Below are 117,941 nucleotides of genomic sequence, written 5' to 3'. Positions count from 1 at the left end.
TTCTACTCCCCTGCACTTCTGCTTAGGAGTCAGAAGTCTATTAGCTCGGGAGGGTTGTAAGACCAGCTGTGCTTTAGCTAGGGTCTGGGACAGAGACCTCCTAGCAGGCTCTTTCCTGCTTAGCACGGCATGTCTCTCCCCTGCATTCCTCCCTGCAGTCTTCTCCCGAGTGTTCTCTCCAATCTTCTCCCTAATCTTCCCCTTAGTGTTTCCACCTGTGCTCATTTTATGCTGTAAGCCTAATCCCACTCTCCCTCTGGGTTCATCCTGCTTGCCAACCACACCCCTCTCATTAACCATGCCTGTGCTGGTTTTCTTTACTAGAGGTTTTGTTGGAGATTTGCCCAAGGTATTATAAAAGGGATTATAGTGCCCTAAACCAGATGTTATGGTTTCTGCCCTTCTCTCTCTGCCTTGCCCTGCCTGTTGGCTCTTGGTGATAGGTACAGGATTACTAGGCAGCTTCCTGGGCTTAGGAATAGGGGCCAGCCTTTGCAAGGCAGGGTTTAAAGCTGGGTTTAAACTGCTGACAGGCTCTTCCCTGTCACAATATAGAAACATGATAGCAGATAAAGGCCAAATGGACCATACAGTATGCCCAGCCGCAGCATCCACTATCTCTTCCTCTACATAAGGTTGATTGGTTTCTGGCTGGCCTTGCCATTGCAGGCCCCTTTTGTCTTCAACTTCTTGTTATTGGTGAACCTTGTAGCTAGGCATTTCCATATATGAGAAACAATGCATTGTTTGTCCTTGAAGAAAGCAGTTACTCATCTGAAACAGGTGTTCTCCAAGAACAGAAGGACGTGTATTCTCATCCCCTCCCACCTCCGCTAGCAGTTGTATTCTTTTAGCTTTGATATTGTACTGAATAGAATACCTGATGGTTCTGTGCGCTCATATTGGGCAGGAAGGCACTCGCACATCTACAGTGCAATATTGCCAAAGGCTTCTTAAAGCGATACAATACTAGGTAGCATCTGCACTGTGCTCCTTCAGATGATGTTGCCCATATGTGAGAATACTCGTGCTGTCCTTTGAACATGTGCTGCAGGTGAATATCTTCATTATACTATATAGTATATGCTCCTCTTGACTAGCCATTACTAATGGTTCCAGCATCTTGCTAGAGCTCCAAAATCAGGTATGTTAAGAACAAGAGTAGCCCTACTGGGTTAGACCAATAGTCCATCTAGCCCAGTAGCCTGTCTTCACGATGGCCAATCTAGGTCACTAGTACCTCGCAGAACCCAGATAGTAGCAAGTAGTGGCTTCCCCCATGTCTGTCTCAAAAGCAGACTAATGTTGAGCCTTTGGGTTGGGGAAGTCTGATAAATTTATTTATTTAATTCGTTTTCTATCCTGTTGTCCCCAAAGAGCTCATAACAGGTTACAGGTTAAACATACATAATTTCAGTACAAAATTACAATGCAAGTTTTTATCCTAATGCAAGTTTGATACATACTAGGGATCTGATATTAATATGCATAATATACAGTTTACTGGATACAATTTGCCATAGTTATCCTTACAGTACAAGTTTTATGGACAGTTTACAGGGTTAGATTTGCCATTACAGTGCAAGATTTTACAATGTAAGTTTTCCTTACATGACACATACTGGTTATGGTACCAATATACATTTCTTTGTAGTCTATAAGAACATAAGAATAGCCTTACAGGGTCAGACTGGTGATCCATCAAGCCCAGTAGCCTGTTCTCACCGTGGCCAATCCAGGTCACTAGTACCTGGCCAAAACCCAAGGAGTAGCAATATTCCATGCTTCCGATACTGGGCAAGCATAGTCTTTCCCAATAATAGACTATTTACTTTTCTTTCAGGAACTTGTTCAAACCTTTCTTAAAACCAGATGCGCTATCCACTCTTACCACATCTTCTGTCAACACAGTTCAGAGCTTAACTATACTCTGAGTGAAAAAATTTTTTCTCCTATTTCCCTGTAATTTCATTGAGTGTACCCTAGTCTTTGTAAAGTTTGACGGAGTGAAAAATTGATCCACTTGTACCCGTTCTACTCCACTCAGGATTTTGTAGACTTCAATCATATTTCCTCTCAGCCGTCTCTTTTCCAAGCTGAAGAGCCCTAACCATTTTAGTCTTTCCTCATATGAGAGGAGTTCCATCTCCTTTACCATTTTGGTCGCTCTTCTTTGAACCTTTTCTAGCTCCACTATATCTTTCTTGAGATAAGGAGACCAGAATTGAATGCAATATTCCAGATGAGGTCGCACCATGGAGCGATACAGGGGCTTTATAGCATTCTTAGTCTTTGTTAACCATCCCTTTTTTAATAATTCCTAGCATCCTGTTTTTCTTTCTTGGCTGCTGCCGCACATTGGGCAGAAGGTTTCATTATATTGTCTATGATGATACCCATGGATCAAGGGCAGGGGATTAGGTGAAGAGGTATGTTTTTATTGCTTTTCTAAAGTATGGCTCAGAGGGAACCTTATTTTCTCAGTGGGTGCTGTCTACTGATTCTTGTTCACATGTAATAAGTGAAGCTCTGGGTTTTGTTACATCATCGCATCACCATGGTGATCATGAATGGAACAAAGCAATAGGTATCACAGAAATCAGTAACAATTTTTCTATTGTTTCTAGTAGAAGTTGAGCAAGGGACATCGACGCCTCTTTGAAAGCATAGGTTTGAAAATAATAACACATGCAAAATGACACCAGTGCAAGGTTTTCAAAAATTATAACCAATATTTATTGAATTATTGTTTCTATTTTTCCATTATGAGATCAAAAGAATGAAGCATAATTGCTTAACAGTTGTGCTAATGGGAGATCGCCATAGTTGCCAAATGCTGGCCTTCTCATAACGATCTCATCTTAATAGCTCCGGTCATTCTATTATATAACTTTTGGCTCAGTGACATCATCAATATAACAACCAATAACATAACACGGGTGGTCTTAAAAGTTAGACAAGGAAAAATTCCTCCATGTTTCAAAGTTAGACAGTTTTAGAAAATTACTTTTGATTTCTGAAATAACATTATAACATATTCAAGAGAATCTACAATTATTAACATGGTGCTGAAAAGTTCTCAGCCCTAAAGGAAAAACTCTCGGGCTGCCTGAGCTGACAGTCTCACACACAAAGAGCAGGAGTCTCTGACTTAATTACTCCCAGATGTTTCTTTAGGATTTCTTTAGGTTGCAAAGATATATAAATATGTTTTTTCAAAACAACACAGTCATACACTTCACTCCAATCATATTTGTTCATTCAATTCACTCTTTGCTTGGCCAAGCTTTTCCATATATTCATTCATTCAAAACTATATTTAATTCAGTTTGGGATACGTTATCTTTCTTTACCAGTCTAAAGCAAGCACATGTGGTATTAATTAACACCACGCTGCTGAGAGCGGGAAAACTAAACAAAGGACAAAGAAGACAGAAACTAGTCACTGGCACAAAATGGTGTCCAAAGACAGAACAGATATAGTAAAAACAGAGAACCCAAATTGGTTTCCTTTCTGATCTGACCCAACAGCAAAGTCCATAAAAAACACCATTCTTTCCCTTATATTAATCTGTGGTGTGTTTTTTTCTGGCCTTAGCTACATTATATTTAGATTTTTATTCACCCTTTTTTCGTACGCTTCTATTTGGGTGTGGCCCTAACTGACACATGTATTTGTCTAACTAGAATTACCCAGAATCATACGAAAAACAGGTGCTTTTGTAGAAAAACTCCACAAAAAATACTGCACAATCATGTTCTGACATCCATTCCATTACCGTCCCATAAACATCACCCCCTGCTGGCCACGAGCCACTACTCTTCAAAGCACATATGTAGTTACAAGGAAAAAAGGTCTTGGTTCTTATTAAAATCAGGAAAATGTTCCACATGAAGAAGCCTATCATTTGGACTGGTGGCAGCTAGCAATAGCTCTGTACAAAACCACAGGTACCAAAAAGCTGTTGTCAGTTGGTCTGTTTTTTCCCTTTTGTTTCACTGGGTCTTGTTTTTAAATTATTGCATTATACTAATTTGCTGGGACATCCCAGGATCTCCAAATAAAAATGCAAATACTGTGCAGATGAAACTCCACCTGACTCTTGCTTTCTTCAAGATATCTGATCACTTTCTGCATGTGCATTTCAAATCAGGTAGGATATTTTATTAAGACATTTCAATATACTGGGCTTTTTACCCATTTCTGTGTTCCTTCAGTGATTCTGAGTAATCAAAATACTAATATATTTTATAATGGTGTTAATTGTTGCAAGATAATACAAAGGGGTGAACACATTAAAGGCTATAACACTTACATATAATACATTTAACCAAGTGTGATAAACCAAAAACAGAGATAATACGAACAAAAAGATATTGCTAATACATATAATTCTAATAGGGTATAGTGTCATATAATAAATGCCCTGGGGAGGTAACATTATACAAATAAGGATATATTCATGAGTGATAATAAAAAAAACTAAATGAAATACTGCTAAAATTCCAGCAGAAGGAATTTGTCTAACACTGCACATACAAGTAACAAACATTTACTAAGTAAGGAGAGGGGGGGGGGGTATTCCTGAGACATTGAATACAATGTCCTTAGTCAAGTTAACATGAAATTAGGAGAGTCGACAGAACTAGCCTTAAAAGCTATTGTTTAAATCAGTTCAAGGATGTAGCATGAGGAACGAGCATATGAAAGGAGGGAACAAAGCCCACATATGGGCAACTGTAAATATGACCACAAGTTTACTTATAACAATTTAAATAAATAAAACTACAAAAATCCTAAATAAAGTGCACAAAGTGCGCTGTAAAAATATAAAGTGCTCAGTCACCAACCAAAAGTACAGTAGTACCATCAAATGTACCAGCGCTGGTTGTAATGAGGGACCATCATTGCACTACAAAGTCCCTCTTACTGCCTTCCAGAAAACAATAAATATACTGTAATGTATTGTTATAAAATACTTTCATTACTTATCTGATTAAAATAGAAAATACTCAAATTTGGAGGCAGATAAATAGCAGTGGTACAATGTTGAACTCAATTCAATTCATTATAGTGTGAATGTTCTAAACAACCCCCGTGTTCTGTTAAAAGCTGGTCTCCCTTCGACTTGAGTTTCCCTTTTGTCTTACGGCTTAGCTCTTGAAAGGGAATGCCTACGTAAGAAAGGGTATTCAGATAAAGTGATCTTCACTCTGTTGGGGTCCCGGAGACTCTCCACTTCTCGGGCTTTTCTGCAGGCTTGGCGTATATTTGAGGAGTGGTGTAAGGCACGAGGAGTGGTTTCTTTTCACACTTCCCTGCCTAACATCTCAGAATTCTTGCAGGATGGCCTGTACAGGGGCCTGGCTTGGTCTTCTCTCCGAGTTCAGCTTGCGGCCTTGTCAGTCTTTCGTGGGTTATTAAAGGATCAGCATCTGACTGCCATTGCGTGCGACTGTCTGTTCCCTCTTGGGATTTGAATCTAGTCCTAACCAGGCTGGTGCATCCCCATTTTGAGCCTTTGGATGCTTGCTCGTTGAGGAACCTTTTAAGGCGGTCTCCTTGGTGGCTATTACTTCTGTAGATGTGTTTCGGAGCTGCAGGCTCTCTTGTAGGTCTCCCTTCCTGGAGTTTGCCAGGGAGTGGGTCATGTTGAGGCCTGTTCCTTCCTTTCTGACAAAGGTAGTTTCTCCTTTTCATGTCAATCAGTCCTCCCAGTGCTGGGTAGTTAGGAGGGTTCTTCGGAACAGAAACAAGTTGCGCAAACTGGATGTTGGTTTTGTCCTTTGTGCATACGTGCAGAGGACCCTGGAGATCAGGAAATCAGATCATCTTTTTGTTCTTCCAGCAAGTCCTCGAAAGGGGGATGGCGCTTTCAAGGCTACCATTGCGTGCTGGATCAAGGACACTATTGCTTCCTCTTACCTTCTTCAGAAGCCTGTTCCGGCCTTTCTCAAGGCTCATTCCACTCGGGGTCAGGCCGCTTCTTGGGCTGAGTCTTCACTGGTGCCTCCAGTGGATATTTGTAAGGCTGCTGTTTGGTCTTCCTTGCATTCCTTTGGCAAACACTGCCATGTGGACGTTCAGTTGCATCGGGACACGGTGTTCGGTAAGCGTGTTCTGATGTCGGCCCTTCGGGGGTCCCACCCATGATGGGGACTGCTTTGGTATGTCCCGCTTGTAAGATTAACCTATGCCGGTCTGAAGAGTTGCTAAAGAAGGATAAATTAGGTTCTTACCTGCTAATTTACTTTCTTATAGCCTCTCCAGACCAGCATAGGAATCCACCCTGTCTATTGTCGTGTTCTTGCATGCAATTTTTGATTTTTTCGGTGGGTTCTAGTATTTTTCTAGGGTCGGGGAGATCTAAGAACAGCAGCTGTGGCTCGGCTGGTGTAGCTGGCGAGCTGTGGGGACCTTTTGCTATTTGCATTTTCAAACAGTGTTCCTGATTTTTATTAGTTCATACTCCTGTTCAGAGTCCTGTTTTTTCTGTTTATTGTTCTTAGTTCTACTTGGCTATTCGGCAGACTGAGGTAATTAGGGGGGAGACACCTGATATGTATTATTCCAAAGTTTTGTCTCAGTCTCCACCTGCTGATGATGAGATATAACCCGCTTGTAAGATTAACCTGTGCCGGTCTGGAGAGGCTAAAAGATAGTAAATTATCAGGTAAGAACCTAATTTCTCCTTCCATCTCAGCCAATTTATTAACCTTCCTATTTTTCCCAAAACCACATTACAACAATGGCGAAAGAGTTCTTCATACTTTGGATTCTAATTCTGTTTTATTTTAATAGGATCAAGTGTATTCATAAGTTCTCCCAACTCTGTTACATTTAATTCAAATAATCCTGGCTGGGGCTCTTTCCCAATGGATTGCTGCCCTTATCAAGTTTCCAGGAAAGGTCACTGCTCACTGTTTGTGAGCAAAACCAACTTCTATAACTTCTTAGAATGATTTCTATTGCAGATATTTGCAACATGGTCCTCTGTAAACATGTTTATAAGACATTACTGTTTGGGTATGCCTTCTTAACAAGATCCTTTTGTTGGGTAATCTGTTTTGAGAAATTTGTTTGCTTTGTGAGATTTTCTTCCACCTTTATTTAAAAAAAAATAAAATATATATATATATCTAATATAATAAAATGCTAGGCCGCGCATGCGCACTAAAAAAACGTTCCCTGATCTGTCGCGAACATGAGTGCGCATGCGCGGCCCCGGCTCTCACTGTGCATGGTTCTGCGTCCATCGCGCTTATGTTCAAGCTGCCGCCACGGCTCCTCTCTCGAACTGCACCAGGACAAACAAAAAAAAAAAAAAAAAAAGATGAGGGTAGCAGCTCTCACGGTGTGGCGACCGGCGAACCCTAATGAACATTGAATCAAAGGAAACAACCGGGGCTGCCTAAAGAAACAAAGTTAGGAGCTCTGGCGGCTGCCAATCCACTTCTAATGCTCCCTCTCACCTACTCCCGCTACGGAACTCGCCTCCCTGCTCGCGCACATCTCCATCAAGGAAAAACAGCATTACCGACCGAAGTTTATTTTAAAGTTTAACGCCGCTGCGGCGGCTCCTCTCATCAGCCACACCTGCGTTGGAGAAGGCTTCCGACGCAGACAGCGATAGTGCGAGGAGCCGCCGCAGCGACTTTAAACTTTAAAAATAAACTTTGGCCGGTAGTGCTGTTTTTCGTGATGGAGGTCTGCGTGAGCTCTCCCAGAGCCTGGCCTGCACCAAAACGCGCTCCTACGGCAGTAGGCTAGCATGACTGCGCCTCTGGCCGAGAGCTACGTGGAGCACCGCTGTCTGGGACCCGACTCATTTGCTGCCCCCCCTCTTCCCTTACCGCAGGCCCGACTGGCGATTTAAACAGCGTGTCAGCACTCTTCACACGCTGCTTCGGGCCCTTCTACTGCCCTGATTTACTCTGGCACGTCCGGAGCAAATCAGGGCAGTAGAAGGGCCCGAAGCAGCGTGTGAAGACTGCTGACACGCTGCTTAAATCGCCAGTCGGGCCCGTGGTAAGGGAAGAGGGGGGAAGGGAAAGAGGGTAGAGGAAACGCTAATGCAGCCACCGGGAACTGGTGTGGGGGGAGGGAATGCAGCTTTGCACAGACAGAGAGAGGAAGGAAGACAGAAAGACAAGAAGAAAGACACAGGGGCAGGTGCACAGGGAACTGGTGTGGGGGGAGGGAATGCTGCTTTGGACAGACAGAGGGAGGAAGGAAGACAGAAAGACGAAGAAAAACAGGGGCAGGTGCACAGGGAACTGGTGTGGGGGGAGGGAATGCTGCTTTGGACAGACAGACAGAGGGAGGAAGGGACACAGAAAGAAAAGAAGAAAGACACGGGCAGGTGCAAAGGGAACTGGTGTGGGGGGAGGAAATGCTGCTTTGGACAGACAGATGGAGGGAGGGACACAGAAAGACACAGGGGCAGGTGCGGGACAGCGGGAGTCGCGTCAGGGGCGCGAGATGCCGCAGAGGGAACTTTTCCAATGGGTGCAACTGGGTGGCTGTCGGGAGCCTCTGATCACGGGCAGAGCAAGGTAAGTGTATCATAGGGATAAGAAGGAGGAGGGGGGAGAAAAAGGAAGGGACGCCTACTGCTGGACAGGGGGAGAAGGAAAGAGGTGCTGATGGACGGGGGGTGAAGAAAAAGGAACGCAGGCCTAATGTTGGACAGGGGGAGAAGGAAGGTGCTGCTGGACAGGGGGGAGGTAAAACAAAGGGAGAAGGGCTGCTGCTGCATAAGGAGACCTGTGAAGGGGTGGTGGTGGACACAGGGGAGGTAAAAGGAAGGGAGAATGGACAGGGGGAGCAGGCAAGGGGTGGTGATGGACAGCCAAGGAAAAAGAAAGACAGAAAGAAAGAAAGCGGCTAAGGAGAGAGAGAGAGAGAAAGAAATAAAGAGAGACACACACACATATATTCTAGCACCCGTTAATGTAACGGGCTATAAGACTAGTATATATATATATACTGGCAGACCTCATCTTTGTATTTAGCAGCATGTATGTCTGCATCTACGCTGCTTGTTGATGGAGAAAGCATAGTTGCTTACCCATACCAGTGGTTTCCTATACACAACAAGGGAATGTAGCCATACTTTTCCCTGCTTTCCGTTGACTTATCTAGCTTTGGTACAGACTGAGCTGTGAAGGAGAGTGATGTCATAGGATTCCCATGCATGTTTGTGAGCCTTAGTTTGGTCTCATGAGTTAGAAAATACTGCAAGCAGGTTCTGTCTGGAAACAACACCAGAAAGTGTGGGTGGATTACCCTGCTGTTTCCCCCCCTGGGGAATTTGAACTAATAAATAGCACTATATCTTTCTTTCTCCTTTTTTTTTTTTTGCATCATACTTCACCATTTCCAGATTAGGCAGCAGGGGTGCATTTTCTTAGTATACTGTATAAAACATTACAAAATGAATATGGGGTACCTAAGTCTTATAAAAGGTATTGTGAAAAGAATTTGATGCATCTAATCTTTAGAAAAAGGAGGTGCTACTCAGAATGGTCAGTGGTAAAAGGAAGCAGGGGCGACTAAAGGCCCATTGGCTGGATACCATCAAGAATGACATGGGAATGAGCATCAAGCAATTGAAAGAAGCCATGGAAAAAAGGGAAGCATGGCGAGGACTGGCCTACAGAGTATCCAAGAGTCAGATACGACTGAATGGATAGTAGTAGTAGTAAATACTTTATACTAAAGCAATAGGAACAAGACTGTAGGAAAGTTTGAGGGCAATATGAAGAATGATAAGCTTTTTGTAAACACTCATTGATGAACTACATTAAGTTATGTAATTTATTCTTTTATGAACTGTTCTGTGTTTATTTTTGACAAAAGTGGAAAAACCTTTCTTGGGGAGGGTTTTTTTTTGCCAATGATTTGAAGGAAGGAAGCGTTTTGAGTATGATTGTGCACTAAGGGGAGTATTTTACTAAAGCGTGCTAGCTGATTTAGCGCATGCTAAATGCTAATGCACCTATAGAATATAATGGGTGCGCTAATATTTAGCGCATGCTAAATCGGCTAGCGCACCTTAGTAAAAGACCCCCTAAGTAAGAGCTTCTCTGTTACTCTAAGGCTTTTCCTACCCCAATATTTTGAGTAGTAACATATTAAGTAGAGGTGTTGACAGATTTAAATAAACGTGTATATACAGTATATATTATCTGTGTATACCGTGGTTGTTGGTACTATGTTTTGATTTTTACCACTGTCCCCAATATTTTTAGAGTGTATGTACTTCAGGTAGCCAACTTAGTTCTGTAGCCAATTAGCCTTTTTTCCTAGCAAAAATTGAAACTGGGAAACAGAAATAAAGAGGTTAGAAACACTATCTGAAAGTACTCATTTCTAGCACAAAACAAGCCATTATTTTTATTTCCTCTAAGAATGGAAATTTCTGCTCTTTGAAAAACCCAATATCCTTTCCAACAGGGCCCTGTTTATCCAAGGCCCAGAACAGAGTGGTTCAGGCAAGTTGCCCAGGAAGCATTTTTTTGACATGTTTGATTAGATTTATTTAGTTGTGCAAATTTTATGTTGTCTGATTCTGACAAAACTTTAGAACAAGTTATAGTAAGTAATAGCTAGGGTTTGTTTGTTTTTGACAACTCACTAAGAAGGTTTTTTTCAGATTTTCCTACAAGCCATATAAATAATAATATAAAAATCAATGGGTCAACAATCAAAGTGATTTAACTAGGCAGGAGAGACTCTTATCCAGTTAAATCATGATGTCTGACCCAAGGAACAGATATGCAAGGGCACTTAACTGGATAATGACAATGAGTATCTGCTTTCTGGGTTCCTGAAATTATCTGGGTATCCAGATATTCAATGCTGGTGCTTAGATCGCTAACAATATGTGTGGAAACACAAAGAAAACAATCCTAACTATGTATGCTTGGGTACAGCACTGAATACCGGCTGAACCTACATAAAATCCAGGCTCTGCCAGAGTCTTGGATATTCTATGTTAGTGCCTGGTTAAGTGCCAGCTCCAAATATCTGAGCCTAATTCTGCCTGCGGTAGTCAGCACTGTCAAAAACACTGACTGTCGTGGGCTGAATCTCGGCCACAAATCCCTCAGATACAGGTAACAGGACCTTCTTGCTCGAATAGACTTGCTTCTTTCTCCTCCAGTCTCCAACTCCCAAATCAGTAGGTGGATGCACAAAATGGCAGCAGAGCTTCTTCTCCTCTCAACCACAAATGGAGACTGAAGGAGCAAGACTTTCCTCCTTCCCATGAGCTGTTGGGTATGAGGATTATTCTACAAAGGATTCTGGCTTTTTTTGTTCCAAGGATCTCAGCCTTTGATTCAGCTCCAAGCTTCTCTTCTTATCGATTAGTTCCATCTCCCTCAGTTTCTGCATGAAGAAAGGGACAGTAAGTATGAATCCCCAAAAGGATCAGTTATTTCCTATAACATAACATAAGACTTTGCTTATATACCGCAAAATGCCTTTCGGTTTGAGGCAGTTACAAAAAGTGGATACAACAAAGAAGAACTTTTTTTTTTAACATTAGAAATTAATAGAACCGTTTGGATGCAATACTGAGGCACAAGAAAATTCCCTTTCTGTCCTGGATAGGGATCACAATATAAGCTAAAGTGCTAAGGAAGTGATGGAATAGGAAAAAAACATCTGTGAACACAACCTGCATCAAAAGGCAGAATAACAAAGCATCAAAACAAATCAAAGTCAATACAAGAAAGCAGTGCTTAGCACCACACGATCACGAAACAAATACAGGTCAAATACAAATCAAACAAAACAGAGAGGAAATGTGGAAGAAAACTCAATTTCCAGAGCATAGCTGATAACCTCTAGAACCCAGTTATCCAGGTCCATCTTCAGAAAAACTCAGCCTTGCTTCCATAGATAGCTAAAAGTAACATAGAAACATGATGGCAGATAAAGACCAAATGGCCCATCCAGTCTGCCCATCTGCAGCATCCACTATCTCTTCTTCTCACTAAGGGATCCCATGTGTCTGTCCCAAGCTTTCTTGAATTCACAGTCTTTGTCTCCATCACCTCTACCGGGAGAATATCCCATACATCTGTAAAAAACTATTTCCTTATATTAATCCTGATGAGTCTATCACCTCTTAGTTTGAAACAATTTTTATTGATGACTAAACATAGCCAACAAACGAAACAGAGAAACAAATCAATTTAGATCAAGAAACAACACAGAAGAAAATCAACACAAAAGTCATCAAGGTTTCCCCCAGACCTCCCAAACCAACACAAATACATCCCCAGAGAAACCAAGAGAAGCCACAAGGCACTTACACTCTTAGCACCTCATGGCAAGCCCAAGCCCATAAACCACCCCTCCACAGAATCCCCCCCTGCCCCCCCCAAACCCCAACCTAACCCACCCCAGGTGGGTGTGAACTCAGTTGCAATTTGTTCAGAATATGGCTCCGGTCTCTCAGAGGCAAAATTTGCACAAAATTATAGCTTTTCTGACATGAGTGGGATGCCAGACGAGCCTCCCATCCCATCAACTCATGTAATTTGTTCCGCCAATACCAAACCTTAATTTCATCCCATACCCTCTCTCTCTGGAGTATCTTTTCAATTGAAAGAGACTCACTTCATGTATATTTATGCCAAGTAGGTATTTAGGTTGAAATCTTTTTATTTTGAGACCAAACAAAAAACACAAAGTATACAATAACAGAATACTGAAAAACACATCTTATTTATTTATAAAATTTCTATACTGTTTACAGCTAAACTGTTAGGGTATACATACATAGTCTTAAAACAATAAAATAAACATACAAACAAGCCTTAAAATTCATAGCTAAAAAATACTAAGATAGCTTTGCATAGAAACAGAGCTTTAAAAATATCGATAAAAGTTAATGGCATATCATAGACACAGATTAATAACATAACTGTGGATCATAAAAGGTATGTCTAAAAGAAAGCATCACAACAAATCTGTATCTGTCCTACCAAACAGGTCTTAAACAGATCATCATCAGCTAATTAACCCCCAAGCCCCCCCCCATCCAGCTCTCACTACCCCTCTAAAACGAATTGTATGCCATATTACAGAAGCCCAATGATTGCTCCAAGTTTGTGATCAGTGCATGACTGCTATCTGGCTTTGCAGTTCTGTTTCACTGAGCTCTTGAGGTCTTTTCCTCCACCCATGATATTTGTTGTTTTTTTTTTTTTTAACTTTTTATTTATAGAATTTTCATTCTTTCAATACATGAATCACATATTATAAAATGTATAATAAAATATATATGTATGTACAAATTCATATCATAGATATTCATCCCTTTCCCCTATTAATTGTTTTTCCATTTTTCTTTCATATTAATATCTATATTTCCCACCCTAACCCTATATTACTATTATCAATGTGTTAAGATATCTGATCTCTAGAATAATTAGTCAATGGATCCCATATTTTCTTAAAATTTTTAATATTTCCTTGTTGTAAAGCCAAAATTTTCTCCATTTTGTAAATGTGACATACCGAGTTCCACCAGAATGTATAATTTAGTTTGGTAAAATCTTTCCAATTTTGTGTGATTTGCTGCATGGCAACTCCTGTCAATATTAAAAGTAATTTATTATTATTTGCTGATATTGGACTCTGTGTTCTCATTGCAGTACCGAATAATATGGTATCATATGAGAGTCCTACGTGATTTTCTAGTAATATATTTATTTGGGGCCAAATTAAATTCCAAAAAGCTTTTATACAGGGACAAAAAAAAATTAAATGATCCAATGTCCCTACTTCTATTTTACAATGCCAACATCTATTAGATCTAGTATTATCTATCTTTTGCAAGCGCGTCGGGGTCCATAACACTCTATGTAATAAAAATAACCATGTTTGACTCATAGATGCTGACTTTGTTAATCTTAATCTCCAGGACCAGAATTTTGGCCATTGAGATGCAGAAATTGTCTGTCCAATCTCAATGCTCCAAATATCCCTAAGTCCAGTTTTCTTTTTTTTATTTAGAAATCCATTTATTAATTTATACCTTTTTGCGGCTTGGTGACCCAAGAAATCCGTCTGGAAACATAAAACTTGCAAACTATATTGAGTATTGAGAATTTTCCATTCAGGGAACCCTACCTGAATGGCTTGCTTCAATTGCATCCATTTAAAAAATTGTGTTTTATTTAGTCTAAATTTATTTTGCAATTGTGAAAAACTAAGCAAGGAACCTTCTGATATGACGTCATTTAATGTTCTTATTCCTGCAGTTATCCATTGTTTCCAGACGATTTTAAATCCGCCAATTCTGATCCTGGAGTTTACCCATATTGATTGATTTAGGGATTTAGCAATTGGTTCTGGTGTCAGATTATTTATGTATCTTAATGTTTTCCAAGTATCTAATAAGATTCTGTGTTCTTTGTATCTTATAGGCATTGATATAGAAATTAAGTGTTCTGGATTTAAAGGGAACAGGAGCCGCCATTCTAAATATAGCCAATCTGGTACATTTTCTAAGAGATCTGGGAGGATCCAATACATACCCTGTCTTAAAATATAGGCTTGATGATACCTATAAAAATTTGGAAAATTTACCCCCCCTTCCATAATTGGTCTTTGTAATGATACTAAAGCGATTCTTGGTCTTTTCCCACACCAAACAAATTTTGTAAGAATATTGTTAAGTTTTTTATAAAATGACCCCTGAAAAAATATTGGAATCATACTCATTTGGTAACAAACCACAGGCAATATCATCATTTTAATTGTTTGAATTCTTCCCCACCAAGAAAGATGTAATGGATTCCATTGCTCACACATTTCTGTTATTTTTTTCAATAAAAGTTTTTCATTCTCTTTGACTTTGTCTTCAATTGTATTTTTGATCATAATTCCTAAGTATTTTATTCCATCCTCTTTCCAAATAAATGAATATGGATCAAATAATCCTTTGGTACAATGAACATTAATTGGGAGGATTTCAGATTTATTCCAATTAATTTTATATCCAGAAAATGTACCGTATTTTTCTATTAAATTAAGCATACATGGAATAGTAATTTCCGGTTCTCTTAAATATAATAATATATCATCTGCATATGCAGATAATTTAAATTCAAAACTGGTAAATGAGATTCCCTTTATTTCCCTAGTTTTTTTTATTGCAATTAATAAAAGTTCTAGGACAACATCAAAAAGTAATGGAGACAAAGGGCATCCTTGGCTAACTCCCCTATGCAAGTTGAATTTAGTTGATAAATTATTGTTAATATATAATCTTGCTCCAGGAGAGCTATACAATGTCTGAATCATTTTAATAAAACCGGATCCTATACCAAACCAATGTAAAGCTTGATATATAAAATTCCATTCCACTCTATCAAAAGCTTTTTCTGCATCTAAAGAAATTTAAAAAACTGGATCATTTATATTTTTTGCTAAATTTAATGAGTGGAATGCAAGTCTAGTATTGTCTGATGAATGTCTTTTAGCAATAAATCCTGTTTGATGTACATCAATAATGAAAGGAAGAGCTTTTGCCAATCTTAATGCTAATACTTTAGCCATTAATTTATTATCCACATTTAATAATGAAATAGGCCTGTAATTTGAAACCAGAGTAGGATCTTTGTTTGGTTTTGGTAAGACTATAATTATCGATTCTGCCATAGTACCAGATATATTTTCATTCTTTATTTGATATTGAAACAAATTTAACAGATATGGTAATATGATATTTTGGAATGATTTATAAAATTCAACAGTATAACCATCTCCACCTGGAGCGGATCCAACTCTAAGAGACTTCAATGCTGTTTCTATTTCTTTTAAAGATATAGGTTCTTCTAAACTTCCTTTTATATGATCCGGAATATTCAGTCCAATAAAAGAATTTAAGAAAGTTAATCCGTCTTGTTCTTTATTTTTATAAGAATTAGAAGTGTATAATTCCTTGTAAAAATCAAGAAATTGTGTTATAATATCTTTTGTGTTGGTATGTGTGTTACCTTGTATATCTTTAATTGCAATAATCTTAGATTTTCTTTTCTTTGCTTTAAGAAAATTTGCTAATAATTTTCCTGCTTTATTTGAATTGCCATAATATTGTACTTGTTTATTGAAAATATCTTTCCTCACAATTTGAGAAGAAATCTCATTATATTTAACTTTGTTACTCCCCTTTATGTTTGATTTTGTTTGTGGTATTGGAGCTCACAGCTTTATTTTTTTGGATTTTTCATTGAATTTTGAGTGGTGTTACAGAACGAGAGGCATGTCCTGTAGGGCCAGAGATTCTCAACATGTGGTATGGCGCCGGCGCTGTATGTCTCCCAACTTCCTGCATATCTCCTGGGACTTCTGCCTTCCTTGTCTTCTCTCCCTATCCCCAGACCAGCAGCGGCAGCTCAGTGTGCTTTTAACTTCCCCACACAGCTGCCGCTAGCATTAGTTTAGACATGGTTTCATCAGGCAGCCTTGGGGTCTGTGCTAGGCTGGCCCGCTTTGATGATGCAACTTCCTCTTTCATCAGAGGTGGGCTGGCCTAGCAAAGGCCCTGAGGCTGCCTCATGAAATTGCGGCTAAAATAATGTTAGCGGAAGCTGTGTGGGGAAGTTAAAAGCACACAGTGAGCTGCTGCTAGGGGGGGGTGGAGGGAAAGGGAAGGGAGATGAGGCTCTGCTGGATGTGGAGAAGGGGGAGGATGGAAAGGGAAGGGAGAAGGGTACTTCTGGACATGAGGAGGAGGGAAAGAGAAGGGATGAGAGGTACTGCTGGACAGGGGAAAGGGGGAGGAGGGAAGGGAGAACGGGTACTGCTGGACATGAGGAGAGGGCTGCTGGACAGGGGGAGGAAAAGGGAAGGTAGAAGAGGGAAGGGAAAGAAAATGTGCTACACACTGGAGGGGAGGATGAGATGGTGCATGGGGAGAAGCATATTAGTTGTGAGTGGGGTTGGGGGGAGGGAAGGAAAGAAAATTGTTGCAAGAAGGGTGGAGGAGAGGGAGAAATGGTATATGGGGAGAGAGCATGTTGGGTTGGGGGTGGGAAGGAGGGATGTCACTTGAGGGAAGAGGAGAAAGAGAAAGCATGCAGGAGGCAGAAAGTGTTGGACTCATGGAGAGGGAGAGATGGAGAGGTCAGAAAGGAGGGAAGGAGAAATGTCATACTCGGGGGAAGGGGGAGAGGGCAGAGTAAAAAGTTGGACTCATGGAGGAAGAAAGAGAGAGATGTTGGTTGGGGAAGGAGAAGAAGAAGCATACAGGAGGAAGAGAAAAAGAAATGTTGGACTGGTGGAAAGGAGGGAGTAATGTTAGACTGGGAGGGGAGCCAGAAAGGAGGGAGGGGAGATGCACTGCAGGGGGTAGAAAGGAGGAATGGAGAGAGAAATGTTTCACTGGGGGGGAGGAGAGATGACTAGAGGAAGGGAGAGATACCAGACCAGGGAATGGAAGGGAAGGAGGGGAATCTGGTAGCGCTATAGAAATAATAGCAGTAGTAGATAGAGATGCCAGATTATGGGAAGGAGAGGAGAGAAATGCCAGACTGGGAAGGGGAGAAAGGAAGGAGAGAGATGTCGGACCACTGGGAGGAGGGAGGGAAGGAGAGAGATGTTAGATCATGGAAATGGGGAGGGAAGGAGAGATAGGAAGGGATGAGAAGATATGGAAAAGTAGATTTTGAGAAGAAATCAGAAAAAATGAATGTTAAGTTAATACCAAAGATGGATGCAGAAAGTGAAGGAGAGAAAAACAGTCAATGGATAAAAAGATCCTGAAAACAGATAAGAGCACAGAAAAATAAAATCATCAGACAACAAAGGTAGGGGAAATGATTTTATTTTCAATATAGTGATTGAAATGTGTCAGTTTTGAGAATTTATACCTGCTGTGTATATTGTGTATATATGAAAAATGAATGGAAAAAATTGCATTACAATTAGTAAAGGGGACCAGGGTCTGGGGTCTGGGGCAGAGCTTGGTTGGGTCTAGGGCGGAGCTTGGGCAGTCTGTGTTGGGGGTACTCAGTTGATATTTGTTAGACTTAGGGGGTATTTAGCTTGAAATATTTGAGTAACACTGCTGTAGGCAATCAGCCAGCGCCAGCATCTCTCCTTCTCTTCAGCCCTCTTCGCTGCTGGCACCCCCACTGGTATCTTAGGGCCCATCTGGAGGGTCTCTGCAGATGCGCGGACGTCGACGTGATGATGTCATGCATGCGTGTGACAACATCACGGTGACGTCCGCATACTTCCAGGTGCCTCAAGCTGTGGCCACTACCTTTTGTGTGCCCTGGCTCGAGAGAAACTGCCATATGATGTAGACCACTGACCATTTTAGTAGCCTTCTTCTGGACCGACTCCATCCTGTTTATATCTCCAAAATTGTACACAATATTCTAAATTAGGTTTCACCAGAGTATTATACAGGGGAATCAATACCTTCTTTTCCCTACTTGCCATTCATCTCCTTATGTACTCAAGCATCCTTCTAGCTTTCGCCATTGCCTGCTCAATTTGTTTGGCCACCTGATCATCACATATAATCACATACAAGTCCCGCTCTTCTTTAATGCACAAAAGTTCTTCACCACCTAAAATGTACTGTTCCCTATGATTTTTGCAGCTCAAATGCATGACCTTGCATTTCTTATCATTAAATCTTAGTTGCCAAATTTCAAACCATTCCTCAAGGCTGGACCCCCCACTCAAGCAGGGAAGAGGATGGGCCATAAGTCCTGACCCTCATGATGGCCTCCACAAAAGGACCGAGTGTACTGAAAATATCTATTGCACTGGCTGCTGCCACCTCTGCCCGGTCTACATTTCCAAGACCCTCGAAAAGAGCCTCTACATAATTATATATATATAATCTATATAATTACAGTTATATGATGTATAAAATCATAAGAAATATAAGATAAGAAATGTTATGTATAAAATACATTATAGAAATATCAAGTGTATTATTAAGATAATTGTATGAAAATTTATGACACTTGTTGTTAAATGAAAAAAAATCAATAAAAAACTTAAACATTTAAAAAAAAAAAAGAAAAAAAAAAAAAGAAAAGAGCCTCTACCCGAAGAATCACTTCCAGTTGTATTTGGTCTGTCCTCTGGGAGCTGGGGAACTTTAGACTCCCCTATACTCCTGACAAGCTTAAGCAATTCCTTGCCAAACAACAGAGAACAACAGGAAAGCTTACCCAGCCTCAACTTAGAGGCCGCATCCACCAACCAGCTGTGCAACCACAAGGATCTTCTGGCCACAACAATGAAGGCCATAGATTTGGTTGATGCCCTAAGAAGATTATACAGGGCATCACACAAAAAGGAAGACACAGTCTCAAGCTTCACTACTTCCTGATCTGCCAAAGCTAGAGCATCCAAAGCCCTGTTCAACACGTGCTCAGATTATCTGAAACAAGCCCTAACAACCAGATCACTGCAGATAGCTGCCTGAACATCAAAATTCTGCTTAAGTAAAGCCTCCATCCTAAGGTGCTGAGGATCCTGAAAGACTATTCCATCATCCACTGGCACTGTATTTCTCTAAGTGACTGCATAAACCACCTTGTTAACCACCGGAGTACCTCCATATCCTGCTCTGGGTTAGGATACAAATGGATCATAGATATTTCCTCCCTAAAAGGAGCATCAAGAGAATTTCACTACACCTGAATAACTTCATGGATGTCCTGATGCATAGGAAAGGGCCACAAAAACTTATGAATCACCTTCAGCAAAGGATCCACATACGCGGGGCTGACTTGGCATCCTCAAACCACAAAATAGAAGACTCCTGATTGCTAGGTTTCTGCAATTCATCCCAGAGAACATGCTTACCAAAGAGTCCTCCTCCTTAAAAGCAACCTATCCACCTGCCTGACCATAGAAGCATCATCTGTCTCTTCCAAAGCCTCCTCAGAGGAACCTGTCTCCATTTGGGAGCACTTGGGGGGGGGGGGGGGGGGTAGAGGAAAAGGAGGAAAAGAAGGAGGCAGAAGGGGTGAAGAGGAGGCCCCCAAGGTAATCCCTGCAATGACACACTAGCACCCAATTGTACCAGAAAATAGGCTAGGGACAGACTGCACCTCACCAAGAACAACAGGCGGATCCCAAGCAAGGCAGAACAAGAACCCATAGCTTCTTTTTCCCCTTTTTTAAAAAAATGTATCAAAGCAGACCCCACTTGCACTCAAGACTGGTTATCTACCTCACAGTAAAGGAGCTCAACCAAGGATTACAGACACTGGCCCTGGCCCTAAAAGGGGACATGGAGGGATCTAGCCACCCATGTGTGACATGCCTGGGGTGAATGAGACCCCCCTTCAGGCCTCAAAATCTGTCCAGCACATAAAACGACCAGCCCTGAGAGGGAGCCTCTTTTTTTTCAAAACGGTGAAGAACCTAACCCCAATAGGCCTACTACTACAACTATTTAACGTTTCTATAGCGCTGACAGGCATAAGAAGCACTGTATAAGAACATAATAGCCTTACTAAGTCAGACCAATAGTCAATCTAGCCCAGTATCCCGCTTCACGGAGGCCAATCCAAATCACAAGTACCTGGCAAAAATCCAAATAGTAGCAGCATTCCATGCCACCGATCCAGGGCAAGCAGTGGCTTCCCCCATGTCTGTCTCAACAGCAGACTATGGACTTTTCCTCCAGGAACTTTCCAAACCTTTATTAAAGCCAGCTACATTAACTGCTCTCACCACATCCGCTGGCAACACATTCCAGAGCTCGACTATTCTCTGAGTGAAAAAATATTTCCTCCTTTTGGTTTTAAAAGTATTACTCTGTAGCTTCATCGAATGTTCCCTAGTCTTTGTGAATTTTGATGCAGTAAAAAATTGATCCACTTATACCCATTCTATACCTTCAGGATTTTGTAGACTTAAGTCATATCTCCCCTCAGCCGTCTCTTTGCCAAGCTGAAAAACCCTAACCTCTTTAGTCTTTCCCCATACAAGAGGAATTTCATCCCCTTTATCATCTTGGTCACTCTTTTTTAACCTTTTCTAGTGTCACTGTATCTTTTTTTGAGATAAGGAGACCAGAACTGAACGCAATGCTCAAGGGGAGGTTGCACTGTTGAGTGATACAGAAGCATTATAACATTCTTAGTCTTGTTTACCATCCCTTTTCTAGTAATTCCTAGCATCTTGTTTGCTTTTTTGGCAGCTGCCACACACTGGGCGGAAGGTTTCAATGTATTGTCTACGATGATACCCAGATCTTTTTCTTGAATGCTGCCCCCCAAGGTGGACCCTAGCATCCGGTAACGATGTTTTGGATTATTCTTCCAAATGTGCATCACTTTGCATTTCTCCACATTAAATTTCATCTGCCATTTGGACGCCCAGTCTTCCAATTTATTAAGTTTTTCCTGCAGTTTTTCACAGTCCACATGCGTTTTAACAACTTTCAACAGTTTAGTGTCATCTGCAAATTTAATCACCTCACTCATAGTTCCAGTTTCCAGATCATTTATAAGTAAGTTAAACTGCACTGGTCCCAGTACAGATCCCTGCGGCACACTACTATTTACCCTCTTCCATTGAGAAAAACGGCCATTTAAACCTACCATCTGTTTTCTGTCCAATAACCAATTCTTAATCCACAATTGAACATTGCCTCCCATCCCATGACTTTTCTCAGACTCTCATGAGGAACTTTTGTCAAAAGCTAGATACATTACATTAACCAGCTCGCCTTTATCCATATGCTTATTTACACCTTCAAAGAAGTCAAGCAAACTGGTGAGACAAAATCATGGAAAACACATACATATTTAAGAGATGGTCTCTGCTCAGTAGAGCTTTCAATCTAAATTAACAGAAAACAGGACAAGTAGGGGCTTAGGGAGTTACTCGATGTGCTTAGACTCAGAGTGAGGGAGATATGTGCTAAATGCATTCTTGAAGAGGTGGGCTTTTACTCTGGATTTGAATAGTTCCAGGGATGGAGCTTGATGTACTGATTCAAGCAGTTTATTCCAGGCATATGATGCAGTAAGAGAGAAAGTGCATAGTCTGGGACTGGCAGTAGAAGAGAAGGGTACAGATAAGAGAGATTTGCATGATGAATGGAGTTCCTGGGGAGGAATGTAAGGAGAGACAAGAGAGGAGAGATATTGAGGAGAGATATTGAGAAGCTAAAGAGTGAATACACTTGTTGGTCAATAAGAGGAGTTTGAACTGTATACAGAAGTGGAAGGGGAGCCAGTGAAATGACTTGAGAGGGATAATGTGAGCATAGTGACTCTGGTGGATTATAAGTCATGCAGCAGTATGCTGAATGGATTGAAGGAAGGACAAATGGTTAAGCGGAAGACCAATGAGAAGTAGGTTGCAATAGTCTAGGCGAGAGGTGATGAGCGAACACCTCAATACCTGACTGGGACTGAACAGCCTATCACATCCACCATGTGCTGGAGACTGAGAACTACTGGTTTCTGGGGACTGCGCATGGTTATAGCCAACTCAGAATTCAGAGGTTCTCTATCTGCACCTGCTGGTCAGAGCACATAACCCATCTGTGCATCGATCTAGAGCAGTGGTCTCAAACACGCGGCCCTTGGGCCGCATGTGGCTCTCCAGATTTTATTTGCAGCCCGCGGTCTGGACTGGATCATTATCTTCCTTTTGGAGCAGCAGTGTGTCTGGCCGGCTCATTCCGTTCAAAGCCGCGGGTTGGCGGCTCCTTGCGCTATCCACGGAAGAGCCGGCCAGACACGCTGCTGCTCCAGTGGCGTACCAAGGGGGGGGGCGGTCCACTGTTCTCCCTAGAGTGCGGCTCGTCTAGAGCAGTGGTGCCCAACCTGCTTCCCTTCCCTTCTCAGGCCGGCACCGTGTTATTTGATCTCCCTGCTTCTCTTCAGGGCCGACCAACTCTCGCCGCCCGACATCAATTCTGACATTGAGAGGACGTTCTGGCTAGCCAATCGTCCTTTCCAACGTTAGAATTGACGCCGGGCGGCGAGAGTTGGTTGGCCCCGTGGAGAAGAGAAAGAGGGAGATCTTGGCCTGTTCCCGATGGCGGCAGTGGCAGCAGCCTATTCCCCGGCGGCGGTGGCGTGGGGGAGGGCAGGAAGGAAGGAAGAAAGAAAGAAGGGGGGGACAGGGAGCCAGAAACAAAGCAAAAAATGGGACACAGAATCAAAGAAAGACAGACATAGAGAAAGAAAGAAAAAGTTGGGAAAGGGAATGAGGTCTGGAGGAGAGGAAGCATACAGGAGGCTGAAAGAAGAGAAGAAATATTGGATGCATAGTCAGAGACTGATGAAATTACCAAACAAAGGTAGGAAAATGATTTTATTTTAAATTTAGTGATTGAAATGTGCCAGTTTTGAGAAAGAAAAGATATTAAACTTTAAATGTGAGGGCTGCAGAAAAAATAGAGCACTTGGAGGGCCGCAGAAAAAATAGTTAATGTCTTATTAAAGAAATGACAATTTTGCATGAGGTAAAACTCTTTATAGTTTACTAGTCTTTAAGCCCGTTACATTAACGGGTGCTAGAATAGATGTGTCTGTCTGTCTGTCTGTGTTTCTTTATCTCTCTCTCCTTGGCCGCTGTCTGTATCCTGTCTCCCCCCCCCCGAGCAAAGCTGTCTGTCCCCAGCACACCTCCCCCTATCTCTCCATGGCCCCTTCTGTCTCCCCCCAGCACACCCCTCCCCCCCAAAGCAGCCCCCTTTCCCTCTCCCTCTTTCTCCATGGCCCCTTCTGTCTTCCCCCCCAGAGCAAAGCTGTCTGTCCCCAGCACACCTCCCCCCCAAAGTAGCCCCCTTTCCCTCTCCCTATCTCTCCATGGCCCCTTCTGTCTCCTCCCAGAGCAAAGCTGGCCCCAACACACCTCCCTCCCAAAGCAGCCCCCTTTCCCTTTCCCTCTCCCCCTGGCTCCCAGTATTGATCCCCTTCTTACCCTCCCCTCCATCCCGGCGTCTTCTGGCCTGCTCCTCTTCAAAGCAGCCTGCGATCTTGGTGGCCGGCTTTAGCAAACCTAGCAGGCCGCTCTCCAACTTGGTAGCACGTTTCCTCTGACGCGATCCCGTGCGTCAGAGGGAGCGTGCTACTGAGGTTGGAGAGCAGCCTGCGAGGTTCTTTAAAGCCGGCCATGATCGCAGGCTGCTCTGAAGAGGAGGATCAGTGGCGGCGGCGGCGAGTGAGGTGACACGGCGAGGATGCGGGCAGGCAGCGAGTGAGAGGCAGCGGCGAGTGAGGGCGGGCGGTGACGCACCGAGGACAGGGAGAGAGCAGTCGTGCGCCTTCAGCCCCCGCATGCGCCATGAGGTTAGAATGTTGCCACAGAAGCACACCTCACGGCGCCACACCTCACAAATTTTCGAGAGCGCATGCGCACTCTAGCGTTTTATTATTATTGATATATCTTTCCTTTTAACTGTTAAAGGAAAGTTTTATAAACTATAAAGAGTTTAACCTCATGCAAAATTGTCATTTCTTTAATAAGACATTAACTATTTTTTCTGCGGCCCTCCAAGTACCTACAAAATCCAAAATGTGGCCCCGCAAAGTGTTTGAGTTTGAGACCACTGATCTAGAGGGATGCTATGGAATTCTAGACTTGTTAGCATTGGTTATAATAGAACTAAACAAGTTGATCTTTCTGAGTCAGTCTGTGCCTTTTTCAGGAGTGTCTGGTCAGCAAATAATTGAGAAGGAAAAAGTAAGAGCTCTCCCTTTAATACAGTTATCAAAGTTTTAATATAGAACCTCCTGCTCCTTTTTATGCAGCAGCAATGTGACCGATACCCATGCATTTGTTCTTTACAATTTTAGAATTCATTTAATGAAGGCTGTGCATGTGAAACCTAGAAAGAATTCACTTTTGCTGAAAGTCAGATGCTCTGATTACATCCTCTCCCTGTAGTTTCTGGTCCCTTGCCATCCTTCTATCTTTGCCACATGCACCTATAAATGCTACTACATGCAGAACTTACCTGGGAGATCTGTGTTTGGATGATTGTTCGATAGCTCTTTCCTTGTCCCAAAGCTTCCATGTCAGCCAGGAACTCCTGTCTCTCCCGGATTTCATTCACCACTGGTGAGATAGAAGGAGAAGCCTAGAGTTAGGGAACAGACACAGTGGCTATTGGTGCTATGTCGTGCACATGAATTTTCTCACAAACGCACCACCAGTGTCCTAGCCAGACAGTATGGAAAACTGCAGTACTCTCACCAGCATCAATGACAACAGACCACCAGACGATCACATAGCACTAGTAGTATAAAGACTTAAATGCACAAATAAAATTACAATGCTTGATGTGGCCATGTTTTGCCTACAAGGCTGTGTTGGGGACATCTGTTGACTAGACAAAAAACAATCAATAAATAGATGTCACTGGAACGCATAAAATGAATCCTGGAATGCTTTTTTTTTTTTTGCATTTTTAGTGTTGTTTGAATGGTTTAAGTAGTGATTTTTAGCAGTTCCAGGAGGCGAATCAATATCTCTTGATTAATAACTTTGTTGATTTTTATTATGGAATTTTTAATAACAGGGTTCTGGGACACTGATCCACCAGAGCAGGGGTAGGGAACTCTGGTCCTCGAGAGCCGTATCCAGTCGGGTTTTCAGGATTTCCCCAATGAATATGCATGAGATCTGCATGCACTGCTTTCAATGCATATTCATTGGGGAAATACGGCTCTCGAGGACCGGAGTTCCCTACCCCTGCACTAGAGCAAGATAGATAGGTATAAAAGATTTTTCTGTTTCATATAAAAAATTACCAGAGAGGCAAGTGGAATTGGGATAGACGTGTCCCCACTAAGTTTAAATTTAAGAAATACCTTCCTTCCTTTTTTCTGAAGTAGTGCATCCAAATAAGTTTTTCCTTTCTTCCACTGTCTGCAAGAGGCACAATAGTTAAAGTATCCAGTGGTTGTATGTTTTCTTTCAGGCTGGTGAAGTCCAAACTATTTCTTGTGATTTTTCAGGTCCTGTGTGAACTGCTGAAGCTGACTTTTTTCTAGCTAGCTTGCAGAGCTGCCAAGGGGACAAACCTCCCATGTGGGAGATTTGAGGCTTGCCCTATGCTGTCTATATCTCTACCCTATAGTGCTGCCTCGCTCTGTTTACATCTGCCAAACCTGGTCTACAGCTTCACCCCGCCCACCCACTGTAGTACCAGTGGTAACCTCCCCTTCTAGCTGCAGCAGGAGAGCCCTTCCTAAAATGTCATCTCCTGCTGCCGCAGATCCTGCAGATGGGGTACACTGGGTGAGGCCTAACTACAAAATAAGGGAGTTTTTCCCTTATTTGGTATTTAGACCCTGCCCAGTGCATTCCAGAATGTACCAGATGGATCTGACTGCTGGGCAGGATAGACCACTGGTCTGACCCAGCAGCGGCAAATCTTATGATATTATGCTCAGGAGGGAAGGATGCCTATTCCTCTTCCTTCCATCAGGCTTTGTGGGGGTGGGCCAGAACTACCTTAGGTCACCAAGGAAGAATCCAAGATGGGGGGAGGGGGTCTGACTCGATCCAGCCCCCCCACTGGACCACAAGGGTTTTGTCTAGGTTTGGGGTGCAATCAGGGTCCACTGGACTACCAGGGCCAATTGTGAGTGGGGTCAGGAGGGGGGTCTTCCCTGCCCTGCTTCAGGGTTGGTCTTGTCTACCAGCCTGGGGGGGCGGAAAACAGGTCCCCATCAGGGGTACATTGGAGGAAGGGTGGCAGTCTTTTTTATTTTTTTTCATCAATGCATTAGCCAATCAGTACTCAGGCACTGACAGGAACATTAATGCAGAATAGTGAGCAGCAAATTAATACTGTAGATGGTCTGCGCATGCGTTTGGTGTTCGTTTTTGCTGAGGGGGGGTTACTGGCCCTGACTCTCCTGCTCTGGAAGGGCAATCCCTGGTGTTTAAATGCAGGTAATTTTTGATTCTCCTGCTCTCTGCCGCCCTTCCCTGCAGTGCAGCCCTGCTTTAAAACCATGGGCTCGCACTGTGGGGAAGGGTGGCAAGAGCAGGACTCGACTGGAAGGGACGTTTGCTGTGCCTACTGGCCCCGACTCTCCTGCTGTTGAAGGGCAATCCCTTTTAACAGCAAAACCCTTCTCTGATAGACTTCTAGGTAGTCAATACCTTCTCAGCCCTTTTATTCATTAATTGCAAATGCATCTTGAGTGTTTGCTGCGATCCCCGGCGGCAGCAGCCTCTTTAAAAGCAGGCAATTTTTGATTCTCCTGCTCTCTGCCGCTCTTCCCCGCAGTGCAGTCCCACTTTAAAACCACAGGCTCACACTGCGGGGAAGGGCAGCAGAGAGCAGGAGAGGCGGCAAGAGCAGGGCTCGACTGCAAGGGACAGAGAGCAGAGTGGCAGAGATGGGCTGCAGGGCTGGGATTTCAGGCCCAAGGTCAATAGGAAAGGATGTTTGCGACTGGTCCCCAGCAGTTGCTTCTTGTGTTGATTAGCCGGCCCAGTCGGTTTCAAAAATGTCTTTAGTGAATCGCGTCCCTGCCTACTTTGCATGCCATTTCCCTAATTTGCATGCATGGATTGGAATCGGATTGGCATAGAGGTAAGTGAATCGGGCTGGAGTAAAATCAGGTCACAAACCGATCGGTTTGCTTAGTGAATCTAGCCCTTATTGAACTTCTTTGTTTTACGTAGTCTTTCCTCTCCCTTTTCATATGTAGGAATAACTTCAGAAAAAACTACAGTCTGAACAATAGACTTAAGGCCCTCCCCAAGCTTCTGGAGTGCTCTCTGTGGTACAAACTTGCTATTGTTGGCCAGGTCATTTGTCCCCAGGTGGATTACAATATCAATATGAAAATCCTTACTGTCTTCTCTGACCATATTCAGTATTTGGTTGGTACTTCTGGTAACCGAGGACCCTGGAAGGCATTTCACTAGATTGGGCTCCTTGAACTGTGGCTCCTAAGTTAATGCCTCTTTTTAATGGAGTCTCCTAGCAATAAGCATTTTTTGCTTTGTGCTGATCTGTAATTCTTTTGAGGATGTCCTTTGGACTGAGTTACATTCCTTGTCTTGGCTCCACCTCAGTACTTCTTTTACTCAGCATCAGAATGCTCCAATGCAGCAAAGGAATTATAAAGGGGGCAAAAATTGGAAGGGCAAATGCCTGTGAGACAAGTTGTAATCTACCCGAGTTTTCAAGAAATTTATCAAATGATCTAACTAAACCTGATCGACCCTCCACAGATCCCGACACATACAACATCTATTAACCATGTATTCTCCCTGGAAATGCCCAGGCCAATTTTTGTTGTAAACCGCCTAGAACTGAAAGATATTGGCGGGATAGAAGACACCAATGTAATGTAATATGAATGATATTGATTTTATTAATTAATTTATAGATTTGATTGTTTTATGTTTGGTCAACAGTTGTTCCTGATGCAGCCTTGTGGGCAAAATGTGGCCATGTCAGATATTGTGATTTTGTATTTGGGTTAAAGCCTTTATACTACTACTAATTTGTTATCATCTGGTGGTCTGCTATCATTGCTGCAGGTCATATGTTGCAGATCCCTGTCTCTCATTTGTCTCAAACTGCCATGAAAACCCCAAAGTCCTGATGCCCTCAACTTACGTTCATCAAATCTATCTATCTCTGGCACCTCTTCTTCAGTGGGAGCAGGCTTTCGTGGTTCTCGCTTTGGTTCTGGTATGTCCTTTCCAGTTGCTAGAATGTTCTGCAATCTTCTTTTCTCTTTCTCTAAATCTCCTGCAGACATGATGTAAAATATCTTATCTATATTGTAAAATAAATCACCTAAGTAGTTTCTGCTCTCCACTGGTTCAAGTATACCAGTAGGCACCTATCTTCTTCACTCTTTAGAGAAGGGCTAGAGAGCATTATTCTCAACATACTGAAGCAGTTGGGGGTCTGTCATGAATTCAGGGCTCATGATCTTCCAATTAAAAGTGTTCTTGTGCATTCTCAGGACAATATGAAGCTTAAAATGAAGCCAAGCTGCACTCTGACCTTAATTCTAAATTGAAGTCTCTGTGCCAGTGTAATAATTGATATTTGACTGACCAACTGGCTTGATTTTTTCAGGACAGACTATTCAGTCCTGAGCTCTTGCTCCTTTTTGTAGATAACATAACTGGCATTCTCATATTTGCTCTTCATAGTTTATAATTTACTACAAAATAATTTTGAACCATCTCCTCATGTTGCACAATTATTATAGTGACAGCCTCAGCCAAAGGACACATATTGCAGATCCTTCCAGAACATAACATATTTGTTCCCCAAATCTGCAACAATAGTTCCTCTTTTTTTATGCCAAGGAAAGCTAGATGCTTTCTGAAAATGACATGGTCTAACTGTAGCCCTGAATCAGGGAAGAGAGAGGAGGGAGTCCTATGGAAGGGTTTGCAATTATTGCCTCTTTTTAGAATGGCCCTGATGGATGGCTAATAGTTAGGGATTCAGTTTCATTTATTACCAGCCATCTTCTTCTTTCTCTATCAGCCAACCCAGCTGTGGACAGGAAGTGATGTAATAAATGATCTGTGAGAGGACTTCCATAGACAGAGAGATTTTCACTGGTAGGACTTTGCTGGGAAATTGCTTACAAACTTGGGAAAAGGAAATACTAAAGCTAAATAGATAAGATCATGAACTTATTTTATGTATTTAAAGTACTTGATCACTTAGCAAGGGAGTTTTAGGGATAGGTTTTTTTTTTCTTAGCATAGGAAGTCTCTGTTAGTGTACAATATAGGCTATTTTAAGGGACTATTTTAAAATTGGTATAGTATCAGTATAAAGCACAGCTAATAGGTACAAGCTTTGCCCTAGACCCCATCCCATTACTAATTGTAATGCAATTTTGTCCATTTATTTTCCATATACACACACAATATACACATCAGATATAAATTCTAAAAACTGACACATTTCAATCACTATAATGAAAATAAAATAATTTTCCCTACTTTTGTTGTCTGGTGATTTTATTTTTCTAATCATCTTTTCCCAGTTTCTGGTTGCACTTCCTTCTGTCTGTGCTCTTAATTATGTTATTCAAACAAAGAGAGAAAGTAAATGTGTTAATAGTGTAATTTAAAGGAATAAAAGACCCTTGGTCTTGAAAACCTAATTCATTATTTATTTTTTACATTATTTAAATCTTTTTTTAATATATTAACAACTTTTAATTCATTGTGTGCAAAAATATGAAGTGAAAACATCACTGAAATTTTAAAACATACATCCACATATTCATAATATTCCAAAAGGCACTTAACGTTATGTTGGAATGGTGCAAAGAAACCCAAAGAAGTCCTTATAAAGATCAGCTGTATAGTCCTTCAATCAATCTGTTGATCCGATCCTTTTAGGCCAATTCAGTTCTTTAATCAATTAATTTGTCCAATCTTTTTTGGTCCAATCTTTAAAGTTTAATCATTGATCCAATCTTTTAAATATCTTTTTAATCCAATCTTTAAAGTCTAGTCCTTAATCCAATCTTTAAAGTACAGTCCGTTCTAGTCCTTAATCCAATATTTAAAGTTCAGTCCATTTAGGGCTAGATTCACTAAGCAAACCGATCGTGTACCGATCGGTTTGCAACCCCTTTGTGATCCGATTTCCCTCTGACCCGATTCAGTAACCTGTGTACTGATCAACCTCTGACCTGATCCGATCCGCACATGCAAATGAGGGGAAACGGCATGCAAAGTAGAAAGGCAGCGATTCACTAAACAGAAGGAAGACCGATTGGGCTTGCCGATCTGAAGTGAAGCGACTGCAGAGGACCAGTCGCTTCACTTCTTATCGACTCTCCTGCCCTTTAAAACCACAGGTTGGCAATGTGCTTTTGCAGAATACATAAAAAAGGAGTTCTTCCTTTTTTATATATTCTGCAAAACGCATTGCCAGCCCGTGGTTTTAACCCCCCCCCCCGCTACCCGTGCCGATGCCCGCCCCCGTACTGATGCCCGCCTCTAAGGCAGGAAGGTTCCCACTCCCTCCTACCATCTGAAAAAACCTGATGTACCCCCCAAACAAACAGCAGGAGGGATGCCAATTCCCCATTCTGGTCCCCTCCCCACCCCCCTCTCCGTACCTGTAATGCAGTAGGAGGGGTGCTCAATCCCTCCTGCTCCAATGCCTCCCGCAATGTTTATGAGGCCTTAGGCCCCGCTCCGGTGCATCGTGTGATGCAAGGGGAGGGACCTAAGGCCCTGATTGGCTCAAGCGCCTCGGGCTTCTTCCTTGGGAGGGGCCTGAGGCATCTGAGCCAATCAGAGCTGAGCGATTGAGTCAAAGAGTTTGCATGCAAATGATTTGTACTTCCATGCAAATCCTTTGCATGCAGCAAAGATAGTGAATTAATCGTTGTTTCAAAATAGGCCAGAAATCGGCCAACAGAGATTGAATTGCTATCTTTAGTGAATCTGGCCCCTAGTCCTTAATCCAATCTTTAAAGATTGGATTAAGAACTAGACTTTAAAAGATTGGATCAAGGATTAAACTTTAAAGATTGGACCAAAAAAGACTGGACAAATTAATTGATTAAAGGACTGAATTGGCCTAAAAGGATTGGATCAACAGATTGATTGAAGGACTACACAGCTAATCTTTATAAGGACTACTTTGGGTTTCTTTGCACCATTCCAACAAAAAGTTAAGTGCCTTTTAGAACATTATGAAAATGTGGATGTATGTTTTAAAATTTCAGTGATGTTTTCACTTCATATTTTGCACACAATGAATTAAGTTGTTAATATATTAAAAAAAGATTTAAATAATGTAAAAAAATAAATAATGAATTAGGTTTTCAAGACCAATGGCCTCTTTTACAAAGCCGCGCAGCAACAGCTCCGAAGACCTTTAAATCTCTATGGGCTTTGGGGCCATTAGCACAGCTCAGCCGCTAGCGTGGCTTTGTAAAAGAGGCTGCAAGGGTCTTTCATTCCTTGAAATTACACTATTAACACATTGACTTTCTCTCTTTGGGTGACATTACACATTTGTGAGAGAGGTTTTTTTTTCTTTTTTTGATACTCTCTCAATTATGTTTCTAGGGTCTTCTTATCCATTCACTGTTTTTCTCTCCTTCAATTTCTGCCTTGCATCCATCCATCTTTGGCATATACTTTTAACATTGAACTTTTTTCCATTTTTCTGCTTTCTTCTCAAAATCTACTTTTCCCTCCCCATTTCCATAGTCTGACATCTTCCTTTCCCCCCTTCCCACAGTCTGGCATCTCTCTCTACTACTACTATAATTATTAATTATTTCTATAGCGCTACCAGAGTCCCCTTCCTTCCCTTCCATTCCCTAGTCTGCCATCTCTCTCTTCCTTGAGTCTTCTCTCATCCCCTCTCCTCAGTGTAACATTTTTCTCTCCCTTCCTCCTTTCTGTCCCCTGTAGTCCAACATCTCCCCTCCCTTCCTCTTTTCTGGCCCCCTCCCAGTCCAACATTTCTTTCTCTCTTCCTCCTGCATGCTTCCTCTCCTCCGGCCCTCTTTCCCTCCCTCAACCAACATCTCTCTCTCTCTCTCCCTCCATGAGTCCAACTTTTCACTTTTTAAAAATCCCTTTTTAAAAAATTTGTTCATCGCATTGAATTTGTGATAATGCGTTTTAATCAAAATTTTATTAAACTTGAAACTTGACCCAGCTGCCTGCCTTCAGGCAGTTTGTCTTTCTAGAGGAACACTGCTCTGTTCTTTTGTCTGTTGGCCCTCTTGTGGTGCAAGATCTTGGTGTCTGACATCAAGTGGGTGGCGTAAAAGTTGGCTCTTTAATTTGCGCTACTCCAGTGAATGAAGGACTGGTGGCCAAATTTCCTCCTTACCCAGCTGGACCTGACTGCCTGTCTTCCAGCAGGTTGCCTATCCACAGGAGGACTGCTCTGTTCTTTTGTCCGTCAGCCCTCATGTGGGGCAAGATCTCTTCTCCTAATATTGATTGTTGGGATCAATAAACTGTCAGTTATCCAGCACCCATGGTGATTAGTAGATGCTGGCTAACTGTAGTTTCTGGTTGCTTGAGCATTACTCTAAAAATAGTTTTGTCAGCCTTCCCACCTCACTCTCTTCCTCTATCATCCCCCCACCATTGTAGGTCCAGCATCTGTTCCTCCCTTCTCACCTTCCTTTCTGATCTGGTTCACTTTCTCACCCCACACCCCACTTATGGGTCCAGCATCAATCTCCCCTCCCCTTCACCCTGCTGGACCCCTAACCACACATACTTCTAGTGCACCTCCTCCTTCTGGGTCTTCCCTTTCTTCCTCCCTCCATGCAGGTCCTGGACTCCCTCACTTACCCGAAGCAGCAGTGGTAACCAGTTAGCAGAGGCAGTGCTGTAAACAGTCTGCTTACAGCCAGTCCTGGGTAGGGCCCTAGGAAAGGTCTTGTCAGGGCTGGCCATGAGCAGCCTGTTTACAGTGCTGACTCTGCTGATTCAGGTAAGTGAGAGAGGGGGGTTGGCGGGTTAGGACCGCTGCTGCTGCTTTGGGGTGAGTTGGCGGGTCAGGACCGCCACTACTGCTGCTTCAGGTAAGTAAGGGAGAGGGGGAGGGAGGGGGATTGGCGGGTCAGGACCACTGCCGGCTGCTGCTTCGGGGGCTATAGAAAGGAATGGAAAAGGGGTTTCTGTTCAGGATCGCCACTGCTTTAGGAGCTGGAGGGAGGGATGGATGGAGGGGGTTTGTCAGGTTAGGACCACTGACAAAGCTGCTTTGGGGGCTGGAGGGAGGATAAGTTTTTTGCCGGTTGGGTGAGAGTGCCAATTGCTTGAGTACTAGATAATTGGGATTTTACTGTATTATTCCAGCAGTTCCTTCCCTTCATCAGGAAAATAATCTTGGACAGTTTGATTAGGATGGACCCCTCCTTGTTGTAAACTGTTGTGTTTTGGCTGTATGTCTTCATGGAAATATGAGCTTGTACTTTGCTCAGGGATGGACAAGCAACACATGCACCTAATCCCACCCACTATTAGTCTAGCAAATGGGGTTAGCCTCAATGTTGAAAAATCTTCCAAAATTCTAGGGGTCATCCTGGACAGCTCACTGAGCTTTGAAGATTATGTTAACAATTCAGTCTAGAAATCTTTTGCTACTCTACAGAAGTTAAGAAGAACCAAACCCTATTTTTTCCATCAACAGTATAGAGTACTATCCTGTCCTCACTGGACTACTATAATGCACTACTCTTGGGAATCTCAGTGAAATCAATGAAAAAAAATCAAGCCGATACAAAACAGTGCAAGACTCGTATTCTACATATCAAGATTCAATCATGTCACACTGCTCCTTATGGAGTTACACTGGCTCCCACTGGAAAAACGGATTGCTTTTAAGTTATACTATATAGCATTTAAAACTCTAAAAATGGAGATGGTCCTGATAGCGTCCCAAGATTCACTGAAATATTAGGCAGATCTGAAGGTCACCGCAATTCAAACCGATTGACTCTACAAGTATAATTTGTATCATTCCCAATTATGATGGATATAAAATACAAAAAATCTCACTGCAAGTCTCTTAACTATCAGATTGCAAATGTTTGGAACTCACTTCCTACAGAGATCAGAGTTACTACTACATACATCATGTTCTGCAAATATCTGACAGCTAACACTGTGATTGTCTCTGAAACCACTGATGAGTGCAGACTGTATCAAAGTGTGCTAACTTTAGTTGTCAAAAATTATCAAAAAAGAGTCAGGAGAATGAAATTCAGAGAATGACAAACACAACCAGAAGAACTGAACATTGCAACATGTCTTTGTTTTATTAATTTGGTTGATTTTATGTATATTTTGTTGTACTGCAGTTAGATCAGTGGTTCTGAACCCAGTCTATGGGACATGCCTAGCCACATGGGTTTTCAGGATGCCCACAGTGAATATGCATGAAATAAATTTGTATGCAATAGAGGTAGTGCATGCAAATTTATTTCATGCTTATTCATTGTAGATATCCTGAAAACCTGACAGGCTAGGTGTGTGTGAGGACACATTAAGAATCCCTGATTTAGATGTTTTGATAAGAAAATTATAAATTTTGTTAAATTAAAAAAGACAATTTGAATAGATTGTTCAGGCCAAAAGATTATATTTGGGTTAAAAGATTATATTTTTCCAATTTAATTCAATTATGTCAAAATTGTGCAAGATATATGGAAGGAATGTTTCCACCAAAGAAATAAAGATGAAAGCCAGTTCTTGTATCATTTCTTCTTGGCTTGTCTTACTTATCTTTTAACAAGGTGAAACTGGGGATATGAGCTCATTGCTTGTAAAGGTACATTTCTGTCAGGGCCTAATCTGTCCAGGGCTGAAGATCGGGTTGAATTTTTTGAGTCCATCTGAGCACCTAGGGATAAAGTCAGAAAGTCTGGTGGTAATTCTGATGAAACAGATTCTAGATCCTCAAGTTGAAGAATGTCAGCAGTCCTGGTTATTTAGCAGATTTTTTATTAGTACAGATACAGGGGTTAGGGACAGTCCAAAAGACTGGAGAAGAAGATACTCCTAGAGTCAAAATAGGTAATGAGCTTGAAGAAAAAATTAGGCTCATGTCATGACCTGATACGTGTCTGGAAATTACATATAACAATAACACAATAATAATAATAATAACTTTATTCTTGTATACCGCAGGCAGACCTAGTCACATCAAGGTTCATTCGGAGGACGCTCAGGGACATAAACTTTACTCACAGCTCACATACAAAATCGTGTGATTATAACAATGTAAAGGGTGCTCTCAGTGTGAACCATCAGCGATAGGAGTCCAGCCATGCCATGATGAAGACAGAAGGAACTCAAAACCAAAGCCTGAGACCAATGTGATTTGAAGAATAAAATTACCAGACAACAAAAGGTAGAAAAAAAATAAATTTTATTTTATATTTTGTGATAAGAATATTTCAGATTTGAAATATGTATCCTGCTAGAGCTGGTATTAGACATAACTGGGGACCGCAAAGTCCAGGCTGTACTTCTTTAACTTCCAGCTGGCTTAGGGCTCTCTCTCTCTCTCTGACCAGGGAGCAGTTGCCCTAGTTGCACTCCCCTAACACTATTCCTGCCATGTATGACTAAAGTATTCTGTTAGCTTGATTTTTCTATGTAGCATTCTGTAGTAATTTGGTTTGTTCAGTTTTCACAATAGTGGAGGGGATATTTGTGAAAGGGAGGGGAGACAGGGATTTTGTTGATCCTTTCTCTGTATTATTTGTGTTTATAAAATGACAATTGTACAGAATATTGTTTCTTTTTATACTTTAATAAAATAAGTTCAGTATAAAATCATAACTATTTGAGGCTTGTGCGGATGGGATCTGACAGTTTGCAGGGCGAGAAAGGGGCAGGGATGGGGACGAGCTCATGAGGATGGGGCGGGAATGGTGATAAATTTTTTACCCATGTCATTCTCTAATCAAGAACCTTCATCAGACAAAAAAAAGGCTATTTTCTGTGACTTTTTGAGGATTGTCAACCTCCAAGTTAAAATATCCAGCCATAAGAAGATATAAGAATTGGGGTTTTTTTTTCTAGAAATTACCTCTGGAGGTCCTTGTGTCTTAACCTGCCATTTATGTTTAAATCTTGTTTATTAAAGTGGAAATAGGGTTACCATATGGCTCCAGAAAAAGGAGGATGGATAGAGACATCTGGGTTTTATTTCCATTGCTTTCAATGGAAGTAAAACCCAGATGTCTCAATCCATCCTCCTTTTTCTGGAGCCATAAGATAAACTCTAAGTGGAAAGCAATCAACAACTGATACATCATACTCTTATCATAACAAAAATTTACGCCATCTTGAAAACCTTCAGTGCAATCTAGGAGGTACATCTGCTATTCATAGAAACAACAATCCCCTTTTCCCCATACCCAACCTCACCTCCAAGCACTCCTCATTCTCACAATCAAACAAGCCATTATAAATTTAACAATCTACTACATGCCTTAGGAGAGAGTGTATGCCAAAAGTTCTCCCAAATTTGTAGACGAAGGCCCTGGGCAGAGTTCATATTTGAAACCACAGTGGAGACAATCACCTCTGCACAAATACCAGCAAAATCCAAAGGAAAGGAGCAGAGCATGCCTGGTCTTCAAAACACTCTTTATTAGCAACAAATATTCTCTAACATCTGACAATATGCATGTTTCAACTTCTGACACATGACATTCTTCCTGATGTTTGACAACATGCATTATTCCAACTTCAAACCCCATGCTATTTTTGAGGAAGACAATGAAATTGTGACTAAAGAAAGAATCAAAATGAAAACTGAAAAAGTGAAACCCTCCCAAACCACTGCATGGCATCTTAAAAAGAGGAGGTCAGCTGCAAGAAAAACAATTGAATAAAGGGACAACAATTATTCCGAAACAAGGAACATTGAGGTCCTTTTATTAAGGTGTGCTAACCGATTTAGCGCACTCTAAAGATTACTGCGCACTAAGGGCCCCTTCTATTAAATTGCACTAGCAGTTTCTAGCGCAGAGAGCTGTGCTAAATGGCCCGTGCTGCTCCCGACGCTCATAGAGTTCCTATGAGCGTCGGGAGCAGCGCAGGCCATTTGGCGCGGCTCTCTGCGCTAAAAACTGCTAGCGCAGTTTAATAAAAGAGGTGGTAAATACCAAGATGCCCATAGGAATGTGATGGATGTCTTAGAATTTAGCATGTGCTAAATCGGTTAGCACACCTTAATAAAAGAACCCCATTGTGTTATAAAAAGGATTCTATATGAATCTACCTCGTGCCGGGCTATCATAAAAGCTAAACCACTAGGCGTGTAATCATGAAAGTAATCCTAGATAAGAGTTGTAAATGAAACAGCTGTAAATGAAACAAATATCTTATATAATATATAATAATATGTATAATGTATAAAAATTAAATCAGTTTAAAAAAGGGGAATATAAAAGGCAACGAGGCCAGCTGTGGAACCTAACCTGGTGAGCATGTTGACTGAAAACAAAAACAGAATGCCATAGCAATAAAAAGGCAACGTAAAATGAATAAAAAAATAAGTCAAAGTGAAAGGACCTCCCCACCGGATTCAGTGTGGAACCGTCTGGAAACAAGAACTAAAGCATCTCATAAAGTTGCGTCTTTGCGAGTTCTGAAAAAAATGTATATGTAGATGGCCTAGAGCAGCGATGGCGAACCTATGGCACGCGTGCTAGCTGTGGCACGCGAAGGCCTTGCAGCTGGCACGCGGGAAGGTCCGCAATAGAGAGCTGCATGGGTCACGGGAATCCCGTGGGGACGCCTCCGAGGGTCGCGGGGTTCCTGCGGGGCTGGATGTACTAAGTCGCGCGGCTTTTCTCCCTACCTGCTCTGCTTGTAGCACAGAGCCGAACGGAAGTCTTCCCGACGTCAGCGCTGACGTCGGAGGGAGGGAGGGCTGACGTCGGGAAGACTTCCGTTCGGCTCTGTACTGCAGGCAGGGTAGGTAAGGAGGAGTAGCCTCGCGGCTCGAGTGGCTACCAAGGGAGGGGGCGGTCCGCCCCGCCCCGTGTGCAGCACAGACGGCCAGGTCCCCTTACTTTTGTGGCGCTAACCCGACCGACCGACAACAGCCCTGGTCTGACAAACCTCCCTGCCCTTAACCGCGAATCTAAATTACCTTCTTACAGCAGCTGTAAGAAGGAAATTTAGATTCGCGGTTAAGGGCAGGGAGGTTTGTCAGACCGGGGCTGTTGTCAGTCTGTCGGTCGCGGAAGCACCACAAAAGTAAGGGGACCTGGCCGGCTGTGCTGCACCCGGGGCGGGGGAGAAGGAGGGGGGAGAAGGACGCTGAAAGCACTGGGGAAGACAAAGGGGTGAAGAAGGACGCTGAAAGGCCATGGGGAAGACGGGGTGGGGGGAAGGACACTGAAAGCATTTGTGGAAGACAGAAGGGGGAGAAGGACGCTGACAGGACATGGGGAAGACGGGGGGGAGAAGGACGCTGAAAGCACATGGGAAGACAAAGGGGTGAAGAAGGACGCTGAAAGGCCATGGGGAAGACGGGGTGGGGGGAAGGACACTGAAAGCATTTGTGGAGGGAGAAGGAAAGGAAATGGGGAAGAGAGAGTGGGGAGAAGACACTGGCAGGGAAGAAGACAGAGATGCCAGACTATGGGGGGAGCGGAGGGAAGAAGATGGGTGCCAGACCAATTTGGAAGGGGGGAGAAAGGGAGAGGCACAGTAACAGAGCAAATGGAAGACGCAGAAGGAAGAGAGACAGTGGATAGAAGGAACTGAATGAGAACATGAGGAAAGCAGAAACCAGGCAACAAAGGTAGGAAAAGAATTCTATTTCTTTTTTTTTTTGCTTCAGGATAAAGTAGTATATTAGTTGTGTTGATAAAAATTTATAAACAAAAGAGGCTCTGGTAGAAACCCGTTTACAAAGTGTGTATTCTTCCCAATTAATATTTCCAAATTAATAAAGTCTTTTTGCTTATTTGTAAATGGGTTTCTACCAGAGCCTTTAATTCATTAGCATAATTAAATGAAATAACTATTTCTGAAGTTTATAGGGACGGGCGGGGACGGAGGGGATTCCTCACGGGGACGGGCGGGGACGGAGGACATTCCTCACGGGGACGGGTGGGGACGGAGGGATTCCTCACGGGGATGAGTGGGGACGGGTGGGATTCCTCACGGGGACAGGTGAGACTTTGGCGGGGACGGGTGGGGACGGGTGGGATTTCTGTCCCCGTGCAACTCTCTAGTCCGCAATTAAGATATGCAGCGCGGCGGGAGGCGAGTGTGCCGGTGTCTGCTTTGCAGCTCACCTGGCAACAGGGCCGGACTGGCCATTGGGAGGACTGGGCATTGTCCCGGTGGGCCGCGGCCCATCCTCCTGTGCTGGCTGCAGTCCTGTGAGTGGATGTTTAGCCTGCCTGTCTTCCCCTTAGTATCCTATGAGCCAGGCAGTGTGTGAGGGGGAAGTGGGGGGAGGAAGAGAAGCTTCACACTGAGTCTGTCACAGGAACTCAGTGAGGCTGTAGTGTGACTCCACATGTGACATCTGTAATCAGGAACAGTTCCTAGTGCTCCCATGCTAGAGAGGTGAGGATATGGGGGGATGTTAATGTGTCTAATAATGTGCTCCTCTGTAAAAACCTCTGTATCTTCCATGGGGGACATGCTAAATTCAAGGAAATAAAAAAGCTGCTTATGATGATTGCATAGAGAAGTACAGTAAGCTGAGAGGAGGGCTGGGCTCTCTGTGAACAATCAACACACTAATCCTCTGCGCTGTACTTTAAGGAAAACTCAATATAGCAAAAAACAGTAAAGTGTATATGTGGCCCTTCACAGTGCTTTTGTAAACATCATAATAAAATAACAAAGGCTCCAATAATGAAAAATAAAAGTCCTTTTCCAATACACTCAGGTTGCACAAGTCTGGTTTTTACCCGGACAGTATATTTTTTGACCAAAACGGATGTCTACAATTAGTAAAATTCCCCAATCACATATTTTTTTATGGGGACGGATTTGTATACAGCACTTCATTAGATTTTTTTTATTATACAAATTTTATCTTTTTGTAGACTTGAAGTCTTGAACAAAGAAAATGAGTACAGCAAAAAAAGCAAAAACAGATAGTGGAAGACCATTCCAAGAGGCCTGGACAGAGACATATGGAGTGATTGAACGCAGTGGGAAAGCATTATGTATTATTTGTAATGAAAGTGTTGTGTCTCGCACATCAAGTGTCAAACGTCACTTTGAGACCAACCATAACAGTGTTGCTGAACTTGGTTTAGCTCAAAGAAAAGAGTTCCTTGTAGGAAAATTAAAGCAATATCACTCCCAGTCTCTTAGTTTTAGCAACTATCTTTCAAAAACTAATCATCTTACAGTTGCCAGCTTTCAAATTTCACTGTGCATGGCAAAACATGGTAAGCCCCTCTCTGATGGAGATTTTATCAAAAAGGCAATTTTGGCTGGGAGTAATTCACTCTTCCATGATTTCCAAAACAAGGATAAAATTGTGCAGCGCATCTCTGAGATGCCGCTAAGCAGAAATACTGCAAAAGATAGGGTTCTGCGAATGGCTGCTGATGTTAGTCAACAGCTTACTTGTGACTTACAAAAAGCACCCTTCTACTCCATGTGCTTGGATGAAAGTACAGATATTACTAATCATGCAAGACTAGCGCTCATTTTGCGTTATGCTACTGGTGACATCATGAGAGAAGAGCTGGTAAAACTGCTGTCTTTGCCTGGAAGAACACAAGGGATAGATATCCACAATGCTGTGATGGAGGCTTTTTCATCACTAGACATAAGTCCAGAAAAAGTGGTTTCAGTTACTAGCGATGGAGCACCTAGCATGGTGGGAACAACATCAGGATTCATTCGTTTCATTGCTAAGGAAGCAAAACATCCACTGATTCAATTTCACTGCATAATACATCAAGAGGCTCTCTGCGCCAAAGAAAGCAGCAAAAAACTTGACGATGTCCTCAAAGATGTAACAAAAATGGTGAACTTCATCATGGCGCGTGCTCTTAATTTTCGACAATTTCAAGCCCTTCTTGATGAGGTTCAGGCACAATATAACACTTTACTGATGTACAATAATGTCTGGTGGCTGAGCAGAGGACGAGTGTTAGAGAGATTTGTGGCCTGCTTGGAAGAAGTTAGGCTATTTATGAACGAAAAGGGGGAAGACTATCCTCAACTCACCAACATGGCCTGGCTTACCAACCTCATGTTCTTTACAGATTTTACTAACCACTTTAATGCACTAAACAAAAAATTACAAGGCATAGGAAAAACAGCAGAAAGCATGTTTAGTGACATCAAAGCTTTTGAGAGAAAATTGCATGTTTTTGAAAAAGACCTTGAGAGTGGACAGCTAAAATATTTTCCCAACCTAAAAATACATTTGGATAATTCTACAACATTTGTGGACAGTCATAAAAAACACCAGGAAATCCACAAAGCATATTCCACCATTGTAGCCGAAGCAAAGGAGAATTTTAGTAAAGTTCCGTAAGATAACTTCCCCAGAAAAGTCCACATTTGAAGATCTTGATCTTTCCTGCTTACAGTGGTTGGATATTCAAAATTTGAAAATGGAGCTACTGGAATTTCAAGAAAGCTCTATCTGGAAAAGTAAATTCAATGACCTGCGTGCGGCTCTTAAATGTATTGAGTGTGAAAGGGTGACAAATGAAATCACTGCTAGCAGTTCTGAAAATGAAATCCTAAAAGTGTGGAATTCTCTGCCAGACAATTTTAAGTCCATGAAAGCACTTGGGATTGCTCTTCTTACTTTGTTTGGGTCATCCTATGCTTGTGAGCAGCTGTTTTCGGCTTTGAATCATATAAAATCTGATGCTAGAAACAGATTAACGGATGACATGAGTGCTGCATGTGTTGCTCTGAAATTAACGCACTATGAGCCAAGGATTGACAAGTTATCAGCATGCATGCAACAACAAAAATCACATTAATTTTTTTCAGAGCATGCCCAATGCATATGTTTACATGAAGCAGTGTTTTCAGTTTGCAGTTAAGACACTTTATAAGTTATTTAAATATTATTTAAAGATGTTATTTAAAAAAGGGACTTTACATGGCCCTGTTGTATTCCAATCTGGAATTTCCAATAAAAACGGTTGGTTTAATTGAAAGCTCTTTTGTTTTCTTTACATCATATTATTAGAAATGTAATGATTTAACTATTTTCTAATTTGATTGTTAATTTTACCAAAAAACATGTATAGACTCTTTGGGAATACACACCGAGTCTTGACACAGTTAACAGTTTTAAGAAGTTTATCTTTTTTTTTACTCAGGATACATTTGACATGTTATGTGAATAATACATTTAAAATATATTGTGTAACTGAATCAAATTCTTCCTAAATTCATTAAATTGAATGAAATCATTAAAACATTATAAATTGCCAATAAATTGAAATGAAAACCAAAGGATTGTGAATCAAATTGATTCTCTGACAATACAAAGATTCCAACCTTTAAAAACGATGTTACATAGTTCAGGCAACTTTATAAAGAGTTTTTAGATACTAAAATCTTGTTATTAAGGTTTAATTGACGTGCTGGCACTTTGAGGAAATTCTTTGGTTTTGTGCGGCAGTTTGGGCACTCGGGCTCAAAAAGGTTAGCCATCACTGGCCTAGAATATGTTCTTGTCAATGAGAAACTATAAAGTATACAAAAATACCTAATAAAATATAAATAATTCCAGATGAAGTAATGTAATGCATAGGGGAGAGGTATGGGCAGTAGGAAAAAGGAGGTATTGATGCCTCTGTATAAGACTCTGGTGAGACCTCATTTAGAATATTGTGTACAATTTTGGAGGCAGTACTTTCAAAAAGATATAAAAAGGATGGAGTCGGTCCAGAGGAAGGCTACTAAAATGGTGTGTGGTCTTTGTGATAACGTGTATGGGGACAGACTTAAAGATCTCAATCTATATACTTTAGAGGAAAGGTTGGAGAGGGGAGATATGATGGAGACGTTTAAATACCTACGTAATATAAATGTGCATGAGTCAAGTCTCTTTCATTTGAAAGGAAACTCTGCAATGAGAGGGCATAGGATGTAGTTAAGAGGTGATAGGCTCCAGAGTAATCTGAGGAAACACTTTTTTACAGAAAAGGTGCTAGATGCATGGAACAGTCTCCCGGAAGAGCTGGTGGAAACAGAATTCAAGAGGGCCTGGGATAGGCACGTGGGATCTCTCAAAGAGAGAAAGAGATAATGGTTACTGTGGATGGGCACACTAGATGGGCCATTTGGCCTATATCTGCCATCATGTTTCTAATCAAACACTGAGGTGCCCAATCATGATAGATCTTAAACATTAGAATACACAGTTTAAATCTAATCTGGCCTTCACTGATAGCCAATGTAAAGAAACCAACAATGGTGTGTCACATGATCATATTTTCATGCAGAAAAGATAGGTTTGGTTAGAGGAGTGAACTATCCCAATTTTTAAAGATATCATTGTGCTTTTCTTCTAGGTCAGGGTTGGTATTGGTTTCAGCATGGTTCCTTTTAGAGATTGTTGATTTACTCTTTGACCTTTAAATCTCTGCTTAGATACATTCTACCTTCCTGGATCAGATTGCATCCTATTTTGATTGAAACTGTTCAAGTTTTCCTACACCTGGACTTGATGTTTCGAGTGTGTATACAGGATACTATGCATCAATCTTTATGGCTTAACACCAATTTTCAGATTGTCCATACTCCATTTTATTGGTCCTCCTGAATGAGGGAAGACCTGTATTTCTTGGCTCAACTTTGGGATCAGATTTTGTTGGCTTTTTCAGACTTAGAAGTGCAGTATCATCTTCTGGATCTCGTTTACTTCAAATGGCTACTAAAAGCAAGCTGAGTTTCTCTACAGAGATCCTGGATCTTTCTAAATGTATGAATACCCTGGTTATGGAACAACACTTATCTTCGCACATTTGTAAGGATCTTAAGTTTGATGATTTACCTTCTCATTCCCTTCATGCTGTCTGGGAAAAAGATGTTGGTTTTATGCTTACACCTACTCAATGGATGGATTTTTGGACAATCACCTTTAAGCTGACTTTGCTACACTTACACAATCCTTTTTTTTCGTTCATCATCGAGCCTTAAGGACAGCACGCAAGCTGTTCCAAATTGGACATCTATCCTCTGACTTTTGTTGGCACTGTAACTTAGAGCAGGGTACGCTGCTACACATGCTTTATGATTGTTCCGGTTTGCAACCTTTTTGGACCTCAGTATGGACTGTAATTTTGCAAATTTTATCTCTTACTGAGAAACTCTCTTCAGCTGTTATCATTTGGAGAAGCGTAATATTCAAGTTCAAGTTCAAGTTTTATTAGGATTTTCTATACTGCCTATCAAGGTTATCTAAGCGGTTTTACAATCAAGTACCCAATAATTTTCCCTATCTGTCCCGGTGGGCTCACAATCTATCTAAGATACCTGGGGCTATGGAGGATTAAGTGACTTGCCCAGAGTTACAAGGAGCAGCATGGGGTTTGAACCCACAACCCCAGGGAGCTGAGGCTGTAGCTTCAACCACTGCACCACACATTCCATTGTCTGCCCTCCTCTCTAAGGGTCAATCCCAGTTGTTCAATATCTTAATGGCACTTGCGCTTAAGGTGATCCTTAGAAACTGGAAAATTCATCATGATCTCCATGTGTCTACTTGGTGGAATCTTGTCTGTTTAACTCAGGGGTGTCAAAGTCCCTCCTCGAGGGCCGCAATCCAGTTGGGTTTTCAGGATTTCCCCAATGAATATGCATGAGATCTATTTGCATGCACTGTTTTCATTGTATGCTAATAGATCTCACGCATATTCATTGGGGAAATCCTGAAAACCTGACTGGATTGCGGCCCTCAAGGAGGGACGTTGACACCCCTAGTTTAACTCATAAATTTGAATTGGAAAGTGCACATTCCACCTTGCATTTTCATTTTGTTCAGCATACTTGGTCTGATTTTAGGCGTTATTTAAGTTGTGTGGAGACGTTTGATCACTGTATTATATAGTATCACTGTATATCTAGATATTTCTGTTCTGTTTCCCCTGTTGTGCTGTTTAGCATGAAATTATTCTATATAAAACTTTCAATAAAGAATGTTTGAACTAAAAAATAATAATATTAATAAGTTTGGCTACAGTATTTTGAATAACCTGCAGTTTTCTAAATAGAGATCTACTGTAGGACAGCCTGCATATACTGAACTACAATAATCTAATTTGGAAAGTGTCAATGCCTGAACAATTAAAGCTAATTGTGAAGGAAAAATTATGTTCTTACCTATTAATTTTCTTTCCTTTAGATGCAGCAGATGAATCCAGAGACCAATGGGATAGCCCACATCTACCAGCAGGCGGAGATAGAGAAACTGAATAACAGGTGGTCCTATTGGCTGGCACTCCTCCTGCATCTCCAGTATAGCTCCTTGCCCAAGCATCCATAACCATCAAAAGGCACAGCATGTAAAAAACTCCTTTCCCCTAACAAATCTCAAAAGGTAATAATACAGAATACAACCAGCAAGAAAAACAAACTTCGAAAGTTGCAAAGAAAAAACGATAGTTAATATCCAGAAAGGGTGGGGCTCTGGATTCATCTGCTGCGTGTAAAGGAAAGAAAATTAACAGGAAGAACATAATTTTTCCTTCCTTAGCAACAGCAGCAGATGAATCCAGAGACCAATGGGATGTAGCAAAGCAATGCCCAATCTGGGTGGGAAGCAAACGCCGCCTCTGCAACAACCGAAGCACGAAACGCATCCTCCACATGCGCCCCCACATCCAACCGGCAATGCTGAAATAAAGCACTTTAGTAAGACCAAGGAGCCGCATGACAAAACCCCTCCAGGGAAAAAACCTCTGGACCAAGTCCAAGAAGTAGCCATCGCTCTGCCGGAATGGTCATGAAGTTCTTTCGCCAACCGCGTCCCTGCCAGCAAGCAAGTGTAACGAATGTCCTCCTGGACCCTTTGAGCGATGTAGGCTGTGGATGCTGCCATACAGTTGAGACGGCCCCTGAAGAATATATAAAAATGATAGAAACGACTAAAAGACGCGAGAAACCTAGCTCGCAGAGAACGCTACACACTAACAAAAAAAAAAAAAATGCAGTGAAGAAAAGCACGCCTCCCCATTTCACCTCCCAGGAAGAAGGAAGGAAAAGTGAGAGGGGCATAAAAGAAAGGAGGACACCGCCTTAGAAAGAATCGTGGTACTGTCTGAACTGATACCCCAGAATTTGTAAACCAGAAATAGGAATCCCCGCTGAATAAGACCTGTAACTCAGAAAACCACTGAGCTGAAGCCCTGGCCAGAAGAAACTCCAAGTGTAACAGCAAAGCCATTCAGGATGAAAGGAATCCTTCGGGAAACCGTGAAGAAGTACCTCAAGACAGCACCCCGGATAGGGTGTTTGAAGAGGTGTACCAATATACTGTACTCCGGTCAGGAACTGAACTACACGAAGCAGAGAAGGAAGAGAAGAGCGAGATACATAGCCCTTGTAACAAGCTAAGATTGGCACCTGAAGCTGAAGGGAATTGAACGCTAAGCCCTTGGAAATATACATGTGCCACAAAAGAAAGAACATAAAACAGAGAACTCTGGAAAGGTACAAATGTAGAGAAGTACCCAAGAAAGGAAAAACATGCATAAGGAAGCATAAGCCACAGGTGAAGACGTCCGTATCGCCTGGATAAGAGAAGAAACAACCTTACACGTCAGCCATAGCTTTTCAAAAGCTAGGTCGAAATATCAGAGTAGGATGAATATCCACGGCGATTGGACCCTAGGTGACCAATCCGGAGATACCAGGAATTCCAACAGATCAGCTGTCGAAAGACTCATCAGACCCACATAGCAAGGATGGAGCAGCCAATCCTGAGATTCTCTAATCACTGTGCCCTGAAAGCGAGCCGGCAAAGCCATCCAATCATCAGCCAGGGGAAAACACGGAAAAAGAGAAATCAGAGGCGAGAAAGAAGCAACGCTGCTACCCTCTCTAACTGCCACGCCCTGCATCTGCTGAAGAAGCTAGGAAGTTTGAATATCAAGACGAGGCGATGAGGTTCTAGCCCTAGCACTATACAAAGAGCTGGAACGCCTGAGCAAATAGTTCCCAATGTTCAGGATGTATTACGCATTATTTCTAAAGCACTGAAAAGCGTACACAGCGCTGTACATGTTAACATACAATAGACGGTCCATGCTCAGAAAGTCTATCTAAACCCTTTTCCTGTCCTGTAAAATGATGCGTGGACAGAAGAGGAAGAAGAGATTCCACCCACGGAAGTAGAACAAGTACTTGACACGCCAACTGAGTACCTCACATACCTTCCTTGGCTGCAGAGAAATACCACTGTCATAACACTGTCCTAAAAGACCTTTATCGCCATTCGAGAACAACCAAGCGAAGATACTGCTGATGTAGTGGCCACATGTGAAAATGTAAATAATCTCACAGTTCCCATTAGAAATATTCAACTTTGAGAAACTAAGAGACTCAAATGAAACCCATTGCTAGTCAGATCAATCCCCCTTTTAAATTTCAGGCACCAGGAAGCAAATGGAACAATTTCCCTTAGGGCCGGAAGAGCTGAAACCACGGTCCCAAGCACTAGCAAACCTTGAAGGGGATCATGCACCAGCATCACCCTTGGAGACTCAACACACAGTGACGCCAAGAAAGAATTTGAAATGGGAGAAAAGAATGCAAAGGCGCAAGCAACTGGCATAATTGGCAAAGTGTTGTGACCTGCCAATATTACAGCTCCCTTTCCGCGAGAAAGCCGAAAGAGCTGGCAGCGGAAATAAAGCACAGTTACTTACCGTAACAGGTGTTATCCAGGGACAGCAGGCAGATATTCTTGACTGATGGGTGACGGCACCAACGGAGCCCCGGTACGGACAATTTTAGAGTGATTGCACTCTAAGAACTTTAGAAAGTTCTAGCTCGGCCGCACTGCGCACGCGCGAGTGCCTTCCCGCCCGACAGAGGCGCGCGGTCCCTCAGTTAGTGTAAGCCAGCTAAGAAGCCAACCCGGGGAGGTGGGTGGGACGCAAGAATATCTGCCTGCTGTCCCTGGATAACACCTGTTACGGTAAGTAACTGTGCTTTATCCCAGGACAAGCAGGCAGCATATTCTTGACTGATGGGTGACCTCCAAGCTAACAAAAAGAGGGATGGAGGGAAGGTTGGCCATTATGAAAACAAATTTTGCAAAACAGATTGGCCGAAGTGTCCATCCCGTCTGGAGAATGCATCCAGACAATAATGAGATGTAAAAGTGTGAACTGAGGACCAAGTAGCAGCTTTGCAGATTTCCTCAATAGGAGTGGAACGGAGGAAAGCTACAGATGCTGCCATAGCTCTGACTCTATGGGCCGTGACAGAACCTTCCAGTGTCAGTCCGGTCTGAGCATAACAGAATGAAATGCACGCTGCCAGCCAATTAGACAACGTACGTTTAGAAACAGGACGTCCCAATTTATTCGGATCAAAGGACAGAAAAAGTTGAGGAACTGATCTGTGGGGTTTCGTACGCTCTAGATAGTAAGCTAGAGCCCGTTTACAATCCAAAGTATGCAGAGCTTGTTCCCCAGAATGAGAATGAGGTTTTGGAAAGAAAACCGGTAGAACAATGGATTGGTTGAGATGGAATTCAGAGACAACCTTAGGGAGAAACTTTGGATGTGTACGCAAAACCACCTTGTCATGGTGAAAAACCGTAAAAGGTGGATCTGCGACAAGTGCATGAAGCTCACTGACCCTCCTGGCAGAGGTAAGAGCAATAAGGAAAAGCACTTTCCAAGTGAGAAACTTGAAAGGAGATGTAGCCAATGGTTCAAATGGAGGCTTCATCAAGGCGGAAAGAACCACATTGAGATCCCAGAGAACAGGAGGGGCTTTAAGAGGTGGTTTCACATTGAAAAGTCCACGCATGAACCTGGATACCAGGGGATGAGCTGAAAGAAGTTTTCCATGGACTGGCTCATGAAAAGCTGCAATGGCACTGAGGTGGACTCTGATGGAAGAGGACTTAAGGCCAGAGTCAGACAAAGAAAGCAAATAGTCCAACAACGTCTCCACTGCCAGGGAAGTGGGATCAAGATGATGAAGAAGACACCAGGAAGAAAATCTCGTCCACTTTTGATGGTAACATTGCAGAGTGGCTGGTTTCCTGGAGGCATCCAGAATGGAACGAACGGGCTGCGACAAAAGAGTATCAGTCGAAGTCAGCCCGAGAGATACCAAGCTGTCAGGTGTAGAGACTGGAGGTTGGGATGTAGAAGGGTTTCCTGCTGTTGCGTAAGCAGAGATGGAAACAGAGGAAGAAGAAAAGGTTCCCTGGAACTGAGTTGAAGTAGAAGGGAGAACCAATGTTGCCTGGGCCACCTCGGAGCAATTAGAATCATGGTGGCTCTTTCCCTCTTGAGCTTGAACAAGGTTCTCAACATGAGAGGCAGAGGAGGGAAGGCGTACAGGAACAGATTCGACCAGTCGAGGAGAAAAGCATCTGCTGCTAGACGGTGCGGAGAGTAAAGTCTGGAGCAGAATAGGGGCAGCTGATGATTGTGAGGAGCTGCAAAGAGGTCTATCTGAGGAGTGCCCCATTGAGTGAAGATAGACTGCAGAGTTACAGGATCGAGTGTCCACTCGTGAGGTTGGAGAATTCTGCTGAGTTTGTCCGCTAAAGAATTCTGTGCCCCCTGAATGTATATAGCTTTCAGGAAGAGATGGTGATCTATGGCCCAAGTCCAGATCTTCTGGGCTTCCTGGCATAAAAGGCGAGAGCCTGTCCCACCCTGTTTGTTGATGTAGTACATCGCAACCTGATTGTCTGTGCACAACAGAAGGACCTGAGGAAAGAGAAGATGTTGGAAGGCCTTGAGGGCATAAAACATCGCTCTGAGTTCCAGGAAATTGATTTGATGCTTCTTTTCCTGGGCTGTCCAAAAACCTTGAGTCTGGAACTCGTTCAAGTGAGCTCCCCATGCATACAGAGAGGCGTCGGTGGTGATGACTAGTTGATGAGGAGGCTGATGGAACAGAAGACCTCTGGATAGATTTGAGGATACCAACCACCATTGAAGAGACTGACGCAGAGATAATGTCACAGATATGTGTCGTGAGCAAGGATCCGACGCTTGGGACCACTGAGTAGCAAGGGTCCATTGAGGAGTGCGCAGGTGAAGACGTGCGTGAGGTGTGACATGAACTGTGGATGCCATGTGCCCCAAGAGTACCATCATCTGTCTGGCTGAGATGGAAGGTAGTGAAAGCACCTGCTGACATAGAGACTGAAGGGTCTGAAGACGATTGGATGGTAGGAAAGCTCTCATTTGGAGTGTATCTAGGATCGCTCCAATGAATTGAAGTCTTTGAGTGGGGATGATATGAGATTTGGGTAGATTGATCTCGAACCCCAGAATTTGTAGAAACTGGATGGTTTGGTTGGTGGCCAGGAGAACTGCTTGAGCGGATGTGGCTTTGATCAACCAGTCGTCTAGGTAAGGGAATACATGAAGGTAGTGAGAGCGTAGAAATGCCGCTACCACAATGAGACATTTGGTGAATACCCTTGGAGATGAGGCTAGACCGAAGGGCAGTACCTTGTATTGGTAATGACAATGATTGATCATGAATCGGAGATATGGTCTTGAGGTTACATTGATCGGTATGTGAGTGTAAGCCTCTTTGAGATCGAGGGAGCATAGCCAGTCGTTTTGATTTAGAAGGGGATAAAGGATGGCTAAAGAAAGCATCTTGAATTTTTCTTTTACCAGATGTTTGTTGAGATCGCGAAGATCTAGGATGGGTCTAAGATCTCCAGTTTTTTTGGGGACTAGAAAATAACGGGAGTAGAATCCCTGCCCCTTTTGATCTAGAGGAACTTCTTCTATAGCGTTCAGAAGGAGGAGGGATTGGACCTCCTGAATAAGGAGGGCCGATTGAGGACTGTTCAAAGCAGACTCTTTTGGCAGGCTTTGAGGTGGAAGAGTCTGAAAGTTGAGAGAGTAGCCGTGGCGGATGATGTTGAGGACCCATTGGTCCGACGTGATTACTTCCCACCGGCTGAGGAACAGAGAAAGTCGACCTCCTATAGGCTGAGGCAGGAGAGCAGGAATAGGGATACTGGCTATACTGTGGAGAATGAAGTCAAAAGGGCTGTGACTTCTGCTGAGGAGGTTGTTTCACAGATTGTTGTTGCTGCTGCTGTCTGGGAGGCTGACGTTGTTGTTGCCTCTGACGCCTGGGTTGCTGAGCAGTGGTAGTTAATGGACGAGCTGTGAAGCGGCGTTGATAGGCCGACTGCTGTCTATATGGTTTTGGTGGAGGAGGCTTCTTTTTATTTTTAAGCAGAGTATCCCAGCGCGTCTCATGAGCCGAGAGCTTTTGTGTGGTTGAGTCCATGGAATCCCCAAAGAGCTCATCCCCTAGGCACGGGGCGTTGGCTAACCGATCTTGATGGTTAACATCAAGTTTGGATACCCGAAGCCAGGCCAAACGGCGCATAGCCACCGACATTGCTGTCGCTCTGGATGTAAGTTCAAAGGTGTCATATATGGATCTAACCATAAACTTACGCAATTGGAAAAGAGACGACAAGCAGGTGTGAAAAGAGGAATGCTTTCGTGAAGGAAGATATTTTTCGAAAGAAGCCATGGTGGTAAGGAGATGCTTTAAATAAAAAGAGAAATGAAAAGCATAATTACTAGCCCTATTTGCTAACATAGCATTTTGGTAGAGCCTCTTACCAAATTTATCCATGGCCCTTCCTTCTCTGCCAGGAGGGACAGATGCATATACACTGGCTCCTGAAGTCTTTTTAAGGGTGGATTCGACAAATAATGACTCGTGTGGAAGTTGAGGTTTGTCGAACCCAGGAATGGGAATTACTTTATATAGAGAATCCAGTTTACGTGGGGCCCCTGGGACAGTTAAAGGAGTCTCTAAATTTTTATAGAAAGTTTCCCTCAAGATGTCATGAAGGGGAAGTTTCAAAAATTCCTTTGGAGGCTGATCAAAATCAAGGGCATCCAAAAAAGCTTTAGACTTTTTGGATTCAGCCTCCAAAGGAATGGACAAGGATTCACACATCTCTTTCAAAAAACAGGAGAAAGAGGAAGTGACCTGTTTGGAGGATGGGTCAGGGACAGCCGAATCCTCCTCCTCTGAGGAACATTCGCCTTCAGAAAGAAAGGGTTCCTCTGAGTCCCCCCACAGATCAGGATCCCTGACATGGGAAGCATGGTCCTGAGACTCCGGTGTCGACGTTTGAATGTGTCGGGTTTTGCGCACCGACTTACCCGACCTCATCGATACCGAGTCAGGAGATGTTATCGGTCGCACCGGTGCCGAAGTCTGTACCGATTGATGGTGAGCTCTCGGCTCCGGTGCAAGAACTGGCATCGATACCGATGAGGTTAGGTGAAGCGGTACCGAAACAGTGGAAGCGGGTAATACGGGTTCCACAATCGGTATCGATACGGGTTGTTCCACAACCGGTACCGATAGCTCGGTGCGGGCCGGCACCGGAAGGTTCGGTGTCATGATAGCAGGAAGGAGTCTTTCTAATTGCTCCTTAAGCTGCACCTGAAGGATGGCCGTAATGCGGTCATCGAGGGATGGCACCGGTACCGCTTTTTTCTTCTGCGGTACCTGCGGTGCCGCTCGACGCCCCGGAGATGAGGAGCCCGATGTCGAGGGACTCACCTCTATAGGGGCGGAGCGCTTCCGCTGGCGTCTTACAGGCGGCAGGATTGGACTCACTGCACTCGAGGCCGGAAGACGTTCCAGCGGGGAAGGCTTCTTAGCCGGCTTACCTGACTGTTGAGATGCCGGTGTGGAATCACGCGGCGTCGAAGACGAGGGTGCCGACTGAATCGGTGCCGAAGCCGGAGTCGAAGGAACGGGGTCGGACATCTCGGTACCGAACAGTAATCGCTGCTGTATTTGGCGATTTTTTAATGTCCGTTTTTTTAGAGTAGCACAGCGGGTGCAAGTAGAGGCCTGATGCTCAGGACCCAAACACTGTAAACACCAGTTGTGTGGGTCCGTGAGAGATATAGGCCTAGCACACCGCTGGCACTTTTTAAAACCCGGTTGAGGGGGCATGAAAGGAAAAACGGCTTCCGCCAAATCGAAGGCCGAGGCTTCGATGGTGGCAGAAGGCCCCGCCGGGGAAAATCAAATTAAGAAAAGGAAAAAATATTTTTTTTTTTTTTTTTTTACAAAAGAAAAAAAGAAACGAAATAAGGCCAAAGCCAAAAAGTTTACGCGAGCGGGAAGGCAATAGAAAAAAAGTTTCAACAGCCGTTGAAAAAAACGTGTCTTCTTAGCTCCGCGGAAACTAAGAAACTGAGGGACCGCGCGCCTCTGTCGGGCGGGAAGGCACTCGCGCGTGCGCGGTGCGGCCGAGCTAGAACTTTCTAAAGTTCTTAGAGTGCAATCACTCTAAAATTGTCCGTACCGGGGCTCCGTCGGTGCCGTCACCCATCAGTCAAGAATATGCTGCCTGCTTGTCCTGGGATAATGACCCATACAAAGTGAAGCAGCAGTCAGGTAACGAGCTGGAGGACAATCATAATTTCTGCATAGAATAAAGGAACACTCCTGAGAACCAACTAGTCTCGCAATGTAACAATGACTATGATGGAAGTCTGAAAAAGAAGAGGAAACTGCGGCAGCCTGTGGTATCTGAAACCACATGTAAGTTGCTCCAAAAACCAACCACCCTTAAAGGGCAACCTTGGGTTGTTGTTTTTTTTTTACAGTAACCAAGGCGACCCATGCCCCTAGAACTGCTCCATATGTACAGGAAGTATTTCCACAGCACTACCAGACACACGCAGCACTACACATAGGTAGAAAGATCAAGGAAACCGCCATACACATACAGCCTCACTTGTCATGGACCCTGAGAGAGACAAAGAACTACCCGAATGAAACGCAGGTACTCTCTGGCCACTTACTTCGCAGTGCCGCCTGCCAACCCATTCCGAAGAAGAACTGAGCGCAGGCGGCCAAATACAGGGCAGAATCTCACTTTGAAGTGCCTGGAGACAGAACAGAGCAGGCCCAAGAAAAAAAGGTCGCCTCTCTGCAAGTGAAGCCGGGGGAACACACATACACACCAAACTTGACCACCGCAACATTGTTCAAAGCTGTGTTAAAAGTATCGACGTAACTGACCCCGAAAAGGGAGAAGCTGCGGTACACTCCGAGAAAGTCAGCTGCACAAAACAACTCTCTGAACGCTGCAGTGCATGAGACCCAAGCGCGTGCCAGTTTCGCGCCAAAATATGCCGGCACCGAAAACAGTGCTGCAGAAAACAGACCCGGAGCCCCTTGCTGAAATAGAAACACACAGCCGTGGTCTACCTTGTATAAAATACACCCTGGGGGAGGAAATGTATGAAAGATGCTTGATTTTCAACAGTGTAAAGACCCGGCTCCTGGACAGTCTTTGAAGAACACACCGGGAGCCGACCTCACCTCCCCGAGGCCACACTGAGAGCCGCGCAATTATGCAGCGCCCCAAGGAGCCGTCCAATTATGAACCTCCCCACTGGCCGCGGTACTGCCGAGCAGAGTCAGCCCCAGACACTGACAAACACTGCAGCACCATCACCAGGGAAGGAAAAGAAGCTCGCCCTTCAAATGCGCGGGAAAGCACCGGCTCCCTTAATCGAGATTAGCCCTTCACTGAAGTAACCCCATAGAAACCAAATTCCACCTCACAAAAAAAAACTTAGCGCTTAACAAAATAAATGTCCCGCAGTTCAAATACCAGAAGAATTAAACTTATACTCAAAACCTTGTGATTAGTGCCGGTAGAAGACAGCAAATGCCGGTTACACAGCAAGTGCAGGGCAGAAATGTAACTGCAGTATTCTTTTTTTTTTTTTTTTTAATAAGGGAAAGAAGAAAAAATAGGGACTAAGGCAGACCCTTTATCAATGGAGGGAGGGTGAAGCACCGTTCAGCCGGATACCCCTGTCTCACTGAAGAGAAAATCTCAACAGGAGAAATAGCACTGTAACTCACTGAAGAGAAAATTTCAACAGGAGAAAATAAGTTTCCAGTCACAGCCAGAATCCAGGAGCTAGTTGAATAGCGACCATCACCTGCTGGGAGATAGAGCATACTGGAGATGCAGGAGGAGTGCCAGCCAATAGGACCACCTGTTATTCAGTTTCTCTATCTCCGCCTGCTTGTAGATGTGGGCTATCCCATTGGTCTCTGGATTCATCTGCTGCTGTTGCTAAGGAAGAATCAATTTTATTCTAATTTGTCTCAATTTTTTAAATACTAGAAATTTACTTTTAACTATACTGTCAACCTCTCAAAAAAAACAAACTACAGACTGTACAGAGATGGACTTACCCGCTACATGGTGAAGGTAAGTGCTAATTGCACTGAGGTAAACCCTTACAGAGTTGATTTATATTTGAGTATATATGGTAATTTCAAGTGGAAAAGGTTTGCCATCAGGTGTAAGGACAAGGCCTGACTCTTTTACCCGTCCCCCCTGAAGCCGCCCAGTCCCTCCTGCCTGCACCTACCGCGACCCCCACCCTCCGCAACAATCACGGCAGGAGGGATGCCCAGTCCCTACTGCCAGACACCCCCCACAGGTAGCCTACCCGGAACTCCCACCCCACCCCCATTGAACCCCCCCCCATGCCCACCTGGACCTCCCTAACCTTTTTTAGATGGACGGACAGGTCCTTCTTGTATCCAGCTGTCAGGCAAGCCTTCACTGGAATGGTGGGCCTGCCCCTTCCCAGTGCATCTTGGGATGCACCGGGGAGGGGCCTAAGGCCCTGACCTGCCCAGTCGCTTAAGGCCCCTCACCTGGGTGGGCTACCTTTGGGAGGTGGGGAGTATCCGGCAGGAGGGACTAGGCATCCTTCCTGCCGGTGAACTATCGGGGGGGGGGGGTGTTGGCAGGAGAGACTGGGCAACTCCTGCTGGTGATCGTTGCGGGGGGTTGCGGCAGGTTCTGGCAGGAGGGAGTGGGCATCACTCCTGCCACAATCGTTGCGGGTGGGAGGGGGAACAATTCCACGATTATCTAACCGGCAATTATGACAGACGCCAGTTAGAGAATCATGGGTTTAGGCGAAGGACTGGTTCCTCCCATGCTTTAAAGGTCTTGTTTTGGGCGTTTGAGACTTGGGCAAATTTTTGTTCAGGAATAGGGCTTTAAAATAGATGTAGAGGCGGTCTGGGCGATTAAACGCCTGAACGTACAGGTAGGCCATTCTCAAAAAAACCCCATATTTTGGACTTTTTTCACAAATGGACATTTCCCTGTTTCCTACTTTGGGCACCTAGCGCCTTAGACCAAAAAGGGACAGATGTTTTTTCTTATTGTGTCCCTCTTTGTAAATAACAATGCACTAACCTGGCACATGTCTTAATCCAGTATCTCTGTCATGATAACTAAATTATAATGCAAGCTACAATGTTAGCTGTATACAATTTTGCATTGAGAAGCATGTTTGCTAACTTCCAGTGATTTTTAATGACATATTTTATAAGTTTCCTTAACCATGGTTATACAAAGCATGATGCGTCTTATTGCCTCCACTTTAAGTATTATCTAGTTTATAAACCTTTACCATAAGTATTCTCATTACTGCCCAAAGAAAAGAGAAAGTAAAACTGTTCTTAAAGAAAAAACAACAAAGGAGGAAGATAGTTTTGACAGCTATTTGTAGAAAGAACCATAGGCATCAGCTTTTCAAAATAATTAGGGTGCTAATCCCAATGGAAATTACTCCTCCATGAACACAATTAAGGAGTTGGCTCAATATTGGAGATAATCAAGAACCCACAGCACCTACAGAGCTAGCTCTTGCGGAGAGAATTCTCCTATGCCTAACAGCTTAGTTCTGTTTCCATCTGCTGCTGAGAGGACAATTTAATGCCAGGGATTATTTTGAGTTAAACATCCAAGTACCCTTGCTGCAAAAAGCACATGTTTTGTGCTACTTACTAGTTGGTCTTGCTTGAAATTTCTCTCTGGTGTAAGCATCACCTGCTCTGCAGACCTCTGCAGGCCTCAGGCTTGGCTTGGATGGTAGGCTGAGAGTGAGACAAGATTTTGAGGGAAGAGAGGCAGACTGTGAGACCTCCGGGTCTTCGCTAGATGTTGGGTTACATCTAGTAGGCAATGTGGCACCACCTGTAGAAACAGACTTGTATCTTCATCTTGGCAAAAGCATCTTGGCAAAAGTAATCGGGCAACCAAAATGATCATGTTGTCGTTATTCAGAGAGGTTTTAATTGTCAATATCTTTACCTTGCACACTGATCTTATGTATATGACTGACATCTAGACTAAGAATGAGGCTTAGGCACTTGTGTGGATGAGAATGTGACGAGATTCATGGGCAAACAGAACACAGAGAATTGGAGGGGGGTTCATTACTGGAATGGATGGCAGAACACCTTTTTGGCTGCTGAAGCCAAACAAACTAATCTCCAGCCTTGTCTCCATGCTCTCAAATTGCTATAGTGGCCCACCCATTCCACTGTCTATGATTACTGGTAACCAAAGACACTTACGCTGAAGGCAGCCATTGATCTGTCGTTGTTGGAAACTGGTAAGTTTGGATTCTTGCATCATCACTGCAACACACAAAGAATAATGTTGAAAACCAGACAGAAGGCAGTGCAAAACTGATAAAAACTAAACTAACCACACTAAATCTTGGACTTATATACCGAGTCATCCCTAAGAAATAAGGCTCGACTTGGTTAACAGGTGGGGCCTGAGGCCTGAGCCAACCAGAATAGGCCCGGGAGCGTTAGGCTCCTCCTGTGGGCGGGGCCTTAGGCACATGGGCCGGGTTGGGTTAGGGTTGGACCTGTGGGCTGGGTTTGAGCCGCCTGGGCCAATCCAACCCCATTCCGGAGCCGGCTGGCCTGCCGGACAGGTGGGCTTGGCACCCGTCCGTCCGGCCAATGTTTACAAGGTATGGAGGGTAGGATTGGGGGTGGAGGGGTCAGCGGGGGGGGGGGGCTGATCGGGGTGGCAGGGGTGGTGGTCGTGGGGGGGGGGGGTCGATTCGAGGGCAGGAGGGCCTGGGATTTTAGTGGGGGTGGGGGGTAGGGGCTCCACCTGGGCAGGAGGGGTTGGGCTCCCACCTGCCCGATCTTGTAGGGGGTGGGGGGGTCACATGGCCAGGAGGGCTTGGGCTCCCTCCTGGCTCCTAACGTAATCGGAGGTTCGGGGGGATCACGGGGTAGGAGGGCTTGGGCTCCCTCCTGCCCCGAACATAATCGGGGGTTCGGGGGGGGGGGCTGCGGGGCAGGAAGGCTTGGGCTCCCTCCTGCCCCGATAGTGTGTGTGTGTGGGGGGGGTGATGTATTGCGGCAGGGGAGATGGCCAATCTTCACTGCTGCAATGCGAACACTCTACCCAAATTGCCACATCCCGCAGCAGAAGAGACTGGGCATCTCTCCTGCCACGGGTCGCGACAGTTCGGGTAGAGGGGTGATCGCAGTAGGGGAGAAGAGGCATCTCTCCTGCCGTGATGGTTGCGGTGGGGGTGGGGGGGTGGGTAGGTTGCCGGGCTGCTGAACTGATTGCGCTAGCCACGATCAGCTCAGCGGCCCCTTTTCGGCACTTATACCTGTTTTGACTTGGTCTAAGTCAAAACATATAAGTGCCGACTAGGCAACCTGCCTAAAGTTTTGGTTATACCTGCTGCACGCCTAGGTCTAGGTCGGTCCACCTCCCGCCCTTTCCCCTCCTCTAAAAATGTCTCTTTTATCTCTGTGCGTTTAGAGGCAGGGGAAAGGCCTAAGCTGGTTTTAGATACGTCTAAAACCAGCTTTGATTATGGGTACTTAGATGATCAGGCTTTTTGATCGTCTAAGTAGCCATTTAAGCCACTTTTTAGACATTTTTTGTTTTTATTATGAGCCTCTTAACTTCTTAAAAAAACATAACGCGGAATAAAAGGACCCCTAAGTATCTTAATAAAAAATTCAGCCCATGACTTAGCCTGTGTTTTAGATTTCGGCCCCTTATGTGATTCAGTTTGATACCTCTGCATTAGAGGTTAGACTAACTGCCTTTTCAGTGCCCAACTTCCTACTTATTTCTACTTTTGTGGAGAGAAGATAGTATGATATGATTCTAGTCCTCCAGGATGCATTGTCTAGAATTCAATCACGAATTCACAGACCTACGTTGCTGTGTGATCGACCGTGTTGCAGAAGATTGTACCAACCGCTCTCAGGGGCTCTTACGGGCTGAGCAGCTATGGATCCATAAATTGAATAGTGAAGAACCAGAGGGGTTGAATTCAAGACTTGAGCGGAGTGCCTTTTATTGAGAGATTTACGTTAACAAAATATATAACAAAAGAAAAGGAAAAGATGAAAAACAGAAAATGAAATAAAAGAACTCTAAATAACTAAAAAAAACTCTAAATAAATAATACAAAATATTAAAAATAACAAAAAAAACCTTAGGAATATAATGTAAGATATGCTTTTTACCCTTCATCACGTTTTTGTTTGTTTTCTTCTATTGAATGCCAGCTTTTGACAGCAATTGATAGCATTCAGCAGCGCTAGAGTAACGAGCGCTGTCACTTCCGGTTATGACGAAAGCATACCGGGAGCTTTAAACCCGACCCTACCGGTGGGGAGCCATCTTTTTGAGGTTGAGATGCTGTTTAGCGTCCCTCGTTAAGGTACGTCTTATGAATTAGGAGTTTGCTTGCCAGTGTTTATCGCCTAACCACCTTTAAACCATTGTGGTGGTGGGAGGGCCTCAGTCTTGATTGTCAGATCCAGAAGAGTAGCATCCTTCAGTGACTCGAATGAGGCTTCCTCAAGGCACTGAAGAACGATGTTAAGATTCCATGAAGGTAAAGGATGATGCAAGAGAGGCCGCAAATGAAGTGCCCCTCTCATAAACCTGGTCATATCTGAATGAGCAGTAAGTGAACTAGAAGCCCTGGATGCTCTGAAGCATGAAAGGCCTGCAACCTGAACTTTAAGGGAGGCCACTGCTAAACCCTTCTCTAAGCTCGCCTGAAGAAAAGCTAGGACCACTGAAATGGGAGCCCTCTCAGGCTCCACTTGGTCCTTAGCACACCACTGTTGGAAAGCCTTCCAGGCTCTGGCATAAGAAGCCATAGTAAAGGATGATACCATCATGTAGCAGACATGAACATTGCTATAATGCAGCATATAATATGCTTGCACCATGCAGCGATGAAGAATGCTGCTACCATGTAGCAGATATGAAGTGTGCCATCACGTAGCATAAATGATGCTGCCCCTATGAAGAATATAAGGAAGACGGAACTGAGTAACACATAAGGAGACCTCTACTATGCCACTAGCAGCGCAAAAAGAGGCTGCCACCCCTTAGCATATCAAGATTCCACTATTTTGCTATATATAATGATGATGTCACTATTTTGCTATATATAAAGATGATCCACGGCTACTACCATCATAGAGTATAAAAGCACACTGTACTATGTAGCTTCTAAGAATACCACTTGCCAGCACACAAGCTAAGCATGCTATCACTATGCAGAATGCTATCCCTAAGCAGCCTTTAAGGCTTTAGCTACCATGCAGTGCCAGCTCTGCACATAAGGAATAGGATGAGCCCACCATCCAATTGATATGGATGGTAGCACACATTGGAGCCTAAAAAGATAACTGCCACTATACCCCAAAGAGGATGAGGCCTCTAAACAGACTATAAGTAGTTAAAGTGCTGAAGAGTGATCTGAACCTAGGACTATTGCAGTAATTATTAGGCTACTTCTCAGATTGTCTGTCTTTGTACAGCATAAAAAGGATGGTACCAGCATATAAAGTAAAAGATGACTGAGTCTATCCAACTGAAAGAAAGCTGATATTATGCTAATAAGAACATAAGAATAGCCTTATTGGGTCAGACCAATGATCAATCTAGCCCAGCATCCCATCTTCATGGTAGCCAAAACAGGTCATAAGTACCTAGCAAAAAATACAAATAGTAGCAATATTCCATGCTATCAATCTAGGGCAAAAATATATAGAAAAGGGGCAAACACTTTAAGCAGAATAAACTTAAAGTAGAGTGACTAAAATGTTGTTGCACAAATAAAAAAGTCACTACATCACAATTACAATAATGTTACTGTGTTGCTCATTTGTTATTCAACAGAACTCTGCTCAGAGACATGAAGGCAATTTGTTCCGCCTCACCACCCAATCATTGCAGTATTCAAAAAATATATGTATATAACCTTACTTTAACTGGTACATTGCTAGCTATTACAGCTATGCTGAGCTTTTCATCCAAGTAACAAATATTTGAAAAGTAGTTTGAAAAACTTAACTTTAGAATGTGGCTGGTTTAGCGCGCGGTATTACGCGTGTTAAACCGCTAGCGCGGCTTGATAAAAGGAGCCCTTTGTATCTTTATAAAAGTGTATCCCTAAATGCACCTGCACAAAGATACACTTACTCTGAAACAGGAGTAACTTTGTGAATATTCATGCCATGAGTGCGGGATACGGCAGTTTGTACATCCTGTACCCTCAGAGAAAATCCCATCACTTCAGCCAGCAAGACGTATATGCTCGTCACTTATAAAATAATCCCATAATTATAACAAATGACTCCTGAGCATGCCTGTTCTTTTGACAACTACACAGCTGATCTGAATCTGATCAACTATACTGAAAAGGAGGTTAGTCCAATCTCTTCTTGATGTAACCTACGTTATGAACTAGCACTCAGCATATATTATCCAGTGCTCAAATTACTTTCATAACGCATATGTTTTTCCACTTTCTTAACAGAAATATTACATGGATCATACCATACAAGTCCATAGGTATTTCTTGGAGCAGATGTAAGTGTTCACAATGCAGTAAGTCTTGCTGATTAAATATCATTTACATATACACCACCATGAAAAGGATTTATGCTCTTAAACTGGTCTCTTCAAAATTTAGTGGGGCTGAATATCTAAAATTATGCTCCTAATTTTACTAAATTCTTAGTTTTAGGAGCATAAAGAGTGGGCGGTAACAGGGCAGATTATGATCTTAATACTGTGAGCCTTCTTAATAAAATTAATTTTGGCAGGTAATAGCAACTTCATAAACCAGAGTACTAAAATTTATGAATTATGTGGGAAAGCTACTGGTCTCCACTCCACTTTCTTGAAGTACTTAAATCACTACATATAAATGTCTTCCAGAGTAAACACTCACTTTTCTGTTTCCTGCAGTTCTTGTAAACTCTCTAATTTGCTTAGAAACTTCCCTAACAGTTCACAAATCACCAGTACCTGATTTTAAAGTGTTATGCAATAACTTTATTTCTGACAGTACCTGAGCCTGAGACAATGAGTTACACTTACTTTTTCCCACAACTACATGTGTCTAGGTTCCCAGCCCAGAATCAGTAGATGAGATGTGAAACATACCTGAACTCTTAGGGCCCCTTTACAAAGCCACAGTAGTGATACTGGCATATTAAATGCACTGAAGCCCATAGGAATTGAAAGGGCTTTGGCGCTTTTACCACGGCAGCAACACTACTGCATCTTTGTAAAAGGGGCTAAGTGGGCTTGTGCTCATTCTTTCAAATTCAAATACTCACCTCTCAGTAGCTCTTGAGTTTCCTTGCTGTATGGTGCAGGTCTACCAGTGTTCCAAAACCCTGCTCCCTTTGGAACACTTCCTCTCCTCTCCTGAGAGGACATGATGGAAGGAAAGACAAAATCTATGACAACCACCTAGTATCTTCTCAAGCTTTCTGAAAGAAATCAAGAGAAGTTATTTGACAGCAACTGCATATTTTCCCAGTCTGAGCTTTAGTCTTTACATTTTTTTTCTGATAATCACTGATGAGAAGTGGCCCTTATGGTCAGAAAGCTAATGAAGACCACTTAAATGCAGAAAACTTACCTGCAAGTTGCAGAAACTACTCAGTTGAAAAATCAGCCTTAATTGATTTAGAGCTAAAGAGTCTTTATGACATCCATAGGCAGGAAATGATGTCACAGTCAGCTTAGATGCTAAACAGACATAAGAAAAGACCATTTGTGCTTTTGTATCTAGCACATAAACTTCTATATCGGCAAGTTTAAAAACAGACATTTATTTTTCTCAAAGCTATCCCAGAACATGGTACTCTTTGCCAGTTTCACTTTTGTGGGAGACAACAGCCACTGGGGGATTAGGAAGATGACTTTCCCATCTCCTTCCAGTGGAGTGCTGCTCAATATGAGTATCTTTCTGAAACCCAGATGTTCAAGGTAGTAGGTGTTAATCCTTACTGATGTTTTTGGACAAACATTCATTCCCCTTCTGAAAATGGGACTACATGTTTATTTTTTGCCCGGCCCTAGACCCATTCAACCCATCCAAACATACTCAGACCACACCTCCTCACCATATGCACATATTTTAGAAGTTTAGGGTTTCATCATGGTTTTCAAAATTGGTATTTAGATGTTTATGCCCACTCTTTCCCGCTGCCAAGCAACCCCCCCCCCCCATCAGAGGGACCACATCTGCCCTTCTTCGGTCCTCCCAACTCTAGAGAAGAATTGAAAAGGTCAGTCAGCGGAGCCACCAGAACTTCCCTAAGTTCCTTCAGTACCATCGGATGTACACTATCCGGCCCAATTGCTTTGTCTACCTTTAATTTAGCTAGTCTTTCACAAACACAACCCTCTGAAAATCGATCAGGGTCTACCACTCCTCTATCCCTTTTCATTTGTCTTCTGCAGTCCCACTCCCGGTGCTTCAGCCGTGAACACGGAACAGAAATATCTGTTAAGCAATTCAGCCTTTTCTTTATCGGCTCCTACATATTCCTCCCATTCACTTTTGAGTCTCACAATGCCATTTTTGCACTTCTTCCTATCACTGATATATCTTAAAATGTCTTGTCTCCCCATTTTACTGTGTCAGCCATTTATATCTTTGCTTTCCTGACTACTCGACTAGTCTCTCTCAACTTTTCCAAATAATTTTGCCTGTCTTCCTCTTTCTGAAAGCTAATCTCTTATTCCTTAGCTTTTCAGCGAAATCAAAATGGCCTTCTTTTCCTCTTACTTTTACTTACTTGCCTCACAAAAAGTTTTGTCGCCCTTACAATAACTCCTTTCAGTTTTGTCTACTGCATTTCTACTCCTTCTAGACCAGGGGTGTCAAAGTCCCTCCTCGAGGGTCGCAATCCAGTCGGGTTTTCATGCACTGCTTTCATTGTATGCTAATAGATCTCATGAAAATTCATTGGGGAAATACTGAAAACCCGACTGGATTGCTGCCCTCGAGGAGGGACTTTGACACCCCTGTTCTAGACATTCCCATCCAGACAATTCCTTGACATAATCCTCCATCCAAACAAAGTTAGTTTTTTAAAAAAAAGTCTATGACCTTTACTTTTAAATAAGCCCTCTCTATACCTGTCTTAATATTAAACTGTACCATACAGTGATCACTAGATGCCAGATGATCACCCATTGTAACATAAGAAAAACTTTTCCCGTTTGTAAGCACTATGCCCAGTATGACCCCATCCCACATGGGTTCCATTACCAACTGCTGGAACAGTTTTCCTTGTAGAGAATCTAGGATCTCCCTACTTTTAGGAGACCCTGCAATAGGGATATCCCAATCAATATCCGGCATGTTAAAATCACCTATTAGTAAAACTTCCCCTTTTTTTTTAGATATATTCTGAATGTCTACTATTAAATCTCTGTCTACTTCTTCCGTCTGCGAAGCAGCCTGTATATCACACCAATGTAAATATATTTACCATTCCCTCTTTCCAAATTGATTCATGGTGCCTCTACTTTGCCCTGCACAGCCTGCAATTGTGTGTCTTTAATATGATCCTTAGCATATAACGCTACTCCCCCTCCTTTTCTTCCAACCCTGTCTATCCTGAACAGATTCTAATAGCCTGATATAACTACATCCAAGTCATGATTCTCCGTGAAACACATCTCTGTGATCGACACTATATCCAACTCATCTTTTCCCATCACAGCTTCTAGAGCCATAATTTTGTTTCCCACACTTTGAACATTAGTATATACAGCTTTCCAGACATTGCCTACTTTTCCCATCCGTGTAGAGGTATTCAATGATTATTTACCTGAGTGCTTATACTCACTTGGGGGCTTTGATTACCCTGCCCCATCACTTCTAGTTTAAAGCCTTCTTCAGTAGATTAGCCAGTCTGCTGCTGAAGACACTTCTTCCCTTCTTTGATAGATGTATACCATCCCTGCTCAGCATCCCTTGGAAAATCATCCCATGGTCCAGGAAGCCAAAACGCTCTAGACGACACCATCCATGTAGCCATGCATTCATCTCTAGAATGTGTGCTTCTCTGACCTGGCCCATACCCTTGACAGGGAGAATGGACGAGGATACCACCTGCGCACCTGACTGCTTCACCTTCTCTCCCAGAGCCACAAAGTCAATTTTGATACATTGCATTGCCTTGTCTTGAATTACTGGTTGAAAAGGCCAGAAGGCTCCAGAAGGCTTCCAAGCATTTCATGTCACCTCCACTTCGGACTATCACTTGAAAACACCTTGCCGATGCAATGAGCTTCAAGTTGGCATCCATTGTCTCTAAGATCCAATCCAGCATTTGTAGGCTCATTCTAAGTGCTGCTCAGACACAGCTAACATGACAGGCTGTTGCTCACCTCTCCACAAAGAGACAAGAGAATCCCTAGATCCTCCATCTGGGGAGACCAATGTGATATAAAAGCCTCCTGTAACAGTTGTTTGTGTGTCTTGGCCCATAGTAGCAGTTCTGTCATCATTGCCATGGACCCCAGAAGATAACATAACATCGTGCTTCTTAACCATGTAACCATACGTTATACGCGGTTTACAAAAGATTATAAACTACATACAATTTAAGAATGACAGAAAGAAATTATTTAACTAGCAGCATAGGCAAATTAATAACCTAGCAGTAGTAACCTAAAAGCAATGTGAGAAGATTATAAAGTGAGAAGAGGCAGTGAGAAGATTATAAACTAAAGATAATTTAAGAATGACAGAAAGAAATTATTTAACCAAGTATTTTGAAAAGAGATAAGTTTTCAGTTGAGTTCTGAAATGTTTATAAGAACAGGCTCCAAGCAATAACAATCGAAATTCTCTGTCATATGAAGCTGCTTGGAATGCTAAAGTATGGTCCAGAGATTTCTTGCTTTTAAAGCCCTGTACTGATGGGAAGGTAAACAGGGCATGAGATTTTCTACTATTTTTATACGATGCTAGAGAGAATCTATTAACCATATAAAACGGAGCGGTACCATACATAACCTTATAGCAAAAGCAACCCAACTTAAAGAAAACATGAGCCTCCATTGGCAGCCAATGCAACTCACAATAGAATGGAGTCACATGATCATATTTTTTAAGACCGTAGATCATTCTAGCCGCTGTATTCTGAATCAATATGAGTCTAACCATGTCTTTCTTGGGGATTGTTAAATATACAATATTACAATAATCCAAAAGACTCAATAATAAAGATTGTACCAGAAGTTTAAAAGCAGAAAAATCAAAAAAGAGTTTAATGGTACGTAGTTTCCATAGCGTGTAATAACCCTTACATACCACAGCATCTATTTGTTTTTTCATAGTCAGATGCTGATCCAAAATAACTCCCAGTATTTTAATTGTTGGTTGAATTTATACTAATTGATGGCTCATGAATAATCTTATGTGGCGACACAACAAAGAACTTTGTCTTATCAGGGTTAAGCTTGAGTTTGAAATCCTGCATCCAAGCGTTTGTCAATTTCAACACAGACTCAATTTTATGAGAGATATGAGATAATACTGTAGTACTAGGTATGACAATTGTGATATCATCAGCATAGCTGAACAGTTCTCTACCTAGGTTACTCAAACTGTAACCCAGGGAGGAAAGATATACATTAAATAATGTGGGTGAAAGTGGGAAACCCTGAGGTACACCACTTGGATTTTTCCAGTTAGAGGAAAACTGATTATTAAACTTAACCTGATATTGTCTGAATTCTAAAAACCCTTTAAACCAGGGGTGTCCAACTTGTGGCCTGAGGGCCGCATGCGGCCCCATTAAGTATTTTGTGCGGCCCTGGTCAAGGGCGATGCAGTGTTTTCCTCTGCTGCCCCCGGGTATTTACCATCTTGCCGGCTCCCTCCTCTGTCTTGCTGCAGCATTTTCGCGTCCCCAGAAACATTTTTTGGGGCCAATGCAGCCCAGGAAAGCCAAAAGGTTGATACCCCTGCTTTAAACCATAGAAGAACATTACCCTGTAGGCCAAAAGCATCCAAACAAGCCAATAATTTGGTATGATCTACCAAATCAAAGGCACTACTTAGGTCGAATTGAAGCACTAGCGTACTGTTACCCCTGCTCAGTAAGCTATTTAAATGGTCTAATAATGTAGCCAACACTGTCTCAGTGCTAAAATAGGTTCTGAAACCTGATTGAGAATCGTGCAGTAGGGAATGTTGCTCAAGATATTTTGTGAGCTGGATTTGAACAAGACCCTCTATGATTTTTACAAAAAAAGGGAATGGATGCAATAGGTCTATAGTTAGATGGTAATGAAATGGATTCGTTGATGTTTTTAATTATTGGCGTAATAATTATATTACCTTCCTCATGTGAAAATATTCCTGCTTCTAAAGAGTCAGATAGCCATTCAAATAATTTCAGTTTAAAGCTTAAAGGGGCAACTGCCATAAGGTTAGGAGTGCAGGGATCGAGCAGACAATATGATTTAGCATATTTACAAAATTAGGAAAATTTAATAATTTGGAAAAATCATCCCATTCTGGGTAGTCAAATGTAGACCAATGTAGATATGCGCGAACTTCTTCTTCTATCATACTAAGATGATAGCCTAAGATTTCTGAGCAAGGCAAGCAAGAAGATCTTAAACTAGAAACCTTGGAACAGAAGAAACTCGCTAGGTCGTCAGCAGAGGGCAGAGTTAACCATGAAGATTGTGTTTTTTTTAGTTACATTAAACACATTGTTGACTAAATGGAATAATTTTTTTACGTTGGTATTAGTATTCCCTACTTTGTCTGAATAGTATGGAGATAATTGCAGAACATGGAGATAATTACCTGTCCAGATTTCTTACTTGCACCTGAAGCTTCCACATCCTTATCTCCGGGTGCATAGTCATGCCTGTAGATGCTCTGTCTGGGATGGATTTAACTTGTTCTTGGCCAGATTGACTACCCATCTTAATTCCTGCAGAACAGGACTACATGCACTGTGGCCCTCCCTCCACTCCTTGCACAACCTCATTCGAGTCAACCAGTTTCCAAGTAAGGGTGCTCTAACACTCCATGCTTCTGCAGCTGGGATGCTGCACTACCATCACCTTGGAAAACATTCTTAGAAATAGACTGAACAGGAGGTTCATAAATTGAAAATGTCACCCAAAGGCTGCAAAATGCATGCTCTTTTGATGCTTCGTAAAAATAGAAATGTGCAGATGGGCCTCTGTCTAATCTAGACAAGAGCTCCTCTGTTGGACCACCATAATAATCATCCTGATAATGAAGACATATACAATGCCCTGTTTATCTGTTTTGAGATCCAGGATTAAGAAGAAGGTGCCTTCCTACTTAAAGGCTACAAAATAAATGAAGTACCTGCCCATCCTCTGCTTACCCCAAGTAAATAGGGTAATCACTTCCAGCTTTATGAGCCTATCCAGTGTCAACCTATCACCACTGCCTTTAGAGAAGACTGTCAAGATGACTCCAGAAAGGCATAGAACAGGGGACAAACAAACTTGAAGGCATACCCTTCTCAAATGATCTCCAGAACTCACTAATCTTAGGTTATCTGAGCTCAACTCTGGTAAAGAACTGTAGAAGGCTACTCATTGGCACCAGTGGAGAATGCGCCACAACAGCCTCATTGTACTGCTTGGACTCCCCCAGGGATTCCAAAACTCCCTTTGTGGCTTTCTCTCCAAATACCCCCAAAAGGCTGCTCCCTTGACCAAAACCTATTCTATTAGGCATCATTAACTCTCCCTTGGCAGTACCACCTTGCCTCTTACCAATCAACACTGTCCTGCCATCTAGGCCAGTCCTCTACAAGTCTGGGACAAGTCACAGACCTTCCAGACCCTATACCAAAAAAACCAGAGTACTAAAAAACATAGCTCCTTCCCATCCCCCCCTCCGCCCCTCTAACCTATGCCAGCCTCAGAGGTTCCTATCTAAACATAAGATCTATGAGGAACAAATCACAACTAATCCACGACTGGCTCACCGACACCAACCCTGACTTCGTCGTACTAACAGAGACTTGGCTACTCTCAGATGAAGACATCATCATCCAAGAATGCCTCCCCCCTAACTTCAAAATTCTCTCCTTAGCAAGAGAAAGAGGTAGGGGTGGGGGTCTGGCCGTAATCCTCAAAGACAACTTAAACGGCTCTATGCTCAGCTCTAAATCCTCCCCCACCTTGGAAATCCTCTCTCTAAAGCTTCAATCAGAACTGCTAGTCGACTCCCTTACTATCATTCTGACATATATTCCACCCAAACAATGGTCAGCAGCCAAAGAAGAATTTCAGGAATTCCTGTTATCCAACTCACTTTCGAGCCCTTACAACCTCTTATGCGGTGACCTTAACCTACATTTAGAAAATCCAGATCTACCAGAATCCACCGAATGCTGGTCCTTTCTAACCTCCCTAAGCTTCCCTCACTCCTCCCCAATATCAACCCACACAAAAGGCCACCAACTGGACATTGTATCACTGACCAATTCACATTCAACAAACCCTACGATCCGATTGATATCAGAAACCTGGTCAGACTCACTTTGGTCCGACCACAAAATATGCAACTTCGAATTGGAATGGCAACAGACACCAAACACGAGGAAAGTTAAACACAAACCCACCCTATTCAAAACAAGCAGAGGCAAACTAAACCCCGTAGAATTCTGGTCTCACTATGACATTATCCACAACCATGACGAGGATCCCAACCTCTTCATGAACTCCTGGATCTCCACCAGCACCCAAATCCTAAACGAAATGGCCCCACTGAAGAAAAGAAGGTTCAGACCTAGAAACCTATCAGGCTGGTTTGACTCAGAACTCCTTGGGATAAAGAGAGAATTAAGAAGATTAGAAAGGAAATGGATAAAGCTAGGAATACCAGAATCCAGAGATGCCTGGCGCCAAATGCTAGCTAACTACAAAAACACCATCGCTAAAAAGAAAAAAACCTTCTACGCCAACATTATAGGCAACACCTCCTTAAACAGTAGCAAATTATTCAAACTTGTCAACGACCTGTCAGACACCCACCCCTACACAAACCCAGTAGAAGATTCCACGATCACAGCAAACGACCTGGCCGATTTCTTCAACTCAAAAATAGCTAAATCAAGACTTGCCCTCCCAAACTCACAAGACTCCCACTGGAACTACACCATCCTCCAGGACCCTGACTCCTCTTCTAAAGCCGACATGAGCTGGTCCAACTTCAAGGAAACAGACTGGCTATCGTTCATTAAGTACTACAACAAATATACAAAATCTTACTGCAAATTAGACCCCTGCCCCCCCAACATGATGAAATCTGCCCCCATTAGCTTCAAAACCGACCTTCTAAGCTGGGTCAATCTACAACTATCCGTTGGGAAATTCCCAGAAGACCTAGGCCAAATTATTATTAACCCTATAAAAAAGAACAAAAAAGAAGCGACCAACAACATTGCCAACTACAGACCCATCGCTAATATACCTCTGGCTGCCAAATTAATGGAAGGCCTGGTAAATGCTGACCTAAACAAATACTTAGACAAATTCAACCTACTACATACCAACCAATCTGGTTTCAGACCTGGCTTCAGCACTGAAACTATAATGGCCTCCCTTCTAAACTTCCTACACTCCCTTCTCAGTCAAGGCTCCAACGCTTTGATCCTCCAACTGGATCTAAGCAGCGCCTTTGACCTAGTTGACCACTCCATCATACTGCACTGTTTAGAGTCAATAGGCATCTCAGGAAACACCCTTACCTGGTTCCGGGGATTTCTCGAGCTCAGGTCTTATCAAGTACTCAAAGATGATAATCTCTCCTTCAGCTGGAACAACAACTGTGGACTCCCCCAAGGCTCCCCACTCTCACCGACCCTTTTTAATATCTACCTCATCTCATTGGGACACCTATTACAGAGCTTAAATCTCACCTTCCACATCTATGCTGACGATATCACCGTCGTACTTCCACTATCCGATATTTCTCCGAGTTTCATCACTTACCTATCCAATATCCTAAACCAAATTGAACTCTGGATGAAGTCCTACAAACTCAAACTGAACACAGAAAAAACCAAATTTTTCTTAGCCTCTCCCAACAAGCAGATAAAAGATAACAAGATCCACATGAATGGCAAAGATTACGAAATTGATCAATCTATTAAAATACTAGGGGTCACCCTTGACAGACACCTAACACTAGAAAAACACACTGACCTAATGTTCAAAAAATGTATCTCTACCCTATGGAAACTTCGCACCATCAAAAAATTCTTCGATGAATCATCCTTTCGTCTACTAGTACAAGCCTCCATCTTGAGTACTCTGGACTACTGCAACATCATATTCTTGGGAGCATACAAAAAGTCCCTCCAAAAGCTAAGATTAATCCAAAACACTGCCGTCCGTCTCATCTTCGGACTCAAGAAATGGGAATATATCTCTCCATACCTCCAAAAACTCCACTGGCTACCAGTAGAATCCAGAATACTCTTCAAGTTTGCCTGCATCAGCTTCAAAGCGATCTTCGGAATGCTACCAACCTACCTAGCTTCCCAATTCCTCACCTACTGCCCAAAAAAGACTTCCCGCAGAACAAACCTCTTTACCTACCCATCCCTGAAATCATGCCACTACAAGAAGTACCTAAACAGAATGCTTTCCTTCCAGGCAGCTCAACTGAACACATGGCTAGCAAAACCAATAATTAAAGCCACATCATACATGGACTTCAGAAAATCTCTGAAGACCCGCCTCTTCAACACCACCTAAACTCTCCCCCTACCAATTATAAACCACATCGAAAGTCCTTTTCCCCTCCCCCAACGTCTTATGCTGTACCTCTCTTACGCTTATCATATATATCTAGCTGTAAACAGCACTGATCCCTAGTAACTGTTCATATTGTATCATCCTATAACTTAGTATAACATCCTGTATCTGATTGTAAACATCCTATAACTGTTCTCTTGTCAATATCTTGAACCTTACTGTAATCACCCCAGTACCCGCTCACCTTGTACTTTCCTGTATCTTATTGTAAACATCCTGTAACCGGTCTCTTGTTAATATCTTTTACCTTTCTGTAAACACCCCAGTACCTCATTGTAAACACACTGTAACTGTTTTTTCGTGTTAAAACATAGTAACATAGTAGATGACGGCAGATAAAGACCCGAATGGTCCATCCAGTCTGCCCAACTTGATTCAATTTAAATTTTTTTTTTTTTCTTCTTAGCTATTTCTGGGCGAGAATCCAAAGCTTTACCCGGTACTGTGCTTGGGTTCCAACTGCCGAAATCTCTGTTAAGACTTACTCCAGCCCATCTACACCCTCCCAGCCATTTAAGCCCTCCCCTGCCCATCCTCCTCCAAACGGCCATACCAGACACAGACCGTACAAGTCTGCCCAGTAACTGGCCTAGTTCAATCTTTAATATTATTTTCTGATTCTAAATCTTCTGTGTTCATCCCACGCTTCTTTGAACTCAGTCACAGTTTTACTCTCCACCACCTCTCTCGGGAGCGCATTCCAGGCATCCACCACCCTCTCTGTAAAGTAGAATTTCCTAACATTGCCCCTGAATCTACTACCCCTCAACCTCAAATTATGTCCTCTGGTTTTACCATTTTCCTTTCTCTGGAAAAGATTTTGTTCTACGTTAATACCCTTTAAGTATTTGAACGTCTGAATCATATCTCCCCTGTCTCTCCTTTCCTCTAGGGTATACATATTCAGGGCTTCCAGTCTCTCCTCATACGTCTTCTGGCGCAAGCCTCCTATCATTTTCGTCGCCCTCCTCTGGACCGCCTCAAGTCTTCTTACGTCTTTCGCCAGATACGGTCTCCAAAACTGAACACAATACTCCAAGTGGGGCCTCACCAATGACCTGTACAGGGGCATCAACACCTTCTTCCTTCTACTGACTACGCCTCTCTTTATACAGCCCAGAATCCTTCTGGCAGCAGCCACTGCCTTGTCACACTGTTTTTTCGCCTTTAGATCTTCGGACACTATCACCCCAAGGTCCCTCTCCCCGTCCGTGCATATCAGCTTCTCTCCTCCCAGCATATGGTTCCTTCCTATTATTAATCCCCAAATGCATTACTCTGCATTTCTTTGCATTGAATTTTAGTTGCCAGGCATTAGACCATTCCTCTAACTTTTGCAGATCCTTTTTCATATTCTCCACTCCCTCTTCGGTGTCTACTCTGTTACAAATCTTGGTATCATCTGCAAAAAGGCACACTTTTCCTTCTAACCCTTCAGCAATGTCACTTACATACATATTGAACAGGATTGGCCCCAGCACCGAACCCTGAGGGACTCCACTAGTCACCTTTCCTTCCTTCGAGCGACTTCCATTAACCACCACCCTCTGGCATCTGTCCGACAGCCAGTTTCTGACCCAGTTCACCACTTTGGGTCCTAACTTCAGCCCTTCAAGTTTGTTCAACAGCCTCCTATGAGGAACTGTATCAAAGGCTTTGCTGAAATCCAAGTAAATTACATCTAGCATATGTCCTTGATCCAGCTCTCTGGTCACCCAATCAAAAAATTCAATCAGGTTCGTTTGGCACGATTTACCTTTTGTAAAGCCATGTTGCCTCGGATCCTGTAACCCATTAGATTCAAGGAAATACACTATCCTTTCTTTCAGCAACACTTCCATTATTTTTCCAACAACTGAAGTGAGGCTCACCGGCCTGTAGTTTCCTGCTTCATCCCTGTGACCACTTTTATGAATAGGGACCACATCCGCTCTCCTCCAATCCCCAGGAATCACTCCCGTCTCCAGAGATTTGTTGAACAAGTCTTTAATAGGACTCGCCAGAACCTCTCTGAGCTCCCTTAGTATCCTGGGATGGATCCCGTCTGGTCCCATCGCTTTGTCCACCTTCAGTTTTTCAAGTTGCTCATAAACACCCTCCTCCGTGAACGGCGCAGAATCTACTCCATTTTCTCGTGTAACTTTGCCAGACAATCTCGGTCCTTCTCCAGGATTTTCTTCTGTGAACACAGAACAGAAGTATTTGTTTAGCACATTTGCTTTCTCGTCATCACTCTCCACATATTTGTTCCCAGCATCTTTTAGCCTAGCAATTCCATTTTTTATCTTCCTCCTTTCACTAATATATCTGAAAAAATTTTTATCTCCCTTTTTTACATTTTTAGCCATTTGTTTTTCCGCCTGTGCCTTTGCCTAACGTATCTCTCTCTTGGCTTCTTTCAGTTTCACCCTGTAGTCCTTTCTGCTCTCCTCTTCTTGGGTTTTTTTATATTTCATGAACGCCAACTCTTTCGCCTTTATTTTCTCAGCCACTAGGTTGGAGAACCATATCGGCTTCCTTTTTCTCTTGTTTTTATTGATTTTCTTCACATAAAGGTCCGTAGCCATTTTTATCGCTCCTTTCAGCTTAGACCACTGTCTTTCCACTTCTCTTATGTCCTCCCATCCTAACAGCTCTTTCTTCAGGTACTTTCCCATTGCATTAAAGTCCGTACGTTTGAAATCTAGGACTTTAAGTATCGTGCGGCCGCTCTCCACTTTAGCCGTTATATCAAACCAAACCGTTTGATGATTGCTACTACCCAGGTGAGCACCCACTCGAACATTAGAGATACTCTCTCCATTTGTGAGGACCAGATCCAATATCGCTTTTTCCCTTGTAGGTTCCGTCACCATTTGTCTGAGCAGAGCCTCTTGAAAGGCATCCACAATCTCCCTACTTCTTTCCGATTCCGCAGACGGAACATTCCAGTCCACATCCGGCAGGTTGAAATCTCCCAACAGCAGAACCTCCTCTTTCCTTCCAAACTTTTGGATATTCACAATCAGATCCTTATCAATTTGCTGCGATTGAGTCGGAGGTCTGTAGACTACACCCACGTAGATAGAAGTTCCATCTTCTCTTTTCAGAGCAATCCATATCGCTTCTTCCTCTCCCCATGTCCCTTGCATTTCGGTCGCTTGGATATTGATCTTTACATAGAGAGCTACTCCTCCACCTTTATGACCATCTCTGTCCTTCCTAAAAAGATTATATCCCGGTATGTTTGCATCCCATCTATGTGATTCACTGAACCATGTCTCTGTGATATCAACAATATCTAGATCTGCCTCTAATATCAGGGCTTGCAGATCATGAACTTTGTTGCTTAGACTGCGAGCATTTGTGGTCATCGCTTTCCAGCTATTTTTCAGCGATAATCTCCTTTTTCGTATGGATTTTTGTGTCATTTCACTTTCCATTGCAATACTAAGAAATGAGTTGCTGATATTGCTTATGTTGCAGCCTTTACTACTATCACATCTTTTCTTTTGCCGGGGGTGGTCTCTACATACACCACCCCCACCTTCTAGTTTAAATGCCTAGAAAAATATTGTCTAAATTTCTCTGCAAGGTTTCTTTTTCCTGCTGTAGTAATATGTAGCCCATCAGTGCAATATAGCTTCTTGTCCTTCCATGTATTTCCCCATCCTCCTATGTACCTGAAGCCTTCTTGATGAAGCCATCTATTAAAGTCCTCTGTGTTTTTCACTCTTTGCTCTCCTTTTCCATATGCAGGCAGTATTTCAGAAAAAGCTAAAGTCTTTACAAAAGGTTTCACGCCCTCACCAAGCTCCCGAAAAGCTTTCTGTGCTGCAAGTGTGGAGTTGTTGGCCAGGTCATTTGTTCCCAGATGGATAACAACATCAGTATTAAAATCCTTAGTTTCTTCCTTAATTATAGTCAGTATTTGCCTGGAAGTCCTGGTAGCTGAGGATCCTGGAAGACATTTCACTATTTTGGTCTCCTCGCCCTGTGTTCCAAGGTTAATGCCTCTGATGATGGAATCCCCCAACAGTAATAGTTTTCTGTTTTTGGCTTTTTTATTTGTACTTAGGGTGCTTTGCTCTCTTGAGTTTCCTTCATTGGTTCCAGTCCCACCTCCCTTCTGTTTTCCTGAGTATCGCAGTGCACTAGTGGAGTCTTTCTGTAGTTAACCTTTCTGTAAACACCCCAGTACCCTGTACCTCATTGTAAACACACTGTAACTGTTTTTTCGTGTTAATATTTCGTACCTTATTGTAACCACCCAGTACCTGCTCACTTTGTATTATCCTGTATCCTTCTGTTAACACTGTACTCCCTCTAGACATGACTTCACTGTAAACCGCTTCGAACTTAGGGTATAGCGGTATATAAGAAATAAATTATTATTATTATTATTAAATTCCCCAGGTGCTTAACAAGTCTCTTTAAGTCTTCTTCAAACAGCAATTGTTAAACTTATAGATCAACTTGCTGAAAAAGGTCTTTGAGCCCATACCGATTGACCAATTCTGAAGCCAAAAGAATGGTGAACAGACATTAGATACACCAGACTGTCAGCAGAGATTCTAATAAGAGCATACTTAGCACCTGCCAAGAAGGCAGTGCTCACTTCGAGCCACATTACCTCTGAGATTTCTCCCAAAGCCTCTGGCCTAGGGCTGTCTGCAGCTGCTTAGCATACTGAAAATGGGTTCAAACTACATAGCCTCTGCAGATGACCAAGGGTAAAAGGGGCTCTCAGGGAAGACAAGGCCATAGCAGAGAGATTAAATGGGACTGACAAAGGTGCTAATCAGTCTGTGCTCAGCCCCGAAGGACATCTGCAGATTACAAGGGTTGAACAGCACTACAAGAAGAATGGTCCCCGAGCTAACCCAAAGTTAGTGCAGGCTGGCCAAATAGGTGCCCTGAAAAGGGAAGCCTCTCAGCTACAGATTTCACCAAGAATATCTGTGTCTCCACTGAGGCAAGAGTTGCTTTAGGAAACCTGAGCTATTCTCAGGCACCAGAAAGACTCCCAAGTGGTTAACAAAAATACCGAAAATAAAACCCAAATAACAAAGCTGAGAAAAAAATGACACCTTCAACTCACTTGTAGAAAGATGAACTGAGAATCATAAGAGTAGTGTTAGAGGAGATGGAGAAAAAAAATGTAGATGATGCCTTCTACACAAACTCATGAATAGAGGATACATAACCCACTGGTCAAGACTCATATGCCTTTTGCACTAGAAATTGCTTTAAGATATAAGTTAAAAAAATACAGGATTACCCAAAACATCTCCCTCCTGGAACTGGGAAACTTGGTAGTTCTGTATTTCTTTTCAGTTTATGTAATAGACACATAATTACACCAATTGCCATGCCAATAATATTTCCTAAATATTAAAGAGGATTAAAATAGGACTAAACTATAATAGGTTTATACTTTACACTGCACAGCAGAAAACCAAAACAAATCAAATAACCCCCCGAACTCAAATGTGTTCAATTATACAAAGGGGGGGGGGGGGGGGGGGAGAAGAAAAAACATAAAAGAAGACCTAAGAAGGAAGTCTCAAAGAAAACAATAGGGTCAAGATATAAGCACACTGACAATTGCTATAGCTGGTGAGGGTGTGCTGAAACCTGGTTCCAGCTCAAGGTGCTAAAAGCAATCTTTATCAAAGCACTGCAAAGATTCTTAGGTTGAAATTGTTTCTGAGCCTTGCACTGACCCTCCCCCCAGTAAATAAAATGAAACACAATCTCTTCACCCCATGACAGCCTGTGAGCATCTACAAGGCTGCTTTCTAGAGAATGACAGGGTGACAAAATTTATCACAGTTCCCGTCCCCGCTGAAAACTGCGGAAACCATCTCCATGTCATGCTTTAAGAAGAGGGGGGAAGAATCAGAGTGTGAATGGGCACAACCATTGACCCTCAAGCCTTGCATTAAAGAATGCTGGTGTAGAAGGAATGAGGTTCAGACAGACACTAAAGAATGACGCGGGATCGTTTCCCGCGGTTATCCGCGGGGGGACGGCGGATTGTCACCGTGTCATTCTCTACTGCTTTCCTCAACGAAATTATAGCGTTGCTAGTCAGTCCGCTTGACAAACAGCAATAATTATATATGGTGATATATTTAACAGGATTACTTGGAAGATTTCTAGACTAAGATTTCAGAGTTAAGATTAGAACTGCAAAAGCTCATTTCACTGCTGTTTTCTAATTACTGTATCTTTAATTCTGTGTGTTAAAACAATGGCGAGCGTGAAGGATTGTAACAACGCATTCCCTCTATCCACCCACCTCCCAAGCAGGTCCTCTGTAGCGTGTTACTAGGACAGACTCTCCTTCTCCTACCTCCTCGCCACAATTCCAAGACTCTCTCTCTCCATGCGGCGCCTTGACGCGGTCACCATGGAGACGGTGCAGCACACCAAGGGGCGGGGCCTACGTAGTCGCTGTTTCCGCCGACGTCACTCCGGCCTGGCAAGGCAGTGGTTGGGGGAGAGTTGTCTCTCTCGTGCCGAGCGTTTCCGGGCCTGTGTCGCGTGACATCGAGCGGTTGAGGCGGAGAGAGCAGTAGGTGCTATACCATCATGTCGGACAACGAAGACAAGTGAGGAGAGGGATCGGTTGGGCCGAGTGTGCGGGTGGGGAATGAGTTGGAAACGGCGTGTCCGTGTATTTTGGCTCTTGCGTAAGGGACAGAGTTTCTCCCTTTGGTAAAGGGAGTAACGTGATTATATCCCTAGTGGAACGGGTAACTGTGATAGTTTTTCACCCTGTCCTCTTGTACTGGCTTATCGGCTGCAGAAAGTAAAGCAAGGACAATTCCTCCACTCCCAGGCCAAAGCCCGAGATGCATAAGAATTGCCTTACTGGTCCATCCTGTTTCCAACGTGGGCCAACCCAGGTCTCAAGTACCTAGCTAGATGCCAAGTAGCAAAAGCAGATTCCTTTTCCTGGATCGGTAGCCTGGAATATTGCTAATTTGGGGGTTTTGGCCAGGTACTAGTGACCTGGATTGGCCACCGTGAGAATGGGCTACTGGGCTTGACCCAGTAAGGCTGTTCTTATGGGACGGGAGTTAAATCAGAGCGCAGAGAGAAGGCACAAACCCCCCTTGTCCGAGGAACTCAGTTTTGTATCCTGCTCGCTTTAATATTAATAAAAAATGAAAAACCAACCACAGAGATATCATATGAGGTATTATTTTTTGAGGCTGTGAATTCGTTTTGAGTCGGGGTACTAGGTTCAGGGATGCCAGATAATTTTTTAAAATTCCACCCGTTTGCCTTGAAAAAGCAGCCCCCAAATAGTCCAATGTTTCTTCATATTCTGATGTTCTCTTATGGCAAGTATAACATTAGGGTTTGGGGAGTTTTCTTGGGGGGGGGGGGTTCTTTGGGTGTAGCAATATTTCTTAAGTTTTTCCTCAGTGCTGGGATCTGGTGCCATAAGTTTCCATTTGCATCTACTTGGAGATTTCTCTTATAAGTTATGTACCCTCCCTAGCCTCCATTGAATGTAATGAAGCCTTAGAATGCACATACTAATGGATGTCTACTTATTTATTGCACATATTGCATAAAGTGTGTCAGACCAAAGAACACTTAAGCAGTAGGGCTAACTATAAGGGGACAGCCAGTGAAAATGCAGGATATGCCAAATCTTTTGTGTTTTTAATGTCTTAGGTTTCCACTTTTCTGAAGTACCTCAGCCTTGAAGGAAATATTTTACATTTTCAGTTTTCACAATAAGGCTAAAGGATTTACTATTTTGCTAGAATATCAATACTATTCCTCACAGGAGAGACAAGAATAGCAATTGTTTAAGACTGGACTGCTTCAGCAAAAGAGGATCTTCTAGTTTTCCCATACTGTAGTATGTCATTTTGTTTTGCATAGGATGCAATGCCCTCCTAACTGTGGATGTTAAGTGCAAGTATTGTAGCTATTCTATTATAAATTTGATATGAGTTTTTTCATTTTGTATATTTTATTGTATACTGTTTTGATCATACACATAGAACTTATATTGTAAATGGGAATTCTGATACGTCCCTTCTGGATTCCATACGCTAGGTGTTCAATCCAAACTCGCAGTCTGGGAGTTGCAGAAATCCACAACTTCCTTGTCATCAACAGAAGATGAATCCAGAGACTAGTGGGATTAGGTCCATCAACCAGCAGGTGGAGATAGAGAGCACTGAGTTGTCCTCAGGTATATCTTAGATGCTGATGGATGGGTTCCTCACAGCTCTTGGATTCTGCGGCTTTAGTTTCCTGGATCAGAAAAGAGAAATATTCTGGGGGCTTAGGCCTCAGTTGAGAAATATTCCGGGGGCTTAGGCCTTAGTTGAGAGACTATTCCGGGAGCTCAGGCCTCAGTTGAGAGAGACTATTCTGGGGCTGTACGGTGCCAACTTTGGGGGGCAACACCTGGGCTCTCCCAGGTCCCTCCCCCCCTGAAGAACCTGGATACTTGAATCACATAAGTTCACTCGTTCTGTGGGCGTGGAGCTACAGAGGTCACTGTTCTCTTTGGAGAGGCACCGGTAAGAGGAGGTTTTTACTCCTTTCCCGCGTAGGGAAGCTGAGGCTGTTTTGGCCTTAGTCGCACGCAGCCATGTTTGGAAGTTGATTTTTCACCCTCCCCGTGTTTCGGAAGTTCAGTTGGTTACTCCGTTCCCTCCCTCCCTGTCTTTGGGCAGGGTGTGTGTGTGTCTTGGAGTGGAGTGCTGCCGGTAGTGACACGAGAGGGGTTTTGCAATGCTGCTTCCCACTCCCTGCGCCGGTCCGGGTTGGCTGTGACGGTATGGGTGAGTGTGGTGTCATGGCGGCTGTGCTTTGTTGGAGTTCACTGGTTGTAGCTAGGTCAGGCAGCATGGGCGGTAGGAGGCCCTGAGGGTGGTCGGCTAAGGCTCTTCCATCCCGCCATGGCTCGGGGGAGGGGGGACCATTACTGCAGCTGCCGTCACCGCCATCAGTCTTTTTCCTCTCAGGAGGGACGCCACCTCCGGCAGTGCTGCCTTTGCTGCCACTGACTGGTCAGCCCCAGTTGCTGCCGCACGGGCAGTGGGTTGGCCTTGGCCGGGATGCCATCTTGCTTAAGGCCTAGTGTACCTTGTTTAGTCCTGGTCGGCTGACAGCTGTGGCTAGGCTAGTTGTGGGCTATTTTACAGCTCTCTTTCTCTCTTACTCAGAGTTTATTGTTTCAACACCTTCTTGGTTCATACAAGTGGAGGAGTGGACTAGAGGGGATCAGCTGCCTCAGTGCTTGAGGTTGCCACTGTATCTCCATGGGACTCTGTGAAAGCCACTTGACACTTCATGGCCCGGGTACAGAATAGTGTCTGGCTACAAGGGGATGCCTTGTCTCTTCTCTGGAATTCTTGACTTTGGTAAGCAGTTTGCCTCCTGTGGGTGTCCTATGGACTCTGTGCTTTAAGAGGGCTTCAGTTAGATGGGGAGTTACGATAGGATGCTGCTTTGCACTCATACTATTCGTGTAGGGGCACTGTAGCTATGAATTCTACATCGTGGTGCTCTCAGGCTAGGATGCTCCTGCTCACATGTGCTATGGGGATTAGCCTCTGTATGATCGTGGGATACGTACTCTCTGGAATTTCATATCTCCTTGGACGTGTTCTGCAGGGCAGGATTTGGGAACGGAATTTCACATTCGCTTGTTTATTTTCCTCCCTACGTTTGGACTGCTTTGGTACATCCCACTAGTCTCTGGATTCATCTGCTGTTGATGACAAAGAAGGTAAAATTTTGTCCTTACCTGATAATTTTCTTTCCTTTATTCACAGCAGATGAATCCAGTTGCGGGATTTGTCACTCTCAGGTGTGGTTTGGGCATGCCTTTTGGCTGAAATTGCAATCTCAAGTTTAAAGCTTCAGTGGTTCGAGTAGCACATGTGAGGGAAAGGAGTTGCATATGTTTCATATGTTCATGCCTTTTATGTGCTTTATTTCAACTGCTTTGAGAAGACCTATACTGATTGGCCAGGAGGCTGTGTATCCAAGATACACCTGAGGACAACTCAGTGCTCTCTATCTCCACCTGCTGGTTGATGGACGTAATCCCACTAGTTTCAGGATTCATCTGCTGTGACTAAAGGAAAGAAAATTATCAGGTAAGGACATAATTTTACCTTTTCTGAGCACATGCTCCACATCTTACTTAGCCCGAGAGCTAGTAAACATATCCAGTTACAATTTCTGCAAGCAGTCTGTGCAGAAGTCTTTTGCAGTGGCTCTACTTCCATAGGATTGGCCTCATTGCCTGTGGTATGCGGATTTTGTACATCTTCAGTGGGATGAGAAGATCCGGCTCCCTCTTTATTGATATCATCTCAGCCAGGGATTGGTACCCTTGGAGAACCCTTGGTGGGACAGCTGGTTGATTTGGACTCCCCCTCGTTCGAAGTGCAAAAGTGTGGTGGAGATGATAGTGTCTCAGTTGCAGGTGTTGGGGTGGCTTGTCAACTTCAAGAAGAGCGATTTAACGCTCTCCCAGTCCTTGGAGTATCTGGGGCTTCTCTTCAATACCAAGCAGACATGCTTGCAGACAGAAACTTCAGCAGTAGCTCAGAGCTCTTCTGGATTGCCCAACTCCCAAGGCCTGGCTGTATCTTCAGGTTCTGGGGTCCATGGCAGCCTCTTTGGAGGCGATTCCCTGGGCCCGAGCGCTCATGTGCCTGTTACTGGAGTGCCTTCGCTCTCAGTGGTCTCTGCAGCATCATCCTCTTCAGATGCCGCTCCCCTGGACAGAGCTACTTTGCAGTAGCCTGAGCTGGTGGCTTCATGGGGAGGCTCATCGTCAGGGCAGGCTTATTCGGATATCACAATGGATAACTCTCATGATGGATGCCAGCCTGTTGGATTGGGATGCTCACTTTGGGGACGTTCCATTCAGGGGCAGTGGACTCATCATCAGAAATGTTGGTCAATCAGTCGTCTGGAACTTGGAGCAATTCGGCTGGCGTTACTTGTTCTCTAGCCCATTCTAGTAAGAAAAGTGGTTCAAATCTTCTCCAACAATGCCATGGTGATGATGTATGTAAATCATCAAAGGGGCCCAAGAAGCGCTCCCTTAGGCCAGGAAGCTGTGTCGTTGGGCGGAAGGTCATCATCTGTCGCTCTCAGTACCCCACATGGCCAGCGTCAACAACGTTCAGGCAGATTTCCTCAGTCGACAGATTCTGGATCTGGGAGAATAGTCCCTCTCGCAAAAGGAATTCAGACTGATTGTTCAGAGCTGGGGTCAGCCTCAGCTGGAATTGATGGCTTCATCAGAGAACTTGAAGGCCAGGCGCTTGTTCAGTCGAAGAACATAGCGTGGAAGCCTAAGGCTGGACGCTTTGGTGCAGCCCTAGCCGGTTCACGAGCTCCTGTATGTATTCCCTCCATGGCCTCTGGTTGGTTGGGTCATCCGCCGGATAGCGATGCATCCCAGCCTGGTGATTCTAGTGGTGCTTTGGTCTTATGGCATGGATTTTGAGCGCTCAGCCTTGCTGATGCGCAGTTATTCAGAGGGAGTTATTTTGACTCTTTAGCACTCGAAGAAACCCACTACCAAGGCTTCTTATGTCAAAGCCTGGAAGGCTTTCCAACAATGGTGTGCTAGGGATCAGGTGGAGCCTTACTGGATCAGACCAATGTTCCATCATGTCCAGTAGCTCGTTCTCACGGTGGCCAATCCAGGTCACTAGTACCTGGCCAAAATCCAAAGAGTAGCAGCATTCTATGCTATCAATCCAAGGCAAGCAGTGGCTTCCCCATGTCTTTCTCAATAACAAGACTATGGACTTTTCCTCCAGGAAATTGTCCAAACCTTTCTTAAAACCAGCTACACTATCCGCTCCCATTTCAGTAGTCCTGGCTTTCCTTTAGGAGGGTTTAGATAAAGGTCTGGCAGTGGCCTCCCTGAAAGTTCAAGTTGCATGCCTTTCGTGTTTTTGAGCGCACAAAGGTGCTAGTTCGCATACTGCTCATCCTGATGTGACTAAGTTTATGAAGGGGGTGCTTTGTTTGCATGCTCCCTTGCATCTTCCTTTTCCTTCATGAAATCTTATCATCATTTTGCAGGGCCTTGGAAAGGGCCCTTTCGAACCACTGAAGGATGCTTCTGGTCCTAACAATCAAGACTTTTTTTCTGGTCACCATTGTCTCAGCACAGTGTATTTCGGAGTTTCAGGCTCTTTTGTGCAGGTAACCCTTTCTCTGTATTACAGATCGGGTGTTTTCCTCCGTATTGTACCTTCCTTCGTTCTGACAATGGTCTCGGCCTTTCATGTCACGCAAATTGGAAGTCTGGAGGGTCTTGCTCCATTATTTGGAGAGGACTAATGAGTTCAGGCTGTCTGATCACCTTTTGTTCTAACAGCTGTTCTTCGCTGTGGTAGGCCGGCGTCCAAGTCCTCGATCACTTGATGGATTTGAATGGCCATTTCTGTGACTTACATCGACTTACATCACCCACGGCAAGCAGCCACTGATTTCGCTTAAAGCACACTCAACGAGAAGTGTGGCTATGTCGTGGTTGGAATCTCACGTGATTCATCTTGATGAAATTTTCAGGGCGGCTACTTGGTCCTCTCTTCGTACTTTTACCTGGTTTTACCGAGTGGATGTGACAGCGCATTCTGATTCTATTTTTTGGGATCTCGGTTTTGAGGACAGGCTCTTCTGTCCCTCTCTAGCTATCATTGCTTTGGTATGTCACCTAGCTTATGGAATCCATAAGGGACGTAACAGAATGGAAGATTAGGTTTATACCGTCAATAATCTTCTTTCTGTTAGTCCATGGAGGATTCTATACAACCCGCCCTCTCTGTATACATTCAGTTGTTTGGAGTAGCCTGCTCTTTTCTGCTTCGGTTACTCTCCTTACAGGCTTGAAGATTTTCCAGCCAGTGGACCAGATCCTGTGGGGAGTTTCTGTGAGTATTGTACATTACTGAAGGCCTTCTTGGGGTGGTCATTGCACACAATAGGTTAGTTCTACTTTATTCCTCAATGTTTTTCTGAGTTGTTTTTGTGCCTGTTTATCACTTGTTAATATTTTGCAGAGCAAACCAGTTTATGAATTATTTATTTTAAGGGGGATTCTCCCCCATACCCCCTTGTCATGGATTTGTTCAAGTATGTTGCTTGGCTTTGAGATTAACTGGATATGTTTACTAGTTTTCAGGCCAAGGGGGTGGAGCATGTGCTCAGAAAAGTTGTGGATTTCTATAACTCCAAACTGCTGGTTGGGATTGAACATCTAGCGTATGGAATCCTCCAGGGACTAACAGAAGGTTATCAAAGGAATAAGCCTATAAATTAGGTGAGACTGTGGCATTCTCCATTTACTGAGTATTGTGGGATAAAGATCATTGTCTCACGGCACTAGAAAGAAAAAATAGCACAGTTTTAAATAAGTCTGAGAGTTATCCTTTAACGTAAGTGTGATTTTCATTTTTCACTGCCCACAGTTTTGATGGAGATGATTTTGATGATGTTGAAGAAGATGAAGGACTGGATGATCTAGACAATGCTGAAGAGGTGAGTTGGCTGCAGACTTTAGCATCCTCTCTAAAACTCAAACATGCAGTCAATTCCGTGACTCAAGTTGTAGATTATTCTAGGGCAGGGGTGCCCACACTTTTTTTGCTTTCGAGCTACTTTTAAAATAACCAAGTCAAAATGATCTACCAGCAATAAAATTAAAAAAAAACACAAAGCACAGTGTATGAAGAGAAAATGTTAATCATCATTTATATTAGGGTTTTTTTTTCAAATAGGTCATGGCAGATGACTTTAAAATATGCAATGTCACCTCAGTAAGAACTATAGAACAATAGACAAATATACCCCCTCCTCTTCTACTAAACCGCAATAGTGTTTTTTAGCTATTTTTTAGCTGAATGCCCCTCGCAGCTCCCGACGCTCTTAGGCTCCCTGCGCTAAAAACCGCTATCACGGTTTAGTAAAAGGGGGCCATAGACAGCAGATATAAATTCGGACACATTTTGATCCCTAAATTTAAAATAAAATGGACACATTTTGATCCCTAAATTTAAAATAAAATAATTTTTCCTACCTTTGCTGTCTAGTGATGGGCTCCGCAGTCGACTCGCGTTGCCTTTGCGATCTACTCTTTTGGGCACCCCTGTTCTAGGGCATAAACTGCTACTGTACAATTTTTAGCTTTTTGTGTTACATTTGAACTGTTTTTCCCCTTTCGTAACAGCCCATCTTCATATCTATCCCAGATAGCATGCCTGGACAACACTAGTTTAAAAGGCTGCAAGGAACAAGGAGTTTATGTCTCTTAAATGACAGCACCCTGTCTACACTCTTTTCTGTAAGAGTATGGCTGCCTATGGAAGCAAGGGTCATCTTTAAGTTTGCTTGCCTTTGCTTCAAAACCATAACAGGTTCATCCCCAATCTATCTGTCTCACCATTTCACATTTCCAGGCACAACCTGTATACGCAGTACTTGTTTGCCTTTCCATTCTTGGAGGGCTGCATCTACAAGAGATTCCTTGATCGAACACTATCATTCCAAGTAGGCAAATGGAACAAACGTTCAAACAACTTTATTTCAAACGCACTTTCTTATCAAACTTTCAGGAAGTCAATCAAAACTTATCTCTTTGACAAATTTCTCTGACTCCACTTCTGCCTCGATGCATTCCCAAAACACTCCCAGATAAACTCGATTAACCTTAACATGCTAATGTAATTTTGAAAGTTTTTGCATTATCGCTGTCTGTATACAGTCTCTTCCTTTGTAAACCGCTCTAAACTATTTGTGGTATTCCGCCACCTCTCTCCCCCCCCACCCACCTCCCACCTATGTACAGGAATCCCTACCTACTCCTTCTTACTATACTCTCCTAACTCCAATGACTTCATCGTTTGTAACTTCTGTTTAACTGACTTCCTGTCAGCTAACTCTGTTTAACTGACTTCCTAACTTCCACGACTTCTTCATTTGTAACTTTGTTTAACTGATGTGAACCGCCTAGAACTCTCTGGGTATGGCGGTATACAAAATAAAAGTTATTATTATTATTACTATTTTACTAAAGACTTAGGTACCTCTGTGGTAGAGTGATCTGGACATCAGTAAAAAAAAAAAATCAGATGCCAAGAGGCAAAAGGCACCACCAAAATTGCTATACAGAAAATAACCATACAAGAAAAGTTCAGTTGGTGACACTAAGAAGCTGACAATGCGGTTAAGGCACAGTTTTTGTCTAGTTTCTCTTTAGTCCTAGTTTTCAATAGCAAAACAAGGCTAACTAAAATTGCATCCTTCAGTTTACTGGTGATTCTAGTGCAAAGATTGCTTAATGGCCTAGCTTTAAGTAGTAAAAACCTATTTTTGTTTTGCCAGACATCAGAGTTTAGTCTTTGGCTCATTTTATAATCTTAATTGTTGGTTGATGGAAGCCTCATTTGTGAGTGTTAAGAACATAAGAAATGGCTTCGCCGGATCAGACTCTAGGTCCATCCAGTCCGGTGTCCCGCACCCGCGGAGGTCAAGCCAGGTGTTCCCTGCTGAGAAACATTGTTTACTCGTATCCCCCAATGTGATTTGCAAGAAGGTGTGCATCCAACTTGCTCTTGAATCCCAGAATGCTGGTCTCCATCACGACCTCCTCAGGGAGAGCGTTCCAAACGTCCACCACTCGTTGTGCGAAACAGAACTTCCTAATATTTGTCCTGGGCCTGGTGCCCCTCAGTTTCAGTCCATGACCTCTTGTCCGAGTCACATTTGACAATGTGAATAACGATGTTTCTTGCTCTATTTTGTCAAATCCTTTTAGTATTTTAAAAGTCTCTATCATGTCTCCTCGCAGTCTTCTCTTCTCGAGGGTGAACAATCCCAGTTTTCCGAGGCATTCTTTGTAGCTCAAATTGTCGATACCTTTTACTAGCTTCGTGGCTCGCCTTTGCACCCTCTCCAGTAGGGTTATATCCTTCTTTAGGTAGGGAGACCAGTGTTGAACACAGTACTCCAAGTGTGGTCTGACCATTGCTCTGTAAAGCGGCATTAGGATGTCCGCCGATCTACTTGTGATTCCCTTCTTTATCATGCCCAACATCCTATTTGCTTTCTTTGCTGCCGCTGCGCATTGAGCCGACGGCTTCAGGGTCCTGCCTATCAGTACCCCCAGGTCCCTTTCTTGTTCGGTCTTGCCCAGTGTCATACCTAACATTTTATATTCATGTTCCTTGTTTTTCTTATGTTAAACTTCATCTGCCACTTTTCTGCCCATTTCTCTAGCTGGTTCAAATCTCTCTGAAGTTCTTCTCTGTCCTTTTGTGTCCCAACTACCCGACATAGTTTTGTGTGTGTTTCTAGCAGTACAATAATTTTTTTTTTTTTTTTTTATTCCTGATGAAGTGCAGTTTCTGAAATGTGGCCTTGTTGGGTTTTATCTTAACATAGTAACATAGTAGATGACAGCAGATAAAGAACCGAATGGTCCATCCAGTCTGCCCAACCTGATTCAATTTAAATTTTTTTATTTTTTTCTTAGCTATTTCTGGGCAAGAATCCAAAGCTCTACCCAGTACTGTGCTTGGGTTCCAACTGCCGAAATCTCTGTTAAAACCTATTCCAGCCCATCTACACCCTCTCAGCCACTGAAGCCATCCCCAGCCCATCCCCCACCAAACGGCCATACACAGACACAGACCGTGCAAGTCTGCCCAGTACTGGCCTTAGTTCAATATTTAATATTATTTTCTGATTCTAGATCCTCTGTGTTCATCCCACGCTTCTTTGAACTCAGTCACAGTTTTACTCTCCACCACTTCTCTCGGGAAGGCATTCCAGGCATCCACCACCCTCTCCGTAAAGTAGAATTTCCTAACATTGCCTTTGAATCTACCACCCCTCAACCTCAAATTATATCCTCTGGTTTTACCATTTTCCTTTCTCTGGAAAAGATTTTGTTCTACGTTAATACCCTTCAAGTATTTGAACGTCTGAATCATATCTTCCCTGTCCCTCCTTTCCTATAGGGTATACATATTCAGGGCTTCCAGTCTCTCCTCATACGTCTTCTGGCGCAAGCCTATCATTTTCGTCTCCCTCCTCTGGACCGCTTCAAGTCTTCTTATGTCCTTCGCCAGATACGGTCTCCAAAACTGAACACAATACTCCAAGTGGGGCCTTACCAATGACCTGTACAGGGACATCAACACCTTCTTCCTTCTACTGGCTACGCCTCTCTTTATACAGTCCAGCATCCTTCTGGCAGCAGCCACTGCCTTGTCACACTGTTTTTTCGCCTTTAGATCTTCGGACACTAACACCCCAAGGTCCTTCTCCCCGTCCGTGCATATCAGCTTCTCACCTCCCAGCATATACAGTTCCTTCCGATTATTAATCCCCAAATGCATTACTCTGCATTTCTTTGCATTGAATTTTAGTTGCCAGGCATTAGACCATTCCTCTAACTTTTGCAGATCCTTTTTCATATTTTCCACTCCCTCTTCGGTGTCTACTCTGTTACAAATCTTGGTATCATCTGCAAAAAGGCACACTTTTCCTTCTAACCCTTCAGTAATGTCACTCACAAACATATTGAACAGGATCGGCCCTAGCACCGAACCCTGAGGAACTCAACTACTCACCTTTCCTTCATCAGAGCGTCTTCCATTAACCACCACTCTCTGGCGTCTGTCCGACAGCCAATTTCTAACCCAGTTCACCACTTTGGGTCTTAACTTCAGCCCTTCAAGTTTGTTCAACAGTCTCCTAAGAGGAACTGATCAAAGGCTTTGCTGAAATCTAAGTAAATTACATCTAGCATATGTCCTTGATCCAGCTCTCTGGTCACCCAATCAAAAAATTCAATCAGGTTCGTTTGGCACGATTTACCTTTTGTAAAGCCATGTTGCCTCGGATCCTGTAACCCATTAGATTCAAGGAAGTACACTATTCTTTCTTTCAGCAACACTTCCATTATTTTTCCAACAACTGAAGTGAGGCTCACCGGCCTGTAGTTTCCTGCTTCATCCTTGTGACCACTTGAGAGCTTATTTTCAAAGCATATGGACATCTCAAAATACCCAAATTGGACTTCAGTGTGCTTGAAACATCCAAATGCTGGTTTTGCCAAAGAAGAAAAACAAGTGTATTGTGGTTGTGTTTTGGGTAGGGCTAGGGAGGATCCAAAATCAAGATGACCAACGGTGATTACTGAATGAGAAGAAATGTCCAAGTCTAAAAAAGACATGCTAAGTTAGACCTGTTTCAGTCACATCCAGGGTACAAAAAGGTGCCCTGTATTAAGCAGCTGACCACTGGAGAAATTAAGGCAGTGGTTCCTAAAACTGGTTTTGGAGGCTAATCAAGTTTACAGGATATAAAAAATGATATTCATGAGGGAGATTTGCATGGAATATTCATTGTGGATATCTTGGAAACCTGATTGGCTGGGGTGCCTCTAGGTACCAGATTTGGAAGACACTGATTTAAAGCATGAAACCTCCTTAATTTTCCACTGGTTGCTTTCTCCCTCCTCCCATGAAAGTGAAACATAACCTAAGAACATAAGAATTGCCACTGCTGAGTCAGACCAGTGGTCCATCATGCCCAGCAGTCCGCTCACGCGGCGGCCCTCTGGTCTAAGACCAGCACCCTAACTGAGACTAGCCCTACCAGCGCACGTTCTTGTTCAACAGAAACTTGTCTAACTTTGTCTTGAATCCTTGGAGGGTGTTTTCCACTATAACAGCCTCTGGAAGGGCATTCCAGCTTTCTACCACTCTCTGGGTGAAGAAGAACTTCCTTACGTTTGTACGGAATCTATCCCCTTTCAACTTTAGAGAGTGCCGTCTTGTTCTCCCTACCTTGGAGAGGGTGAACAACCTGTCCTTATCTACTAAGTCTATCCCCTTCAGTACCTTGAATGTTTCGATCATGTCCCCTCTCAACCTAACATATATCTTAGGGCAGTGTTTCTCAACATGCGGTATGCGTACTCTTAGGGGTATGCGGGCCACTTGTTAGTATGTGGCCTGGCTGCCACGGAGGATATTCCTGCCATCCGTAGAAGCCGCCACCTTCTGCTGCTGCTGGGGATCTCGCCTTCCTGCCCGCCCTCTGCCGCAGCTTGGGATCCCTCCCTCCCTGCCCACTCGTCACCCCCCCCCCCCCCCCCGAAACCGACCTAGTTCTTGTTTGAGCCACATTTGCTCCTTCAGTCTTCAGTGGCATTCTTTGCAGGGACGGCACAGGCAGTGATTTCCATGCTGCACGTAAGTAGCTGATCCGGAAACCTCTCATCTGTCCCTCCTTAGATGTCTGGCACGTCAGCTAACTTATGGAATCCCAATGTCTTCACTGAAGAATGAAAGATTAGGTTCTTACCTTGCTAGTCTTCTTTCTTTTAGAACAGTGTTCTTCAACCTTTTTATACACCTATGGACGCAATCCATCTGATCCCATCCGCACAAGCTTCAGTTATAATTTAATATTGAACGTATTTTATTAAAGTATAAAAAGAAACAATATTCTGTACAATTGCTGTTTTATAAATGCAAATAATAATACAGAGCAAGGATCAACAAAACCCCTGTATCCCCTCCCCTTCACATATATCCCCTCTACTATCAAGAAAACTGAATAAGCCAAATTATTACAAAATGCTACACAAAAATATGCTTACAGAATACCGCAGTCACACATAGCAGGAATAGTGTTAGGGGAGTGCAACTAGGGCAACTTTAAGAGAGCCCTAAGCCAGCTGGAAGCTAAAGAAGCACTGCCTGTGCTTTGCAATCCCCAGTTATGTCTAACACCAGCTCTAGCAGGATACATATTTTAAATCTGATATATTCTAATCACAAAATAGAAATAAAATTATTTTTTTCTACCTTTTGTTGTCTCTGGTTTCTGCTTTCATCTTCTTTTCACTCTCTTCCTTCCAGCATCTGCCCTTTCTGTCTCTTCAATCCAGCATCTGCCCCTTTCATCCACTGTCTGCCCTCTCCCCCTTCCAAATGGTATCTGCCTTCTTTCTATGTCCCTCTCCCCTTTCCATCCAACCTGTGCCTCCTCTCTCCTTTTTACATGATTCATTCCAGCTTCACTGCTCTCTTCATTTTTATCTCTCCTACACCAGATCTAGTATATTTTCCCCTCTCTCCTTATTTCTCTGCTGACCCCCTTCCCAGCATCAATCTCTCTCTACTTTCTCATTTCTCAGTCTTTCCTCTTTCCCTCATCTGATCTCTCCATTCCACCCTGACTCCTTCCCCTCCTTTAATCTCCCTGCTGTTTCCTTCCTTTTTTCCTCCTTCCCTCCCAGCAGCATCTCTCCTTCTCCCTCCCTCCAGGTCCAGTAGCAGTTCTCCCTTTATTTTCCCTTGTCCAGCAGCTTCCCACCCTCCAACAGTGGCTTCCTCCCCGTCCCTCTGCTCCCCTCCCGGCAGTTCTCAGTACTTGCCTGCAGCAGCGCAGCAATTCATTTAGGCAGCCTTGGGTCCTTTGATGTGTCAAGTTGCCTCAGGAAAGAGGAAGTTGCATTTTCAGAGGCGGCTGCGACTCAGCAGAAGCCCTAAGGCTGCCAAAGTGAATCACTGCGCTGGCAAGTACCGAGATCTGCTGGGAGGTGGAGAAAGCCACTGTCAGAGGCTCCTCATGATCTCGCTGGCCCTACGCAGACCGGCAGGAAATTTAAACGCGTTGATCTCACCGGCCCTGTGCGGACCGGCAGGAATTTTCTGCGGAATGGCGTTTGAAGAACACTGTTTTAGAAGACATGGGATTCCATATGGCCCACCCTGTTTGGATCTTGATTCGCTTGATTTCTGCCTCAAACGTTGCCAGTAGCTGTCTCGGGACCTCTTCTCCTGTTTCTAAGATTGAACAGAGACATTACTACAGGACTATGGGGGGCCCATTCCCTTTCTCCTTTGGAGGGTTTTATAACCCCTACTGGCTGCACTTAGCAGGTTGTTCCTAGCTACTTGTGTGTGTGATTGTTATTCCGTGTTAAATTGTTACATGTTTATTAATAGTTGTTCCTTTATCATTAGTTACAGAGCAGAGCAGAATGTGGTTTGTTGCTGGGGAAGTTCCCCGTGCCCCTCCTTCTCTCTTCTGTTTCAGTGGAGTTTGTTTTGGTACCAACTGAAGAGAGAGGGAGCTGTTCTTCACTGCAGAAGGAGAGGAGTTAAGAGATTTAAAGCGATACCCTTCTGCAGATTTCGTGATTAGTGGGCAGCAACAGCTAACATATGGAATCCCATGTCTTCTAAAAGAAAGACAATTAGCAAAGTAAGAACCTAATCTTTCATTTTCCCCACATTATTTGGTGGTTATTCTTTACAGGAATAATGTGTGTGTGAAAGGGGAATGAGGGATCAGAATAGATGGGGGTCTTATATGTGTGGGCACCTGGGATGGCAACGGAAGAGGGACTGGGGCTGGAGAGAGGAAAGAAAAAAGAGAGAATGAAGGTAGGAAGGGGAAGGCTGAGGGTTGGTGACCAGGAGTGAGATGAGGAAGGTAGAGATGTGAGAGGAGCAGGGCTTACACCTTTGATGTTGCTCTCCAGATCTATCTGTCCCTCCTCCTGAATCATCACCACATTCCAAGTGATCCTGAACTTCGGTCCCTTCTTTTCCTCTACCCCTTTCCCTAGTCCTCCCTATATCATCTCCATCTTTTCCTTCCTGTCTCCCCAACCCCTCTGCCTGTCTCTCCACATTGATGCATGAAATTCTTCAACCATTAAAGTCCCTAGAGAATAAAATTAGATACTCATACAGCAAGATTGGAAAACAATTTTTATTATACAAAACAAATTTACATTAATAGGCAAAATAATTCAAATGTATGTATATGTGCTGCAGAGTTGCCATAAAATTTCAGGAATTTTAATGCACAATTTTCCAACTGTTGCCATGGAATCTACCCCTAATCTTCTGCAGGCAAGTGAGGGCTGTAGCCATAGAGTCCCTGGCAGAGCTAAGACTGGCATCCAGAATTTCCTAACTTGCCCCCTACCATATTCCTCCATGGGTTATCTTTTCTCTGTATGGGTCCTAGTCGTTTCCTGTTTATCAAACAACGCTTGGCTTCCCAAACTGTGGTTCACAACCTCAAGTGGGGTTGCAAAACTTGTGCTTGGTGTCCTGACCTAAGCGAGTTGTAAATAAAAACATTATCTCATACCCAAGTGTTGCATGCTGTCTGTGGCGTCGATAATAGGATTGTGGCTGCAGAAAGTTTGATAAACATGTTACATGATCTTTCCTTTTTGTTTTTTCTCAGGAGGACCAAGAGAACATTGAAATCCTGCCCACAGGAGAGGGGCAGCAAGCCAATCAGAAACGAATCACCACACCTTACATGACAAAGTATGAGCGTGCCCGAGTCCTTGGAACCCGTGCCCTCCAGATAGCGTAAGTATTCTGTTCCAGTGCTAGAAAGTTGGATGCCTGCAGGTTCTGTCATTGTACACATGTCAGGCTGCATTAATTTCCACTTTTCCAAGTTTGAGTACAGGTGCTTCTAGCCTCTGCTGACTGAGACTGTGATCCATACCTGCCACTTAAAAAAAAAGAAACAAAAAATAAAAGTAGTCTATGTATCCTGATAAGAAGTAAATGTAGAACTTCCTGTAGAATTGAACCTGTTGGAGCACTTAAGTATCTTTGGCTCTAGTACTTGTTTACAATCTGGCCTGTGATTTTTCTAAGGAAGTTGCATTTTATCTTGAATCTAGAGTGCCATCTAGTGGCAACTTATCATTGCAGGTGCAACTTTATTATATTTAATTATTTATACAGTGCTTGCTGAGTGTGGCGAGTGGTTTTAGGTTGAAATACTGCCAGACCTTGCCTTTCAGCATGGAACTATCATTTTCCTTGCTGCCCAGCTGTGTAGTGTAGGCTTGCATTGAGTTTATTTGTGATATTTTTCTTTCTGTAGAATGTGTGCACCAGTGATGGTAGAGCTGGAGGGAGAGACTGACCCTCTACTGATTGCAATGAAAGAACTGAAGTAAGTATGATGTTTTACAGTATAGAGGATAAGGGAGGCAAAAATCCACCTGCTCCTTGTAACATAACATCAACTTTACATAAAACAGACTTCTAGTGGAGGAAGAAGGGGCTAAAATAGAAACATAGAAGATGACGGCAGAAAAGGGCTACAGCCCATCAAGTCTGCCCACTCTGCTTACCCACCCCCTGTCTATGCCCTAATGACCCAATTTCCTTATCTTGACCCTCGTAGGGATCCCACATGGGTATCCCATTTATTCTTAAAGTCTGGCACGTTGTCTGCCTCAATCACCTGCACTGGAAGCTTGTTCCAATGATCAACCACTCTCTCTGTGAAGAAATACTTTCTGGTGTCGCCATGAAATTTTCCGCCCCTGAGTTTGGGCGGGTGCCCTCTTGTGGCCGAGGATCCCTTGAGAAAGAAAATATCATCTTCCACTTCGACACGTCCCATGAGGTACTTAAATGTTTCGATCATGTCTCCCCTCTCCCTACGTTCCTCAAGAGTGTAGAGCTGCAATTTGTTCAGTCTCTCTTCGTACGAGAGACCCTTGAGCCCCGAGATCATCCTGGTGGCCGTCCGTTGAACTGATTCAATTCTGCGCACATCTTTACTGTAATGTGGCCTCCAGAATTGCACACAGTACTCCAGATGAGGTCTCACCATGACCCTGTACAACGGCATTATGACTTCAGACTTTCGGCTGACGAAACTTCTATTGATACAACCCAATATCTGCCTTGCCTTAGATGAAGCCTTCTCCACTTGATTGGCAGTTTTCATGTCTGCACTGATGATTACTCCTAAATCTCGTTCTGCTGAAGTCCTAGTTAAAGTTTCTCCGTTCAAGAAGTACGTCCTGCATGGATTTCCGCTTCCGAGGTGCATGACCTTACATTTCTTAGCATTGAAGCCTAGCTGCCAGGTTGAGGACCAACTTTCCAATGTAAACAGGTCCTGCGCCATATAATTCTGTAAACTGCATTCACTTACTATATTACATAGTTTGGCGTCATCGGCGAATAGTGTTATTTTACCTTGAAGCCCTTGAGTCAGATCCCCTATGAATATGTTGAAAAGGAGTGGACCCAGGACCGAGCCCTGCGGCACTCCACTGGTCACCTCCGATGTGTTAGAGAGGGTACCATTAACCACCACCCTCTGAAGTCTGCCACTCAGCCAATCATTGACCCATGCAGTTAGTGTCTCTCCTAACCCCATCGATTCCATCTTGCTTAGCAGCCTGCGGTGTGGGACACTGTCAAAAGCTTTACTGAAGTCCAGGTACATGACGTCCAAAGACTCTCCCAAGTCCAACTTTCTTGTTACCCAGTCAAAGAAGCTGATGAGATTGGATTGGCAGGACCTATCCTTGGTGAATCCATGCTGACTGGGATCCCGAAGATTCCCTTCATTCAAGATCGTGTCCAATTTGCTTTGAATTAGTGTTTCCATGAGTTTGCACACTATTGATGTGAGACTCACCGGTCTATAATTCGCAGCCTCTGCCCTGCAACCCTTTTTATGCAGAGGAACGACATTAGCTAATTTCCAGTCCAGGGGAACTTTCCCCTTACTTAGGGAGAGATTGAATAGCTCAGCCAACGGTTTCGCCAGGACATCGCTCAATTCTCTGAGCACTCTTGGGTGCAAATTGTCTGGTCCCATGGCTTTGTTCACCTTGAGTCTTGCCAGTTCACTGTAAACTTCACCTGGTGTGAACTCAAAATTCTGAAACGGGTATTCTGTGCTTTGTGTTGCCTTCAACTGCGGACCGTGTCCCGGTGCCTCACAGGTGAAGACCGAGCAGAAGTATTCATTCAGTAGTTCGGCTTTATCGGAATCTGCTTCCACGTAACTTCCGTCCGGTCTTCTAAGGTGTACTATCCCGCCTGTGTTCCTTTTTCTGTCACTAATATACCTGAAGAAGGATTTGTCCCCCTTTTTAATGTTTTTTGCCAGAATTTCTTCCACTCGAAGTTTTGCCTCCCTAACTGCCATTTTGACCGCTGTAGACCTGGTCCTATATTCTACTTTTGCCTCTCTTTTCTCCGTGCGCTTGTAGGAGAGAAACGCTTTTTTCTTCTCCTTAATGAGGTGCGAGATCTCCGCGGTGAACCATTGGGGTTTATTGTTTCTTTGTCGTTTATTTACTGATTTTATGAAGCGGCTAGTTGCTTCATGTATGGTTGATTTCAGTGTTAACCACTTAGCTTCTACATCATCGGTCTCCGCTTGGTCCTGCAGCGTCTGATGGACGAAATCTCCCATGCCTCAGAAATTGAGTACCTTTGTTTTCGTGTTTGAACTAGGGAAGCCTTTCCTAAGGTTGAACCATACTATGTTGTGGTCGCTGGAGGCTAGCGTATCTCCTACTGAGACCTCTGAGACGCTTTCCCCGTTGGTGAGTACCAGGTCGAGGATCGCCTGGGCCCTAGTGGGCTCCATTACCATTTGTTTGAGACGTGCTCCCTTTATGGAGGTTAAGAGCCTCCTGCTACCGCTGGTTGTCGCTGAAAATGAGTTCCAGTCTGCATCAGGCATATTGAAGTCCCCTAGCAGTACAGCTTCTCCTCGTAGAGTGATATTCTCTATGTCTTCAATTAATTCTGCGTCCATGTCTTCCAGTTGTCTTGGGGGTCTGTATACCACACCTAGATACAGGCATTTTTCTCTGCCTCTTGCCAGGTTTACCCAGAGGGACTCCCCGGTGTACTTGACATCTGTGATCCTGGTGGTTTTGATGTCCTCTTTAATGTATAGAGCTACCCCCCCTCCTAACCTGCCCTCTCTGTCCTGACGAAGTAGATTGTAGCCCGGTATGGCCATATCCCACCCATGTGAGTCCGTGAACCAAGTTTCAGATATTGCCACCACATCTAGGTCGGCATTCCTTATTTCAGCCTCCAATTCTAGAATTTTGTTACCTAAACTGTGTGCATTGACATACATGGCCCTCCATATCTTGTGTTTGCTAAGTCCCTGTGAGGCGTATCCTACCCGAGTCGGTGTGACTCCCAAAGAACTGTTTGCAATGTGGGTACTTACCTTGGACATGGAAGCGGAGTTTCGACTCACCTCATCAGGATAATTCCTTTCTGCACTAATATGTGAATGGGTACCCTCCCCTGACTTACCTAGTTTAAAGCCTTGTGAAGCAGGCGGGCTAGTCGGTGTCCGAAGACGTTCTTACCCCTACTGGTCAGATGGAGTCCGTCTGGTCCCTGAAGTCCTTGTAGCGCTTCCCCATGGTTTAGGAATCCGAAGTTCATTTCCCGGCACCATCCCTGTAGCCACTCGTTCGTCCTCAGGATACGTTCATCTCTGGCTCTTCCCTTGCCTCTAACTGGGAGGATCGATGAGAAAACCACCTGCGCTCCTGTCCGCTTCAGCCTCTCACCCACAAATTAAGACTTGTTATAGCACAGTAGATGAGCACACATGAGCCCTCTGAGAGGACCAAGTGTCCTGCTGGCATTGTATGTCTTTCTATGTAATATGTTCTGAGGAAATCATCTTCTTTCTGTCCATAGTATGAACACTATTGTATCAGTGTACCGTAGCCTTTGCCTGGCTTTTGGGTGGCTTAGGATAGTTTCATTGTCTGTCCAGACTCTGGCCCTGATGCTCAAAAGCTTGCCATGCAAGTAAGACTGGTTATAGACAGTCTTACTTGCAAGTTAGCTCAGCTGCTAATGCAAAAAAGTGTTCTTGGGGGCTTTTACCGATCATCGTAGCAGCCACTGAAAATCCTATGCATGCATACAAGGAGCTCATTAGTATTAAAATGAGCACTGCATGTGCACAACAATGATCACCCATCTCTTGCCATGCAGACTTTTCCAGCAGGTCTGGAGCTGTCTGTGATTTTCATGGTAGAAGTAGTTTGCTTTAATTTAAGCATTTTACGTGTCTGATGTGCATGTGTGTCCCATGCCTAACAATGTAACTAACCCCCCCCCCCTAAAAAAAAACCCCAAAAAACCCCCAACAACAAAAACCTAGACTTCCCAACTTGCCACTGCAAAAGAGGCTTCAATTGTGCTTGGAAGCTTTTTTTGTTTTGCCCTTGTTACTTCTTACCAGAGCCCTGCACTGTACTGAGCCTGTGCACAAGAGCTGTGTCTAATGCTCAGTTCTTGGGTGCAAGTGCCAGGCATAGTTCCTCTCCTTTTCATTGTGGTACTTAGCACAAATAGCGTTCATATAATTTTTATAGTATTTGTGCTGAGCATCACCTGGAAAATGAAACTTGCTCCTAACCTGGTGTTTTCCATCAGGTTGCCATGCTCTGTGCATCCGTACAGGATCATCCTACCATGCTTACATTCATGGTGTTAAGGTATGGCTCTAGAGAAGGAACTTCAAATATTCTTTTCATCAAAAGAAAAGCATGAGAAATGTTATTTTTTATTGGTTCTAATGGACTGACTGATTTTGTACAAACAACAACATTTCAGAAATATTGTAGCTTTACTGTCTCACCTTTACTCAGAGCCAGAAAGATCCCGATTATCATCCGCCGATACCTACCGGATGGGAGTTATGAAGACTGGGGTGTGGATGAGCTGATAATCACAGACTGATCTCTGTTCTGCTCTGTTTGCTCTTTTTTTTTCTTCTTGTACTCTGAATATGTTATTTAAAAATCTTATGTTTTTACCTTGTATAGATTTTATTTTTCAAAAATTTTCTTATAATAAAAAACTTAAAGAAGCTGCAGTAAATTATTATTAACACATTGCTGTAACTAGACCTCACCTCGGACTATATAAATGCCTTTGTTGCTTCACTGTCAACATCACTTAGATTCTGTAAGTCCCTGAGGGTTACACAGATTCACTTCTACAGCTCCTGTGGTGCTGCTCTCTGGACAGTCTATAAGGTTTTCAATTTCTGTATTGAACTGTTGTATCACCTTTTACACTGCAGAATGAATACGTGAAGAAAATACAGCTATGCAGTGTTCTGTTTACACAGATCAGGGCCATTGATGTGTATAATAGTCTGGGTGATCACTGCCATCAAGTGGACAGAAGGCACCAAGGAGTTCAGTGCAGAAAGTGAGCCTCCTTTGAGGCTGACTAGCTGGAATATGTGAATCCCCTTGTATTCCACTATAGTACAAAAGAAAATTGGAAAACATTTCAGAACAAAAATACTTTAGTCAATTAAATTAACCTGATTCTTAGAGCAAACATTTTGAGTATTGACTTGCAGTGAATACCTGTCTAATTGATATTAGGTATTCTCTTATGCCTGAGAATCACAAAGCTGCATATTACTAACAGAGTTAGTCAATTATAGCTGTAATCACCTTTGTTAATATTGGGATTGCTCCAGTACCACTAAGAAAATATAAAGCACCTGTCTGGAACAAATACAAAATGCTTATTAGAGACTTGAGTTGGAAGAGGTAGAAATCCTCTCTGTGAGTAAAATGGAGTAACTTGCCTCTGTGTGCTTGGGTACAAGAGAGATGCCTACCTTGGAGATTCCATATTCAAATGTGTATGTTTACGTTCCTTTTTCTGCAGTTTTTTTATTTAATTTACTTTGAAGAGGTGAGCTGCTCCATGGAAGAGGTTAAAAATCCTATCCTCAATTTCCACTCTCCTTCCCCCCCCCCCAGCTTTTCTATAAGGAAGAGGAAGCTGAACTTGAAACACACCTACGCTGCTTCTGTAGGAGAGACAGATAGGTCATTGTGCCCTGTGGCCAGGAGCTGGTTGCTGTGGAGACATCCAATTTCCTCTCCAATCGGGGGCAGCCTTGGGGGCTTCTCAGGAGTATCAGAAAGCTGTCTCAATGAAGACATCCATTGTTTGGGCACTGGCTGGTCTCTTTTTATCCATTCCCCGGTGTCCCCTTTCACTGGCACCCTGATTCAGCAACCCCACCACCACCACACACGGGCACAGAAATGTTAGCTCATAAAATAGCCAAAGCAAGGAGGGTTGTAAAGTGCCTGACATGGGTCTAAGGTACATTTCATTTTTGGAGGAGGGAAGTCTCTTAAATTTAATCTCTGGAGGGAGGATTAATGAGAGGGATTCTCAAAATCATGAGCTGAATAGAAGCAGGACTGCTCTTGTAGCTCAGCACAAACCCAAGTTCAGTTTCACCTTCTCCTGAGCAGTCTTTTCCCTCCCTATACGCAAATGTTAAGATTTCAAATCTAGGCTGTCTGAGGGGGGGGGGGAATCCTGCAATATCTATATGGTATATATATTGTTCAGTGCTGCCTAGACTGGTAATTGTTGCACATTAAATATAGTTCTGTTTCTTTTTTGCAGTGACATCAAAATTACATTTCAGACTAGATGTTTGTAATATTGTTTTAATTAGGTATTTGTTAATTAAACATTATGCCTTAAGGTGGTGTGTATTGTTCAGCACTCTAGTGCACTTCGCGGTAACATTGCCTTCTCCAGATACACCTGGGACAGACCAAGCTGTTGGCACCATTCTGTGGCTGGTTTTCATTCTTTGCTGCTATCAGTCACGCACATACAAGCTGCTTTATGTCCTTTCTGCTTTCCCAAAAGTAGTGTATAAGATATTAGAAATTTTACATAGAAAGGAAATTCTAACAGGAGGTCATGATGCATTACTGGAAGGAAGTAAAGTGAGGAAAATACTTCTTCATATAAAGCGTTCTGCATTCACTGAACAGTCTCCCAATGGAGGCAATGGGAACCAAAGTATCAGAATTCAAGGAATCGGGGATAATCTGAAGATTAGAGATTAGCTGGGGTCTCTTGTATTGCAATGTTCTTGATGCAATGTTTATTAAAAAGTCTTAAAAGGCAAAAAATCTTAAAAGGCAAGTTCATCCACAGTAGATAACAGCGGACCCACCATGTTGGGTCTGGTGCTATCTATTGTGAATGAACATGCCTTTTAAGATTTTTTAATAAACATTGCATCAAGAACATTGCATTCCACAGTTTGTCTTTTTGGATTATCCTTCATTACATTACATTAGAGATTTCTATTCCGCCTGTACCTTGTAGTTCTAAGCGGATTACAATTGAAGATGGCTGGACATTTCCAGGAAGTTACAAATTTTAAGGAAAGATACATAGAGATGCTAGGGATAGATAGGGTTAGATACATAGTGGAGGCTAAGAGGGTAAATTTAAGGAAGGGGGGACATTTGAGGAAACTTATAGGGAGGGAGGAGATTAGGGTTGGTTATATGGTGGGGTATGCAGGGAGGGGATATTATGGAGGAGGGGGATAAGCGTACAAGATAGTTTCTCTGAATAACAGAGTTTTGATTTCTTCATTGCTGTGGAAGGCTTGTGCTTTTGTGTGTCTCTTGTATTGCATCATGTAAGGAAAATGGATAGATTGGATGGGCCTAGGGCAGAGCTTTCTTAATGAAGGTCACAAACTGATCTGGTTTCTGAGATACACATAATGAATGTTTTTTTTGTCGTATCTTCTACAGAACTCGGCTGATTCTTGTGAAATGTAGTGTGTCTTGTCCTGAATGAAATTGATGTAAAATGTTGTAAATATTTCCCACTGCACCACAACACTACCTTGTGAAAATGAATTGTTGCTATGGGATTCATGCAGAAGCAGTCAATAGTTTATAAACAGTCTCTGTATCAAAATGGTTTTCTCTGCAGAAGACCAAATTCTGATAAAGAACTTGGTACTGCTAAAAAGTTACAGCAGTCGATATTTGTTGAGAGAGTTCCCACAGAAGGGTTGGAACAAAAATAGCCTTGGAGGCTGCTTTGCATGATCCGAGCAATGGGCACTGTGGATCATAAGCCAGGCAGTGGACGACCGTGCTTAATTCGCACACGAGCACATTGCCAGGAGGATATGCTGCAAACACACCGAGCAACTTACCAAATAGCAAGAGAAGCAGGAATAAGACAGCTGTGGTTAGGATAATTCATGATGATTTCATGCCCAAGAGTTAACTGTACACAACAAAGATACATGCCTGAAATGATGCAAGCAGCTTTTGATCAAGTAGCCAGAACATAGCGTCGGCTTCATCTGGTTTATAGATGAAAATATATTTACAATAGCTCTACTGATTAACACAGAATGATCGCCTGTACGTGCCTTCAACAACGTGCAAGGTTAATACCAAACACCTGCCCGACCTTCAGCTAGTCACTGATGGCTTCTGTCGCAATTTCGAAAGTCAGATTCACAGATCTGTTCTTCCTCGATTCTGGTATTAAAGGTCAATGGTGCTTACTACCGGGACATCCTCTTGATGCAGAAGTTGTTGCCAGTGATCTGTCGCATGGCAGGAGACTACTCTGTCTTCCAAAAGGACAATGCCCCAGCACATTGGGCAAAGGAAGCCGTAGAACTACAATGGGAGACCCCAGACTTCATTGGTCCAGACTTTTGGACTGCGAATTCACCAGACCTAAACCCAGTTGACTACTGGATCTGGGGGCTGATACAGGAACGCTATGGCTCGCGAGTATGTTGAAGCCCTGCCAGCTGAGGTGAAAGAACGGGTCAAAAGAAGCTTACCGTACAGGAAATAACTAATACTTATAACTTGAAATTCTGTAGCGCCTGGTAGACTGGTATAAGCCTTACAAATGGTGGTCAGAGGAGCGTGTTGGCCTGGATGAGGACCTGGACCCTTTTGAGGATTTCCAGGATTCTCGCAGGGTGGCGGGTTTCCCGCTTTCCGGCAAAGAGGTGTTCGTGGTGCGCCTTTTTCAGAGGGATGAGCTACCAGACCTGATTCAGCAGGTCTCCTCTGTGCTGTGTTTTGAGGAAGCGCCACCGGAGACCCCACTTGTGGGGGACCCTCATCCTAGGGGGATCCGCGCTGCTTCCCGTTCTTTCTATGCATCAGGATATTCGAGATCTTGTACTGGTGTGGTGGAATAGGCCAGAGGCACCGTTTCAGTTGGCGCACGTCATGGCTTGTTTGTATCTCATCCCAGAGGGGGATAGGGCTACTTTGAAGTCACTAGTGGTAGACGCAGTGGTCTCAGCGATTGCTAAATGGCATACTGTGCCTATGGAGGGCAGTTCTGCCTTACAGGACTCTGAGGAGCGTAATTTGGAGACCATTCTTAAGCAGAATTTTGATGTTTCTGCCTTGGGGGTCCAGGCATCTATTTTTTTTTTTGAGGGGGGGGCTGGTGGCTCACACCATGTTTCGGTGGGCTGAGCATGTCCTGGATCGTGAGTCTGATGACTGGTCCTTGGTGGATCAGGAGGTGGCAAAGATTGAGATAGCTGCCTTGTTCCTCTCGGATGCTCTCTATGACTTGGTGCGAACGTCTGCCAAGTCTATGGCTTTTGGAGTGGCAGTGCGCTGTACCTTGTGGTTTCGTGCTTGGTCAGCAGATGCCGCATCCAAAACTAAGCATACTAAATTTCCCTTTCGGGGGTCCTTTTTATTTGGAGAGGATTTAGATAAGTTGATTCAGACTCTGATGGACTCTAAAAGTGCCTCGCTTGCCTGAGGACCGTGCCTACCCTGTGTCTCGGGAAGGCACTACCCCGGGGTGTCTGCGGTAGTGCTCTGGGCTTGGGGCTGCTACTTTCCAGGCTTCAGGGTTTTCTCGAGGTCATTTTTATCAGTGTATGCAATCCTTTCGGGGGGCTGGGAATCCCGCCAGCGGCCAGCCCTTCGAGAGGATCCTGGAAATCCTCAAAAGGGTCCAGTTCCTCATCCAGGCCGATACGCTCCTCTGACCACCATTTGTAAGGACTATACAGTCTACAGGCTAACAGAAAGAAAATTAGCAGGTAATAACCTAATTTCTCCTTTCAAGTGTTTTTGAAGGAAAAAGACTGTAACAGGTAGCCTGGGATTGGCTTATTTCTAGACATCCCAGATTCTTGAGTATTACAGAGAGGGCTTATTTCTAGACATCCCAGATTCTTGAGTATTACAGAGAGCATTGCTACACATGAGGGGCCGCTGAAAAGTTTTCAGCTCAGCCAAGAAAAAAATGATGTGGAGTCATGAAACCAAGTTATTCCACACTTGACACTTCGTTTCAATGATACGAAATGAAAAGTGTGGAATAACTTGTAAGTTTCATAACTCCACATCATTCTCGTCTTGGCTGGGCTGAGAACTTTTCAGCTGCCCCTCGTATAGTTCTGTTAATAAACCTTAGTCTTGACCTGCAGCACCTCCTGATCTTAAGATTCACATATCCTTCAGTCCTGAGTTGCAGCACTCCCTGATAGTCCTGTATTAGTATCTACATACCCCTCAGCTCTGACCTGCAGCGCCCTATAATATTCTGTATTAGGGTACACTTCCCCCCTCAGTACTGACCTGCAGGTGCATTAGCTTCTCTACTCCTGAGATCTCACACAGAGCTCTAACAGTGCCTCAAGTCTGAAAAGTACTTGAAGAAGGTTGAAGCAAATGGGAGATATATCTATGGAGGGTTGTTATGTGAGGTACTTGATTAGGTATTTAATAAAGGCACCTGTAAATGTCTGAACAGACTGGCCTTCAAAATATAAAAGCAACAAAAAAATAATTTGGGAGGGAGGGAAAGCAAGCCAGTAAAAGAATTATACTCAGCAGATCACCCTTATTCCATGGAATCTCTTAATCACATTTAAGAAGGGAAGTATCAGTCTCAGAAATGGGTCTTTGTGTGTGGGGAAAAGCTCCTGCTGGCTGCCCTGGCTGAGCCAGGGTAATTTTCTCAGCATTCATTAAATGTCGCCTTTGTTTTCCTGTCTATATCGGATACAGTTAAAGGAATAGGATACTACAGACCAGCTCCAGAACATGCAAGATCATTTAATCCCTGAACGGCTCTGGGCCATTCTCTTAGGGATAAGGGAACCAGCTCCTGAGCATGGGGCTGGGGGAGAGGGGGAAGGGTACTATAAAGTTTAGTATTTTAGTCAGGCCAAAGTTTATAGCTTGACCTCCCCATCTCCTAATCTCTTTTCTTTACCCATTAGGTTGCACCCTCAGTTCTTGTGGTAGGTTTGTTTTATGCACTACCTTGTTCTTGTGTTGTGATGTGATAAAACTGGGAAATCCGTGTGAATGGGGCCTTCCCTTCTCTTTTAATTTGTTTTTAATGTAAACCACTAAGTTGCATCATTGACACAATCTGTGGTATAACAATTTTAATAAAAAATAAATCTCGAGACCAAGTAAAAATCTGAAAAAGGAGGATGGCTTGAGATTTCTGGGTTTTACTTCCATTGTTAGTAAAGCCTAGATATCTCAATCTGTCCTCCTGGTGGAAGTAAAACCCGGATGTCTCAAACCATCTTCCTTTTTCTGGAGCCATATAGTAACCCTACCATTTGGGGACTGTTAGGGTAGGTCTAGCAAAGCTGAAATACTCATGTTCCAGTCTCATTACTCTCTTCAGCTCCCACTTGTCACCTTCACCAAAACACTGCAACCTGCCTGTGTTTAACTTGCTTATTCTGTCTGCTTTCCTTAACACCGTGGTTACAGGACAGAGCTATGAATATTTGAGGATCAAGGTTTAAATCACAATATTGCCATTTGCATACTACAAGGGATATTCAAAAAGTTTCTGCACTTTTATTTTTTAAACACTTTATTAAATATCTCAAAAAGCAAATTAGATCATAAGAACACAAGAAATGCTGCTGCTGGGTCAGACCAGTGGTCCATCGTGCCCAGCAGTCCGCTCATGCGGTGGCCAGTGCTCTAAAATGAGTCCAACCTCACCTGTGTACGTCCCAGTTTAGCAGGAACTTGTCCAGTTTAGTCTTGAAACCCTGGAGGGTGTTTTCCCCTACAACAGACTTTTCCACATAATCACCTTGTTTTGTGATACATAATTTCCTAGAGTCCTACTAACTTCTTAATACCATTAGAAAAGAATGTTTTCAGTTGAGTGTATAGCCATTGATGCACCTCCACTTTCACGCCATCATCACAGGAAAATCTGCCCCTTAAAGCATCTTTGAGTGATACAAAAAGGTGCAAATCAGATGGTGCTAAATCTGGACTGGATGCTGGATGCTCCATGACTTTCCACTTCAAATTTCTGAGTATATCCGATGTGTGGGCTGCAGTGTGAGGGCATGCATTGTCGTGCAACAATACAATGCTCTTTGACAGTGTTCCTTTTCTATTAGAGTGGATAGCGGGTTTCAGCTCTCTTTGAAGCATGTCACAATAGGTTGCACTTGAACCTACCTTTCAAGGTAGGTTTCAAGAACAGGCCCTTGAGAATCCCCAAAGATGGTCAACATCAACTTTCCTACTGACAGCTGTGTCTTGAGTTTCTTTGCCACAGGAGATGATGGTCCGTGGTCTTCATCATAAGGTATATAGGGACAGACTTAAAGATTTCAATCTGTATTCTCTAGAGCAGTGTATCACAAACTGTGTACCTCCTGAGATTTCAGGTGTGCTGCAGTACACTGGGGAAGAGGAGAGGTGCCAGTGCTGGCTGACTGTCTACAGGATGTGCCTTCTCTCAGTACAAGGCCTGTTTGAAGGACCTTTGCGCATATGCTGATATCTGCATGCTGGCATCATGCATGCGCATGATGTAATCATGCTGATGCTAGTGCACTTCCGGGTGTCTGGAGCTGGGGATACTAAGTTTAGTGTGCCCTGGCTTGAAAAAGTTTTGCAAGACACTGCTTTAGAGGAAAGGAAGGAGAGGGAAGATATGATAGAGATGTTTAAATACGAGGGCTGCTCAAAAAGTATCAGACCTTTATTTATAAAAAATACTCGTATTCAGATACAACAATCTTATACTAATCTCCTTCAAAGTATTACCCTTGGGCTGCCACACATTTCTTCCAACAGTTCTGCCACTGTCGGAAGCAGCGCTGGAATGCCTCTTTTGAGATTGCTCGCAACTGGTCTGTCGCATTCTGCATGATGTCTTCTTTTGACTAAAATCTGGTCCCCTTCCGGGGCATTTTCAGCTTGTGGAAAAGCCAGAAGTCACACGGAGCCATGTCGGGAGATTAGGGAGCCTGAGGAATCACAGGTGTGTTGTGTTTGGCCAGGAAACTCCGTATCAAATGTGAAGAACGGGCAGGTGCATTATCGTGATGGAGCTGCCAATTGCCCGCTGCTCATAGGTCCGGCCGTTTGCATCTCACAGCGTTATAAAGGTGATGCAGAAACTCTAGGAAGTACCCCTTGGTGATGGTTGTGCCGTGCGGTGCATACTCGTGGTGAACCACGCCACTGGAGTCAAAGAAGACGATCAGCATGACTTTGAGATTGCTGCGGACCTGCCTTGCTTTTTTTTGGCCTCAGGGATGTTGAATGCTTCCATTGTGATGACTTCAACTTGGTTTCTGGGTTGTACCCATAAACCCAGGACTCATCACCAGTGATCTCTGTGCTGAGGAAGTTGGAATCACTATGCGATCTCCAAACGGAGTTGCTTCTGCTCGATTGTTTTGCAGCTTTGGCACGAACCGCTGAAATTCTGAAGCCCAAATTCTCAGTCAAAATGGAATGAACAAATCCAATGCTGATGCTCGTCTTGTCTCAAGGTTTATTAATATTTGATGTATCGCTGAATCTGTTTACAAAGCGATGTACACAAGTAAAAAAGGGATAAGATTATAAAGATACAAATTAAAAATTCGTTAACATCAAATTTATGACAAGACAGACTTGAACTGGGGAGGGAAGAAGGGCAAAGGTTACATCTGTTATATCGAGAAAAACATATATGGAAAACACAGAAGGAAATGGGGTAGATAAAAAATTAAAAAATAAAAATATTAATATTGAGTATTAAAAGCATCTTTAAAAAGGTGCGTTTTTAAGGATTTTTTTTAAAGAAATAAGATCTTTTTCATTTTTAATATGTTGTGGCAGAGAGTTCCACCATTGTGGGCCCATAACAGAAAACATATCTGATCTTCTTGTACCTATTGTACCTGATCGTGATTCGACAGTCCTGCATCACCAGGGTCCTGACTTGGTCAATGACGATCTCATTTCTGGATGTTGAAGGCCTACCAGAACGTGCTTCACTCTCCACTGATATGCGGCCATCTCTGAAGCGGTTGTACCACTACTTGCCCATTGCTTCATCCCCGAAGGCCTGTTGAATCTTGCAGATCGTTTCCACTTGGTAATCGCCAAGCTTTACACAAAATTTAATGCAGTAGTGCTCAACTTTTTCTGTCATTTCGTTAGAAATGAAAATCGGACATCGCTCACTTACACTTCCTCATTCATCAGTGGTCTTCCAGTGACTGACAGCTTCTGTAGGCGGTAAAAAATTCAAGCATGCCCCCTATGCATCCAGGGAGGAAAATGAGAACATGTCCGGGGAAATCTGGACGCCTGTTTTGAAAACAAAACTTTAGCTTCACCCCCTCCCACACAGGCACAGGGGCCCCTAACTTCACCCACTGCTTTTTACTATCCAACACTCACACAACTCAGGAGAAGATTCTCTAATATTGCCAGTAAAAATCTGATGGGCTGCTGTTACGGCGGTAAATGTAATGATTTCAAAAAGCCGAGTGATTCTTGAAAAAACCGCACATACAAATGAGGTTCACAGAGGTTTGCTGAATTTGCATGAGATGAGTCACTGGTGATAACGATCAGCACGTGTGCAGAATAAACCAAGGAAAGAGGCGTAAATGTGCTGGGAAAAGCTACGTCATAGGTACACACATTGTGTGCATGCCTTACTGGAGCAGCAAAAGCTACGTCACTGTGTTAATCATAGGCATGCCAGCACTATTGGATGGAAGGGGAGGGAGGGAAGGTGCAAGTATTGGCCTTCAACACCTGCGGATAAGACACACCTTTAATACATGCGCTCGAGAAGTGTGCTTTTGAGATCTTGCTTCCTCCAAAACTACTACAGTATAATCGCATTATAACGAACTTCAAGGGACCTGTAAAAACGGTCCGTTATATCCAGAGTTGCATTTTTTTTTTAAACTTTATTTAGGTCAACTTGAAACAATGTTCAATCAATGAACAACATTCGCTGCACAACCATATCAGCAACATCAAGAACAAAACTCAGCAAAACATTGGTATGGCATGAAATGATTGCAAAACCAGAACACTAAAAGATGTTCTAAAGCATTATGTCGTACTGTACTGGAAAGAAAAATACTCTGTCATTTTCTTCTGGGCTGCATTTTGATACTATATCACCGGCATGCCAAGCGCCTTGTAGGCGGAGCCTGTATGTCTGTTATAGCCGAAGAAAACTACAGCTAAAAGCGGCTCTGGGGACCAAATTGGTTGTCTGTTATATCCGAAAGTCCGTTATATGCGAGTCCGCTATATGCGATGATTTTCTGTATGTTTATAATGGTGCACGGCCGGGACCAGCGAACCTCATCCGCTATAGGCAAGGTTCTGTTATAAGCGAATCAGTTATAACGAGATTATACTGTATAATTTATGTGAATGGTGTACTTTAAAAAAATAAAATAAATTATGATGAGCCACAGTGAGAAACACACATCTGAAATGCGCTATGCATAGTACCAGCCCCCCCAGGCCACCTGGTAATTTTTGGTAATCAAAACTACTATATTTTGTGTGGATGGTGCATTTTTAATTTTATTTTAGGATAAGCCACAGCCAGAAATACACGCCTGAGATGCGCTGTTTGCAGTTCCGGCACCCCTGGACCAGCTGGTAATTTTGGGTCATCAAAAGCTGGCGTGCTTGGAGAATCATTCAGCGATAATATTCATGACCTCGTTATAATACATTTACATGGCAGAGTCGGAGTCTGCCAGGAAGCTTGGAAAAGACCACAGTGAGCCAATTTGAAAATCTGCCAGTAAAATACTGCCACACTAAATTGGCTGGAGCCAGTTTAGTGACCTTCCTGGCTCTGTGACCCGGAAGTGATTTCAGAGCGAGTGATTTCAGTTGTTCATGCTGGTGAAGATTTAAAGAGGTATGGGGAGGCAGGGATGGGACGGTGAAGCCTGCGCCTTCAAATGTGGGTGGGTTACACTCCAGACACATACAGCCTGCGCTTAAAACCCGTGACAAGGTCAATGGGCAAGCAAACTCCCAGTGGAAGGGACCCCAAGTTTAGTAAGGGTGAGATATAGCAAGCTGGCTTCACAGATCCACCAGAGTCTCTGTGAATCAGCAGACCAGCACCGCGGGGCATCCTTTCCTCTAACAGGGACTAGGAAGGGGTCTCAAAGCACTGAAGCCACCAAGAAATTAACTTTAAGTGAAAAATCAAGAAAAAGAAGCAGAGCAACTGCAAAAGACCTGCACAGATTGCTTACAGAAATTGTAACTGGATATGTTTCTAGCTCTCAGTCTAAGGGGAAGGAGCATGTGCTGAGAAAAGTGTTGGATTTCTGCAACTCCTGGATTGTGGGTTGGGATTGAACACCTAGGCCCTGATTCTGAAAAATGCCGTCCCGATTTTAGGCAGCTTTAGGCGTCCTACAGCTGTCTAATCAACCAATCGGGATGCACGTTTTTAAAAAAAATACTCCCCATGCAGGCCGCCTATATTGAAGGCGCCTCCGGGAGCCTAGGGAGGCCTGCAAGATGCCTAAGCTCGCCTAAGGGCCTTAGGCGAACCTAGGCGGCCCTACGCGTCTCCCTAGTAGAGGAAGAGACGCTTAAAATGTAGGCCAGCAAAATGCTGGCCTACATTGTAAGTAGACGTGGCCGCTATACTTATCACGGCAAGGGATCTTCCTGCCGCAATAAGTATAGCGGCCGCGGCCGCCTGTCCGATCACCGACAGGAGGGTGTCGAACCCCTCCTGCCGGAACACCGACCCCCCCAAACTCACAATCGCCGGCAGGAGGGTGCCCAACCCCTCCTGCGGAACGCTGCCTCCCCAAACTCACAATCGCCTGCAGGAGGGTGCCCAACCCCTCCTGCCGGAAAGCCGAACCCCCTCTGGACCCCCCATTCTAACGACCTCCCCCCCATGACTCCCCTAACCTCCCCCCAACTAACCTCCACCCCTAACTAACCTTTAAAGGTTGGTCGGCTGGACGGGTCTTGTTGCCATCCAGCTGACAGGCCCGCCTCGTCGAAATGAGATGGGCCCGCCCCTTCCCAGCCCATCCCCGTTAAGTCTAAGGCCTGATTGGCCCAGGCTCTAGAAGCCTGGACCAATCAGGCCTTAGGCATAGCGGGTCCGCCCATCCCCACTAATCCTAAGGCCTGATTGGCCCAGGTGCCTACTTGAAATGGAGCACTGAAAGTAAAAACCTTGAGGGTTGGCTGGCTGGCAGTGTCTGTGAAAATAAAAGTCTCTTTTTCCTCTTTCTGTTTGAAAGCAGCCCATAAGAACCTATCTGGACTTGTAAAAGGACTGTGTTTAATGAAGAAAATCTTCCTAGGAGGTCCAGCTGAGTATAAGGATTGTGGGTTCAGTACATTGGGATAATTCTGGGAGGAAGAACCCCGCTCCTTTGAGCAGTGTGCCAAGAGCTCAAAGGCCTTCTATGCCTGACAGGTATATTGGGAGAGCATAACAGAAACTTAAATAATATACGTACTTAATTAGAAATAATTTAAATATTGTGATGGGTCCTCAGTTAACACAACAATGACAGGTTTGTCCTGATTTTGAGTTGTGTTAACTGAGGACCCATCACAATATTTAAATTATTTCTAATTAAGTATATTATTTAAGTTTCTGTTGTGTTCTCCCAATATACCTGTCAGGCATAGAAGGAATTTTTAGTATTACTTATATCTTTTTCCTTATTAGTGGGTTTGTTGTTTAAAGAGCTCAAAGGCAGCATTTTCAGTTTTATTTGTTGGCAATGAAAGAGTGGTGAAAGTTTGGGAAAATGTAAAACTTACCACTTGCATAAATTCTAGAAACCTTTTTGAGGAGGGCCATAGCTAGGCTACTGCCTAAATAAAGTGCTTAAAGCAGAGTAGCCCGTGCTAGGAAGATGTGAAAGGCAGAGGAATATTGGACTGTGCAATCCCTGATCCTTGCAAGCGCTCTTGAATTGAATTGTCTTTTATTGCCCTGGACATTGTTGGGCTAACACCTTTTACTCTTTTGAGTGAACGGATATGGCCAGGTACCTAAATTGAGAGAAAGTGGGAGTTTTTTTGAATCATAATAATAATCAGAAGCACAGTGCAAACAAAGCATGGACTGTGGTTAAAAGCTCTCTGGGAAATAAGAATACTTACAGTGAGGAAGAACTGTTTGAAAATGGTTTAAAAAAAAAATTTTGTTATAATAAACACTGTCCCATTGAATAAAAAAGAGAGAGTTGGATCTTTTTTCTGTGCGGAATAAATTTCCACTAGCCTCAAAAGACAACCGCTTGGTCTGTTTTACCTGTGTCTAAATCCCAGGCTGGGCCTTTGCTCAGCTTACACTTGATCACAACTTGCACACACATTTTATAATTATTTACCTAGTCCTGTCATTGCAATGACAGTATTGCCCTCTGGAACCTAGATCTGTATATGTGCTGCATCAGTCTTATTAGTAGATAACACCATTGAGTAATAGTTGATACTTTCTTCTCCTCCCATCCATAGTATGCCAGACCCAGCCGTCTTGGGAAGCAGAAGCCACATCTGCCACATAGCAATGTATAAATTAGCTGAGTTTGTCTGCCAAGTCCCTTACCTTCCTTTGTTTAAAAGCAGACTGAAAACCCACTTTTTTATATGGCCTTCAATCCATAACCCTACTCCCCACTGCCCATCAACCTGGCCAGCAGATTAACCATTTCCCTTAACTGTACCCATGATATTCTGTTTGTCTGTCTTGACTTTTTAGATCAGTGGTCTCAAACACGCGGCCCGCCAGGTATCATTTGAGGCCCTCAGTATGTCTATCATAATCACAAAAGTAAAATAAAACAGTTTCTTGATCATATGTCTCTTTAGCTACAAGTTACAATATTATTATTAAGACTTAGACAAAAGGAAAGATTTATAAACTATAAAGAGTTTTACCTCATACAAAATTGTCAATTCTTTAATAAGACATGAACTATTTTTTCAGAGGCCCTCCAAGTACCTACAAATCCAAAATGTGGCCCTGCAAAGGGTTTGAGTTTGAGACACTGATGTAGAAGGTAAGAGAAGAATGGCCTGGAGGCTAGAGAAGGAAGGAGAGACAGGAATGGAGCTGGGCCAGGACCCATATCAAGGAGGACAAGGTTGCTTTAACCGAACAAGATTCTCACCATGTATATGAAGATAGTGAGGGCAGGAGCAGGGTGACTAGAAAGGTGGGGGGAAGAGGTCTTGAACTACACCTGCAATTGAAGAAAGACACTTGAAGAGCAGAATTTAGTGACCACCAACAAAATTAAAAACCATGGATTAAAACTAACAAGGGCCTGAAAAGAAAATGCAGAGTTAGGTTAGGTTATTATGATCTTTCATACTAAACATTCTTACTGCCTTTCTGCTTTGTTCATCAACATTAGTTCTTCAGTCTTCAAGTGAGAAGGGCATCACCCTTCAAGTTTCATTTACAGCCCATTTAAATCTCTAGCACCAAACAGCCCAGAGTTCATCACCAAAATTTGCCTCTTCCTCTCTGAGCACACTACCCGAACCCTTGTCCACACTTTTGTAACCTCATGGTCTCCTGCAGTGCCGCCTCCCCCCCCCCCCTTGCAAACTGTGCGTAACTCTGCTGCATGACTCATTTTCTACCAACCTCATTACACTCATGCCAGCCCTCTTCTTAAATCACTTTACTGGCTCCCTTTCTGCCTTCACATACAGTTCAAGCTCCTATTGCTGACCTACAAGTGTGTTCATTCTGCTACCCCTCAATATCTCTCCTCTCTCTTCTTCTACACCTCCCAGAGAACTCAGTTCCTCAGATAAGCTGCTCTTAGCTGTACCCTTCTCCTCCACTGCCCATTCCAGACTTTGTTCTTTGCATCTAGCTACCCCCTATGCCTGGAATAAATTAGCTGAGTTTGTCTGCCAAGCCCCTTCCCTTGTTTAAAAGCAGACTGAAAACTCACCTTTTTCATATAGCCTTCAATCCATAACCCTACTCCCCAATGCCCACCAATCTAGCCAACAGAGTAACCATTCCCCTTAACTGTATCCATGACATCCTGTTTGTCTGTTTAGATTGTAAGCTCTTTTAAGCAGGGACTGTCTATTAACTGTGACTGTTCAGCGTTGCGTACATCTGGTAGCGCTATAGAAATAATTAATAGTAGTAGTAGGTCGAGAATCCTTGATTTATGATAATAAATCCTTTCAACTACAAGTGAAAGGAATTTTAGTCCAGGTACCCAAAAGGTTTGGGGAAAATATGCTGACATATCTTGAACAGAAGAGCAATGGCAACTTTTTGGCTTCATGGTCCAAAATCTTCACGGTCATCTTCAATTACTCAATTCCTGTTTTTTCTTCACCGTCGCTTGAAATCTTTAAAAAGTGGATTATCTTCTAACAATCTAAGTTGATCTTGCCAAAAAGAGCATAGCACTCTTGCTTATCTTTTATTTGAATACAATAACCCTTTGGTCCTTCCGGATGGATGGATGTCTGGAACAACAATCTTGATATATTAAGAATCCTTATCACTCATATTATTTGGAAATCCATAATTTGAGACCATTACCTCTCTGATGACAATAAAACTTTATTTTCTAATTTCTATTGCTCTAAAATTGGTGATCAGTCACTGGAAAGATAATACTAATCTATCTCTTTTGCTGTGGTAGAATTGGGTTATTATGTTTAGGAAATATGAAAGTATTGTGGAACAAAAATTTCCATTACATAATCATCATAATTGCAAGTGGAAAAAAACTTGATACTTTATCCATTGTTAATCAGTAATCTTCAAAACTGTATATATGCTTATGATCACATTTTTCATTATTCAACTGTTTTTCATATTCTTCATGTTTTACAATTAAATTTCACTGCTGAATATCTTACTATTATATATCTCAACAATTTTTCAATAAATTAAAAAACCAAACAATGAATTTGGTGTAAAATACATGTACTTGGTCCTGACCTTTCGTTGCCATTTTCAGGACAAAAATCATAGAGGTCCACCTGGCACTGACTGATCTTATGTCCCAACTACTGGAATTGCCATACAAGCCCACTCCAGCCCATCCTGATCTGTTTTGCCATATATGGAGCACAGACCATAGAAGTCTGCCCAGCACTGGCCTTAGTTTCTCACAGCTGGAGTCGCTTTGTAAGCCCCACTGAACACATCAATATCCATGAGGCCATTTAAGGTTTGGTTTTATACTATCCTTTTTCTAACTGGATATCCTCTATATTTATCCCATGCCTTTTTGAATTTTACCACCTCCCCTTGGAGGGCATTCCAGGCACTGACCACCCTCTCTGTGAAAAAGTATTTCCTGATGTTACTCCTGAGTCTACAACCCTGCAAATTCAATTCATGTCCCCTAGTTATACAATTTCCTCATCTCTTGAAAAGATTTGTATGAACTCCTTTCAAGTATTTAAATGTCTATATCATATCTCCCCTATGTATACCCTTCCTTTCCTCTTGGGTATACATATTCAGTTCTTCTAGACTCTTCTCATGTCTTTTGGTGCAAACCCATACCATTTCATCACCTTCCTTTGAACTGTTTCAAGTCTTTTAGCAAAATATGGCCTCCAAAACTGAACATAATGTAATATTCACTTATCTCTCTCTATGTTCCCCTTCTCACCCCCATGAACTCCTCTCAGTAGGTAGGCCCCTCCAAACTGTGCCCTTCTCCTCCACTGCCAACTCCAGACTTCGTCCCTTCTGTCTTGCTGCTCCATATGCCTAGAACAAGCTGCATGAATCCCTATGGCAGGCTCTGTCTCTGGCAGTGTTCAAGTCCAAGTTAAAAATCCACCTCTTTGAGGCTGTTCTCAACTCCCATCTCCTCTCACCTTGGGTTCTACATCCCTAACCCTATATATCATGTCTGTCTGTCCAAGTTAAGACTGTAAGCTCTTCTGAGCAGGGACCATCTATTAAATGTCAAAATGTACAGTGCTGCGTACTCCTTTCAGAGATATCATGATAAAACCCTCTCTTTTCAAATTGCTTTATGGAACAAAGATTTCAAGTAGCTCTCATCATCATCCACTTCTTACCTTTATTACAGCAAACAACGCAAGACTTTCGTGTTTATTACATTTTTTTAGCTCTTAATACTAACATATTTTTCATTTTGATTTACCAGTATTTCCTTTCAATTAACTACTGTCATGTATTATACACTTCCCCCTCT

At 43.3% G+C, this 117,941-nt stretch overlaps 2 protein-coding genes across 3 annotated transcripts; one reads left to right on the top strand and one right to left on the bottom strand.

The window, feature by feature from the left end:
- Positions 1–9,611: 9,611 nt before the first annotated feature.
- On the bottom strand, positions 9,612–79,115 carry C2H22orf23 (chromosome 2 C22orf23 homolog). 2 transcript variants are annotated; one of them, XM_033933846.1, is made up of 7 exons: positions 79,006–79,115; positions 63,203–63,358; positions 58,136–58,198; positions 57,564–57,752; positions 28,620–28,754; positions 24,987–25,087; positions 9,612–11,395 (listed from the first exon to the last, which is right to left on the bottom strand). In XM_033933846.1, the coding sequence occupies exons 2-7, from the start codon at positions 63,303–63,305 to the stop codon at positions 11,294–11,296; spliced, it is 693 nt and encodes a 230-aa protein (XP_033789737.1). In that variant the 5' UTR covers positions 63,306–63,358; positions 79,006–79,115; the 3' UTR covers positions 9,612–11,293. The 2 variants fall into 2 exon arrangements, with proteins under 2 accessions (XP_033789737.1, XP_033789738.1); XM_033933847.1 differs by having other exon boundaries at positions 79,060–79,109.
- A 50-nt stretch (positions 79,116–79,165) lies between these two features.
- Positions 79,166–101,364, top strand: POLR2F (RNA polymerase II subunit F). The gene is made up of 5 exons (XM_033929558.1): positions 79,166–79,318; positions 86,192–86,261; positions 95,007–95,137; positions 95,667–95,738; positions 100,237–101,364. The coding sequence occupies exons 1-5, from the start codon at positions 79,299–79,301 to the stop codon at positions 100,325–100,327; spliced, it is 384 nt and encodes a 127-aa protein (XP_033785449.1). The 5' UTR covers positions 79,166–79,298; the 3' UTR covers positions 100,328–101,364.
- The last annotated feature ends 16,577 nt before the right edge of the window (positions 101,365–117,941 follow it).

This window comes from Geotrypetes seraphini, chromosome 2 (assembly GCF_902459505.1).
Source record: "Geotrypetes seraphini chromosome 2, aGeoSer1.1, whole genome shotgun sequence".
In the NCBI taxonomy this organism is placed as follows: domain Eukaryota; kingdom Metazoa; phylum Chordata; class Amphibia; order Gymnophiona; family Dermophiidae; genus Geotrypetes; species Geotrypetes seraphini.
This window is presented reverse-complemented; position numbering and strand designations above follow the sequence as displayed.

Coding starts and splice junctions, on each gene's coding strand:
- C2H22orf23 (XM_033933846.1), bottom strand. CDS start 63,305: ATGTCCTCTCAGGAGAGGAGAGGAAGTGTTCCAAAGGGAGCAGGGTTT. Junction 58,199..63,202: donor AACTCAAGAGCTACTGAGAG/GTGAGTATTTGA, acceptor TGTGTGTTGCAG/TGATGATGCAAGAATCCAAA. Junction 11,396..24,986: donor TCCAAACACAGATCTCCCAG/GTAAGTTCTGCA, acceptor TTCTTCATGCAG/AAACTGAGGGAGATGGAACT.
- POLR2F (XM_033929558.1), top strand. CDS start 79,299: ATGTCGGACAACGAAGACAA. Junction 79,319..86,191: donor ATGTCGGACAACGAAGACAA/GTGAGGAGAGGG, acceptor CACTGCCCACAG/TTTTGATGGAGATGATTTTG. Junction 95,739..100,236: donor ATTGCAATGAAAGAACTGAA/GTAAGTATGATG, acceptor ACCTTTACTCAG/AGCCAGAAAGATCCCGATTA.